The following is a 123,251-nucleotide window of genomic DNA, read 5'->3' on the forward strand; positions in this document are numbered from 1 at the left end:
TCTTTTACTTGAAAGTTTATGGGACCACCTATATTAATACGGAGGTCCCCCAGCCAAAACTAGCCAAAATCCTCCAGTACGAAATCCTCAGTGAATTATACCACAAAGTTATAAAACAAAGCAGAATTTCTCAAAATGTGTTCTGAAGAATGGCTAAAATTAAAAAAAAAAAAAAAGACAAGAAACAAGTGTTGGCGAGGATGTGGAGAAAAAGAACCCTCTTGCTCTGTTGGTGGGAATGCAAATTGGTGCAGCCACCATGGAAAACTGTATAGAGGTTCCTCAAAAAATTTAAAAATAGAACTACTCAACGATTTAGCAATTACGTTGCTAGGTATTCAGCCCAAAAATGCAGAAACACAAATTCAAATGGATGCATGCACCCCTATGTTGGTAGCAACATTATTTTTTATAGCAAACCATGGAAGCAGCACAAGTGTTGATCAACAGATGAATAGAGAGACACCTGGGTGGCTCAGCGGTTGAGCCTTTGACTTAGGGGATGATCCCGGGGTCCTGGGATCGAGTCCCGCATCCGGCTGCCTGCAGGGAGCCTGCTTCTCCCTCTGCCTGTGTCTCTGCCTCTCTCTGTGTCTCTCATGAATAAATAAATAAGATCTTTTTAAAAAATGAAAAGAAAAATAACATTTAAATTAAAAAAACAGATGAATAGATAAAGGAGATGTGGCAGATGTGTGTGTACATATATAATAGAATATTACTCAGCCATTAAAAAGGATGACATCTCGCCATTTGTATTGACATAGATGGAACTAGAGAGTATTATACTGAGCAAAATAAGTCAGTCAAAGAAAGACAAATACCATATGATATTACTCATATGTGGAATTTAAGAAACAAGCAAAGAAAAAAAAAGAGGGACAAACCAAGAAACAGATTTTTAACTACAGAGAACAAACTGCTGGTTATCAGAGGGGAGCTGGGTGGTGGGGGGAATGGGAGAAAAAAGGGATGGAGATTAAAGAGTACATTATCATGATGAAATAAACTAAAATAAAATACGATGATAAAAAATTGTGTTCTGAAGAGCACAGCTTTCAAGAGAAGTTGGTAGTTATGGTCCTAGAGAGGAACAGCTCAATAGACAAAGTCAAGTAGACAAACCTGGATCATCCACAAAGAGGATTTGTGCTATATTCGAAGTATAATTTATTTTTATTTATCCTCATTCAATTCTTTTCAAATCTATTCAGTAGGGCAATGATTCCCTGCCCATGCCTGAGGACCTTGGCAAGTCTATCAACTTTTCTACTTATTCTTTGGGAAGATCTTTAAATCTCTTTAAATAACATTAATTCAGAAAACAGAGCAACTTCTGTTCTTTCCTTCCCTTCACCATTCACCTACTCACCAGCTGCTAGGGGAAAGGTGGGGTAGGGGTAAGTTTGCCAGATTTTGTAGATAAAAATACAGGGCGCCTAGTTAATTTGAATTTCAGATGAATAACAAATAATCTTTAATATAAGTATGTCCCAAATGTTACATAGGATATACTCATAATAACAATTGTTCATCACTCATCAGAAATTCACAATTTGTGGATCATGCTGTATTTCATCCGGCAGCCCTAGGTGAGCACTGGGGGTTCGGAGGGGGAGGGGGGTTCGGAGTTCTTACTTTCCTGAGTGACTTCACGTTCCTTGGGCACAGCAGATGGTGAAGGTGACTCGTACGTGCCAATTTGGAGTTCTTCGGACATTCCATCCTGGGAGACCCCTCGAGCATCAACTGTCAAGTCTTGAGGGGCACTCCTCATTCCCTCAGGATGTCCACCCCAATTTAGGCCCTAGTCCACCAGCCGCAGCCCCCCCCCATGGGTACCACCCTCTGCATCGTCTTATGGGAAGGAGTGAGACATCTTTGCCCCCATTTCCCCCCCCCGCAGCAGCAAGCTCCTAGAGGGGCTACCAGAAGGCTAAGGAGCCAACTTCTGCACCTACATTTCCAAGGAGAGAATCAGCCTCAGTCTGCAGTGTCCCTGACATATGGGAACACACATTAATCTCTGTAACCGTCCCACTGGAGCCACTGGGCTTGGTGTAGGAGGCAGCCAATCTCCCAAGGGTGAAAGATGGGGGCCTCATTGCACAGCTACTAGTCTTTCCTAAGAAAATCTCACAAAAACCTCTATTCTCCGAAAGGATCCAAGAATTGTGGAATAGGTCCCCAGATATTATGCTGATAGCATCTGCACATGGTGACTTAGCAACTCACTTAGGAACTTAGCCTTTATTTTATCTTGATGCCTAGTTGAAATTTCAATTTTACATGCTGTTATATAGGTTTCTTTTCTGGGAAATTTCTCACAACTTTTAATATAGCATACATTATGAGTCTCCACGAAGGGGTGGTAGTTTGCAGTAGTTCCCAAATGTATTTAATTACATAAACTTTTTTTTTTCAGGAGATTTGAATAAAATTGGTGTTCTGTGGCACAGAATTTGGAATGTATTGCCCTAGAATTTTTTTTTTTTGATGTTTGAGAGCAAGATTAAGAAATCTGAGTCCAGATTTGAATTCCAGTTCTGACACTCAGTGTGTAACTTTGGACTCCGTGCCTCAGTTTCTTTCTTTCATTACAGAGAATGGGATCTACCTCACTGAGTTGTGGTGGAAGAGAAATTAGTCAAAAACCACGGCAACAGTGGGAACAGTGTCTGGCACAGAACATGTGCTCAATAAACATCAGCTGCTATTAGTAACAACGGCATTGGTGGCAGTAAAAGTAGTGGTTGTGGGGCTGCTTGGGTGATCATTACCAAATGGCAGAGTTTTAAACACATCGAGACACTGTGTCATTTTGCAAATCCACGTGTTTCTACTTTTGCACATCTGAAAAGCAAACGTTTCCGTGCCGTTGAGTAGGGCCAAGCGAATCAAAATGCCCCAAGCGTCCTTTAAATAATGCTATCATTTTTGAATCCCCTCTTGTCTAGAGATGCAATACTTTTTTGCAAATGTTGAACATCATTCTCCCGGAGTTAGAAGATTATATAATCAGGAATTGCCTCCCAGGTTATCATCAGGTAGTTTTTTAGAGCAAGGAAAGAGCTTGATCTGAAAGAAAAGGAACATCCCCAGCAACTTTGGGTAAGAATAAGAACTGCGAAACACAGAGTGGCCTCCTTCATAACTGGATCCCTAACAGTCTGCAAGCATTGCTGCCCTGTGACTTTTTCATCCCCCACAGCTCTGCCCGGAGCCCCCCCAGCAGCCAAGCACGCCGCTGGCATCGCATCTCAGCCAAGTCTTCCTCGCAGGTGAACCTCAGAAAGGGCAGAGCAAAAACCCCAAAGAGCCAGCCCAGCCCGCCCACACCCCAAGCCCAGCTGTAGACGCGTGGCTGCACCCAAAGTCGCGGTGAGGAGCACACCCAGCAGGGTGTCAGGACGTCCGGTTCTGAGGGGCACAGGAGCCTCAGTGGCTTGCACATTCACACTTGTGGCACACTGCATTGTGTGGGATGAGCTCCCTCCCCCAAAAAAGGTGTTGGAGTCCCACCTGTTGGCCTCTTCAGATGGGACCTTATGTGAAGACAGGGTTTTCCCAGAGGTCATCGAGTTAAAACAAGGTCTGTAGAGTGGGCTCTACTCCAATCGGGCCCCAGGGGGGTTGGACACAGACGTACCCAGAGGGAACATGTTGGGGAGAGACACGAGGAGAAGCTGGCATCCGCAAGCCAAGAGATGCCAGAAGCTGCCAGAAACTGGGAGAGAGAACAGGGCAGATCCTTCCTTAGAAGCTTTCGGGGGAAGGATGGCCCTGCTGACAGCTTTCAGACATCTGGCCCCCAGAATGGTAAGGGGACACGTTTCTGGCGTCCCAGGCCACTGGTTTGCAGGGAAACTGACGCACTGGATGAAGGCAGATCCCTCCACATGTGCCGATTACTGAAAGCGGCCTTCCTGCGCCCTTTCCTGCGCACTTTCAACAGCTCCCCTATGAAGCTGGTAGAAGTTCTACACAGAAGCCCACGGCAGGAAGACACGAAGGAGGTAAAATTAAGCTGACAAGAATGCCATCGTAGCCTTCTCAGTTTTAATTTCAAATGGTTAAGAAGATACCTCTCGTACCGAAGGGGTCACAGGTGTATTCTCCTTCTGAAGCTGCCACATTTCTAAAGAAAACACTAGGGGATCCCTGGGTGGCTCAGTGGTTGAGCGCCTGCCTTCAGTTCAGGGTGTGATCCTGGGGTCCTGGGATTGAGTCCCACTCGGGCCCCCTGCATGGAGCCTGCTTCTCCCTCGGCCTGAGTCTCTGCCTCTCCCTCTCTGTGTCTTTCATGAATAAATAAAATCTTAAAAGAAAAGAAAAAAAAAAAACACTAGTGTTAGAAACCAGCCATATTACGTCAAGAATACAGGCTGGCCCCAGAGATGCTCCGGTTGGGTTCCAGACTATGGAAATAAAGCACGTATCACAATAAAGAGAGTCCGTTGTATTTTGGTTTCCCAGTGCATCTGGAAGCCACAGTTACACCGTAGGACAGTTTCTCAAGTGCGCAATAGCATCATGTCTATAAAACAATGTACGTACTACAATTAGAAAATACTTTATTACTAAAAAATGCTGACCATCACCTAAGCTTTCAGCAAGTCGTAGTCACCGATTGCAAATCATGACAGTGATTACAATAATAATGAAAAAGTTTGAAATGTTGCGAGAATTAGCAAAATGTGACACAGACACAAAGTGAACAAATGCTGTTGGAAAAATGGCACCAATAGGCTTGCTTATCACAGGGTTGTCACAAACCTTCCATTTGTTTAAAAAAAAAAAAAAGCATCTGTGAAGTGCAATACAGTGTCACACAGTAAAATGAAGTGTGCCTGTAAATTCTGATTTTAATGGATAAACCCTGGGATCCAACCAGTGGTAGAAAGGCTGCAGCATTTACTGGTTCCATTCCGTTCCCTGTAACTAGCAGGTGGGAGCTCGAGCCCAACTCAGCCCTGCACATGCCCGCCTCTGAGACACCCAGGTGCCCTCATTTATGGGCTACAACTAAAACAAAGCAGGTGGAGAAAGTGGGCTACCTGCCTCAGGTGTGACCTAACCCCTGACTATTTGCTGCAAATGTCTTCCTTATAATTAAAAAAAATTTTTTGACAGAACTTTTTGGTGGCTGGATCACCACCAGATTCCTGGTAATGCACATTCCTCCAAGCATACCTTAGAAAATTCTCACAGGAGTTAACAACATTTTCCCTTTTTTCTATTGTCCTCTTCATTCTTCCTGCAAAACACCCCAGGGAGGCCTTTGCTCCTCAGGCCTCTATAATCTGAGTAGTGGCACATGTCAAGTCCAAAGTCTCTGGACAGAAAGATTAGACCAAAGAAAACAGGGTTATAAATTTCATGGGATCTGACACTCCCAGTAAACACCAGCTATGGGGCTTTGCATGAGGACCTTCACCACCTCAGTTTCCTATGCGTGAAGGGAGGAGGTCATACTGCATGGCTTAAACCACCCTTGTGACATGAAAATCCCATGACTTGGAGTCTCTATCCACAATTGAGAAGGGTATGGATACTGCAATGCTCTCACACTTTAGGTTAATTTTAGAAAGAACAAAAAGAAGAAGGCTCCCTGAAAGATGGACGCGTTGCCAAAGGCAGGGTAGAGAGGTGTTGTGGTGGATTCCTGTGGAAAGAGTTGAGGTGTTAAATGCTCCTAGATGGAAATAGAGAAGCAAGACTTGCAACTGCAAGGGACCAAGGCATTCCCAGGCAGAGGGTCCCACCAGGCAAGCAGAGACCTTGGGGTCTCTCCCTCCCTCTGGTCCACTTTCTGCCCTTCAGGCTACACCAACTTTTACCTCCAAAGCCCTAAGACAATTAGTGGGGTGTCCCCGTCCCTCTGTCTTTGCCTCTCTCACGCTCAGGTCATACAAACTCTTCCTTCACACTGAACATTCCTCTTGTATTCTTTCCTCCTAGTAGGCGATGCGCCCAGCTCCCGGGGGAAGGGCCTGCCCAAAGTCCAGTAACTCCAGGTGGCCTAACAGGGAGGATGATAAAGGGTAGACCAGTAGCCCGCGGCTGCTAACCACGAGCTTGAATCTGGGTTCAAAAGGAAGCAGATGGGGAGCAAGTGCCAGACCTAAAGGAAGAGTCGAGGTGCCCTCCCTAACCCTCTGGAGGGGCTGCCCGGGTGAAGCCATGGAGGGGAAGCCAAGGGAATGAACCCCCTCAAAGCCGATACGAGGCATTTTGAAAACACTTCAATCCTTGCTAGTTGGAGTGCCTCCTGAAAGAATTCTCACAATGTCCCCAATCTGGTAAAAATGTATCCTTGCTGAGGGAAGAAGCCAGAGGCAGGGAATTTCTGTGCCAATGCGCTCTCTAAGCGATGCAGACTTTTTGGTGTGGGATAGATGTAAGTACGCAAGCCTACAAGGACTCCTTACTCACATAATGAGCTCTTCCTCCTGAGATTAAAAGGTTGCCAAAAAAAATCCTAAAATTTTGCTATTTGTTATTCTTCGTAGTTAAATAAAGGAGAGACTGGGTTTTCTCTGGATGCGCTCGGTGGGGCTGCATGTGCCCAATGACCTCATCCCCAGGCTGAAAGCTGGGGGCGCGGCTCCCTCTCCCAGGTGCCCGGGGCCTTCCACGGCTCCACCCTGCAGCCACCTCAGTCGGGGAGTCTTACACCGTGTCCTGCTCCCTCATCCATCCCGTGGGCTCCCTGAGCAAGATGGGTCGAGTTTAGTCCCATTGCAACACCCGGAGCACAAGCCAGATTTTCGGCGATGTTTGCCCTGGGGTGGCCCATGGGTTGCAAAGGGTTTCCACTTTTCCCTCCCAGACTCACAAGACCTGTGACTCATCAACGGTTTCTAGTTCCTGGAAATGGTGTAATATAATAGTGTCTCTGTCAACAAAATCTCTGTGAAGCAGAGGGATCAGCTTCTGCATCCTTCCTCTTTTAGTCCCTCCAGGCTTTCAGATGGTGTTAGTAGAGACCACAAAAGCCTCCTTAGTCTATCGCAATAGGTCATCCCCACGCAATAACCGCTCCCTCCCCCGCAAGCCACCCTCTGCGGGCAGTGGCATGGGTGATGCTTCTGTCCTATGGGCTCCGGTTGATCTTGTAACATCCCCGGTGTTAATCATCACTAAGGAACATTGACCCTTCAGGGAGGCCATGCCAAGGAGCCTCTGCTCAACAGTTTGTTTTCTTACGGGTTTGTCTAAACCAGAACTCTTCCACTTCTGAATGCAAGCGGAATTTAACTGGGTGGGGGGCAGCATCCGCTAGCCTTCCCTCCCTGTCTCCCCTGTAAGGGAAATCAAAGGAGACCCTGGAACACCACCCTTGGGAGAGAAGGAAAAAACAAAACAAAACAAAACAAAACAAAACAAAAAACCACCCTTCTTGGTGCTGAAGATAGGTAATTTCTAAGGTAATGCAAGACACTTAAAGGACTTGCCATATACAACAGGTGATATAAACTAAGATTAGCTTTTTTTTTTAAGATTTTATTTATTTATTCATGAGAGACACAGACAGGCAGAGACACAAGCTGAGGGGAAAGCAGGCTCCCTGCAGGGAGCCCGATGTGGGACTCGATCCCAGGACCCCAGGGTCACTCCCTGAGCTGAAGACACGCTCAACCACTGAGCCACCCAGGCATCCCACTAAGATTAGCTTTGAGGGAATGGAGATGATTATAGGATGGTTCACTTTATGGTCCTTTCATTTGTTCAAAGACATTAAGCGTTACCAAGCCGAATGTTTGCCAGTTGCTGGCAACCAGCATTGCTCACAGGCTCTCCCTAAACTTTAGATGTTACCTGAAGGGCAACTATCAGGTCTTCCCACACACCACCTGGCTCAGCCTGCAACAGGTGGGATTAAGTATATGGACCGTAGATCTGGCCCAGTTTGGCATTTCCTACGATCTTACGGCGTTTTTATTGTAAATATTGATGTACTCGAGTGCATAAGAACAATGACGACCTAATCCAAACCCTCTGACCTGAGTGAGGAACATGTATAAAGATACAAAAATAATCATTCCAACAGAAGTCTTACCTGCTCATCTGATTAGAATTCTCTTTTTTTTTTTTTTTTAATTTATGATAGTCACAGAGAGAGAGAGAGAGAGAGAGAGGCAGAGACACAGGCAGAGGGAGAAGCAGGCTCCATGCACCGGGAGCCCGACGTGGGATTCGATCCCGGGTCTCCAGGATCGCGCCCCGGGCCAAAGGCAGGCGCCAAACCGCTGCGCCACCCAGGGATCCCAGAATTCTCTTTTTTTAAGACATGGATGTTTTGGTCAAATAGGTGACTTTTTCTATCCCAGGGATGGGACTAAGTGAGCTTCTCTAATATCAAAGTTTCCTTTTCTACCAACTTTGTTCACTGTCCTGCTGTGCAAAGTCCTTGTGTCTGATGACACCAGTCCGATACGCCCCAGGCTGATAATACCTTGAATTCTTGCCAACAAGAAAGAGCGCTCGTGGAACACGATGATTGGTGACTAAACCATTTTCGAATGTTACCCGTTTGCTTTCTTTCTAGAGGACATCCACACAGGAACGGCAACAAAAGTTCAAAGAAGCCAAAATCTTTCTTCCCCTTCTCGCCACACAAGTTACCTCCTCCTTTATAAACAAGCGATTATTCACAAAGCCGGTTAAAAAGCAGTTTAGATTTAGGATCCATTTCGAATCCCTCGGCCTCGTATTTTGTTTTTCTCCTGTTATTTAAGAATGATCTTATCGCATATATCAATGCAAGTACTGAAACGCTATTGTGATTTTTTTTTTTAAATGTAGTCAGAAAAACAACAGGGGGGGGAAACATGGGACTGGTTTTGAAAATGGTCATTGAAACCAAATTTATCTCAGGAAGAAAAGGAAACCCACAATGAAGCTCAAGCAAGATTTTTCTAATACTGTACTTGTTGACTTGGAGGTGACTGATCCTTAGGAGAATGCACAGCCCCCCTTCTCTGCTATTCAGAATAATCCTCTTTCTACATAATCATGCAGAGTCTTACCTTAAAGGGACGATCACAGGCTACTATGTCACTGCTCTTTTGTTCCAGCGAAAAAAATCATACCTTGGTGTTTTTTTTAAAAAGTTAAATGAAATCCAGAAAACCAAATAAGAGACAAATGTAGAGAAAAAAAAAAGAAAGAAAGAAAAAAAGGAAACCAGATGTGTGCCTGTATTTCAGGGAGGAGGGTTTCTGAAGGCTTCTTTTTTTTTTTTTTTTTTTGAGACCTTGTGGGCTCCAGCTAAGGCTGAGGTTAGCCTGAGCATCGCGTGCCATTCTTGAAGGGTCCTGGGGGCTGACTCATCTGCTTCACCATTTCTTGTGAAAACGAGAGGTGGTGGCCATCACTGGAGAGCAGAGGGTGGCTTGGTGACTGATCTCTTTACTAAAATGAGTGGGGCCGTCACACGCAATGTTCAGAATCTCCCGGCTGCCAGACAGACCCAGCAGCCCTAGAGAAAGGAAGTTATTTCTATCTAAGAAGACAGGTGGCAACTGAAAATACAAATGAAGAAAAGGAGAGTAAACATCTTTTTCAGATATGTATCAGCGGTGACAAATACCGAGCACAGATCCCAGCTCTCCTGACTGCGGACGGCGAAGTCAGAATAGAATTGATCGCTGTGTTTTCAGAGTTGTGCCCCCCTGAAGTATCACTTCGCTTTTAACTGTCCAAAGAACCCTTTAGTTTCCTTCCTCCAAAGCAGGTGTGATTTTAATAGGGGCGCGGGGGTCCAGGCCGCGCACCCAGCCCGAGCCTGGAGGGCTGAGCTCGGGAGCAGGTGCAGCAGGTGCGGAGGCAGGTAGGAGGTGGGAAGGGCCCAGAGAGGAGGCCTGGGAAGGTCAGGGCTCCTTTCCTCCTGGGGGGGGGGGGGTGCTGGGCTTCGGACTGAGCTCACCCACCGGACAGACACACTCTCCCTTGGACTCGGAAAGGAAACAGCAAAACCAGCACCTCGGAGAGCACTTGACTGGAGTGGGAGGAGGGACGGGCGGATACTTGCCCAACGACTTTACCAACAGCTCTATTTTAATTCTTAAAACAATCTGGAAAAGGGACTACGGCTTATCCGAGCTCTAGAGATGAGAAGTTGAGCTCCGGGGCTTCAGGAGGAGGGGAGCCCTGAGGAGATCAAGGCAGGCTGGTCCCCACTGCGGTGCGGAGGCCAGGTGTCTCCAAAGCAGGTGCGCCCTCCGTGTGTCTCCAAAGCAGGTGCGCCCTCCGTGTGATCGATCCACATTTTGCATTCCTTCCACTTAAGGAAGCACGTTCTCTTCTGTTATCTCAAGCTGTCTCCACTCCAAGCACTAACACGGGTGCCTGGTGGCCTGGGTGGTGCAGTGGCCGAGTCTTGGTTCCAGCTCAGGGCACGATCTCAGGGCTGAGGCTGAGCCCTGCTCGGTCCGGGCAGGGGAGGGGGGGGCCTGCATCTTTCTCTCTCTCTCTCTCTCTCTCTCTCTCTTTCTCACCTCTGCTTCTCCCCGCCCACCCTGCCCCAGTGCTCACGCAGGCCCGCGCTCTAATAAATAAATAGATCTTAAAAAAAAAAAAGCTCTGATAGGATGCTCTGGTTACTAAACTTTTTATTCAGGTGAGAAAACCGGAGTCCTGGGATCACTCACCCAGGAAATGACAGAGCCTCAATCAGAGCACAAATCCTGTGCTCTCAGTTCTTCTGCTCTTTCGGTTTTGCCTCCAGCCTTTCATCTCTACTCCCCTCCTTCCCTACGGCCCTGGGAGGCCGCGACGTCGCTGAGTTCCCGCAGCCAGAACTGAAGTTTCAGTTCACCCGCTTCACAGCTCCGCTCCTTCCCTGTTAAAACGCAGAAGCCCTCAGAGGGGCACTTTTTTTTTTTTTTAAGATTTTATTTATTTATTCATGAGAGACAGAGAGAGAGAGGCAGAGACCAAGGCAGAGGGAGAAGCAGGCTCCATGCAGGGAGCCCGATGTGGGACTCGAATCCAGGACTCCAGGATCAGGCCCTGGGCCTATGGCAGGCGCTAAACCTCTGGGCCACCTGGAACGGGCACTTTAATCTTTCATTTGCACTTCAACGTGACAAAGGGTCTGAGATTGGGTTACTTTTCATTGTTTTAAATTATTTTTAAATTTTTTAAATTGGAGTTCAATTTGCCAACATATAGCATAACACCCATTGCTCATCCCTCCAAGTGCCCCCCTCAGTGCCCGTCACCCAGTCACCCCAACCCCCCACCCACCTCCCCTTCCACTACCCCTTGTTCATTTCCCAGGGTTAGGTGTCTCTCATGTAAAACTTTACTTTTTAGAGCAGTTCTGGGTTCACAGGAAAATTGAAGGGAGGGCACAGAGATTTCCCAGCCACCCACACGCACAGCCTCCCTGACCGTCAGCATCCCCGCGAGAGCGCTACATTCGGCACAGGTGATGACTGGGCAGTAGCTTACACCCCAAAGTCAGAGCTTACATTAGGAATCCCTCTCGGTGCTGCATATCTCAGGGGTACGGAGGAGAGCCTGTGTCCACTATTACCGAACCACACAGAGCCCTTTCACTGCCCATCCACCCCTCCCTCCACTCTAACTCCTGGAGACCACTGATCTCTTTATTTGTGCTTCTGAAATCAGTTTTTAACGGAGGTAGGTGAGCATGAGAACAGCAAACAAAAAACATAGTAAATGAGGGCATTTAGTTCCTAAGATATAGGGGGTGACGTGGGCTGGGAAATTGATATCGAGAGATAAACGCTAGCAACTCTAGGAGTGAGTTAAGAGATGAACCTCTCTGCCCACCTGTCCCCACATCTCGCAGAAGGCTCGGCTTGTGGATTCCAAACATTTTTAACAGGCAAAACTTAGGTTGAAATAAAAGCTTACATTTACACAGCTGGGATGTTAACAAAATGCCATTGTTAGAAATTCATGTGAGAATGAAATGTTCGTTATTTTAATGAAAGGTGTTGTCTTATACACACCTCAGCAGCTACTGCTACTGGCAGAAGCTAATCTGTTTGTCTAAAAATGTATATATATTTGTATGGCATTGAAAAAACTCTAATTCATAATAATCACTAACTGCAAACAGTTCTTTAAAAGAGCTCACCTTGCAGACTTGCACTATTTCCATTGAACTGAATCAAAACTTCTGAAGGGCACTACTTTCTCGCATTCTTTGGAGAAAATATAAAAGTCTGACACATATCTAAAATGTACAGTAGGCATTAAGACTGTCTAAGTGAAAATATGTAAATATGACCAACTTATGTACTCAATTGCTTTTATTTGAGTGTTGATACGTGAAGAAGACGTTCACCAAAAGGCATTCCTGGGTCTTGCCAGGAACATGACCTTGTTAGCATTATCCTGGTATACTTTTAGTGATGTGCATTTATGGGTCTAAATTTTGCCAATGTGAAGCTATAAACCTTTCTAGATCAATCACATATCTGTAAGAGCAATATCTGAACAGCGCAGGGGTAAAAGACTATCAAAGAGGACTACCCTTGCCAGATATTAAAAGATACGATAAAACACTAGTAATTATACTATTTGTGTATTGGGATAATCAATGCAAGAGAACAGGGTACAGAAACAAACCCAAATACATATAAAAGAGATATGAATATGATAAAGTTGAGCACTTCAGTATATAAAAAAAAATGGATTTACCATTTTTGGGGGGGAAAAGCCATATGGAAAACAACAAAAAAAGAACCTGGATCCCTTTCATCCCTTATGTCAAAATACATTTCTGGTGCAGTGATGTGCTAGACCTGTGTACACCAGCTGGCAGGAGCCAATTGTGCAGATCTTTTCCTAGCTAACTCCCTGTTCAGTTCACGTTGATAGCTTTTAATTGGGCATGCTGGGAGCGTTTACACTTCAGTAATTGGCATATACACAAACCAGGGCTTTTGTTTTTTGTTTTTTTGAGACCCAATTTTCCAGTCACTGCTGCTTGGTGGGGGGGGGGAGGGGGGGAATACGTGAGAGGAAGCAGAAGGTAATATAAAGATTTTCTTTTAATAATTTCAGAAGTGGTGGAGAAAGTGTTTTATAAAATCCAAAATATTTTTTAAAAGATACACTACAAAAAGTAAAAAATCTGCTCTGAAAAAAAATTCTGTTAGTAATGTTCAAATTAAGATGTCAAATGGGGGAAAACACGTACACGTATAAAAAAAGAGCTGATTTTCTTATACAAAGAGCTCTAACAAATTAATGGGAAGAAGCTGAGCGATTTAATATGAAGGTGAATAAAAGACAGCAATCGACAACAGAAACATAACTGGCTAATAAGTACATGAAAAACAAGCTCAATCTCAGGCACAGCTAAGAAATCCAAATTAAAAAAAAAGAAATATGTTTTTAAATCTATAAAAGGGTAAAAATCTAGTGTGGGCTGTGATGTTGGGGTCGACATCAGGAAGCCCATTCATTCCCTGTGGGATGTTGTTAAATTAAATCTCACATTATTAAGGGACATTCACAACTCGCATTCTTTCTAACTCAGTAATTTTACATCCCGGGCACTTGTTTTAGAAACATTCACAGTCTCACAGAAGTGAGCGGACGAGGCTGGCTGCTGGGGCTCTGTCTGTGCTGTGGTTACCTGGGACTGTGTAAGGAAACAGCTCCAGGTCGTGGTAACCCTTATCGTCCTACGCAGTTTGTGGGTCTCGGGAGTGGGAGAGGTGCTCGGGTGGGGGGTGTTTCCTGAGACTGCAGGTGAGGTGTGGGTGGAGGCTCCCGAAGGTCTGGCTGGGCCTGGGGATGGGCTTCCAACGTGACTCGCTCACGTGGCTGACAAGCTGAAGGAAGCCTCAGTTCCTTACCTCACAGACCTCTCTGTCAGATGTCTGGAGTGTCCCCATGACACGGTGACTGGCTTGCTCCAAGCCGAGGGACCCACGAGAGAGCAAGGCAGCAGTTCCCATGCTTTTTTAGGACCTGGGCCCTAGAAGTCATACATCACTGCATCCTAGTACCCTCCTGTTACACAGTCCAGCCCCCCCAGTGAGGGATGGGGAGACCCAAGGGCATGAATGCCAGCGGATGAGCCTCACCGGAGGCCGTCACTTGGAGGCTGGTTACCACAGTCTAACTACAAAAGAAAGAATCTCCATATCCCTTAATAAGATGCTGGTTAAATACATTTCTTAATAAAATGTTGTAGAACCTGTGCAAGGAAAGAAGCAGCAGCCACCTCGAGGTGCTGCTTCAGAAACAAAAAGCCCCAAATTTGGAGCATACATTTTTTTATGTTTGTAATAAGAATCCCTGAGTATTTTCATGAAAATAGCATTTTCATAAAAATGTTCATAAAAATAGGCGTGACTTGCATAATGATACACATAAGAGGATACAAGTTCTGCAACAATGTATAAGGAGTTTTATTAGTGAGTAGCATCAGAGGCGACAGCGGGTGGGGAGACAGACGTGACCTTCTGTCTTATGCTGTACGCTTGTACAGGTAAGGTTTGGGAAAAAATGTTATTATGCACATATATTACATTTATGATTTTTAAAGCTGGTTAAAGAATATGCCTCACAGATACTTACAGGACAGATAAAGAAAGGGTGATACCGTTTTAGCCAAGTGCCCTCTTACTCTAGCTCCTGCTCAGAGCTGCTGAGGGGTAAACAGGAGGAACACAAGAGGGTTTTCTGAATTGGAGGACCGAGTGCCATGAAGTCTCCCTAATGTCCAGGTCTCCAGACTCCGCCAAAGTGGATTAACACGAGACGAGGACTACCCCAAAGTAAAAAGCTGCTGTGGCGGATTTCTCCCTATGGTGAGGCCACGGAGTCCTGTGGGGGGTCTGGGGGCTGAGAACATGCAGGAATGGCGGGATTCACAGGGGGTAGGGGTTACTGGGGTGGCTCAGCCGTGGGCAGCCTCTCAACACCTCGGGGTTGGTGAAACTCCGCTCCCGTGGATTTCCAGAGCATCCCCTACCAAGAAAACAGGGGATGTGGCCACCCGTGCTGCAAGATCCTCAGGGGCTGCAAGAGTGATCACTTATAAGGAATTACCGGGATGCGGATGTGGCCCTGGGAAAGCCCAGGCTCAGTTCTTTACAAGGTCGGGGCTGTATCCCGACCTTGGGTACTATAAGCTGGTACTATAAGCTTCCCATCACTGGAAATGTTCAAGCAGGATTGCAACTGCCACCTGTTGGGCCTATGCTGGAGAAGCGTGAGCGGCACAACCTTGGGTTCCTTTCATGTCTAATCTCTGATGTTGCTACCAGAATCGAGGCCTCCCTTTTGTTATCCGTCAGGTTGAACTGAGCCGAAGCTGCTGATTGCAGAAGGCGTGATTAAATTTATTTCCCAAGATTGTGGGGTTTTAGTGACAATCGTAAATAAACATATATAAAGTACTTAATTATGGGCCTTGCACTGTTTTAATGCTTCACATATATTAATGCAGAATAATCCTTTCTACCCCCATAATGAGGCATGTATTATATACACGGAATCATCGAAGTTTCCAACCTCAAGGCCTGGCTACTGAATCCATGCTCTCCCACGCTGCGATGCTGTAGTGAGACAGTTGCAATTATATGACTTTACAAGAGGAGAGAGTTTAGCCAAAACACTGCAGATAAATGAATAAACAGATGCAGGAAGTGGTTTGTTGCATAATAGGGAGTTTCTGTCCATGTTTCTAGTTACGTCTCCAAAGCACAGGTTGATATTTGAAAAAATCAGTGCCAGAAAAACCTCAATAGCGTTAACATTCCTTGTTTCTGAATTCAGTCAGCTTAATCTAACTTTTTTAATTTAATGGAGAAAAAAACAAAAGATAAGGAGAAAACCATAAAAATAGCATTAGAGGAGCTGAAGTCCCCTAGCCTTGTTTTCCTTTTTTTTTTTCTTTATGTTTTTTCCATAACAAGAGGATTTGTTTTCACAGAGCAACAAGCACCCACAGTTACAGGTCCTTTGATGAATGCAACTCAGGGTTCAGTGCTGAGACGCAGGGTCTTGACTCCAAAGGAGCTCTCCTTAACTAACTCGGTGATTCGGAGTCCAACTACTTGTGGCTCGACGCTTGGTTCCCTCGTGTGGAACAAATGCTTCATCCCCACCGCCCCCCCCACACACACACCTCAGTTTAGTTCATACGTGCAATGGGCATAAGGCACCTGTCACTTGGCAATACTTCTAACCTTGAACAGGTTAACCCACGTAACTTTAGAGCAGCGCCCAGCACGCAGTAAATCCCCAATCAGGTCAGCTGTTCATGTTAGCTAGTGTGAGGAGAAAGAGAGCATTTAAGAGTAAACCTAAATTTACAAAGAAATAAATGATCCTGCTAAGCAGTGTGTGGGAATCAGATGAGAGTTACAGGCACCAAGCGTTCCTGGGTTCAACGTGGGGTGAGATGGGTACGCCAGGAGCACCCGGGCACATTGTCGGGGGGTGGGGGGGAGGCTTTTGCAGGGCCAGGAAACAAATTCTTTTGGCCACTCTGGATGTGGCATACTTTTCAAATATTGTCATCTAGTCTGCGATGTACACTTGGCCATCAATGAGAAACAACAGAAAAACAAAGAAGAGAATTAAAAAGTTGAATAACAGGTAGTTAACTATATAAAGCAATTAAGATATGCAGAGGCAACTTGTTATTTCCATATATGTATTTATATATAAAGTACTTAATTATGTATATATACACATATATGTATATATAAATATTATATATAATATAAATATATATAAATACTTATATATATACATACATATATATATACACATATATATACACATATATATATATATATATATATATATATATATATATATATATAAACTGCATTTGATATTCTGATATAGGCGTCAATACCCATCCCTGAATTGTCTTTTCACTTTTCCAGGAAAATTCCTCCATCAGATGATTCAAACTTCTTAGCTTTAAAAATTATCATTATTTTTGACATTGACCAGAAAGAGTGAAAAAGCGATGCGAGTTTAATTTTTTAATTTAACTTAATTTTTTTTCACACCAAAAGGGTTTTTTATTTAAGACCCCATAGCATCAAAGCTCTGAAATTTGTAAAGTTAGTTTTGGTGGCCGTGGCCGCCAGGCCGCCAGGTGGGGCAGGCCCTGGCAGGTGGCAGGAAAACATACCTGTATATTTATAATTCCCAACAGCAAGCATATTGCAAATGACTCGATTTTTCTCCCTGACAAGACTCATCTACTCCTTACTTTTAAAGTAGCAACTACTCATTTGTCTAGTCTTCTGATTGCTTGTTCTACTGTCTTTGGTACGCTTTTAACTGATTCACTAAATCCCTAGTGTTCAGACAACACTTACCAGGCTGCAGACTCTTTCCCACGCATTATCTCACAGTAATTGTGAGAGGGGCACATTACTCATTCCAGTTTACAGATGAGGTAAGCTAAGAGTAGAGTCTGTGTGACTTTCCCTAGATCACAGGGGGGTGACTGGTCTCTGTGCGTCTGGATAGTACAGGAATATTATAAAAGGTTTCAGAAATGATCAGTGGTGTCTGGTTAAACAAGGAAAAGGGTGTGTGTGGTGAGGGGGGAGGCAGAAAATGCAGACTTAAGTTTCAGTCTCTCCCTATATTTTTTGTGTGTGTGTTGCTATTTACTGCTCTTACTTTCATTTAGTTTTTGTTTTTGTTTTCCCTCTGAAAAAAAAAAACTAGAGAGTTATTCAGAACCCTACCAGGGAGAGCAACTCGTTCCCACGACCTCCTGACTGTGGTCTGGGGTCTCTCTTCAGGGGAACAAGAGGCGGGATGAGGCCCATGTTGACAGCTGGGCCCTCCCCCCCGCCCCCCCAGAAGCTTTTCCCAGAACTGTCCCATTGCTTCATCCTTGTTAGAGATTAAAGTAGGTGGTGAAAGCCACAACCCTGTGTCCTGGCTTCACGAGCACCTAGAAAACGAGGCCTAGGTGACAGAGCCATTTCCCAGTATGTTAACGCAAGCGGTGGTTCAGGGCAGACCAGTAACAGCATAAAGAAGTTTGACACGAGTGAGGGGGACAGGGCCATTGGAGGAGAAGTTAGCAGGGGCCCAAGATACCCCAGGAGCCTATTCAGACACAGCCCCCGGCCACCAGAAAGGCGAGGAGCTTCACCCAACCCTAGAAATGCGAACTTGTGGCCTGATGGCACCCTTGGAATTCTGCATCTCTTTAGTATGAGATGTTAGGGGGGGGGAAAGGACTAAGAGAAGCTTCAAGGATTAGAAAAAATGGCCAGGGAGCATGTACAGAGGAAATGAAAAGCAAGTGGAGGGTAAAAGATCAGGCTTTAGCGGTGTGATGGTTCATTTTATACATCAACTTGGCTGTGTCACAGTGCCCACAGAGAGGTAGTCAAAAATTATTCTGGATGTTTCTGTGAAGGTGGTTTTCAAGGACATTAACATTTATATCAGTGAACTCTGAGCAAAGCAGATTGCATCCTGTAATGGGGGTGGGCCTCCTCCAATCCTCTGAAGGCCTGAAGAGAACAAAGGACCCACCTCCCTGAGCGAGGAGAGGAAATTCTGCAGGAGTTGACCATCATTTGGACTTGAACTATACCATCGGCTCTTTCCTGGGGCTCCAGTCTGTGGAATGAAGGACGTGAACTGCCGATTTTGGACTTGCCGGCCTCCACAGCCACATGAGGCTAGAGATCTCTTTATATACGGCTGTACCTCTATGCCCATGTATATGCATGCATACATCCCATAAACAACCTACCGGTTTGATTTCTCTGGGGAGCCCTGATTAATACAAGTGAGTTGTAATCCTCAGGCCACAAGAAAGAAAGTTGAAGCTGGTGAACAAAAACCAGGGCTACAGCAGCAAGAAGCCAAACTGTGGCTCTGTTTGGCAAGCCTACGGGTACTGACTGCACTCTCGGCTCCTTAATTTCTCAGCATCCGTTTCTCTTTGCTAACTTTTCTTACTTTTAATTGAATGCATCCCATCCTATTTTCTGTGTGATTATACAGTCCCTTAATTCTTTTTTTAGGATAAGTTAGAAGCATATACAAATAAATAGATTCCTATCATCTGAAGCAATTTTGTAAAGCTAGATTTCGATTTCTACATATAAGGAAGGGACATATGAATTAGCCACATCAAAGAAAAGATGGTGAGGCAAAATAGATGATAAATGCCCAGAATTTAAGAAGATGTTCAGCGAAAGTCCAGGTGTGTGTGCAAGGGAAAATATTTTAGTAACAGAAAAGAAAGTATTGAAATTAATCCAGAGGATAAATCATCAAGCCACAGAGATGTGATAAAGAACCAAAAACTCTACATTAAAAAAATACAAGATGAATTACAAAAAAAGGGAAGATGACTTTGTATATCTAGTATATATCTAGCTAAGTTTTTACGAGATTTACGCAGTTAAAAGTATTTTATGATGGGAGAAAATCAAAGGGCTCAAGGAAAAGACAAATGAGTATTGAAAACATTGTGATACGTTGTTTTGTACATAGGCATTTCAAATCTATATACTCCTAACACTTTTCTGAACTTGCAATAATTCAGGTACAGGTTCATGCTACGCCGATAAGAGGAGTCTATGGTATTTACGACTTTATGTAAAATTATAGCAAAGCACTGAAAAATTATGAGGAACCAACAGTGAAAGAATCTCCCACCACAGAAGTATAATAAGAATGAGAGGACTCCACCCCACCTGCCCACATAAGAGACTGGCCAGGGTGCGAATCCGGCCACGTAACAACATTGAAAGAAAGCCTAACGATTTCAGAAAAAAGACTAACGATTTCAGCTTGTAACTCATTTTTCCTCAACAGAAAGTGTCCTTCAGTCTCACCTCTTTGCTCACCCATGTTGTATCTCATGCCAATCTGACCACGAAGTCATGACGTGGTAGGTTGCTGCCCATTGATTATGTGACAGTCCAGGGAGGAGGCCAGACAGTCTCTCTAAGACCTGGGTTGGCTTATTCCCTCCATACAGCTTCCTCTACTTTGGTGGGAATCAAAGGGGAGCGAGTGGGAGGGGTTGTGGGGTTTTGTTCTTTAACTGTGTAGCTTCCCTTTCATTTCCCCATTCCAGTGATTGACAAGGAAACCATGTTGAGGTTTTTCAGCCATTGGTAGCAGATCCTTCAAGTTTCGCTAAAATATAATTTGAAGAAAGCAAAGTAAAGCTGTAAAAACTGGAAAAAAATTTTAGGTTTCTATCTTTACAAATACAAACATGCTCAAGTTCCTCTGCAACTCATGAGATGGCTTTGTGGTTGAGCCAGAAGGCTACTGCCTTGAGAAAACATAACCCAGAAACTGTGGTCAAGTTGTTAGATGGTCATTAATTTCAAATGTAACTTCTAAACTCCCAAGCTAAAACTTTTAAGAGGTCATATATCTGGGGCACTGTCCAGCACCTACCCTCTGAAATACCTTCCCCATCTACCTGGATGGGTAGGAAATCTGTGACCGTACAGTTAGAATTTTATGAACACTGATTTTACTGATTAGCATGTATAGAAAAGAAACTTGAGTGCCACACAGAAAGTTCTATGAATCCTGAAGAACCGTTAGAACCTGTTAAATAAATCTTTTTTCTACCATATCTGATCTCTTAAAATTACAACTATTTTGAACATAACATGCCTTTAATTAATCTTAACGGTGAGGTTAAAAACAGGAAGAGGTCTTTAAAAACACTGATAAAGTATTGACAACTCAGGATAAAAAAATTAATGTAACAGAATGGAAAGTTCTTTCTGTTAGAAAACACCCACATGATGGAAAAATATGCATAAAGAAAATGATGTTTTGAGACCTTAAAAGAATCCATGGCTTTTACTTTTTTAATATTTATTTCAATCTAATAAATAAATACCTGCACTTTAAAAAAAAGCAAATGCAAATAAAGGCTTATAATGAAAAAGACATTTTCTCTTCCATTTCTATCCACCTCTAGCCCTGCTCTCCAAAAGCAATGACTTTTAAATCTTTCACGTCTTTCTTCCGTTTTCCTCCATATTTCTAAATAATAAATTTAATCTCTTATTTGAGGATATTAATACTACAGGTGTGCTTGTCTGTTGTCTCCACTTATTTCTCTCTCTTTCTCATATTTGAAGAGTTTCCCCAAGTAGCTGATGATCCATTCCTCTAAGGAGGCACTAAAACACTGGATTGGATGCTCTGGGGGTGAAGAGATGGGGGTGCACATAGGAAAGAGCTAATCATTTTGTGGTGGAAATTCCAAAGCTCCCAGTGGTAAAGTATCTTTTTTTTTCCTTTAGAACTGTTCTAGAAAGTAGTTTTCTAGAAAATAGTCCTTGAATCTCCTCCCCAGCTGGAAGCCAAATTCCCTTAGAGAAAGAGTTTGAGCAGTGGTTTTGAGCCCCCTAGTCAGTGGCAGCTTTCAAGAAACCCATTTTGAGTCCCAGCCTGTCCTTTGCCTTTGAAAGTCTTAAATAGGGGGAAATACTTAAGATATAAGATGAAAGGGGGAGCACGAGGATATAAGATAATGTACACTGTATGATTTACATTATTCAAACGTGTGAAATAGCTTAGAAAGAAATACACCAAAACATTGAGTGGTGATGATTATTTCTGAGTAGTGTATAAAATGGGATGGCTATTTCCTTCTTGATACTTTTATTTTCCAAAATTTCCACAAAGTATAGGGATTAATTTAAATATGGGTGGAGGGAGGACTTGTTTTTTTTTTTTTTTTAAATACACATATCAAGATGCCAACAAGAAAAACAGACATGTATATTGAATTCAGAGCAAAAAGTTTCTCGGCTCCCAGGTTAAAATATTTACAACTAAATAGCCAATATTTATTTACATTTAGAAATATGAGTGGTATGCTAAGAAATTTCCCAGTTATGTTGAAATACTGAAATAGCCACTTGAGAACCTGGAAGCCCTCTGTAAGTCCTCACTCAATCCTCCCCACTCACCTGAATTTGTGTTTGTCATTGGTTTTTCCTTAGTTTTATCACCTACAAACAGTCTATGTGAAAATTACAGGCTGGGAAAATATACTCAATAGTATCATAATTACATTTATATGGTGACAGACACTGGCTACCTTTGTGGCGAGCACTGAATAACGTGCAGAACTGTAGAATCACAGTGTGGCACATTTGAAACTCATAAACATTGCATGTCAACCACACTTCAGTAATAAGAAAAAAGTCTATGGTTTAGCTTTGTATCTTTTGAATTTTACGCAAACAAAATCATACCATACATCTCATCCTATGGGGTTTTCTCATTCCCTATTATGTTTGTGAGTTTTGTGGATAATTCTGGTATTTATATTTCTATTCTAGTGAATCCCTCTATTATTACATCTTTGTTTAACGTCTTAGTTCTTCATTTCTTTAGACAGTATCCATTGTTCCCTCTAAAGTCAATGAGAAATTATGAGAAATTAGCATATTCACATTTCCTCTCTTGTAACTCCAGGCAAAAGTCAAGCTGCATTGTTTTCATGTTTTCTTTCTTCGATTTATCAATATATTCTGCTTTCTGATGCCTCCACTTTCATTTTTAGTCCTTAAAAGTATAAACAATGTACACCACTTAGATGGGCAAGCAAATTTTGAAATTTTTTACCACGTGCGGCCTGTGTCCCGCTCAAAGGTCCTTGCTTGTTTGTAAATTAAACACAAGCATGAATGTCCTCATTCATCATGGACAGACAATTAAGTACACACAAAAGTAGAACTTTTGAAAGGATAAAAATGTTTCCTTACCTTTCTTCACTGAATCATCACGCACACCTCCTGGAGTGTAGGCTCTTTCCCGATTTAGAGGGACAGTCCTCAGTCTTTTCAGGATCGTGTATCCTTCTGAGATTTCAAATTAGCTTTATGGACTCTAAGAAAAATAGACACATTTCACATGATTTCACGCAGATCACAACTCAGGAATTGCCAGAAATTCAACCTTATTGGGATTATAGACGTTACCGACTCTGGAATCTCTCTGTAATGAAGAGAAAAATGAAACCTCACCAAGCCATTTCCCAAGATAGAAATATGCTGGTCCACCTAACTCTGCTTGGTTACGTTTGTGATGACTTGTTCAGGTCATCTTCCCAACAGAACCGTGGTTGAATGGAGAGAGCCCAACGGTTCCCATCTTCTCTCCTGCCTCCCTCTCCTTTTTGGCCACGTTCTCCCTCTGTCAGGTCTCTCCTCTCCCCCTCCCCTCATCTCTCCCTCCTGGTTCACTTCTCTTCACTTTCTCTTCCCTCTGCTCCTGCTCCCCAATATTAATCCCCCAAAACCCAGATCAGATTTTCCTCAGTAAATGTGCTCCACCTACTGATTCTTTAAAGAATTTCATGTTTAAATACAATTCGAGAAACTGCAAACACTCTCTGATATGTTAATGGACATGATTTTATCACCTAAACTTTAGTACCTCAGAAGAGCATGGTAATTTGTGGGCTCATTTCCAAAAATCTACACTTAATATGTGATTTATCAAACACATTCACGTGGAACATGGATTGTTTCAATTTCCTCTCATATGTAGAAACACAGCTATTGTTAATGTTTTAAAACATTACAATCATATCCAACTTGGCCCTTTTTTAAAAAAGATTGATTTATTTATTTTAGAGAGAGAGAGTGTGTGAGCAGGGAAAGGGGCAGAGGGAGAGGGAGAGAGAGAATCTCAAGCCGACTCTCCGCTGAATGCAGAGCCGGACGTGGGGCTCAGTCCTGGGGCCCTGAGATCTTGACCTGAGCTGAAATCAAGAATCAGTTGCTTAAGAGACTGAGCCACCAGGTGCTCCCCTACTTGTCGCCTTTGGTTTCCTTCTTTCCTAGTCCATTGGCTCAGGGAGCTGCTTCTCCTCCTCCTCTGACCCCCTCTTTCCAAGCTCATTTCTCTGCCCCCAGGGCAGTCCCTGATTTTCCTTTCTTACTACGCTGCATGCACTTCCTTGGATGACTCACTTTCTTCCACTTTTTCAATTATTACCTTTACACAAATAATTGGCAGGTATTTGTTTCCAGACTGAACTTCTCTCAGCCTTCGACTCCCATCTCTAAACACCAGCTTGCAGGCATGTCAAGCTCATCAGAACTGCTCTCCTCTCTTTTGTTAAGGACACCGAACCTGTTCCGGTCATCCGCTGCTATTGGACAGGTCACACCAAATTTAACAACGTGAAACAGCCACCATCTTATTATGTTCACAGAGTCTGTGAGTCAAGAGTTATGAGACAGCAGGGTCGGCTTGTCTCTGCTTCACACGTTAGGGCGTCAGCCGAGAAGCCTGTCTTGCTGTTACAAGATACCGTAGTTCCCTCACATTGCTAAACGGTGGAGGAGAGGGAGGTAAAGATGAAAAGCGGGTCCTTGTTGTTTCCTAGAGATACTCACTTGAATGTTTAAGTACCTCACTCGTGTTACATAGCTGATAAGATCAAGTTCATAAATAAAAACTACTTCCAGCAGAAGTAGTCTCTAATTTGCATTGATATAACTTAAAAGAGACTATTGAGTTAGGAGTCTCCTAACTCTGGGAAACGAACAAGGGGTGGTGGAAGGGGAGGTGGGCAGGGGAGGTGGGGGTGACTGGATGACAGGCACTGAGGGGGCACTTAATGGGATGAGCACTGGGTGCTATATGTTGGCAAATTGAACTCCAATTTGAAAAAAAAGAAAAAAATAAATAAAATAAAAAAGATTCTGACAAAAATCTAATAAATAAATAAATAAATAAATGATTATCTACTGAAATGTTTAAAGAAACTACAACTTATTATAAGAAATTGATAAGTTGGGTTGAAATTTTACATATTAAACTTATCAGAAGGATGTCAGACAGCAGACATGCAACCTTCTGAAGGCCTCAGGCTGCCTCATCAGATCAGAAACGGAAAGCCACTCGACTGACCTGTATTTTTTAATTTATAGGTGTATTATTCCCTCACTCTTAAACAGAGGCATCCCATTGGTTCAACTTTATAAACTTTGGTTTGATACCTCCCCAGCCATTTCATAAGCAAACGCATCCGTGACTGAGCCCATGTTGCAACTCCAAATGACTACAAAGCCAATCTGCTTTCCTAAATGACTGTATTTGTGTCAACTCATGGAAACCACGATGGATTAAACTGTGCCAACTTTTATGTTCAAGCATGTTTTGAAGTATGAATGGAATTAATAGGTGAAGCATTCTTCAAAATACTGATTACTGGTGCATGAGTTTAACTCCTAGAATCAAAACCAAGCACCTTTGATTGCAAGATGAAATGCAGTTTAATGACCTTGCTCCGCTGGTCTGCTAGTGTCTCTGGTATGAAACAGGTCTGTGAGGTGTTATACTGTATGGCCTAGGACTTGGTTTCAGGTAGCAATTCTAAATTTAGTGAACTATCTGTAAATGTCTAAGCCTCACTAACCTAAAGGCACTAATTTAGGTTTATCACAAAATTGGAATTTTACATGTGCGTTCCTTTAGGAAGAAGGATCGATTTTTTCAAAATGTGGGATTTTCAGAAACACAGTAGTTGTGTCAGGGATAATACAATACGTCCCTGAAAACCATTTCCAAGTGGGTTTTAAGATGCATACAGGAATTTTTGTCTTCACAGACCAGGAATAAAAAGCCAAACACTAAGTTTGATCACATAACATACCGCAGAACAGTGTTGGAAGACGAGGGCTAACAAGTCATTCACAAGGCAGCTGGCATTGTAAATAGGGAGACCCACCTTAGACATTTTGTAGGAAGGGTGGTGTACATCAAGTGACCGTGTGCATACAGACTGTGAGGAGAGCAATATTAAAGATTAAATGTGCTAAAGGGATAGAAGACATGGATTCCAATCCAATTTCCTCAGAAATTTGAACTGGGCATGGAAGGAGGGATGGAAGCGAAAGAGATTCCAAGCAGCGATGGCAGCAGGCTGACTCCAGGCCAGATGGGAGAGGTTCAGGATATGCTCATCAAAGTGATGAGTGGTGGGCACGAAGTCTAAGGCCCAAATGCAGGGGAGGAATACAGAAGAAAGGGCAGGAAAGAGAGGTCAGGGTCAAACAGCGGATTGCTTTGAACATTGGATTGAATTTTGCATCTTTTCTGTAGAAGAGGGGATGCTTAGAATATCTGAGGAAGACAGGAATAATGGGACTGGGGGAAGTTGTTTTGAAGGGAGAGAATGGAGGTCCAAGTGACCAAGACAGGTAAGGTATTGCAAAAGTTCAAATAAGGGGAAAGATGGGACCAGAGTAGAGTGGTGGCAGTGGACAGATTAGGAAGTCAACAGACCTTCCAGAGGGATCCTCAACAGGCAGACCAGGGTATTGAAGGGAAAGCAGCAAATTTACTTTGTGGTTTGGGGACCTAATTCCCTTCCCCTGGAACCTGGAGCTGGCCTTAGTGGGTCCCTGCTAACCAATGCAGTTTGGAGGAAGAGCTACTGATCTCTGCGGCTAGCTCAGAAGGCAAGCACGCTGCCTCTGCCTCGGCTCAGTGGAATCCGTGTCCTGCGCCACCTGAAGGCACTGTGGTCTACAGTCCAAGCTGAGCCCAGCCTTCGAGTCCCAGCCTAGGCACAGAGGGGTCAGGTGATTCCTGTCTCCGTGAACCGGAACAGCGAAAGACACATGGAAGGATAAGTCCTAAAGAACTGATTATTCAGCCTCCTAACAGGGTGCTCTTTCAGGTGCAGAAGTTTTTATCTCCTGAGACACTCAGGTGAATAGGTGGGTAAGCAGACTACAGTGATGGATATAAAGTAGGGGTGAGACATTTGCTCCAAGGCATTTACATGCCATTCCCCAAATTCCCATCCCTTCGTCCACTAGTATGCACGTACAAGCACCGGCAGGAAGTGTTCAGGCCGTGTGGAGGTACACCCTGGGCCCCTAATAGGCTCAGAATAAACATCAATATGAACTTGAGAGAAATTCATTTTGAATAATAGCAGAATGACCTATTTTCTAATAGTTACTCAATTCTTGGGTTTTTTTTTTTTCTCTCAGGCAGTCTTATATGTAAGAGAAATACATGGTTATTGAAGGATATGAAAAACTGATACTCTGAAATTTTGAAATTTCATCTTAGTACCATGCCCAGACTCTGAAAGCCCTACACACAATGAAGCAGACTAGCAGATCTATATACGAGACTTTTTGTTGTAAAAAGTAAACAGGTTTATTTGACCATTTGTTCCTACATGCCTATATTTTTTTATCAGCTTTATTAAAGTATAAATCATACATACAATAAAATTCCATGATTTCAAGTGTGACGGTCGATGAGTTTTGATAAACGTGAACAGCCTAGTAATCACTGCCACAATCAATATAGAGAACATTTCCATCCTCTTCAAATATTCTCTTGTTCCCTTCCAAAACCAATTCCCCAGTTCTAGCCCTGGCAACCACTGACGCACTTTCTTTTGTTTGAATTTTGGCTTTTCTAGGTTTTCACATAGTGTACTCCTACAGTGAGTTCTCTTTTGTGTCTGGCTTCTTTCACTTGGCATAATGCCATCTTGCTGTCTGCCCAAGTAGTTGTTGCTTTTCACCGATGAGTAGTATTTTCACATATTGATGTATCATCATTTGCTTATCCAGTCATCTGTTAATAGGCATTTCTGTTGTTTCCAAGTTTTGGAAACGGGAGTAAAGCTGCTCTAGAAATCTGAGTGCAAAACATATTTTTTGGGGTAAAATACCTAAAAATGAGGAACGATGGTTTTAGTACTAAAGAATATTTAACTTCCTTACATCAGGTATCCTTAAAAAAATTAAAAATACAAACCTATCTTAGCTATATTTCACAATAAAATTTATCAGAGGATCTATTGTAAGATGGTTGAAGAGTTCATACACTTTCCAGCCCTAAAAAGTCACACACATAATCACATACATTTAACATATTCCAAGATAATGCTTAATAATATGTAGGAAGAAACTATTCCTCCTAAATTTCAATAGATTATGTAAAATAAGATACACTAAAAAAAAAAAAAAAAAAAAAAACACTCATATTAGATGAACAAAGAAGCCCCATTAAGAATTCTGTTGTGGTTTTCTCTTAAGAGCAAAGAGCTATGGAATCTCTAATTTAAAAAGAGGATGATTTTAGTCCATCTTACAAAGAAATATGTTTATTAAACATCTACCTGCTTCTCACACTAGTTGACTTTAAATAACGAAGGAAAATAATTCTCATTTCCTAAATGAGAAACACTTCCTAACTCATATCCCCAGGATTGTTCTTAAACTTCCATATAGAAAAGTCTGGAATAGGAAATTATAAATATCAGACTCCAGGGTTATAAGCTTTCACATTCAAAAGTGCGGAGAATCCAACATTAACAAATTATAGTTCTTCAAAATTCAGAACCACATCTTAGATGTCCCTTAAGTAACAGTGATATTACTTCAGAGTTAACAACTACAATCACTGAATTGTAACACATGCAGATATTAAGAAAATTTCAAGTGTTCTAAATATCATAAAAATGAACATTTTACAATATCATGATATATAAAGATCATGTTCAACGAAACTTCAGTCACAACAAAGTAAAATTTTACCTTCCTTTCAAGCTGCTTTCTAATTATTAAGTCTTAACTTCACTGAATGGAAAATAAAATCTATCCCGCAACAGATTTTTGTGGCAGAAACTAAAACTTTAAAAAATATCTGAAATGGAAACAGCATGAGAAGTTTCCTGACACTATATTTAGAGTCCCTTAACTCAACACTTAGAAACTCAATTTCATATTTTGTAAACTAGTCATATAAAATGATCCTAAAAGTATAAATGAGTTTTGTATCAACCAACGGACTCTGACAAGCTGCCATCTCACCACCTGTCACCGGCAGCTTCCAATGGAAACTTGTGGTACTTAAAACACATGTCAGCATCTGCCCAGGAAGCAGACCGCAGAGCGAAGACTGGAGCTCCAGGACACAGGTTATTAACTGCCACACGGTGGCAACGCCGCCAGCACACATTCTGTGTCCCCCAAGCCCCAGGAAGGCCACTCCGCATGCATCAATGCACCCAGTCTCTCGGATGGCGCAGAACTTCTAGAATTTCCGCTTCTTTGGAGTTCTCTGGGGGTGAATGCATGTACTCCCATCTAAACAGGTCCAAAACAAAAGCAAAAGATGTAATAATAATAATAAAAGTTATAATGAGCAATCCACATACCTCCTTACTGAAAATAAATGAAAAAAATTCTAAGAGCAAAAAATTTCTTATACCTTGTCTCCAATGTACCTAATATGCCTTTTACTCACCAGCCTTTTTAAAAACATTTGCTGTTAAAGAAAGCATTTTAATAATTCCAGAGCATACTTTGGCTGATATTAATATCCCAGAGTCAAAATACACTTTCACCATAAACCAGTTTCATACAATGTAGAACCTCTGATGACTCATGTGCAAATACTTATGCATTTATTTTAATGTGTTACTTTCTATTTAAGGCAATGATATTGGTTTGCCTTTTTAAATAAATTCTGTCAGAAATGGGGATCCCTGGGTGGCTCAGTGGTTTGGCACCTGGCTTTGGCCCAGGGCATGATCCTGGAGTCCCGGGATCGAGTCCCGCACTGGGCTCCCGGCATGGAGCCTGCTTCTCTCTCTGCCTGTGTCTCTGCCTCTGCTTCTCTCTCTCTGTGTGTCTATCATAAATAAATAAATAAATCTTTAAAAAAAAATTTCTGTCAGAAAAGGGATATAAAATTTAGGTAAATAATACTTCAGAGAATATACAAATATAGTCGAAATGAGCTGTAGAATGAAGTCTGGCAGACACTGGTTTAGACCAGGGGTTAGCAAACTTGTCCTATCCAGGATCACAAAATAGATGACTTTAATTTAGGCTTTGTGGGGCTGCAGTCTCTCGCATAGTCTTTTCTGTTTTTAATAATCTTCTAAAAATGTAAAATTCATTCTTAGCTCAAGGTCTGTAAATTATGTAAAATAAGGTCACATCACAAGTGGTCTTGGATTCACTTGCAGCCTGAAGTTTGTGCACCCTTGCTACAGACTCTAAGAAGCTAAAAGTGACCTGTCATGTAAACTGTTCAGATGGGCAAGGGATTGATGTATAATCCATCCATACCTGCAGCTAAGAAAATACCTTGTAAGTAGGGGCCAGTAGTAACCAGGAAGAAAACTGGAGACCTTAAAAACCTTATCTCTACTTTTTCTTCATGTCTCGTCTCCAGGGAGGCAGGAACACCTAGCAGGGATGTGCGTGAGCTTTCAGCTAAGGACATGTGATCCCAACAACAGCAGTCGTACGAGGACAGAGCGAACGCCATTCTGAAGGCAGTCACAACCATACAGGGTGCTAACCTAACCAGGACAGATCTGCGCGGCAGAAAGAGGCCAGCCCTTCCTCGGTGCCACCCAGCAGTCTTCTTATTTGGACATTTACACTCACAGAGAAAAGAAGATTCTAGCTCTTATAAAACAAGTTGTGTAGTTTTTCCTTTTTTTCCTGATCTTTTCTATTTCATCGTGTACACACATCATTCTGTTTCTTTTTTTTTAAGATTTTATTTGTTTGAGAGAAAGAGAGCGCAGGAGCAGGGGGAGGGGAAAGGAGAGAGGGAGAAGCAGACTCCCCACTGAGCAGGGAGCCTGTCCCAGGGCTGGATCCCAGGACCCTGGGATCATGACCTGAGCCCAAGGCAGCTGCTTAGCCAACTGGGTCACCCAGGTGACCAATTCTCCCATTCTCATGTTCTTATAGCCCAAAAGTCAACCCAATAGCACCAACATAAATAGATCTGTCTTTGAAATTCCCCTCATTGGGCTGCCTGGGTGGTTCAGTCAGTTTGGCATCCGACCCTTGATCTCAGCTCGTCTTGACCTCAGGGTTGTGAGTTCGAGCCCCACATCAGGTGCCACACTGGGCATGAAGTCTAGTCAAAAAATAAAAAATTCCCCCATAGGTTCAGTTAGCCTTTATGGAAGCTCACCATAGCAGCACGTAAAGCACAAAGAGGATGCCAAGCACCAGCAACACTCCTTCATACTTTCAAATAAGCTTGATGCTTCACACTGGAGAGCAAGACTTTTCCTCATAAATGTAACAATTTCTAATGAAATAAAGTTGAAAAATCTGATGTGCTCGAATAAATTTGCTTTGCCCATAGCTCTTACTAGAAAATTACCAGGTCAGCAAGGTCGCTCTGGGCCCCTAGATGTCGCCATCCACCTTATGTTCTCACTCCCTCTATCCTTTCCCGGCCGTCACCCACAAAGTCACATCATCCATCCTGACTTTAAAAAAAACAAAAAATATTATTTTCCTTATTATATGACTATGATTTTATCATAAAGTCAGCAAAGTCAAACCACTGAAGTCTTTAGGTAAGACGTATACAGTGTCAGTGTTTGTGTTTTGCGGGGCTCAGCCGACTAAGACCGGAGAAATAATTATCATGATGAGTTATTCTTACCGCGCGGTTAGAGGTAAAGACATCAAGATGCTTTCGATCCTGGATCCCGGAGTGAAGAGGCCAAACTTTGTCCCCCGATCATACAGCAGGTTAAATTCTACATACCTGCCACAAAGACAACAAATAACAGTAGGGCCACTTGAGTAAAATCTTTCTGCAGATTAGCGCGTGCAGGACACTCCCAGGGGGTGGGGGTGCCCCTGCCCCCTGCCGTCCTCCTCCCCGTCGGCTGGAACAGACAGAGGAGCCCCAGGCTGCAGCCAGCTAAGCCTTCTCCACGTGGACAGGCATAAATAAAGGCATTCTACCCAACGAACAATACGATATAGATTCGGCGCCAACACAGAGCAGTTACCAAACAAGGAGGTTATGTTTTCCAGTAAGTAAACAGAGTGGACACGGGGCTGACACCTGCAAAGCACAAAAACAATCAAGAGAAAGAAATGGCACCTCCGTCAGGACAGAACAGCTGTCTCTGGCCTTGCCCCAAGGTCTGAGATGTTTCAGAAGACTTTTCACCACCTGTAACTTCCACGCACTAAGATGGTGAAAACTGTTGTAATCGAAAGGCCAAGTACAGCTGACAGGAATTGAGTAACAATTACTAATATATTCTAGATACTTCCTTTCTTAAAGTACGTAACAGCCCTGATGAGCAGTGATATAATTCAGTCTTCCGGCAGATTCGTGGCAACCATAACAATAAGCAGTGGTTGAGCTACAGTCTTTATTTTGCTAAGAAAGACGTCTTTAGCCTCAACCTAAAACTTGGTTCAATAAATTTATTTTCCATTAACTGCCACGGTGTCAGATCTAAACTCTGTCTGGCTTCTAAATCTCTGACTGCCTTTGACCTCACGGGATTTTTTGTAAAAGGTCATTAAAGTTCAAAGATAATTTTTCCTACTCATATAAATGTAAAATGACCCACAGAGCTGAAGATTCAGTGAACAGTGCCCCTTTCAAATCATTTTTCAACTCATTCACAAGCTGTTCTCTTGGTCTCCACTTCCCTCAGACAGTCTGTTTGCCCACTGCATAGGCTTTAATGACACCTGGTGGAAGACAGCCTCTAGAATCCCGCAGTACTTAAATTTTTAGAAAACACTCTTCTGTGTAGAAACTTGCCAAAAGCCCTGAGGAAATGTAAAGAAATTATATCTATGGATCCCTTTCTAGTACTCAGTATTGATTCATCACAGATTGAATTGTGTGCATCAATAACTAATACCTTCTTCTACTTGTTTCGAAAGATAATATAAGCAAAATGTCTTAATTTCTTCCTAAGACCACGGAAAAGAATTTCGGTCTCTCGGCCACCTTGTTCACCCCGGACGCTGCCTTTATGAAACATGATATTCAAGGGATGGCTGTGCTACTCTAGTCTGTACGGATGTCTCTTCAAAGGCCCTTGCAAGGGACTCTCTAAATGAATTTTCTGGGAGGATCCCTGTACTGCTTTCCTTTCTTGAGTGAAAAATGCCTCTCTGACTCCTACTAGGTTTCACTTAGATCTGATCTTTCTGATCCTTCCAGATACATTCATCCTGAGGGGCCTGAAAACCATGAACCTTAGCCATTCCCTTCAACTTAACAGATACCCAAATTTTATGCTGTTTCCCTTTCCCAAAATACAACAAAGTTAAAGATCTTTAGTTTCTGGGGCGCCCGGCTGGCTTAGTTGGTAGACTCAGCCTAAGGATTGTGAGTTTGAGCCCCATGTTGGGTGTAGAGATTACTAACAGATAGATCAATTCATCAACTGATTGATCAACAGACATACTTTAAAAAAATTAAAATTAAAAAAAAAATCCTTAGTTTCTGTTCTCCTATGGAAAAGAAGACTCTAAGATTGAAGTTCAAGGTCTGGGGAGAGAACAGCAGTAAGTGGATAAGAGACTAAAAAAAATTACCCAGTAAGAGACTAAAGTCCAAAGAGAAGCAGCCTGACCTGGGCAAGGGCAGCTCCTATTTGGGGCAGGAGGCAGCGGAGCCCGCGCAGATACAGATAGGGCTCTGAGCGCCACGTGGAAGGAGGTGAAGGCAATGCTGACAACCACAGTGAAGAGCTGGGTTATCTTAAATCCCAGAGTTGACTGCCCTCTTAAAACCTACCGATAAAGGTGGTGGCAGGAGGTTCTCTGTGGGAAACAGCCACCAAGACCAAAACCAACACAAAATAACAGACACCAGCAAGAACACAAAACGTTATTCCTATGTCTTAGAAGTTTTAAGGCTTTGTCTAATTAGTATTCACAGAATCTGTCCACTTTGCACATGAAATCCTATGAAAACTAGAACACTGCATTTTCCTGAGGGTTTTTTTTTTTTCTTTTTTGTAGATTTTCATTGGATATTTATTGACGTATAATTGTTACATTAGTTTCAGGTGTACAATATGATTCAACAGTTCTGTACATTACTCTGTGCTTATCGCCAAAAGTGTACTCTTAATCCCCTTCACCCTATTTCACATCTCCCACCCACCTCCCGGCTTGTAACCACTAATTTGTTCTCTGTATTTGAGTCTAGTTTTTTTGTTTCTTTTTTATTTGTTCATTTGGTTCTTACACTGCACATATTACTCAGCCATAAAAAAAGAATGAGATCTTGCCATTTGTAACAACATGGATGGAGCTCCAGGGTATAAGGCTAAGTGAAATAAGTCAGAGAAAGACAAATACCCTACGATTTCATTTACATGTGGAATTTAAGAAATAAAACAGCACAGAGTTTTAAATTATCCTCTCAGGCACACCTTCCCCACTAAACTGGGAGCTTCTTTTCCAGATGCATGTTATGCACATCTTTGTCACTAGGATAGTGCCTACCTAGAGGGATAGTATAATAAATATCAAGTGAAAAAAGGGAGGAATAGTAAAGATATAGTTGAAAAATCAGGAGACAAAAAAAAAAAAAAAGTCCCAAACAGATGCATTAAGAACTTCTAACAAGAAAACGTAATCACTGCCATTCTCCCCAAGTTTCTAAATAATGACCAGATAACAGAGGCAGCTGTAAGAAAGAATAAACACAAATATTTACCTTTAAACCTGAAACATTACCTAAGTTGGCCTTTTCAGGGACTAGCCTTACCTTCTTAAGTACTGGAACTATTATTTGCCTGAGACAGAATTACATACATGAGAAACTCCGTGTTACAGCTAGGGACCAGAACTCACATGCAGTAAGATCGCAATGAGGACTGACGTGAGCTAGCAGAGTGGCTCACCTGGAGCCGATGTGCAAGCATACCCTGGGTGCAGATGACGTCAACGTGGTCACCCGACTTAGCTCACCAAGCTCAGCGCACAGAACAGGGTGGCTAAGGTGACTATCTGGTAAGACATACAGACCTGCTTCAGCTGTGTAACGTCCTCCACGTAAGGGAAAGACTGCCAGTCACGGTGACCTGCTTCCACATCTGGGGTCTTTTATTTCCTAGTTGTGTTATCTTGGGCAAGAGACTTACTTTTCTCGGAGTAAGTTTTATCATCTGTAAAATGATGATAATCAGACCCGTCTCACAGCTGTATAAAGACTAGATGCCAACCGTCTAACGTTTTGGCTGGCACATAGAAAGGACTCCCTAATTAGTAAGTATTACCATTAAGTATAAATGATCTCTGAGATGACTATGTCCATTATAATGACCTCCATGAAATCTTAAAGATGAATAGAAACGTGTGGGAGTCCAAATTTACAATGCAGCAAAAACATTAAATGATGCCCATATCTTGGCATAAGGCTGGAAGGCACTGCTAGAAGGCCCAAAGGAATCAGCCGAATTAAATTCAGCAAGTACCACTACATGGCTGCTAGGAGTCTCTAATGTACAGACAATGAAATAAATTTTGCCTTTTTTTAACGTTTTATTTATTTGAGAGAGAGTGTGTGCTCACACATGAGCATTGAGGGGAGTGGGGGAGCAGAGGGAGAAGCAGACTCCCCACTGAGCAGGGAACCTGATGCAGGTGTCGGGGCTCAATTCCAGGACCCCGAGATCATGATCTGAGCTAAAGGCAGAGGCTCAACCACCCAGGAGCCCCAACTTTGCCCTTTTTATAAAACTGTTCCACACAATTTTTAATGTGCATTTAACATTCATCTAGCTATAAAAAGCAGCTCAGGATAGTATTAATACACCTCTAATGAAGTAACTGCCCAAGACAACACACCAGCCACTATGACTCCTGCTGCCCCACTTCCCCCAGCAGTCATGCAATGAGACGATATATTCTCCTGTTGCTCACTCACCGTCCTCTCCGGAGCTGCTGCCATAGCTTCTCCTGGGGCGTGAAAGAGTCATTGTGGTGCTTTTTCACAAGAGGAATATAAGAAGGAACAACAGCCTGGGCACAGCTCTGCACAAAGCGAAACACTTCCTCCTTGGATGGAGAGTCAAGGTCATCAAAAAAGATGCCCCCGATGCCCCTCCTCTCCCCACGATGGACTATAAAAAAGTAGTCATCACACCTGGAAAACACAGGAAAGCCATGTCAAGGATCAATGTGAGCTTTCCAGCTTAGGGCGCTATCCTTGACTAGTGCCCACACGGTGGCCTTACTTTTCCTCCAACTCTGAAATGACACTAGGGCTTTAGACAGATTTCCCCCAAGTTAGCGCCCACATAGGAAATGCTCGTGCTCTTATGTGCAATGCAAGTAGGGAATTTAACACATGTCTATGGAGAGGATATGGAACTCTAAAAACTTTAATAAAAAAGAAACAAAGAGTCCAGTATTAATAGCGTATTTCTTAAAACGAGTGATGTGACTGCCTTCGGCAGCACTGCTGCTTCTCCAAGAGGCTGGACAGGACTCCTCTAGCAACACCACCAACCAAGTCTGTGTCTGGGAACCAACCCTTTGGCTCCTGAGTCAGATCTTTATTCACCAAAGAAAGGTACAGTAAATAATCTCTAAGGTCTCTTCAGCAATAGAGTGAGGGCCCTATAGTACGCATGACTGAGGGAGGGGCTGGCACAGGAGCCGTTCAGAGAACACCTACAGACGTATGAAAGGTTACTCTGTGAGCCCGCACAGCAAACTATCCATCTGGTCGAGTCTTCCCCCTCACTGTGCCTACTAGAGCGGGTTTCCTAAAAATTATTTCCTAAATGCTAAATTTGTAGAATAGTTTACAGTGTCGAAATAGCTTGTTAGATGATCTCTAGAAGAATAATGATCTGTAAATAGAAAAACCTGTACGAACAAAAACTAAAAGCCATTTAAAAGATTCTATTAAAAATAGACTTAATTTAAAAAAAAAAAATAGCCTTCTAGCTTAAAAAAAAAAAAAAAAAAAAACAAAGGTAGTAGCTGCAAATCCCTAGAGCTGATACACTGGTATGATTCCCCTTGACTGATTTGTTGGCCTTCTTTTCCATGTACATCTTTTTTTTTTTTTTCAAGATTTTATTTATTTATTCATGAGAGACACAGGGACAGGCAGAGACACAGGAATAGGGAGAAGCAGGCTCCCTGCGGGGAGCCCAATATGGGACTCGATCCCGGATCCCGGGATCATGACCTGAGCTGAAGGCAGATGCTCAACCACTAAGCCACCCAGATGCCCCTCCATGCACATCTTATTAACATAGTTGAAGTACATCCTGAGTAAGGTTGTGAAATCAGCTTTAACCAAATCACCCTAATTCAAAATCTCCATGAAATTATGAAATTAAGAAATTTGCTACATACTTATACTGAAAGCTTATTTTTAACTAACCTGCATCCTCAATATCTTAGTAACTAATATCACCCAGATAGAATCATCTCAATAATAGCAATAAGAGGAAACCAAAAAATGTCACCCAATGTCACCCATACCAGTCCTCTTCCTGGAAGGATGCTGATTTGTGAGAGAGAAAAAAAAACAAAACAACAACAACAAAAAACAACCCTCCACCATGTCTCTATGCTCCCACCACTATGCAATTATCAGTGGTAATATCGATGGAAAAGAGAATATACCCTTTCTGAGAGTCTTAAAGCTGGACTCTGCATCTTACATAAATAATATCAAGATTCCACAATTATTAGTTCTAAAAGCAAAGCAAAACTACCCCCACCCAAACAAACAAAAAACACCAAAACCTCTTCTCCCCCTCCTTTTTCAGGAATGCCAATTATCTCTAAGCAGGTTGGGTACTTCACTCTTATTCCAAACAATTAATGCCTGGACTCCATTTCACATCTACCAAATATCCTGGATCTCCTCACAACACATTTGTTTCCCTTTCCTTTATCATTCGAGTTTCTTTAACACAGTGTCCAATCCCACTCTTCTCCTTGCGCAAAGCATCTGGTATATTTGCATCGCTCCCTAATAGTTCTCCAACCCCCTCCAAGTCCTAATGTTCCCATGGCAACAACAGTTCTCAACTGGGAGGAGGAGTAGATATCCTACCCCAGGATTAAAAAGCCTCTAATTCTCAGGCATAGATCACGTTAAAATTTCTATCCTAAATTATTTTTGCAGTCAAAAATATGCTGCTACCCAATTTTTATTACAGACATTCAAATATTTCTAAGTAAGTAACTTAGTAAGACTGCTTCAAATGGGTATCCCACTTCTAAATGGGCAAAGAAAACAGATCTACCTTCATAAGTTGAAAAAGGCAACACGGTAATTGCCTTTAGGACCTACAAAAGGAAGGAATGAAATGTATTTTAGATGTATTGACAATACCTTTACCTACCATTTTTTAAATTTAGGGTAGAGATCAGGACCATGCTGGTCACAGGCCTCCTTCAGAGTTCTGTGAAAATGGACAGCATCCTCTTGGTTCAAGTATGTTGGAGTAAGGTCACACCCACCGCCAAACCACCACTGCTTGTTACCTACAAAACCAAGGCATGAGATTCTCATGCAGACGTTGGACTGTGAGAGGCAGCGCACTACTTGTATCTGCAAAGTGAGTTTATCAGATTCGTTTATTAAACATGAAATGGGGGACAATCAAAAAGTATTTAACTAAATTTAGCTCTGAATGCCCAGGAAAGCCTAAGCAGGAAAGAAAAGGTAAAAGCAGAAAGAGAAGTAGGAAATTAAAAAGTGAGAGAGTAGAACCAGACAGGGAAAGGACACGCATGGCAGTGAATGAGGAAACACCATGTGGGTGGGCCAGGCAGTAGATCTCGAGTCTGGCTGCGTATCAGAATCACATGAAGAGCGTTAAATGCCTCTGCTAGGTCACAATTTAAAGAACAAACAAGCAAAAAACAAGCAAATCTCTGGCCCAAGCATCTACGGTTTATAAAAAACACCCCTGGAGATTCTGATGTTGCCTGAATTAAAAACCACTGCCCCGCCCCTTACTCCAGGAAACACTTGCAGACGGACACAACTTGACATCTGAGAATAAATATTTCATGTGCTCGGTTGGGTCGACAGACTGCCAGTACCAGTGATCGACTTCTACCATGACAAGGTTGAACCGAACGGAATGTCTTCAAAATGCAAGTTAAATACCTGGCCTTTAAATGCCATCACTGCAGAGACACCAAGAGCCCCAGAGTGGCACCGCATGGATGCTCTGCTGGGCGGAAACACCCGGCCCAGCCTAGAGAGACCGGGGCTGGAACTACATGTCCACAATAGGCACCATAATAGGCTTCACCCTATCTTAAGCCCACAGACAGTATGCTGGGGACTAGTGAACCAACGCACGTGGAAGACTTTTTCCAAAAGCAAATCCTCCATTTCAATATAACCTTGTACATAATAAGGTTTTCCTGTGGACTTCCTGAGGATTTCTTTTCTTGGGCAAAGAACCCTGTGTGCACTCTGAATTTGATATTCCTTAAATCATTCCTTCTGTGTTGAAGGCAATATGGGGAAGTCACAGCCCAGCCAATACTATTTTCTCTTTTCACCTTTAGTGTACAATCCATTGCACTAGCCAAGGAGTAAGGCTTCATATGCCTCCTGAAAAACCTAGTTAAGATTTATGTATTCTGGGGCACCTAGTGACTCAGTGGTGGAACGTCTGCCTTCCGCTCAGGGCCCAGGATTGAGTCCCACATCGGACTCCCTGCATGGAGCCTGCTTCTCCCTCTGCCTGTGTCTCTGCCACTCTTTCTGTGTCTCTCATGAATAAATAAAATCTTTAAAAAAAAAAAAAAAGATTTATATACTCTTTCTCACATTTAGATCATACCCTCTGCCTTGTTTTAAAACACACATTTTGCACAATAATATTTTGCACACCTCCAGGGATGCTTACCGTCGGCTTCTTCTACTTCAAAGTATCTGTAGTTGAAATGGATAGTAGGCGCATGAGGATTCTTGGGGTGGATAACAGAGCTCACGCCCATAGCTGAAAATGGCAATTTACCTGGAAAGTAAAACATGAAGTGAGCAGCACTCAACCAGCAGGCTTGATTAACTCCAACTTAGTTTCTGAAGCAATTTTCAAGAGCTGCTTTTATGTCTTTTAAAAAACCAATCTTTAAAAAGTAAATGTGAACATGCTTCTCTGGTATATGCACCCAAATGGCTTTTTTTGTCGTTTTTTTTTTTTTTTTTTTTTTTTTACAGAAGCACTGTTTATTTTACAAATAAAACTTGTGAAGGGAAAAAAAGAAGTTTGAAAGGACTGTGATAGGCTATGGAGACTGATTTACCATCTTTAGTCTTCAGATTTTTTCCTCGGCTTCTCATTTGTTTTGCTGCTTCCTCAGAAAGATTCCCATGAACAACAGAAATGCTCACCCCAGCCTTTTCAAAAACATGCCCATCTTGAAGTACACAGCTGATGCCACCACCTCCTGTGTATAGAAACAGAAAATGAGGAGAGAGCATAAGGGTACAGCAAAATCAAATATAACCCTTGCATGAAGGTGGTGGGATGAGGAGTTATCTTCCTCTTCTCCAAATCTTCTATAACATCAGTATATGTATAATTTTTAAATACAATAAAATCAGGTAATCAGCTTAGCTTGACGACACTGCTACTGAGAGGGGGCAAAAACTACACCTTCCCCACATCACTAAACTGAAGATTTCTTCTACAACTAAAATAAACACAGGAAAGGGATGCCTGGGTGCCTCAGTGGTAGAGCCTCTGCCTTCGGCTCCCTGCATGGAGCCTGCTTCTCCCTTTGCCTGTTTCTCCACCTCTCTTTGTGTCTCTCGTGAATAAATCTTAAAAAAAAAAAAAAAAAAAAGAATCACATAATATCTTCCCTTCAACTACTGTTCAAAATGGCATGCGTTGGTTATGATATATGAGAGGAGGCTGAGATTAAAAACAGGCATGGGTATATTTGAGGGGTATTCTATTATAGAATTTAAGAGCTTCCTATTATTTCAAATGTTTTTTTCTCAGTGTGTCATTTACCATTTAATTCTGCTTACAGGCAATTAAAAAAAAATGGTAGCTATTTGAACTCTTCAGGGATTGGGAACCTTAAACTGAGTTAAGACACATATTAATATTTAAGTATCTGAGCTTTATGCTTAATAGCTAGCTTATTTTTTATTTTTTATTTATTTTTTGCTAGTTTGTTTTTTAAACATTAGAGTTACCATCAAGCCAACTGTTTTATGGAGGTACCTGTTTGCCTTGTTTTGTTTTTAAGAATTTTTAGAGCTGGATGGGACGTAAGATGACCCAGTGCAAACTACCCGCCCCCTGCACATTTCAAATGAGAAAATGAGGTCCAGAAAGATAAAACACCTTATCACAGATAAGATCACACAGCTGGCAAGCGGGCCCAACAATTCGTCTTTCTATGCATCACACAGTATTGTAAGCACTTCACATACATCCAACCTGATAATACCCTCATATATTATTTCTAATCTCATTTCATTAATGAGAAACAGAGGTACACCAAAAATTCAGTAACTTCTGAAGACCGCAGTAGCTATTCTAGTACTTGAGCTTGTCTGGTTCAGACATTACATTACAGAATGGAAAACACTTTGAAGACCACATTTAGCCTCGTTTAATATCAATGTGGCGGTTTCACAGCTCAAAGTCCGCTGAGGAGGAGCGGCAGTAGTATTCCTGGCTAAGAAGTCAGGAATTCCTCAAATTTATGACCAAGATGTGGGGTTTTCACTCCACAGGCAATAACAAGGTCATGAATACATGATTCTCTAAAAACTGGGGTTTTCTTTATTAAAGTATTATTGACATATATTAGTGTCAGGCGTATGACGCAATGATTTATTTTTTTGATGCAATGATTTAAATGTTTGTATATGTTGCAAAATAAGCCTACTTAGGTCATCACAGAATTACGAAATTTTTTCCTTACAACGAGAATTTTCAAGCTCTACTCCCTTAGCAACCTTAAAACACGCAATACGGTATTTTTGACTATAGTCCCCAAGCTGTGCGTTATATTCTCATGAGTTACTTCATAACACAGTTTGCACCCCCCGCTCCCCTGGGTCATTCTGTCCGCTCCCCTCGCCCCCTCCTGTTGACAACCACTAATCTGAACAACTGGGCTTTAATACTGAAGTTTTCTGGCCGTTGGAAGGAAAGATGTTCCCAGTGGAAACCTGGCGGTGCAGGCAGAGCTACTGACACGCAAGCGGTCCTCGCGCCCCTTGAGAACAAGACGCAGGGACACAAGGTGGCCGCGGGCTGGAGTCCGGGCCGGGCAGGAGGCAACCTCACGTTTCCTCCAGGAGGAGAAGGGGTGAATGCGCCCGAGAAACGGGGGAGACGGGGAGACGGGGGAGTCGGGGGAGTCGGGGGAGGGCCGCTGCTCAAGGACAACTCGGACACGCAGGCGCAGGCTCCGCGGCTGAAGATGACCTTAGGGCTCCGAGGGGACCGCCGTCAACCGCGCCGCCCGGGGACGGGGCTCAGGGGCTGCGGACGGACGGGGACGGGGACCGGGGCGGGGACGCGGGGCTCAGGGGCCGCGGGCGGACGGGGACCGGGGACCGGGATGCGGGGCTCAGGGGCCGCGGACGGACGGGGATGGGGACCGGGGCGGGGATGCGGGGCTCAGGGGCCGCGGACGGACGGGGACCGGGGACGGGGATGCGGGGCTCAGGGGCCGCGGACCGACGGGGACGGGGACCGGGGACGGGGATGCGGGGCTCAGGGGCCGCGGGCGGACGGGGACGGGGACCGGGGCGGGGACGCGGACGGACGGGGACGGGGACCGGGGCGGGGACGCGGGGCTCAGGGGCCGCGGGCGGACGGGGACCGGGGACGGGGATGCGGGGCTCAGGGGCCGCGGACGGACGGGGACGGGGACCGGGGACGGGGATGCGGGGCTCAGGGGCCGCGGACGGACGGGGACGGGGACCGGGGACGGGGATGCGGGGCTCAGGGGCCGCGGACGGACGGGGGCGGGGATGCGGGGCTCAGGGGCCGCGGACGGACGGGGACGGGGACCGGGGCGGGGACGCGGACGGACGGGGACGGGGACCGGGGCGGGGACGCGGGGCTCAGGGGCCGCGGGCGGACGGGGACCGGGGACGGGGATGCGGGGCTCAGGGGCCGCGGACGGACGGGGACGGGGACCGGGGACGGGGATGCGGGGCTCAGGGGCCGCGGACGGACGGGGACGGGGACCGGGGACGGGGATGCGGGGCTCAGGGGCCGCGGACGGACGGGGGCGGGGATGCGGGGCTCAGGGGCCGCGGACGGACGGGGACGGGGACCGGGGCGGGGACGCGGACGGACGGGGACGGGGACCGGGGCGGGGACGCGGGGCTCAGGGGCCGCGGGCGGACGGGGACCGGGGACGGGGATGCGGGGCTCAGGGGCCGCGGACGGACGGGGATGGGGACGGGGACGCGGGGCTCAGGGGCCGCGGACGGACGGGGACGGGGACCGGGGACGCGGGGCTCAGGGGCCGCGGGCGGACGGGGACGGGGACCGGGGACGGGGACGCGGGGCTCAGGGGCCGCGGACGGACGGGGACGGGGACCGGGGACGGGGACGCGGGGCTCAGGGGCCGCGGACGGACGGGGACGGGGACCGGGGCGGGGACGCGGGGCTCAGGGGCCGCGGGCGGACGGGGACGGGGGCCGGGACGCGGGGCTCACGGCCTGGCGCACCCTCGGCGGACGGCCGCCCCCTCCCGCCCCGCCCCCGCCCCGCCGGGCCGCTCACCTTCCTTCCTCTCCCAGCGGTCCACGGAGAAGCGGGCGCCGCCGTCCACCTGCGCCAGCGCCCGGCACACCTGCGCCTGCGTCTCCAGCACCAGCAGCTCCATCCTGGTCTTCATGTCGCCCGGCCTGGCCCGCAGCTCGCGCAGGGCGGTCACCGGCGGCGCCATGAAGCAGCGGCAGCGGCGGCCCAGCTCGTCGTCGTCGTCGTCGTCGTCGCCGTCCTGCCGCCTCCCCGGCGACGGGCTCCGCGGCCCCCGGCTCCTGGGCTCCGCCTCCGCCCGCTCCGCGCGCCCGAAGGCGGCGGCCGCCAGCCCCGCCAGCCCCGCCAGCCCGGCCAGCGCCCCGCTCAGCCCGGTGCCCGGCCGGGGGCCTCCTCTCGCCGCCGGGCTGTGCCCCAGGCCCCGGCTCGGCTCCCGGCCCGCGGCGCCCGGCGGCCGGCAGGTGCGTCCCGCCGCGCGGCTCCCGGCCCCGGCGCTCAGCCCGCCGCCGCCGCCCCGCGCCGCTCGCCAGCACGAGCCCGCGCTCAGCCCGCCCAGGCGCAAGGCCATGCTGCCCGCGGCCGCGTCCCCGGGTCGGTCCCCGAGCTGCCGCGGCCCAAGTCGGCACCCGCGCCTGCAGACGCGACCTGGGGCGCAGAAGAGCCGGGCGGCCGATGGGAGGCGGGGGCTGCTGGGAGCTGTAGTCCGGCCGATGGGAGGCGGGCCCTGCTGGGAGCTGTAGTCCGGCTGCTGGGAGCTGCGGTGCGGCTGCTGGGAGGCGGGGGAGGCCGATGGGTGGCGGGAGCTGCTGGGAGCTGTAGTCCGGCCGATGGGAGGCGGGGCTGCTGGGAGCTGTAGTCCGGCTGCTGGGAGCTGCGGTGCGGCTGCTGGGAGGCGGGGGAGGCCGATGGGTGGCGGGAGCTGCTGGGAGGCGGGGGAGGCCGATGGGAGGCGGGGCTGCTGGGAGCTGTAGTCCGGCCGATGGGAGGCGGGGCTGCTGGGAGCTGTAGTCCGGCTGCTGGGAGCTGCGGTGCGGCTGCTGGGAGGCGGGGGAGGCCGATGGGAGGCGGGAGCTGCTGGGAGCTGCGGTCCGGCTGCTCCGCCTGCAGGGGCGCGCCGGGGAGATAAGAGGGTGCGCCTCCCCAGGAGGGCGGGCCCCCAAACCCGGGAGCCGGGTGCTGATGATGCGAAGGCGGAGATAAGAGGCTTTCTGGTCACGTCCCACTTCTGGTCGGCTGTCCGTCCAATCAACCCCCGGGAGAAGCCAAATTAGGGCTGGAGGCTGAGGTCTAAGGGGTCAGAAGTATAGCCAGAGACACCCCCCCCATGCACATTTTCATCCTGGGTTGCAAATCCTGACCCCGAATCTGTAGAAGGCCCCTTCGACTTCCAGAGCCTGCCCGATGGGCTGGGGCCGGAGCCTGGGAGACTCCTTACTTACAAGCAGTTTCTTTTTCTTTCTTTCTTTCTTTTTTTTTAATTTTTATTTTCTTTTTAATTCGTTTTTATTGAAGTTCGACTTGCCAACACATAACACCCAGTGCTCATCCCATCAAGTTACCAGCAGTTTCTAAAGGGAGTCCACCAGGTGGTAAAGGGCGCCTAAGAAAATCCTAGAAAAAGACTTTCTGGGATCAATTCATAACACAGTTCATCACTCAGATCTTCCCAGGTCTTTCTCCTGCCCTACCCACTTGATTATTTTAGAACTAGGAAAAGGAACATGATCATTTTTACTAACTCAACATAAAGCTAATGATCTGGTGTGTTTGGATGACCAAGGGATAAGAGATTTAAAAATACTTAAAATCCTAAATCGTGGGGTGCTGCCAAGTATTGCTCACCTGTAGTACTTTCAACAACTCCTGTAAACTAGGCCGGGCAAACGTTCACACTGCTCCCCGCGACCCCCCAACGCACAAATGCCCACACACTCTTTCTATAGAAGAGGAAAGAAGCTAACATAGATTTGACGGATTTTTGTCATTGTTCCTGTAACCATAGCACGGTGCTATGTTTTCTAGACACAAAAGTGTTAGAAAGACTGTAAGCCACTGGTGGTAGTATCTGCAAGTTTTTTCTTAGTGTCTAGATGCAGTGATGGAATTTCCATGGCCATGGGTCAGACCAGCTGATCAAGCCAGCGGATCTTACCCATCCAGAACTTCCTCTGGCAGCTCTCACACTGGGACGCAATGTTAGCTGGGGAGGCATGCTTGACTGGCTAGCAGAGTCAATGAAAAGTAAAGGCTTGCATTGAGAAGTGAACAAACCACTTTGGGGGAAGAAAACCAATGCCTTTTAGCCATAGTGTGACTTGCTGGCAGGCTGAGTTGCAGGAAGAAAGGGAATATAGGAACTAGCACTTCAGGAAGGGTTTTTCACTCCTCCCTGATGCCTGTGATAGGAGTTTGGCTGGGCCTGGGGGTACTGATTGAACCTCATTCATGCAAAGAACCTCTCCAGCCCAACTTCCTGTAAGAACCCCCTTTCATCATCGCTCTGATTCTGAGAATACCCATAAAGCTAGGAAAAGATAAGCAGGCCCAGGCCATTTGGAACATATGCCCAGTCAGATAGTCTGGTCTTGAGCCAGCTGTGTACTAGTTTGCAGGTTTCCATCCCTCCTCATCCTTAGCCTCTCTGTGCAAAGGGCTGCTCTCATTCCCTCTGACTTCCAGGGCCCTCCCTACCCTCACTTGATTATACTCTGCTGAAGAAAGATCTTTACAACTATCAGCCTTAAAAATAAAATAGCCAGTTATTTAACCAGCAAAGATGATGAGTTTATCTGGGAATAGCAGAGGAATTGCAACTTAGGACATGCAAACTTCAGCACTCTGGAGGCAAGAAGGAGAGAGGAAAAAAAAAAAAGGAGAGAGGAACGAAGAACAGAGGGGAGGGCCTTGCTTTTATGGAGGAAAGGAGGGAATTGGGAGGGGTTGCTTTGGAGGAAAGTTCATAGGAGAAGGAGAGTTGCCAGTTGTGATGGTTTCTCATTGGCTGGGTCACTGCTGGGTGAGGAGAAAACCTTCCTCCTTCCTGCTGGGTTATATAAAGTAAGCGGTGACTGATACTGAGTGAGCACCATCCCTTCGTTGCTCCTGGCCCTATTTCATTTTATTTTATTTTATTTTATTTTATTTTATTTTATTTATTTATTTTATATTTATTTTTATTTATTTTTTTTCCTGGCCCTATTTTAAATTGAGTTTCATTTATTCAATTTCACACAGCCTGGTTAATGAGTTTAAATCATTTTCCTGTGGGGACAAAGTTGTCTCCAAGGGATTTAAGTCCATTTTTTCAGTGTGGAATTAAAAAACAAACAAACAAAAAACCATCCCCCATTCAAGCTGTTTCAAGCATCGGAAAGCTAGTGGGAACAAATAATAAGTTTACAATAACTTATAAGACATAAGGGCTAAGGTAAGAGTTCTCACCCCCTTTTTTTTTAGTCCAGTTGCCTGCACCGCTTTGTGTTCTGTATGACCCTACCAAGCAAAAAGATTCTGAATAGATTCTGAAACTCATGAGACATAGGTATATGAAGTGTAATTTTTGAAACTCCACATACTTCTCAAAATCCTTATGAACATTCCCTCTCCTCTGATCCCAAAGCCTTGAGCATAACGGACATCAGGCCTGCTCTTTCCTAGAGAGAGTCAGAAGGGACTCTGACTTCATCCCCCTGACGCCTTTACTGCTCTCTAATGACACACACACACACATACCCACCCACCCACCTACACCACATACACTCATGATTCCCGCTAGCTTTAAAGGAAAGATTTTATTTATTTATTCATGAGACACACAGAAAGAGGCAGAGACACAGGCAGAGGGAGAAGCAGGCTCCATGCAGGGAGCCTGACGCGGGACTCATCTCAGGACCCCAGGATCAGAGCCACCCAGGTGCCCCAAGTCCCACTAACTTCACTAAATTGTAGTATTTTCACCAATTCCCTAATTTTGAGGTCTGAACTCAGGCTAATTATTAACAAAGTATTGCCAAACAGATGTGTTTACCTTGGTGCACTTCTGCCAATTTATTAAAAATTCTAATGGGGATGGTGGTGGAGTGGTAGAAGCAAGATTAGCAAAGAGATGGACTTTTGGATTTTTTTTTTTTTACTCAATTTTTCTCCTTAAGATTTATTTTTTAAATGTTTAGGTCTTTAGAGGCAAGTATTTACACATTTCATGAAAATAATTGGTTCTTAAAGTGACATATAGGTTAAATATGCAATACAATTTGGTGTTGCTGACTTGCGTTTTTTTTTTTTAACTGAAGTAATTTTAAAATTAGTTTTTCAGAAGAGGTACAGACACCACTCAAATATTCCAGAAAATTTTTGTGAAAGGGAGAAATCATGGTGCCCCCCCCCCCCTTAGTCCCTTGCCAGTAGCCTCTCCACATTCCTTCTCTACAGAAATATGCATATATCTGGGGTTGGAGCAACCATTTGTGATGAAGATTATGAAAATCACATGAAAAAATTTGCAGAGCAGTGGGATAGAGGAGCCTGTGTCCCGCTACATCCTGGAGCAGATTTAGCCCTGAGCTGGAGTTCTTGTTATATGAGAAAAAAATGATTAACCTGCTGTTTGTCAGCTTCAGTCTTTTTAGCATCCTAATTATTCCATCTTGATTTGGACGTCCACCCTGGAACCAACCGGCAACGGCCAGGTGTAGAGGGTGGGATCATGCTAGGACATGATGACCTCCTACTAAAAGTGGGGGGAATGGTAAGTGTGGGATACCGTTTCTAGAAAAAAAGGAAATACAATAACCAGACAATACCATTGATGCCCACTCTAGAGAGAAATTGTTGAAGATAATTCTGAGGTATGGAGCTTGTGAATCTAAGGTGAACAAAAATATGGAATTCAGAAAGAACTAGCAAGTGTAGGTGTATAGGAGGTAAGTTTAATGTAGACAGTTATTAAAAGTTATTTCTACCAGGACACTGGGTGGCTTAGTCGGTTAGGCGGCGGCTCTTGATTCCAGCTCATGTCGTGACCTCAGGGTCCTGGGATGGAGCCCCGCATCAGGCTCCATGCTCAGGGGGGAGTTTCTCTCTCCCTCTCCCTCCACCTCCTCCTCTCTTTCTCTCAAATAAATAATCTATTAAAAAAATGTTATTTCTACCAGTTCAGTCAAGGTGTCCAGCTGTTCCATTTGCTAGGTACAGAAGCTTCCTGATAAGCGCGCTCTTTCACTATGTGGTGCTTTCCACAACCATTCTCAGAGGCCTAAGAATGCCCTGGGTCAACTAAAATGAAGAATTGTTTGGGAAGATGTTGGGAAAAAGTGTTGGGGTCTATGCAGGTAACCCTTCTTTTGGCGATCAAGGAGCCATGGGCATGGGGCAATAAGACATCAGACAGCAGTAGGAAAGACATTTCCCTTTGCTCCGGTGTATCTGCCTCCATGGTGACCTCATGGCATTTGCAACTGGTGCTATTTGCTCAAGAGAGGCAGAGCTGCTTTCACTCACGTTGTCGTGGCAAGGTCATCTCACCCGGTGAGCTCCAGTGCTTTCTTGGAAAACACACATCTAAGACTTTTTAACTTAAGTCCATATCCACATCTTTTGAAACTTAGGAGTCAAGAATCTAGTTCCCTTCGTTCTCTGCTTCTACCTACAGTAACATTTCCTTCTATGTCTGGTTAGCTGGGACCACGACCTGCTTCTAGAAATGATGAGGCTGGAATGAAAGCAAAGGGTACCTCTGAAGTAGGCGCTTAGGCTGAGATTCTGGGGGGTTAAGAATGGAAATGTGGGAGGGTTTTGGGGGAGGGAGTGCCGGAAGGGTAAAGATTGGTGGGACACCCCCAGCGTGGGTTGATAAGAAGTTCATGGGAGAACTTTGGGAACAAAATGATGAAGTGCTCGAAGTCAGAACACAGGGAAGCAGACACATTTGGGGGCAAGGGAAACACGAAGTTTTAGGGCCTTTGTGTCAAAGGAGCATGAGAGGGAGAAGTCATCAGGGAAGAAAGCTGGCCTCTCTGCTCAGACAGCACAAGTGCTGAGCACCAGAGCCTGGAGGTTTTTTTGTTTTGTTTTGTGTTGTTTTATCAGTGTTCAATTTGCCAACATATAGAGTAACACCCAGTGCTCATCCCGCCAAGTGCCCCCCTCAGTGCCCGTCACCCAGTCACCCCCACCCCCGCCCACCTCCCCTTCTACCACCCCTAGTTCGTTTCTCAGAGTTAGGAGTCTCTCATGTTCTGTCTCCCTTTCTGATATTTCCCACTCATTTTTTCTCCTTTCCCCTTTATTCCTTTTCACTATTTTTTATATCAGGTCACTGGTTGCCTTTGAGACAGAGCTTCAGAAAACTGGATGAGGTGGCTGCTCGATTGAAAGAATATACGCAACGGTAGTAACTCAGGGTGCGCAATTATAAGAGCAATCTTTTATTTGAAGTGGAAAATTGGAGCATGTTTTATGTTTGTTTTTCACCCAAAGGAGTGATGCGACAGGGAGAAACTAAAAATGCAAGAATATGCACCAATAGGCCGAACCAAGCTTTGTTTTCTCTGCTTCTTTTCCTAAATTGAACCATTCAGCCCCCATTCAGATGGCCCGAAGATCACGGGGCAGGGGAACGAGGACTGGGCCAAAGGATGAAACATTCTTGATCCTGGCATAGGTACCTTCAAGGGACCTGGCCGCCTTGCTCCAAACATTTGCCCCCAACCCTTCCTCTCCCTCTAACCAGCACCCAGGCAGCCTTCATGCTCTGGCCTCAACTATAATTGAAGGGTTATGAGAACTCTGTAGGGTAACTACTCTTGGTCAAACTAAGTCCTGGATCATTCTTTTTTTTTTTTTCTCTGTAGACATTTATTTAGCCCTTTCATGGGCTAGGTTCAAAAGAGCCCCATAAGGTGGATGGAAACACTCTTACTGCCCTTCGGTGATGGATCAGGAAACTGAAGTTTAGGTTCAGGCATAGACCAAGTGTGGATCTTGTTTCTCATGCCCTCTTAACATGACTCCACTGTTCATCTGACCCAGAGTCGTTTTCCACCAAAACAATAAAACCCATTATTTTCTAAACATCTATACCTGACTAGGAAATTCAAGGGACACAAAGAGGTTACCACCCTCCTCCTATCCTCCCAGAAATAAATATTCCATTTGAGCCACCAGATTATCTCTTCCAATGAAATACTATACAGGCAGTCCCCACTTGACATGGGACTTCAAGACCATAAAAATCACAGTACAAGGGGCACCTGGATGGCTCAGTTGATTAAGTGTCCCACTCTTGATTTGGGCTCAGGTTGTGAGATGGAACCCCATGTCGGGCTCTGCACTGAGTGTAGAGTCTGCTTGAGATTCCCTCTCTCCCTCTCCTTCTGCCCCTTCCCCCTTTAAGAAACAAAAAACAAAAAAAACACCATGCAAGCAGAAGCCAAACAAGTCAATCTTAATAATCAATGTGAAAAAAATTATGATTGTTCTTTGATCTTTAAAATGTTTTGTCAAGGGCAGCCCAGGTGGCTTAGCGGTTTATTGCTGCCTTCAGCCCAGGGCATGATCCTGGAGACCTGGGATCGTGTCCCACGTCGGGCTTCTAGTGCATGGAGCCTGCTTCTCCCTCTCCCTGTCTCTCTCTCTCTCTCTCTCTCTCTCTCTGTCTCTCATGAATAAATAAATAAAATTTTAAAAAATAAATAAATAAAATGTTTTGTCAAAATATTAAATACAAAAAAAATATTAAATACTCAGTTACCATAGGTTATAAATGAAAAAAAATGTCAAAACTAATATTTGTGGTGTGCACCACAATTTAAAGGCCTAGAAACATTCAGAATAAAAGTGTCTTATTTCTCTGTACTTACCAAGAATAGTTTGAAAAGTGCTGGCCTTCCCTTCCTAATCTGTAACCTCTGACAAGGAGTGAGCATCTTTTCTATACCTGGGTGAACTCTCATGCTCTTTCTAAGTTTAAACTGTCTTCCAGCATTTTATTCTTTCTGCTGTCAATGTTGTGGAATATCCCAAGATTTGCTGTAAGTTTTTATTTATTTATTAAAGTGACTTCTACACCCAACGTGGGGCTTGAACGCATGACTTTGAGATCAAGAGTCACATGCTCCCCTGACTGAGCCAGCCCAGCGCCCACCAATGCCAAGAGTTCCTTTGATGTCAAGTTGTTGTTGTTTTACCAGCATCACTTCTGGTTCATCATAACCACTTTATTCATTCATATTAATAAGTTTGCCTTCACCAGGTTCCTGTGATGCTTGATTTTATATCTTTACTTGGCTGTGCCATGTTGGTCAAATCTGAAACTATAGCATCAGCTTTTCCCTGGGTTTCCAGCCCGCTGGCTCATTCTGTAGATTTTGGACTTGCCAGTCTCCATAATCATGTGAGCCAATTCCTTAATAAATCTCTCTTCTCTCTCTTTTCTCTCTCTCTCTCTCTCTTTCTCTCTCTTGGCTCTATTTCTCTGGAGAACCCTGCAGTTCCTACGGCTAAGTATCTGTCTCAAAATGTGGCAGTAATGACATTTCCATGGTCAGCTATTTCTTCTATAACTTCAAGTATATTCAACTAGATTTTCACTTCCAGTGTTAACCATCTTTTGTTTGTTTACTACGCTTCCATCTCTGTTGGCCAATTACATCCTTTGCTTCCTGCGCATAGACTGAACAACAGATATGCAGGGACCAATCACCGACAGACTTTGAGAGAAATAATGTGATTGCTCAGTGAACCTCATGTGCACCTGTTATTTACGCTGTTACCTGTGAACTGAAGAGCTAGCACAAAGTTTGGACTTGATGCAGTTACCCACCTTATATAATGTGGTAACTTGAAATTTGGACCGCGTTGTCAGGGGAGCGGGTGATATTTAACTAAGCCATGATGACTAGCTGTAATTTGTGCATATTGAAAGCATGCAGTGCAAAGACAGCCTGTATTTACTTTTAAACCATTTGTCTAGATGGATCATTTAGAAGCATCCACCATGAGGGACCATAAGGCAAAGGAAACAAGGTTCTCAGGTTCTTGCATCTCTGTAAAAATGCTATCATTTTATTAACTGGCATTCTTGAAATACCTGATTTACTTTCTTGACTATTTTCGTGACTAACTGGCTACTTATTGAATCACATAAGAAATGTCCAAATAGAGGCAGTGGTGTGTGGTAGAGACAGTTACTAAGGATCCACTTTCCCTGTTGTCCTTTGATGATGGTACGTCAGGGTCGGTGGGGCACGTCGCTGCCTCACTGAGGACTACAATCCTCTCTTAAAGCTTATGATCAATTCTGGCCAGTGGGTTGGGAGTAAAGCTGCTGTCTGCCGTGGCCGGGCTTGCCCTTGGAAGGAAGGGCTGTGCTCTCCCCTGGCCTCTTCTCCACGGGCTGCGATACAGATGCGAGAGCAGCAAGTGGAGCACCCACTTTGAACTCAGAAATGGGATCTGTGTGTTGAGTGTGAGTGCCAGAGCTTCACTATATGGCCACCATCTCTGGACAGTAACATCAGAGAGAATGAAAAGTCAATCTTGTTTTAACCTTTATGTGTTAGGGTCTTTTTGTTACAGACGTTTAACTCTAACCTAAAATATATATAGATGGCTCCCTGTTTGGGAATAAGCAATAGCCTAACATAGTGATATAGGGGATTTTTACACATCACATTACAGAGTGAATGGATTCTCCTCCCTTCCAACTTTAATTTAAAGAGGATAAAAGAAAAGCATAAGGGCCTTAGCATATCGTCTTCGGACATAATAAACTGAGTAGGACCTACAGAGGACAACTGATGACGTGAAGCCACCACAAATAGGACGGGTAAAATCTGCCTCTTGCAGAGAGTGAATTTGGTGTTTTCCTTTTAGTACCTTCTGTGCACTAAGGATATGAGCCTCCGTTCCTCACCAACAGACTTGTTGGATTGAGCCTTTCAATATTTAAATTGAGTTCCCAGGAGCTGTTAAGGTCTGATGAGACAGACGGTTATCCAGCAATATTTATATAATACTTTTGTGACCAAATTATCAATTTAAGGTAGGGACATTGACATGGAAACAACTTATCCTAATACAGTCCTTAAAATGTGTACATCATGAAATTTGGCTATTTTGTACACAATGATAAAATGTGTAATGCTCCTGTGTATACACTAGAGGACACTCATCTACTATGTTCTGTTTGAACAAAATTGACTACCGTTTTTCAAACCAGTGCGTAGAAGAATCACCTTGGAATCTTGTTTAAAATATGTACCTTTGGGCTGTGGAGGGGCCATGAATCTGCATTTTTAGTGAGAGACTACCTGGGAGCATGGTAAAGAGGGTGGCTTGTGGAACGTGGCTGCTGGACTTGAAACCTGCCTTTGCTGCTTGTGAACGCAAATGATTATTTACCCTATAGGCTCAGTTTCTCATCCAGCAGATGAAGTTGGAAATAGCACTTACCTCAAAAGAGGAAAAGAAAAGAGAAAGAAAAAGAGAGAGAGACAGAGAGAGAAAAAAGAAGAAAGAAAAAAAAAAAAAGAAAGAAAAAGAAAGAAGAAAGAGTGAGCACTTTCCTTTTAAGGTTGTTTTAATGAATGATTAAATGAGTTAACTTAGAACATACAACCTAATGCCTGGCCATAAATATTCATTCTGTTATTAAAGCATTATTTTTAATAAAGACATTCATTGATTTTGTTGTGGGAAGATTTGAGAAACACATGACTATGCTTTAAAGAAAAAAAAATAGCCCTTCTCCTGATACTCTGCAGCTGGGGTGAGACTTCAGGTCCTGACCCTCAGCTGGGTGATATGGGAAGGCAGGAACCAAAGGTGCAGGATGAATGGAGCAAAATAAAGCTGGTCTTCCCTGTTCTGCTAAAGAACTTGTACTTTATTCAGAGGTCGGTGGCAATCCTTTGAAGGAGGCAGAAGGTGGCACGATTGGATTTACATTTGGGATCCTTGGCTCCGCAGCAGAGTGGGGGGTGGAATGTGAAGGGGAGGCTGGAGGCCGCTGGGTGGGAGGGCTCAGGCGGTCCAGCGCTGCTCACCTTGACCCTAAGGAAGAGTCTCCAGAAAGTATTGGGATTGTTCGCGTTACTGACTCTAAAAATAACAATTTTGAACCTTATACATAAATCCTTTCTGTTTGTAACAGAGCCAAGTTTGTAATAAACCACTCTCCCTCCACGCCACCCTAGGAGTTGCATGCACTGTCGAGGATATACGGCACCCAGTAGGCAGGCACCCCAAGTTTCAAGGCAGCAGACCCTGCAAACAGGACTCAGGGGAGCTGTGCAGGCACCGAGGAAAAACTGGCCTGCTCTCCCCTCAGCACCAGAAGCCGAGAAGGGGGTACCTCTGCATCCACGAGCTGAGCCTGTGGATGATGGGGTGGATTGCCAGGAACATGGCAACGTTGCAGGGTCTGACCTAAGAGAAATAAAATTCTGGTCTATCAGGTCCCCTGCCAGGGTCGGTGGAGCTGCCAGGGGAGCAGGGGGTGCAGATGGGAGAACTGGGGCTCAGGCTCCCTCTTGACTCTGCCTGGAATTCACCACCACTGTTCTGCTACTGTCAAATTAGGAGGGTCAACACTGGGGGGCTAGGGGGGTGGAGGACTAGCTACCCGACTCTTTAATACCTGAGGAGTGACTGGGTGATTTCATGAGAAAGGAATTGATCCCTGGGGGCTCCTCTGCAAGGTCCCTTCCTGCCTGTGCACTCAGCCAAGCTTTCTATCTGGTCTCGAAGAAACGTTATCTGATTCTAAGTCTGAAAACACGCAAAATGTTAGGTAGATAAAACAGCTCTTGCCTCTGTTAGGCTCGTTCAGATTGCAGACTCATGGGGTATTATCTTAGACTGTTTAGAGATAGAACCAAATCCAATGGCTTTCAAATTTGTGTCAGTATCAGATCCCTTGAAATGGAATGTCCAACTGCTAGGTGGACAGAAAGCAGAGCTGCTTCTATCGAAGGAGGTTTCTGGTTGGCAGCGCCTCTCCTGGTTGTCATACTTCCCACGCTCTATCATGTGACTTGATTCTTTGAACCTCTAGGACCTAGAAAAGCAAAGCTATGTATGATTAAACCAATTCTTCCATTTGGTGGAGGGCAAAAATGAGTCCCAGAGAGGTAGGTATTATTTGAGTAGGGTGCAGAGGCAATGAGGGTGGGAATGCACAGAAAGAAAACTGAAGGTACTGTACACATTCATGGTAGAAAATAAAGTTTGAGGGCCCCCTGGGGGGCTCAGTGGTGGAGCGTCCGCCTTGGGCTCAGGTTGTGATCCCAGGGTCCTGGAATTGAGTCCCGCATCGAGCTCTCTCTGCCTGTGTCTCTGCCTCTCTCTGTGTGTCTCTCATGAATAAGTAAATAAATTCTTTAAAAAAAGAAAAAGAAAATAGAGTTTGGTAAGGATTTTCTTAATGGTTTATTTGGCATTGGATCAGTGGGTCAAGAAGAAAGACAAATTGAAATGTGTGAGGAGTGAGAAGGTTTAACTCAGATCCGGAGAAGAATTTCAAACTTTGGAACTTTGATGTCTCCTGCCTGGAATGTGTTTGGTGGAGTAAAGCTGATTATCTGTCTAGAGAGAATCAAAGCAAGCTTTGAATTATAGTCCTGCCTTCAAGTGGAGACCTTCAGCCCTCCCAGCCGTTAGTCATCATCATCCTTGGCATTATCAATCACCCATTAAAGGTCTTTACCAGTCAGACACAGAGGTGCATTTCCAGCCGGACACCGTGAAGGTCAGTAGTTTAGACAGAAAACAACAGGGCTATTTCCTGATAATTCATGGGGGAAGCATTACCCAGTTCCAACCTGTCGAGACTGCTTTTAGGCAATGGGCTTGAGCAATGGAAACCAGAGCAAGGCAGGAAGGCCCACAAGGACCATCAGTGGAAAACAAACAGGGCTCAATAAGCGACCCCCCCCCCCCGCAAAGTCGTCACAGACCCCAATTATATCCAGGCGCAGTTCTGAAGATTACAGAAAGTTCCAAAAATCCCATACTGCCTCACTCCACCCTGTAACTGGGACCCCTCAGCTTGGGGCAGACAGGCTCTCCTTCGCTGTCCTGCCCACCACTCCCCTGCAGTGGTGTATTCAACAAACTGCCATCTCTTGTGTTTGGGCTTGTGATGAATTCCTTCACCACCTGGCCACCGGCCCCCACCCAACTGGGATGCCCCACATTTGGTGGCCCCCTCTAAGCGGAACACCCCACACAATGCTTCTTTACTATGTTTAAAATCAAACTCAAAATTTACCTGGTCCAGAAAATGTGTACCCACCTGATTCAGTTCATCATACTTCTATTCTTAATTTATCTCACTGAACCTCTGTTCTTCACCTGAAAAGTACAGATAACAAGAAAGATTTCTCAGTGTTTTTATACGAATAAAAGGAAATAAGATGTGTTAGCTGTTTACAACAGTGCCTGTTAGGAATTATTTCAAAATGATGGCTAGTTTCTTCTCTGACATGGGTCTCTGATAGACCAAATTAATAAAATTTGAAAGAGGTTAAATTTTTCTATATCTTTACATCTTTTTTTTTTTTAATCCACTCTAATTCTGGGCTCTCTTATCTTTTATTTCTTCCCCATCTCCGCTGCCCTTCTTTTTATTCTGGAATAACTGTGATGACCTTTCATTAATATGGAAGTTAAAACTGATTTGTTAAGAATCAACGTGGAGAATGAATCAGACACCAATACCCAGGACTATAGTTTGCCTTTAGTTACAAAATTTTTAGAATTCTTTGCCTTAGAAATTCACAGCAGCGGTGTTTGTTTCTCATGACTTTTGCACCTCTAGCTGGTTAAAGAACATCTTTTATCTGTAGATAATAAATTCTAAGGCATTGACCAAGGGTAAGTATCACTGCAGATCAGCATTTGTTCAATCCAGGCCAGCCTAAAAAAATTAAGTGGATGGGCTTAACAACTGATTGAAGATTTTAGAAAAAACTGCATTAACTTGAAGACATGTCAATAGAAATTATTCATTGATAATTCAAATTCAACAGAAACTGAACAAGGGAGAGGAAAAAATGGATGGATGAACAGCTTCAGCAAGTCTCAGTTTGTGAGATAATATCAAGAAGTCTATATATCAAAAAAAAAAGATGTCTATTTATCTTTACAGTCAAAGGGAGAGAAGGGGAGGAGGGAGAAGAGAGGAAATGGGCAGAAAAAATACTTGAGGAAATAATGGCCCAAATTCCCCAAATTTGTTGAAAAATATCAGTTCACAAATATAAGAAGCTCAGCAAACATAGTATCGTAGTATAAAAACAAAGAAAACATAGCTTGGAATGTTGTAGTCAAACTAATGAGCACCAGCTAAAAAGAAGATCTCCAAAGACACCAAAGACAAAAGGCATATTTCATACAAAAAGAAAAATATATGAAAAATGGTTGACTTCTAATGGAGACCCTAGACAATGAAATTACATTCTAGAGTTTCAAAAGAAAAAGAATTTATCAACCCGGAAGACCATATCCAATGAAAATCTTCCTTAAAAATGAGGGTAAATTAAAAATTTTCAGCTAAGTAAAATGCCAAAAGAATCATCACTATTAGACCAGCAAAGACTACTTTTACTTCTTAATTTTAAAAAAGAAACTAACTGCTTAAAGCAAAAATAACAAACTATCAGTTTTTAACATGTGTTTATAAAACACATGACAACAATAACACAAAGGATGAGGGAGGAAGTACATGGGATTCTGCTGTTGTAATGTTCTTAACTTCACAGGAAGTGTCCCAATATTAACTCCTAGTAGATTGTGATAATTTAAGGATGAATAATGCGATCACTAAACACCAGTTTAACAAAAACACAAAGAGGCATGCCACAAACACAGAAGAGAAATTAAGATAGAATACTATTTTTTTTTATTGATTCAAGAGAATGGAACAAAGGAGGAACAGAGAAACAAAAACAGGTGAAAAAATAGAAAACAAACTGCAAGATGCATTTACTTGTTCACCTTGAATAGAAGAGAAATGCTCCTCTTTGTGAACACCCTAATCATTCTCACAGAATTTTTTCACATTATACCTTGCACCACAGTTATTTGTTTATAATTTTTTCTATCTTACTAGCTCTCTGAGGATGAGAACCATGACCAAATGGAAGAAGAGATGAAAACCATGCAGACCTTTAAGTTCACTAAAGATTCAGTTTTAAGTGTCTTTCACGTGACTAGCTTGCTTCCGCGTGAATTAAAAAAAAAAAAAAAGAATAGCAAAGGGTAGGTTTAAGCAATCTTTACACATACTTGTCATATTTTCAAAGAAGCTTTTTGCCCCACTGGCCACTTGGCTTAATCATTTCTACATGGTGCCAAGTGAACAAGAGGCCAAAAACTACCTTTAACCCAGATGGTGAAGAGGTTTCTTGTTGATTAAGGCCAACTCCAACTAACTGGTTGTGTGGCCACAGCACAGTCAGCAGTGAAGAATGTCACAGTTGCCTAAGCAGCCATGGGTACAAGTGGGAGAAGTAACAGCACACCTGATACGTAGCACGATCCTGATTTAGAGTGTCATAATGCTCATCTTTACTGTGACTGCAGTCCCTGGGTTTTCCAGAACTATCTCATAAATACACTGTAAATTATCAGATAATGTGTTCAAATTTGAGGTTCAGAGTATGTGATCATCATATTTATGACAATATTTTTCACATGAATGAACATGGAGTTTCCCAAAACATTCTCTAAAAGCTCATCAATTCTAATTTTTCCCACTGCTATTCTGCAAACAATAAGATGCACTTTGCTAACTTTGGTCCGAGTAAATGAACTCACTTCATTATTACTCTTGTTGTTACAAAGACTTCCTGGAGTAGTAGTTTGCAAACAAACACTTTTGGAAAAAAGTGTTTTTATAGGTGAAACTTGATGATCTAGGTAGAAGTATACTGAATGCAGTTTCAGGATTTATTGGTGTACATTCTCTTTTAGTTCCTTAATTTCCATATCATATATGAAAAGACAAAAGAAGTGAATTTGCCATTACCTACATAAATTTTTTTGAAATGAATTCATTTTCCCTAAAGCTTACTAAGAGGAAAAGCTAACCCTAAAGTCATAACCAAATGTTTTACAGTATGAAAAAATCTGAGTACCAGGAAATGAGCATTTATTCAAATGCTCTTTTACTCAGTGTCTGGTCCCATTACATATTTTAAAATCTACTACAGAAGCAGTCAGTAACTCTCAGCAGACTTCTGGTCAGAAAAGCATCACGGAGTCAAGTCATTTGGCTGACATTTCATAAGAAAAATTTACAGCAAATCTCTCTCCTTGAAATTTCATTTTTCTCCTGGGAGTCTATTCATGGGCATTTTCAAATGCTATTTGAAATCTTGTAAGCAGATGACTCAGTGTTAAAATCCAAAGTCATCCAAATCACCTTCCCTCCAAAGTATAAAACGGACAGATGCAAATATGGAAAATAACTCATTTTCACCAACAGAAGAGATTATTGAATGCAGTGTGGATTTTAGCTTTTTCTTTTCTTTTTTAAGGTTTTATTTATTTTGGAGAGAAGACAGGTGGGGCAGAAGGAGAGTGAGAGACTCCTTAAGAAGACTCCCTTCTGAACATTGGGTTCCCATCCTATGTCTTACAGTTCATGAGCTGAGCCAAAAATCAAGAGTCAGATGCTTAATCAAACAAGCCACCCAGGCACCTTGCTTTTTTTTCTTTTAACACCACAATTCTCATACTTTTTGAATGCCTATTGTATTTGAAGTCAATAGCACAGATAACTTGCTTGTGGTTTTTATATATGACTAATTTATTAAGATATAATTCACATACTATAAAATTCACTCAGTTAAAGGGTAAATTTTTAGTATATTCACAGAGTTGTGCAATCATTGTAATAAGCAATTTTGAATATTTTCATGATCCTAAAAAAGAAACTCTGTACCCATTACAGTAACTACTCATTCTCCTCAATCCCCTCTGACCTAGGCAACCATGAATCTAATTTCTATTTCTAAAGATTTTCCTACTCTGACCATTTCATTTAAATGGAACTGCAAAATATGTGGTCCTTTGGAACTCACTTTTTTCACTCAGCATAATATTTTCCAGATTCACCCATGTTGTAGTATGTCTAGTACTTCACTGATTTTATTGCTGTATTCTGTTCTCTAGCTATACCACATTTTATTTATTCATTCATCACTTGATGGCTATTTGTGTTGTTCCCATTGTTGGGACATTATAAATAATTCTACTTTGGACATTCATTTACAAGTTTTTTATGGACATGAATTTTCATTTCTTTTTTTTTTTTTTTTTTTTTTGAATTTTCATTTCTTAGTATACACCTAGGAGTAGAATTGCTGGGTCATATGGTAACCCTACATTTAACCTTTTGAGGAACTGCCAGTTCCTCAAAATCAGTTTTGGGAACTGATTTAAGAACTAGTAGCCTACAATAAGGACCACAGTAAGTTGAAAGACAGCTGCCATGGGATATGTTTCTTAAAATCCATAATGAATTTTCAACTTCTAGTAATGGCAGGTAGAATAATTTTGACCATTTGCTCCCAGAAAATCTAGATAAACTTTCTTCAAAAAAATCGAAACAATCAGAAAATCTAGACAAACTTTTTTTCCAAAAAATCTACTTGTAGATATTAGAGAGCTAACTAGGCAGTGAGGATCCTTAGGGACAAGACTGAGGAAAGGAAGGAAAATAATAAAGGTAGAACAATACAGATGAGGCTACCAGTTGGTCACTTTTCTCCTAAGAGTATATACCAACTATGGAAGAGATGAATAAAAAGTTGAGCAGAGTTTTGATACCTTCATCTGAAGGGAGTACAAAAACTAGATAATTGGGCTAATCAAGGAATGGTGGTGGGGAGGGGTAGGGCCCTAGTAAATATCACAAAGGTTAAACCATGAGAGTATAGAAATTATTTTTTTTTGAGAGTATAGAAATTAAGATTTAGTTTAGTCATATATTTTAATCCTTGATACTATATCAAAGTGAACTTGTGTTGCCAGTAGTTCTAGACACTCCTCAGAGCAATGTAAATCCACTTAAGAAGAATTCAAAAGTCCTTTGAGTCCTCTGCAAGATTAAAGAAACTTTAAACTTTAAACTCAAATATATTGGTATGCACGTCAAATGCCCCAAAGAAAAAAATAATTTTCAAACTAGATTTTTTTTTTAGGCTCCACACTGAATGTGGGACTTGAACTCATGACCCCAAGGTCAAGGGTCACATGCCCTACCAACTGAGCCAAGCAGCCAACCCTCAGACTTGATTTTAAAAATAAAACACAACAACTATAGGCTGCTAATAGTTAGTAGACCTTAGTTATAAACATATAAAAAAATTAAAAGATGGATAAAATCATAACATATAAATCCTTATGGAGCTAAATTGTTATCAGACAAAATGATTTTGAGGCAAAATCATTACTAAAGTTAAAAATAAATACTTTTAATGATGAAACAGTCAATTTACCACAAAAATATAGCTGTATGCACTTATATCATCACATTTTATAAAGCTGAAAATAGACTCTCAAGGAAAAATAACGTATCTATAGAGAGAGAGCTGTATACCTCTCCTGGTTACTGACAGAACAAACATAAAACTTAGTAAAGTTAAAGAATATTTAAACAATATGACTAATAAACACGACTTAATTCACACATACAAAACATGGAATTTAACAACAGAAAAGCAAGTGAACAGTTATTATTTACAAAAGTTGGTCTTATCCTGGGCCAAAAAGCAAGTCTCCACAAACTTTCAAATGACTGGCATCATACAGAAAATGCAGCCCACATGCAATTGAGCTGGAGAATAACAACAAGCAATGACTATAAAATCATCATGGATTTGAAAGGTATGTAATCCACTTTTTAACATTTTTTTAAATGTTATTTATTTATTTATTTTAGAGAGAAGAGGGGGTGGAGGGAAGGGAAGAGGGAGATGACGGGGGAGAGAATATCTAGCAGATGCCCTGCTTAGCATGGAGCCCAAAGTGGGGCTCTATCTCATGACCCTGAGATCATGAACTGAGCCTAAACCAAGAGTCCAATGCTCAACTGACAGAGTCACTCAGGCACCCTGGTATGTAATTCATTTTTAAATAATCCATAGGCCGAGGATTAAAAACAATAGCAGTCTGGAATAGTTTGAGCTGAAAGAACATGAAAATATGCTATATCCAAATCTATGGGATATACTTGAAGGGGTCCTTAGAGTGGACTTAAATAGCCTCGGATGCAAATATAAGAAAAGAACCAGGCTGAAAATGAATGATCTAAGCATTCTTGTCTACAAGTGGGGAAAAAAAAAGCAACTTAATCCTAAAGAAAGTAAAAGGAAGGAAATCATAATGAGCACAGAAAATGATGAAATAGGGTCAGCTGAGTGGTTCAGTCAGTTAAGTGGCTGCCTTGAGCTCAGGTCATGATCTCAGGGTCTTGGGACCAAGCCCTGTATCAGGCTCAAGGCTTCTCCCATTGCCCCTCCTTCTGCTCATGCTCTCTCTTGCTGCTCTCTTTCTCTCAAATAAATAAATATCTTTAAAAAGAAAAGAAAATGATGAAATAGAAAAAAACAAAATTCAACTGAAAAGATTTACAGGACCAAAGTTGTTTCTTTGAAAAAAAAAAAAAAAAAAAAAGCCACCCCTAGTGAGACTGATAAAGAAAAAATAGGGGCAGCCTGGGTGGCTCAGCGGTTTAGTGCTGCCTTCAGGCCAGGGTGTGATCCTGGAGATCCGGGATCAGTCTTCCTGCAAGAAACCTGCTTCTCCCTCTGCCTGTGTCTCTACCTCTCTCTCTCTCTCTGTCTCATGAATAAATAAATAAAATTTTAAAAAGAAAAGAAAAAAATAGAAAACACAAAGAGATCATAAAAGGAATTAAAAACAGACAATAAAGGGGATCCCTGGGTGGCTCAGGGGTTGAGCGCCTGCCTTCCGCCCAGGGCGTGATCCTGGAGTCCTAGGATCGAGTCCCACGTCGGGCTCCCGGCTTGGGGCCTGCTTCTCCCTCTGCCTGTGTCTCTGCCTCTCTCTCTCTCTCTCTCTGTGTCTCTCATGAATAAATAAGTAAAACATTAAAAAAAATAAAATAAAAACAGACAATAAAGATAGGGTTCTATAAAATTCTGAACACTTTTACGCCAATGGATTTGAACATTTATATGGAATTGACAACATCAAAATCAATACAATTTTCCAAATACAACAAAAGAATTAAAAATAGGAATAAATCTCTTTAATTGCTTGATCCAAAATTTAAAACCTTTCCACAAAATATTCCAGGCCCAGTAGACTTCAGCAGTGAATATTACCAAGTACTTAAGAAGTAACACTGATCTCACACACTCATTTTTCAAAAAGTGGAAATATTTCCTGACTCATTCTATGAGGCAGCAAAACCCTGATACCAAAACCCTGCAAGGACATCATGAGAAAGGAAAATTTCAAGGTAACTGCACAAATCAACACAGAGGCCAAATTTCTGGGCAAAACATTAACAAAGTCCAAAAATACATAAAGAGGATAATTCATTGTTAGGGGCACCTGAGTGACCCAGTTGATTGCCTGCCTTTGGCTCAGGTCATGATTCCAGGGTCCTAGGATTAAGTCCTGCATCTGGCTCCCGGCTTGGTGGGGAGTCTGCTCCTCCCTCTCCCTCTACCCCTCCCCCCCTTTTGTGGTCTCTCTCAAATAAATAAAATCTTTTTTTAAAAAAGGATAATCCATCCTGAACAAGTTACATTTAGCTGAGAATGTAAAATTCCTTTAAATTTAAATATTAAACAACATAATTCACTACAGTAACAGAATAAAGGAGAGAAACCATAAGATCATCTAAACAAGTGAAGACAAAAGCATTTAATAAACCTTAACACTTATTCCTGATTTTTTTAAAAAAAAACCTCTTTGGTACTGCTACTCTGATTGATGGTTTCTTATGAAACTAGACATAAAGGTACCAGATGATCCAGCAATTGCACTCATGGACATTTATCCCAGAGAAATGAAAACTTACATTTGCACAAAAACCTATACATACATGTTCATAGCAGCTTTATCCATGATAATCATAAACTAAAACAATCCAGAGGTTCTTCAATGTGTGAATATTAAACAAAATGTGATGTATCTCTACTATGGAATACTAGTCAGCAATAAAAAGGAGTGAACTACAGTATTTATATATGAAACAACTTGGATGACTCTCCAAGGAATTATTCCCTACTCACATCTCTCTACAACTACAGCCTGGAAACGTTCTCCTGTCTAAAGGACCCATTTGATTAAATGGAGCCCACTCAGAAAACCCAAGATAGTCTCCTCATCTCAGTCACATCTGCAAAGTCCCCTTTGCCATGGAAATCTCCGCAGTTAGGACACGGACATCCCTACAATGCCATTGTTCTGCCTACCATAGTCAAGTAGGCCTCCCTAGGTAAAAAGAAGAAACATCCTTCACCTCTAATGATCACAATCAATTCCAGATGGACTGTAACTCCAAGAATAAATAACATTTTGGAGGAAAATATAGAAGAACATCTTTATGATATCAGGGTGGTGATATCATAACTAGGACACAAAAAAACACAACATAAGATTGGGAAATTGGTCTACATTGAAATCAAGAACTTTTTTTCATTAAAAGATCCTATTAAAAAAGTGAAATGTAAGCGACTGAGTGTTGGGGAAGATACTTAGAACACACATCATCAATGAAGGGCTGTGCCAGTTTTGGTTCCCCTGAAAGCAGAGCCTGGGAAGAAGACTGGGGTCCAAGAGTATGTGTTACACTTTACAAAAATACAAGTTAAGGACATCCTTCCCCTCCCCCTGAAGAAAAGGCCTTAAACGTAATCGTTAACATTCATTAAATGCTTTGTACTAAACTCTGGACTAAGCATTTTGTGTATATTAACTCAGTTAGGGCTTAAATGATGTGCCCAAGAAGTGGGTTCCTTTATGGTTCCCGTTGAGGAGGAAGCTGAGTTCAAAGTAGTTAATGTCCTAAAGCTACTAAATTTTGTTTGTGAAGGCAGGGATATTGTTGTTTTTGTTTACTGCTACATTCCCAGTGCCTAGAAAAGTGCCTCTTCACTGAGTCAAGTGGCAAAGACAGATTCAAATAGACGCCGTTACTGGTAAAGACTTTATTCTCAACCATGGCACAAGACAACTCGGGATGTTTCTCATCAATTTCATATCTCCTATTCGAGTCCAGGCTATGAGAACAAAGATAATAAAAGTACATGAAAATGAAAATTAATTTAAAAATCTCATCAGTTAATCTAGATGACTTAGGAAAAAAAGGCAGATGGGAGAGATCAAAGACCTGAAGAACGTTTTAAAATAGTTCTCTCCCCCACTCGGTGTAAGATTGTATACCTGTCATCGCCAGTCACCATGTAGCCCCTGCCAATGAACTTCACGGACGATAAAAACTCACCTTCCATAAACCTTGTCCCAACATCCCAGCCTAATCCCTCATGGCCCTCTCTCGGCTGAAAGACATGTTGGCATTGGCTGTTGGATCAGCAGTTGTGTTACAGCCACTGTCATGGTAAGCCGAAATCAAAACAAACACTTGATCCTCTAAGAATCAGGCACCTGGGACTTTCACACTAAATCCCCAGCATTTTGTCCCCCACCATCTGGGAGCCTGAGCAGTTCAGGAGTGCTCACCAAGAAATGTATTGTCCAGGCAACAGATCACTCATTAGAAGTTTTTACTGCTGGTGGTGATGGCAGGGTTGGTGGTGTTGGTGATGTGTGTGTGTGTGTGTGTGTGTGTGTATGTGAAACCAATGTGGAAAGGTTCGTGCAATGGTGTACTTTCCTTTTAAGAAAAGTGATTACAATATGATTTCATAAATAACAAAGACCCTAAGGTCTCTTCTGAGAGATCACAATTTCCCTTCCAGTGGAAGATGGCCAGGTTGGTTTTTGGTGGGCAAGGGGAATTATTCAAAAATATCATTCATATTTTTTTCACAGAAACATGCATTTAAATTAAGGATCACAAATCTACATTTGTCAATCAAAGCTACAGAAGTGGCTGTTACCATGACTGTCCATACAAGTTTTTGGCACTTGTGATTATGTCTGCAGAGAAAATAAGCAGTCTAAAATATTTATGTATTTCTATTACTTATGAATTTTGTTTTTTTTGCATTTTGTTTTCTATGAAGAATATATATGTATGTATCCATTACCATATCAAATTAAAATTCCTGCTTATTGCTATTCCTTGAGCCTGTTGAAAAGGGAGGATTTATATTTTCCTTACAATATATTAAGTTTATATACAGTAACTTATGTTGTAAAAAAAAGTATTTATTTTGAAAATTGTAATTACACATACTTTTACTAGAATTATATGTAATAAAGTTACAGCCTAAAGGGAGAAATTTAGAAAACACACAGCATATCTGCAGGACTAAAGAATAAACTGCAAATATATGGTACACAGGATTATTTATTATTTATCAAATATTATATTTTATTTACTATATTTTCATTTTCTCAACATAAGAGTCCATAAGTATGACTAAGTGTGTTTGTTTGTTTGTCCTCTTGAAAATTGAGGGCATTTGCAATCTCCTCCTGAAATGAAGAGAGTTTACATAAAGGGATCTCTGGTATAGAAACTAAACCAGGAGAGAGCCAGGATCATTTTTAGGAGATACAATTAGTAAAAAGATATCCACATCCTAAAACAAAGACCCTTGATGGTAATATAATAAAAGGGAGTTAAGGAGAGGAGGGAATCAAGGTCAATAATCAGCTAACCTTGATATGAAGATTATCTTGCATTATTGGGATGAGCCCTAAGTAATTACAAGGGTGCTTACATGTGGAGGATGGACAAAGAAAAAAAAAAAGAAGTGTTATAGTGATGTGATGTGGGATAGATTCAACGGAATATTATTTTCCCCTCAAAAATGTTGGGGGGATACGTGTTGATTCTTTTCCCATTAGCATAAAATGTATTGAGTTAATTTGTACAAATACCCATGATTACCTTTTACATGTGCAACCCTATACTGGATCGTGAGTACAAAATGAAAGAATTCAGAAAGTAAAGACATGCTTCCTAAAGAGTGAGCCGGGGGCTCTAGGAGTATAGATAACGTGCACCCCACAGAGGCATGATTATGTGTGTGTTGGTGTTTGAAATATATGAATTATATGGAGATGAAACTCATGCCAAGTCTGCATTAAGAATTTATATGAGATAGAGTTAATTGAGAATAAATAAGTAGAATTAAAATGATAATGGCAGTGTTGATCTTGTTTTTTGTTTTTCCTGAGATACAGAATGTTTCCTCTTTTCCATTAAGACTGTCACTTTCCACTTATGTTACCATGAACAAAAAATGCCTTTTTCTTCAAGTTAGTATTGGATTCAGCCAACACTTCCCTACCTCTCTTCCACTCCTTCTGGATCTCAGGCCTAAGGTCACCGACCTGACCACCTACTACTTGGCCCTCATCCAGAGTGATCCTCTTCACAATACTGGGGTCTTCACCAAGAACTTTTGAGTCACTGAATTTTCAGAATGGCTTCAAAGGTAAGGTGTTTTCTACACGAGCGACATGTGAAGGGGCCTCTCCATCTGCAACACCTGCTTTAGAGCGCACTCCAGGCCATGGTCATCATCCCCAGCACTTCCTGGTTGGCCGTGTTTAAACTGAAATCCACCAGTTACATCTTCCATTCCTTCTCCTCATGGGTCCCCAGGTTGTCTTTCAGGAGTAGCCTCATGCTCTATACCATGCCTTCCAATCCAACCAAGACCAATCTGACAAATGTCAATAAATACTTCTCACTTTCCTCCACAAACTACACCATCTGGCATCTGTTTTTCATATGTCTACACTTTAGAGATGCCTCCTCTGCAGGAACCATGCTTCTTGCAAGTGCATACGTAGTGGTGAGTCTCTCGTCCAGGTAGCAGAGGCCGTCCCAGCACTCTCACAATACCAGCCTCTTCCTAAGAATTCTTTCAGAGAAAAGGGTCACCCAGACCATCCTGCTGTAGGTGAATTTCTTCGTGGTCATGTGCTGGGTGAACTTCATCATCACAACCTCTTCAACCCTACTATGGGCATATGACTAGCCTGGGTGTCCAGAGTTTTGTGGTAAATTTCTTTAAAAAAATTTTTTTTTAAGATTTTATTTATTTATTTGAGAGAGATAGAGAGAGAGAGAGCAAGCATTAATAGGGGGAAGGGCAAAGAGAGAAGGAGAGGGAGAAGCAGGCTCCCTGTTGAATAGGGAGCCTACGTGGAACTCAATCCCAATACTCCAGGATCATGACATGAGCTGAAGGCAGAAGCTTAACTGACTGAGCCACACAGGCTCCCCTAAATGCTACTGTCAGTCCTTTGGTATTAATCAGAGGTAATAAAAGGACAATGAAGATGATGAAAAATATACATCAAAAGTATCATATATTTTTAATAAATTATTAAAATAATTCTCTTAAATATGGGTTCCTCTATCATCACTTCAATTATTCACACAGCAGAAGACTAGATGTTTGATTTAATCAAAATGTATGGAATTAGGGGCACCTGGGTGGTGCAGTCAGTTAAGTGTCTGACTCTTGGATTCAGGTCAGGTTGAGATCTAGATCCAGCCCTGCCTGGGCTCCCTGCCCAGCCCGAATGTGCTTAAGACTCCCTCTCCCCCTGACTTCCCCCACTTGTGTGCTCAGTCTCTTTCTCTCTCAAATAAATAAATAAATCTTTTTTAAAAAGTGATGGGATTTTACTCATAGTATATCTAAACACTGCTTTAAAAAAAGAGTTATTTATTTGTTTGAGAGAGAGAGCGTGCATGGTGGGGAGTGGAGGGGCAGAGGGAGAAGGAGAGAGAAAGCTAAGGCAGGGCCAACACGGGGCTCTGTCTCACAACCCTGAGATCAGGACCTGAGCCAAAACCAATAGTCAGACACTTAACTGACACACCACCCCGGCACCCCTATATCTAAATATTTTTGAAGCTAATGCTACCAAGAATTTGTTAGATTCAATTTCACCATGATTCTTTAGATGATTCCATCATGATTTGGTAGTCCTATCAAATCGACAGGTTTATTAGTTTTCATTTTGATTCTCAGAACGTGATGTATGAAAACTTTTCTAACTTCTTGAGGTGTGCTTTTAAGAAGCTCTTCTTGGTAATGAAATGCCTTGGGTACCTTACTGCAAATCAACTGACCGTACATGGATAGATTTAGTTCTACATTTTCTATTCTGCTCTATTGATCTAGATGTCCACCTTTATGTCAACACCATGCTGTTTGACTACTTTAGCTTTAAAGTAGGTCTTAAAATCAGGTTGTTTTCCTCTGCAAAATTGCTTTGACTATGCTAGGTCCTTTGGCTTTCTGTATAAATGTTTTATTTATTGTTTATTACCTTTGACCCTTTCATCCATTTCTCCCACCCCCATCCTCTACCTCTGGCACCCATCAGTCTTTTCTCTTCATCTATGAGCTTGATATTTTTAAAGATTCCACACATAGGAGAGATCATACAGTATTTGTCATTTGCTGACTTTTTTCACTGAGCACAATACCCTTGAGGGTCATTCACGTCATCACAAATAGCAAAATTTCTTCTTTTTTATGGCCAAACAACATTTCAATGTATGTATACACTACAATTTCGGTATTCATTCATCCGCTGATGTACACTTAGTTTGTTTCTATATCTTGGTTGTTATTAGTAGCGCCATAGTGAACATAAAGGAAGCGTGTATCTTTTCGAATTAGTGTTTTCATTTTCTTCAAGTAAATGCCCAGAAGAAAATTGCTGGATCATATGGGAGCTCTATTCTTAAACTTTTGGGAAACCTCCATACTGCCCTCCATAGGGTTGCACCAATTTACATTCCCATCAACACTGCACAAGGGTTCCATCCTTGCCAACATTTGTTATTTGTTATTTCCTGTCTCTTTGATAATAGCCATTCTGACAGGTGTAAGGCAATATTTCATGGTCATTTTGAGTTGCGTTTCTCTGATGATTAGTGATGTTGAAAATCTTTTCATGCTCCTGTTGGCAATCTGTGTGTCTTCTTTAAAAAACTATTCAGATCCTCTGACAACTTTTTAAATCAATTTTTCTTTTGCCATTGAGTTGCATGTGTTCTTTATATACTTTGGATATCAACCTCTTATCAGATATATGATTTGCAAATATTTTCTCCCATTCAGTAGGCCTTTTTATTTTTGAGGATTGTTTCCTTTGCTGTGCAGAACTCTTTAGTTAATGCAGGTCAATTTGTCTTTTTTTTTTTTTTTTTTTTTTTTTTTTGCTTTTATTGCTGTTAATTTTGGTGTCGGATTGAAAAAATCATCACTGGGCACCTGGGTGGCTTAGTTAAGTGTCCAACTCTTGATTTTGTCTCAGGTCATGATCTCAGGGTCATGGGAACAAGCCCTTCAGTGGATCTGGAAGCCAACCAAAGATGGGCTGATCATTCAGAAGCCCGTGACCACCCATTCCCACACTCAGGGTTGAAGAAACACCTTGCCCTGCTGTCAAGGCAGGGAGAATGCGCACAAGTATGCAAAGGTCGTGGTCAAATGCCTGAGGAGTCAACCTGGATGAGAATTCAGAGCTGGCTGCTCAGAAGACCCGGTGACTATAAGAAGACACTGTGTGTATCACAGCCTCAACCTGAAGGTGAAGAGAGACATGTTTAAAAACAAGCTGATGCTCACGGAACGCACCCACAAGCTGGGGGCTGACAAGGGCAGCGAGAGGCTGTTGGCTGACCAGGCCGAGACCACAGGTCCTCAGATCAAGGACACACGGAAGTGCTGTGAGGAACAGCTCCCGCCAAGGAGGAGAACAAGACCGAGACAAGAACTAAAGCTCCCCATCTTCTATCTCTACAGAGTGGCCTTGGGAATTTTATAGCTCCATCATTATTCAATAAAATATACACTTCTCTGTCTGAGAGGCAAATGTGAATTGTGGTTGTTTTTCTGCCAACCCTGTGGTCATGGTGAGTGTTCAACCAAATAAAAATCTAAGTCTTTTTGTACATGTACTACTGCCCAATAAGCTCTCCCTCTTCCCATTTAAAATTATTGAATCACTGAACCAATACACAGGACTTTTTTTATTCAGCTTTAGTTACATTTTATATTAATTTCAGCCAATTCGATTTTACCTGTTGAATTCTGTGAGCCTTTTTTTTTAAAGATTTATTTATTTATTTATTTATTTATTTATTTATTTATTTATTTATGATAGACATAGAGAGAGAGAGGCAGAGACACAGGAGGAGGGAGAAGCAGGCTCCATGCTGGGAGCCTGTCGTGGGTCTCCAGGATCACGCCCTGGGCTGCAGGTGGCGCTAAACCGCTGAGCGGGATCCCCTCTGTGAGCCCTTAATCTGCCATTGTGCATGCTTAATTATGCCTTCCAGACTTATGATGTGTAAATTTGATTAAACTCATGCAAAATATTGACTTAAGAAAACTAAAAAGAAAAGAGGATAGAGTAAGGTATAATGCCTTAGAATATGTCACCAGAGCCTTATGCTAAATTGTCCCCAATCCAATAAACATCTGCCTTAGATTTTCAGATGCCAATCGGAGTACCTACATTGTCATCTAGTGCAAATTCTTGCATCTTTCCATCAAGATGTAAAAATCGTTAGTTGTATGTTGGTGTTTCTCTCCATTATTCTTTAAATATTACCAGTAGTACTTTTCCTAAGTCACTTCCAAAAATCATTATCTCATCCAAAGAGTAAAGTTCACCTAGATTTGGAGGTGTCCTGATTTAAATTATCTAGGTACTCTTCCTATTCCCTACTGAGACTTCCCTCCTACTACTTTCCTACCATAGTACTTGAATTTCTCTATTAGTACTTGAGATTTGTCGGTGTTAGCTGTAAAATTACGTATATATATTCCTGACCCCCAACACCCATGAGAGTTCATAGCTCTTGATATTGCTTTTATGTTTTCATTCCCCTCATGTATTTGTCTTCCATCTTTTTTGTGTTTGCCCTTCAAACATTTGACCACTTACTTACTCTTTCATAGTGAATGGATACCTATTGACCACCTGCTGTGTCTTTGCTAGATGAGGGCAATACCAAGCCATGACGCATGTGACTACCTTCAAGGAGCTCATACGCTAGAAGAGAAGAAATACAGGTAAGCAAGGGGTCGCAAAGGTGTGAAAAGAATCACTGTCACCAAGGTGCACAAAGGTGGGGATGCTGAAACCCAAACTGTAAAAGTCAGAAAACATGTTTTGGAGGCTATGACAGCCATGCTAAGTCTGGAAGTAGAGGCTGCAGGCTATGTGTGCAGGTATACAGATTTCTGTAGATGTCATCTCTCTTTCTCACCAGACTCACTTTTTTTTTCACCAGACTCATTTTTTAATCTTAGCTTTCAATGCCTACTACTGACCTATTTCTATTGATTACCTCATTCATTTACTCCTCCACCCCGTAAACATTTTTTAAAGACCCACTCAATGCCTGGGACTGTTAAATATCAGCTCTTCTTTCAAAGACTTACGACACAGAATTCCCTGCTTTCTCCCTCCGACATGATTTTTCGGAACTTGTGAAATCTGCTTTTCCAAAGTGCAAAGTACTCATTTGGCTCTGCCCGGTGTTCCTCTCATGACAAGCAATGACTTTAAACTTTTAGGTTCCCTTTTGCTTTCAAATTCTTCAGTCAGTATAATTCATGGAGTGCTTTCTGTGGACAAAGCACTATATTAAATGCTCCAGAAGATACAAAAGTGACTGAGATGTGGGCTCTCTCCTTGTGAGGTTTATAAATTAACAGGGGAAACATGTGCACAAACAACACAATGAAGAGAATAATAAATGTTCCACTAAAGACATTTTCTTTTTCTTTTTTAAATTTTATTAATATATTTTTAAGATTCTATTTATTTATTCATGAGAGACACAGAGAGTGAGAGAGGCAGAGACACAGGCAGAGGGAGAAGCAGGCTCCCTGCTGGGAAACCCAATGCCAAACTTGATCCCAGGATCCCGGGATCAGGCCCTGAGCTGAAGGCAGACGCTCAACCACTGAGCCACCCAGGCATCCCAAGACATTTTCTTTTTAAATATAAAAATTTCTTGGTTAGAATTAAGTCCAGAAGAGAAACACTTGCTTCTTCCTTAATCATTAGGGAGATGGTAAGGTGAAATTACACTGTAAGGACAGAAAGTTTGGATCACGTTAAAACAATCTTAAGAGAAATTGTACAATTAAAAAAAATGTCTTTGCATTTTCAGCACATTCCAGGGGAGAGAGTACATGGACCAGTCTGATCATATTCCATGATTCAAAAGTCAATTCATCAGAGTACCATCATTTAATAGCGGTGTTATTGATCAAATTAGACTTAAAAATATATATCAGAACAATGGCATTACCCATGGGCTTTCACTTCACTTTCTACATTATATATTGTTGAAATTTTTGGAACACTTTGTAGTGATCATACACTACATTTATAATTAGAAAACAAACAATACATTCATAAATGTGTATGTGAAGCTTCCATTGTGTTCATTCTCTAGCAAGGTTTTATTAGGTTCTTTTTCAAAATAAAAAAATATAAATATAGATTATAAAAGTTTGAAAGAATATGAAAAATAGAAAAAAGAAAATAATTACCTACAAAGCTCCCATACTCACACAATGGTTACTAACGTTGATAACATGTTTCTTTCCTCTCTTTTTTTCTATATATTGGTGAAATTGTTTGTAAGTGTTTAGATGGTGATGTTTCTTAGTAATGTTTAACCCATAAGAATAGGAACATTTTCTTCACATGCATCCAGTTGTTCTGGCCTAGATGGAATGGTAGATCATGGAACGTTTCCATGAAAAGATTTTTTTTTTTTTTTATGATAGTCACAGAGAAAGAGAGAGAGAGAGAGAGGCAGAGACAGAGGCAGAGGGAGAAGCAGGCTCCATGCACCGGGAGCCCGACGTGGGATTCGATCCCGGGTGTCCAGGATCACGCCCTGGGCCAAAGGCAGGCGCCAAACCGCTGCGCCACCCAGGGATTCCCGAAAAGATCTTATACATCATCCAGAAATATCCAAACTCTCATATTATCTCCCAGTAAATAAAATCTGCATCTTCCAAATTTACTGTTTTGTAAATGGGTCATATTAATAGTTAAGAGTCTAGATTTTATAGTCGCTTTTCCCCACCTGCTCACACAAGACCTTCATCTCCCAAGAAGTTCCCCCAAATTCTTTTGGGAATTCAGGTAATGTTTTGCACATTCTCTGAGTACAACCAGTTAACCATCTAGTCAGCGATCACTTCCTTCGTCTTCCCCAGCTCTAACCCTTGTAGGCCAGGTCTCGCCCAGTGCCCCAGCTCTGCTGCCTTCTCAGGCTGCTGCCGTGGAGGACTTGGAGACCCTGACATGCCGAAGCAGTGCAGGTGTGTGGAGAAGCAGCATGCAAGCCCGCCACCCCCTCAACAGACACACACCCAGAAGAGGGCTCCTTAGCAGTGCTCTTTGTGCTCCATGTATTGACACCCTTGCTCCTCAAAATGTGCTTCACGGACCAGCAACATTTGGCAGACGCACCAGAAATGCAGAATCTCAGGTCTCTAAATCAGAATCTTCATTTTAACAAGAACCCCAGGTGATTCGTATTCAAGTAACAGTTTGAGAAGCACCTGCTTAACGCACCTCCCTGGGATTAAGGCATGAATTCAACTGGGGACAAGGGCAATGTTGGGTCAGGGAACACGAGTGACAAATCAGAGGAATTCTTACAATGATGCCTCCCCTTGATGACCTTATCTTCGTGACTGGGTCACACTTGGATTGTTTGGGTGCTTCTCTCAGGAGGGGCTCTCCCTCAGGAGATGCCCTCACTCCTCACTGCCTCAGACAGATAGACTTTTGGTGATCTGTCTCTACTATTCCAGTTCAACTAAACATGGCTTAGGCTCAAACTAAGAATCTTCCAGACTATAAGAAACTTTACACTGCTGCACATGTAAAATAGACTTCTATTTAGTAACTGTTGATTCAGGTACCTATTATTTACAAAATATTCCATTACGAGCTGTGGGAATACTGAAATAAGCGAAGCGGTCTCTGCCCTCAAAGGAGGCGAATAAGATGAACAATGGGACCGGTAGGGACTTTGGGAGACAGGTTGAGGAAGGAGCCAAGAGGTTCCCAAGTAAAGCAGTCTGACTGCAGTTTGGAGAAACCACTCTTACATCTTGGGCCAACAGCCTCTGGGTGCCTGTTCTCCCTGCTTCCATTTCCATTTCTTCGCATTCTTACCCACCCTCCAAGGCCAAGTTCAAATCCCAATTCATGAATAAAATCTGCCCCAATCTTCTCAGCTAAATATGCTTTGGACACTTTAGAACTCCCATCATATCCTGCCTTAAGACCAATGACATGTGTTGAGGCCTTATGGGGTCGGGGACAGAGATACCGTATATAGGCAAAGAATGTATTCTAGTAGGTCTTCTTGGAGTCCCCATGGGACCTAGCATGATGTGCCATACATAGTATTTGAAGAAAGAAAAAAATTAAATGTAACGCAGCTACTGTGTCCATGTCTCCCTATTCAGGAAATGTATCGGCTTGCTCAGATCATCATCAGAGTGAACTTGAGGGAGAATGCTGAGCACCACTGGGATAGTCAGGACTAAGGCCCCCACCCCCATTTTTCTTTGGCCAGGATTTGTTCTTTCACACAGAAACAACGTCTGCATTGGTAGATTTGTAGCTGTGAATCTCAGGTGAACGGAATTTCCGCGAGCTGTCAGCTGGCTAGAAGTGGGCTGGCTGGATTGCCTGTTAGTATTTAAGAGATCTCCTCCCTTAACGGTAGTGCTTTTTATGCCTGGTTTTTCCTGGAGCTGAGATGGCATCTACAGCTCCGATTCTGGCTCTGGATCCGGCTCCGGCTTCAGCTTCAGCTTCACCTCCGGCTCCAGCTCGGGCTCAGGGTCAGGCTCAGGCTCAAGGACCCCTCTCAGAGGCCTGTGGGGTTGCTATTAATTATATAGCATCTTATGAGCTGAACGTCAGTGATGGTTATTTATCTATGGTTAGTCTGAGCATTTGAGGCATTGTGAGGGAGTTTTCGGCCCTGATCTGAGCAATGACACATCTTCTAGACCCTTAGCGATGGTGGTTATGGCCATGTTTCTGGTTTGATACTGGATGAGACACTAATTTAGCGACTGGGGTTTTGCTGTGCTATGGCCGGACGATTCAGAGATGTGATTGCAAATTATGGGAGATGATAGGGAGAATCTCCGCTCTTTCCAGTGATTTCCCAATGCTACATGGGCATCGACTGTGTGGGAAGACTGAATATGCATTTTTTCACCCATATAGTACTTCAGAGTTAACGTAGATGTATGAAGACTGATGAAACAGGTTGATATTTAAGATGTCAGTCTATACTGGACTTCTTCCAGGAGTCTCCATGATGACTAGAAACAAGTAGGAGTGTGTCAGGTTCACTAATCTGACCCCTAAAACGGCCATTACGGCCAAAGGCTAGGCACCAGCAGGTTTGAATGTGGTGGCTTGTCTCTGAGGTAGCCTGGGTTCTGAGAGAGAGGCCGGCTCTTCTGGGAGTCAAAGGACAGACTAAGGAAAAAACAAAGAAGGCCCCTGTCAGACAACCACGGAAATAACGAAGTGAGCTTGTGTAAAATTTCCAGTCTTGAAATTCAGCTTCTCTCACCTCCGTTCTATTCCCATTCTCACCCCCTGTTCCAGGTCTGTTACTTCGATGAAGACCCGGATGCACCTGTTTATGTCCCCTTTTTCCAAGACCAAGTTGAGGTGAAGAAAGGACACGCAAGGCAGTTCATAAGATACCTGAAGGAGCGTAAGAGTAAAGTCTGCCTTCCAGTGGTTAAGGTGACTGTGTGAATTTTGTCCTGATGATCTCCACGAGGCCTTCTCTGGGTCTAGAGAACTCCATGATTAGTCACTACCTCACTTGTAAGGTTACTTGTGTTCTTACATGGAATTATAGCCACTGACTTGGAGGGCAAGCATCTATCTTCTTTGAAACCTCTTCATAGTACTGTGAGTAAATCTTAGCCACTAAATGTTTGTTTGGTTTCTCTTGTTTGGACTTTCTTAAGTTTTTATTTCAGTAATCTCTACACCCAACATAGGGCTCAAGTGCACCACCCCAAGATCAGAAGTCTCATGGTCTTCTGCGTGAGCCAGCTAGACACCCTTTGGTTTTGTGTTGTTGTTGTGGTTGGTTGGTTGGTTGGTTGGTTGGTTGGTTTTTAATGGACCAGCAGCACCAACATCAGCCGGGGACTTAATAGAAATGCAAATTCATGGACCCAGCGGCACAAACTGATTCGGATTCTCTAGGGGTGGCGCCCAAGGAGTGGTAGCCTAACAAGCTTTCCAGGTGATTCTAATGCTCTGTATAGTTTGAGAAGCTCTCACCTAATGGCCTCTTCCTAAATGTGTTAGCATTTTATATCAGATCTTTAGTCTAATTCAGATGCATGTTCAGGTGTTTAACATGGCTAAGTCTCCAATGCAGTAAAACAAATTCTTCTTCAATGGGGCACGCACTCCAAAGAAACAGTCTATACCTTAATTAGGGACATTACATATAGAAACATCCCTTAGTTACCTGATGGGTTCTTTTAACTCCAGTTTTATAAAGAAACCTAATGTCTGGTAGTAACAGAACCAACCTACCATTACTGAATTCCAAAGCTAACGTAATAGTGCATGTAACCGCGCTGGTAGTAATCACACTTTGCAACACATTAAAATTACCTGAGCTCTTAAAAATCTTAGTACCTAGTTTGTACTCCATATGAATTAAGCCAGAATTTCTGCAGTTGAAAGCCAGACATATTTAAGATGCTGTGCTGATTCCACGGTGCCACAAAGTTTGGAAACTACAAGCCTATTGCAAACCTAGTCATAATCCAACCCAGGGTGTAGGGTTTAACAAAGGTAGAAAAGCGACCCCCTTGTTCTCTTCAACAGAGGCTTGACAAAGAGTACTGGGGAACGAACGTGCAAGCTATAGTGATGGCTCTGGAGTTGGAAAACGGGTTACACAAGCTCCTGCAAGACCTGCAGAACTTGGCTTCTCAGAAGAATGAAACTGATGTAAGTCGTTGATTGATTCTGAAAGCAGGGTTATCTTTCACTTCTAATTATGGCTTACTTCTAAGAAATGGGTACAAAACAGGAGGTGACCCAATATGTGCTTGTTCCTCCCCAAGGAAGTATATGAACTTATTCCTGGGAGTTGGCTGGTGTGGGAAGAGTAGATGTGCTGGCAAGGAGGAATGCAGGTCAACACAAGATGGAGAAGACTTTCCGGGAATAATGCACTCTGGATAATTAAAATAACTTCTGTTGCTGGCTTGTAAATCTCCTAGGCCAAAAGCGCTTATATTTTAATGGATAGCAGAATCTCCTGGAGGACTAACTGAAACTGCTGGGCCCTACCCCCCAAATTCCTAATTCAATTGACTTTTAAGGGGCATATAAGAATTTGCATTTATTTCTTTGTTTGAGCTTTTATTTATTCATTTGAGAAAGAGCATGAGCAAGCACAAGTGGGGTGGAGAGCGGAGGCAGAGGGAGAAGCAGACTCCCCACAGAGCAGGGAGCCTGATGCAGGGGTCCTGGGATCATGACCTAAATCAAAGGTGGAGGCTTAACCGACTAAGCCACCAAGGAGCCTCAGGAATTTACATTTCTAACAAGTTCCCTGGGGATGATGCTACTGGCCAGAGGCCATATTTGGAGAACTACTATACTTGAGTGTCCCTAAAAAACTGAATATTAATGGTGACCTCTTATCTTATAGACTTCTCTGGAGTTAATGATGAACCCTCTACCTTGTGGTGGTAACTTTCTTACCAACCCCTTAGCTTCTAAGAGTTAGTGGGGGGAAAAGTGTCCCAAATACAAAAATTATCAAGATGATAATGGACTTGGATGGATAATGGGTAAAAATTACCCTAGATGATATTGGACTCCCTGAGGAGTGCTGAAGAGATAGAAAGGACTCTTACTCCAGACCACTTACATCTGAAACTTTGGGAATGAGATCTGGGTGCCTACTCAAAACCTCCATGTGATTCAAATAAACAGGGTGGAAAGCCATCGCAGTAGGAGCTCATTAATTAAGTTAATCTGTACTTTTGATGAGATGCCCTAACACTCATATTCATTGCAAGTGGATATTTGTATTCACCTGGAGGTCTTGAATGTCTTGGATCAGTGCTCTTTGGATTTCAGCATGCATATGAATAGCCTAGTGTCCTCTTAAAACCTGATTGCTTAGGTCTGGGTAAGACCGGAGAGTCTGCATTTCTGACAAGCTCCCAGGATTGCTGATCCATGCACTGGAAGTCTGGTAGCAAGACCTTAGGTCATCTCCCATTGCAGACAAGGTCTTTAATGAGTCCTTCCCTGTTTTCGCTTTTGTGGGTTTTGTGTTTTGTATTGTAGCTCTTAGAATTCCTGAAAAGGTTCGTTGGTAAACAGAAGAGGAACATAAAATATCTGGAATACCAGCATAGCTATCAGAAGGAGTTAGAAAGGCTGACTTCGAAGGAAGGCATCTCGGAACAGTTTGGTGAAGCATCAGGCAGACAGGCTTAACATCCGAAGGCAACACAGCAAGTCTTCCATCGTAGTAGTTCCCAAAAGCAGCTACTTAAAAATCTGGATCTCTATTTGACAGAAGACTGCTTTACTTTTAATAGTATCCCAATCTTCATTGTCATACATGGAAATAAATTGGTTCTGCATTACAATTTTGTGTTAAAGAGATTGCTATTGGAATACCAGAAGAGTTATTTCCATCAATGTGAGTTTGGTGAAAGCATCTCAGGGACAGTGGGTACATCAGACTTTAAAAAAGAAAATAAGGGAGGGGTGGGTGTGATGGTGGTGGGGAACCCACCTTTCTTTATTGTCCCAACAACACCCAGATGCACAGTCAGGATTTGATAAATTCAACCAGCCTAAGTGGATATTGTAAAAATTAAATAGTAATTTCTTTAGGTCTGTCTTACCACAGCTTCCCCCACCCCCCAGCTTGTATACATAATTTAAGTAGCAGAGTTTTCTTCTAATTAAATGCAAAGCTAAATTTGAAAACCAGAGCTCTTGGTCTAGAAAGGGTGACTCCCACCTGAAAGCGTACAGGGGGACAGGCAGCTGCAAGTGCCTTTCAAAGCTGGAGGTAGACATAGAGAACTGGAGGGTACGCAGGCAATTACGACACTGAAGATAAGTATGTGGATGCCCTTACTCACCCACTGTGGGCCAACTAGCAGCTACTAGGGTAATTGCTTTAGGAACAAGTAATGAGCCTGCAAGCTTGGTTCAGACCCAAGGGTCTCATGTAAATAGTATGACCTGGGAAAAAAAGGTGACTCTACAGGATTGTGTCTTCTAAAACTTACTAGCTTCATGGCCTCGAATACATTTTTTTACCTTACTCGTTGACTCAATCTAGTTGTCTATAAAGTGAGCTTATTAGTATTTAGTTCATAGTTACCAAGATTAAATAAATTAATATGTAAAATATCTGGAAAAATACCTACTAGATTATGTATCCTATTAATTTGTAAAATAGTGCCAATTTTTAAACGTGAGGAAAGCCTATATATGATAGAAGCAATTGCAATGAACAAGCACTAAAATTTAGACAGAATTTTAAAACATTTAATCTTAGACAAAAAGGAAGGTCTTTTTTTTTTTTTTTTTTTTTTTTTTTTTTTTTTTAAGCAAGAAAAAGTGGTCATAAGGAAGAACCAGCTAGATACCTTGGGATAAAAAGAAATCAAACTAAGAAATGGACTGAATATTCAAACACAGCTAATTAAGTGATTTAAAAGTAAGATAAGAAATTCTTAGCCAAAGGAACAAAGAAATAGTATTTAAGATATTAAGACATGTAGTTCCAAAAAAGATCTAATTAGACTTCCAGAAGGAATGAGAAATTGAGGGGAAAAGTTCCATTGTAGTGAAATTTTAGAGTATGGAGAATAAAAAAAGCTATCCCCATAAAGGATATCACTTACAAAGAATGAAAACTGACATTAATAACAGCTGTCTCATCTATATTAGATGAAAAGAGAAAATTGAAAAACATCTTCAAAATGCTGATGAGGAAAATAAGAGTTGAGGCTGAGTTGAGAACTATTCAGACAAAAATATTGAGTTCACAAAAGATTCTTACCTAAAGGGACATCTGGGTTGCTCAGCAGTTGAGCGTTTGCCTTAGTCTTGGGTTGTGATCCCGGGGTCCTGGGATCAAATCCCGTGTCAGGCTTCCTACATGGGGCCTGCTTCTCCCTCTGCCTATGTTTCTGCCTCTCTCTGGGTCTCTCATGAATAAATAAATAAAATCTTAAAAAAAAAAAAAAAGATTCTAACCTAAAGAAAACCTTCGCTGAGAGTGATAATTGTTTTAGTGGCAGAGTACAGAGGCCTGCAAGTCCAGTGTAATCTAGCTGATGGTAACTAATCTTTAAAAAAAAAAAAAAAAAAAAAGATTTTATTTATTTATTCATGAGAGACACCGAAAGAAAGGCAGAGACACGGGCAGAGGGAGAAGCAGGCTCCATGCAGGGAGCCTGATGTGGGACTCGATCCCAGGACTCCAGGATCACACCCTGGGCTGAAGGTAGATGTGCAACCGCTAAGCCACCAGGTGTCCTGATAGTAACTAATCTTGCAGAGTACTTTATGCTTTAGTAATTGCAACGAGGAAGAACATGCCCCTGGGAATAATCAACCACATAATAGACTTCCTTACCTACCTCTTCACACCTTTTCTACCCTTGCTCTTCTTGAGAACCACTGCCATGATTAGCTTGTCTCTACTAGAGAATTACTAGTTCATAAAGTATTCTTGAATAAAGTCTTACGTTTATAATTATTAACTTATGTAAGATTTTATACCTATTAAAGACAGACATTCATGTTAATATCAGGAATAAGACAGGATGGCTTTTTTTTTTCATTTTCAACTGCATTAATTAATAAGTTGAATATTTTTTCCAAACACATCAATTTTCAGATTAACAAAGCCTCCCAAATTCTTAGGTAATTCTCATAAAACTAATAAACACATAGAATAAGTGGTAAGTTTTCTTAAAAGTTCCAATATAGTGTATAAATTTAAAAGGATTTCTTTACATTCTTTAAATTTAAATTAGATTTGCCAACATATAGTATAACACCCAGTGCTCATCCCATCAAGTGCCTTCCTCATAGCCCATCACCCAGTTACTCCATCCTCCCCACCCTCCCGCCCCGATTTCCCCTTCTGCAACTCTTCATTTGTTTCCCAGAGTTAGCTTTAAACTCCACACTACTTTGTATATTCCTGGAAGTTCTCAGAGTTTCTCAATCTCAGTAGTATTGACATTTTGAGCTAAATGACTTTTTGTTGTGGGGAGGGGTCCTAAATATTGTAAGATGTCTAGTAGCATGCGTGACCTTCATTTACTAGATAGTTGTGACAATCAAAACTGTTTCTAGACACTGCCAAATGTCTTCTGAGGGACAAGGTCACTCTGCTTGAGAACCACTATTGTAGACAATGCAATAGAAAAACTAAAGGAGAAGCAGCTCTGTTTAAAAAGCCTTACTTAATGTGGTATAATTATAACTAGAACTGAAAAACTATTAGAACTTACAAGAAAGTTTAATAATGTTGCTGGATAAATACCTACAAACCAACCTTTCCTATATATAATCAGTAAGCAGAGAAACCATTAAAAATATGTTTCTTGTTTATAATATCCACAAATACATAAAATATCTAGGAATAACCCTGACAAAAGTAATTTGAAGACTATATGAAATAAAAATGCTTCCTGAAAAAGATACAATAATGAATTTGAATAATGGAAAGAGGAGAGAAAGACTAAGCTTGTGACACCTCCCAAATCACTGTATAGGGACTAAAGCAATTTGGGACATAATCCCAACAGAATTTTGAGAGCTTGGACAATTTAGTACTAGAGAAAAAAACATCATCATGGGGAAAAACATGGGAACATGCACAAAACTTGCTTAACATCTTTGAGAAATACAAGCCCCAGACCACAAGGCGATACCACTTACTACATACTCATCAGAATCGCTAAAATTAAAATAGCTGTGGACATCATATGCTGGCAAGGCGATAAAACAGCTGAAGCTCTCACACATTATTGGTGAGAATGTAAAGTTGTACAACCACTTGGGAAAAGGTAGGGCATTTTCTTATAAAACTAATCAAGTATCTATCCCAGAAATTCTGGGAGAACACAATTTAGCCCATAACAAATGATATTACTGACTAAAATTAGGTAGAGAAAGCTACAGAGAAAAGACAGTAAGTAGGAGGAATTGACAAGTTAACTCACTTGATGCTCATAACCTATTCTCAATAGATACGTCTGAATAAAGAGGGTTCTAGGGTACTATGTAAAAGTCAATTATAGATGGGGCACAGGGTGACACAGCAATCAGTTGGCATCTGACTCTTGATTTTGGCTCGGGGCGTGGTCTCCAGGTCAAAGGAGGGGCCCTGTGTCCGGCTCTGCTGCTCAGTTGGAGTCTACTCCGGATGCTCTCTGCCCCTCCACACCGTGTGTGCACTCTCCCTCTCTCCCCCTCTCTATCTAAAATAAATAATAGAAACAAATCTTTTTCTAAAATTTTAATTATAAAGGCAGTCACTAAAATAAAAATATATTAAGAACTATAATTTTAAAAATAATAGCCTCCACATTGAAAATTTATATAAATATATTTATATGCACGTTTTACTTTGTACCGCTTAAGTTAGCCCTTGTTTTAGTCCTCGTTCTAATGTTCACCCCCAGTCTTTTTCATGTTCCCTGATTCTTTTTTGGTTGAATGAATTGTGTTCTTTGGGAGATGCTTCCCTAAGGCCTAATGTGGACAGTTATCCCCTGAGTCCTTGAATTGGCAGAAATTTTTGCCCGTGGCTCTGACAGCTTGAATGGATTTAAAATCGTTGGCTCAAATTTTCTTTCCTTAAGTGTCTCACAGGTATTGTTCCGTGTGTTAGCACCGACTGTAGCTGCACCAACTTGGCTTTCTCTCACTTGGAAATGATACGGTGTTTTTGCACAGATGCCCAAAGTTTGCTTCTAGTGTTAATAGGACAAGTCTAACGTTATATGATCAGTGTCGATAGGAAGTCTCGGTGTCAGTCATTCTGGGACAGTTCTCTCCTATCTTGAATGTGCCTTTGAATAATTCAAGTCTTATTTCAGAACATTTTATGTTTGTTTTACTCTATCGTTTTGGTTTCCTCCAATGGAAACTCCAATTAATCTTATTTTGAATAGTCTCACCTATCTTTCATAACTTTGACTTTCTCTTTTAAAAAATCTTTTTGTGGGCAGCCCCGGCGGCCCAGTGGTTTAGCGCGACCTTCAGCCTGCAGCCTAACCCTGGAGACCTGGGATCGAGTCCCACATGGGGCTCCCTGCGTGGAGCCTGCTTCTCCCTCTGCCTGTGTCTCTGCTTCTCTCTCTGTCTGTGTGGGTCTCTCATGAATAAATAAATAAAATCTTTTTTAAAAATTAAAATAAAAAATAAAATAAGATAAAATAATAAAAAATGTTTTTGCTTAGCTTTTTTTCCCTTTCTTTACTTTCGGCCGTGTGCATATTGTTCCGTGTTACATTTTCTATAATATTTATTTCCTCCTTTGTTCCTTATAACATAGTCTTTACAGAATGATTTTGTCTGTGTCTTCTATTTCTTTCCCAAGTTTTGTTAGTTAATCATTTCATATACTTCATTGATAGACCATTACCTTTCCTTTGTTGGCCCTGTCTTCCCTGAGTTCTTGTATTTATTTATTTTTTATTGTTTTCTTTCCTGGTTGCAATTATTATTTTTTTTAAAAGATTTTATTTATTTATTCATGAGAGACACACAGAGCGAGAGGCAGAGACACAGGCAGAGGGAGAAGCAGGCTCCCTGCAAGGAACCCCTGGTTGCAATTATACCACGATTTTTATCCCTCTTTATTCATGTTGGGATGTTGTGGTGGAATGTTCCTCTGCCTTGGAGCAATATTTTTCTTTTATTTTTTTAAAGATTTATTTATTTATGATAGACATAGAGAGAGAGAGAGAGGCAGAGACACAGGAGGAGGGAGAAGCAGCCTCCATGCCTGGAGCCCAACGTGGGACTCGATCCCAAGACTCCAGGATCGCGCCCCGGGCCAAAGGAAGGCGCTAAACTGCTGAGCCACCCAGGGATTCCCCCTTGGAGCAATACTTTTCTAATGAGTATTTGTGGTCTGCAGGGAAGTTTTGTACCTATTTTCAGTTCTTTTTTGCTCCTTTGTTTCCCTAGAGTAGCTTTCTTTAGCTGTAGTCCTAGTTGCCCAGTTACTTTGCTAACCATATTTGTGTGAGTTGGATTTTCTCAATTAGAAGGAAGATCTTTTGAAGTGAGGAAGCCAGTTTCTCAGCTAAAGAGCTCCCTCTCCTATTACTATGATAAATGCCACTTTGGGGACCAAGCCTCACTTAAATCTCAGATCCTAACCTGATTCAAAAAGGCTCCTATCATCAGCTCCAAGCTTCTAAGGTATCTTCACCGCCTCTGGTGAAGAGGCGGCCGTCACTGGGGGATCCTGCTTCTCACCGCCCCTTTCCAACTCCTCTTTCGTTTACAAGTTGCTATTTCACTGAATCTGCCACCTCCGTGTGACTCCTCACCCAAACATGTTCCAAGCCTTCTGTCTTCAGCTGTCCCATCACACCTGCCCTCTTTGATCACAGCAGCTGTCACCGATGAGGGGCCCCATCCTTTTGGGAGCAAATATTTACTGTCGATGCCTAACATCTGGCACTCCTAGAACTCTTCTGCGCCCTGTTCTCAGAAATACTAACAGCACTGTGTGGTTTCCTGACCTAAGCCTGCTGACTTCAGATGATAAACCTAGTTATCATTCAGGATACACCAAGGGGGACAGCAGAGAGCAGAGAATCCCAGGCAAATACATATCATAAAGCACGCACACTAAAATGTTTACTTCCCAACTGTGAGCAATACCTCTTGAATGCAAGACCACATCCTTCCTTTGTCTGCTAAAGAAGGTTCAGGAATAGGACATTTGCTGGCAGAAGGCGCTCACATAAATGGAAAAAGGCAAGCCTCCACAAAGAATCATGAAGACCAACTGGGTTGGAGAAAGGCAGTTGATTGTGTGACTACAGGAAAGAGAGATATCGCATTAGAAAAAAATTCAAAATCACTTAGCCTAGATTACTATTCTGGCCCATTCTCACCTACAGGGAACTCTTGACAATAGATGATCCAGAAATTCCCAACTCAAACAGCAATGAGACATGCGAAAGAAAAAAAAAGAGGGTGGGGAGAGAGAATTGGCATGGCATCAGTTCGATGCTATTAGAAAACAAGAAGGGGAAATGAAACGCAATTTATTAACATATGAAGAATGTTTGGAACATGGAACAGATGAAAACCAATGAAAACATCCTTAATTTTAGCTCTTCTCGTGGGTATACAGTATATCCATCCTACTGCAGTTTATTATTATTGAAGTCTAATGGACACGTGATGTTATATTAGTTTCAGGTGTACGACAGATTGACTCAACAATTCTATGCGTGCCTCAGTGTTTACCGCAGTAGGTGTAATCGCCATCTGTCACCGTACAATATTATCACAATATTAGAGGCTGTCTTCCCCAAGCTGCATCCCCCATTTCTGTTACTTATTTATTCCACAACCGGAAGTTTCTACCTCTCCATCCCCTCCATCCTATTGTAGTTTGTTTTATTTATTTATTTATTTATTTATTTATTTATTTATTTATTTATTTATTTATTCTATTGTAGTTTTAACATGCATTTCCCTAATGACTTGGAAAAGCAAATGCTTAAAATCGTGAGAGAAAAATATCAGAGAATAACTTTACTCTCTGCCTTGGTTCTCTGTAGGGCCAGAACCGAGCCTGATTAGGAAAATTATTGCAAATGCAATCTATTAGAAGCACAAAACACAAACGTGGAGACCCCCCCCCCCCCGTATCTTGCCTGTTAGCCTTAGAGATATGACCACAGGGCCACTGATGGAGGTTCACTGATGCTCACAGATATCAGTGTTACTGTTATCATTGTATTTACCTTAAGCCTGAAAGATATAAGAGCAATTGTGCCTTTGCCAGTAATTGTCCTGTGCTTCTTTTTAAGTCCTAGCAGGGTGTTATTACTGGCAGAAAATAAATTTCTTAAAAACACCGTGGATAGTTTCTTAAACATAGGAAAACAAAACTGAGAAGTGTGATGTCTGATAGTGATCGACACAAATGTTTTAAATGTGAAATTTGAACACCGATAGACTATTTGATGATATTAGGAAATTATCAAGTATTTTTTAAAAAGATTTTATTTATTTATTCATGAGACACACACACACACACACACAGAGATGCAGAGACACAGGCAGAGGGAGATGCAGGCTCCCTGTGGGAGCCTAATGTAGGACTCGATCCCGGGTCTCCAGGATCAGGGCTGAAGGCAGGCGCAGTTTAGACTGCTGAGCCACCCGGGCTGCCCTATCGAGTATTTTTCAATGTGATCATTATACTATGGTTATGTGTGAAATAAGAATCACTGTCTTTTAGAGATAGACTGAAATATTTACAAATGAAATGATAACATTATAAAGGGAGGAAGAGAATGGGATAAGGATAAGACCAGCGTGGATATTATTGAAGCTGGCTGATGGGGTCCTTGGGAGTTTATTACACTATACTATGTTTCAATAATTATTTTTTTAAAAATCATTGCTTTTAAAAGGCAGTTTTATCTCCCTAACACCTGGATTGGGTAGAAGCCAATTTACTATAACCTCCAAACGCTGATGTTGGCACCCTTGGCATTTTCTGACAAGGTCTCCAAGCTTTTGTCACAGAGCTCATTGTCCTCATCATCACCCCAGTGTTCACCCCATTGTGCTTACGGAGGGGTCAGAGTTTGGAAAACCAGTCATTAGCCCTCTTCAAGTGGCCAGAGTTATCACTGGACCCAAGGATATCTGGTCTCCTATTGCCCTGAAGTAAAGCACAGTGAGACTGCCACCACCAAACGGGCTATGGGACACTTAACTACCAGAGTAGCCCTTTTCTGCACAATTTTTCTAAAAGATAAACAGGTTTCTTAAAAAGGCAGCCCGAGCACAGATGTGTCTGATGTCCCCAGCTTTGTTACATCCGACTGAGAGGCTCTCAGGCCCGTGTCAGCTGGCTTCCTGTGTAGCTGGGCCGCTGTCGCCCCCGTTTGGCTCTAATCAGCTCCGTTGTGGGCCTGAACGCTCATGTGGAACAGATCTACTGAAGATTTGGGGATACTGAAACGGAATTACAGCAAAGCACAAAGAAGTAAGTCATTTTCAGTAGAAGAACAGCTCTCTCACGGCCCCTAAGCTCTCATCACCTCGAGCAGATTCCCCTGGGGCCAACCAGGCGCAAGTGGGGCCAGGCCTCCCTGGTCCAGGATTTCTCCAACATCTGAGTATTTGGATCTTCATCACTGACTCGAGAAGAAACTAAAAATTGTTGGGACTCCTGCGTGGCTCAGTGGTTGAGCGTCTGCCTTGGACTCAGGACGTGACCCCGGGGTCCTGGGATCGAGTTCTGCATTGGGCTCCCCGCAGGGAGCCTGCTTCTCCCTCTGCCTGGGTCTCTGCCTCTCTCTCTCTCTGTCTCTCATGAATGAATGAACAAAGTCTTGAAAGAAAGAAAGAAAGAAAGAAAGAAAGAAAGAAAGAAAGAAAGAAAGAAAGAAAGAAAGAAAGAAAGAAACTAAACATTTCTTTAATAGCAAAGCACTAAACTCCTTTTGCATGAACCTGACCAGAGGACCAAAATCTGTTGACGCACCTTCCTGAGCAGATGTGCAACTCTGTTTGGCGTTCTGCCTCTGTCCTAAGCTAACAAGCTCAAACCCTTGCTCACCTCCCAGGATAACAAGCATTTAAAATAACTTTTCCCCCCTTTTCCTTACACAATATATCTGCTTGAACCAGAGGAGGCACTATGACCTGCTTTACACGTTGATCTAATAAAATAAGATTTTTTTACACCTCTGCACATAGAGAATGCGTAGGTGTGAGCAAACAACCCCCCCCCCCTCAATATCCCCAGGAACTGAGTTGCTTTTCACTCTCCACTTTGTGTTATAGGATGACTTAAAATTTTGTCAGGAAGGGAAAAGATAAACTTCCTGGGCTGTGACTGAATTTTAGCCTTAGTTATAAAAGGTTAATCTACAGTGAAACTGAAAGTACGAACGTGTATGGAAAAGCCCCCTGCATGTGCTGCTTACCCATAAGCCTGGAACGATGGTGGAAGCGCCACGCAGTTTAAAAGCCACTTTGGAGGGAATCCCTGGGGGGCTCAGCGGGTTAGCGCCCGCCTTCGGCCCAGGGCGTGATCCTGGAGACCCGGGATCGAGTCCCACATCGGGCTCCCTGCATGGAGCCTGCTTCTCCCTCTGCCTGTGTCTCTGCCCCTCTCTCTGTCTTTCATAAATAAATAAATAAATAAATGAAATCTATTAAAAAAATAAAAGCCATTTTGGAGGCGACAGGGTAATAATAACTGGCAGCCGACATCTCCCTATTGCATCTGCTTCTCATTTTTAAAACTTTTTTTATTGGAATTAAATTTGCCAACATAGAGCATAACACCAGTGCTCATCTCATCAAGTGCCCCCCTCAGTGCCCGTCACCCAGTCACCCCCACCTCCGGCCCACCTCCCCTTCCACCACCCCTTGTTCGTTTCCCAGAGTTGGGAGTCTCTCGTGTTCTGTCTCCCTCACTAATATTTTCACTCATTTTCTCTCCTTTCCCCTTTATTCCCTTTCACTATTTTTTTTATATTCCCCAAATGAATGAGAACATAGAATGTTTGTCCTTCTCCAATTGACTTACTTCACTCAGCATCATACCCTCCAGGTCCATCCCCGTGGAAGCGAATGGTGGGTATTTGTCGTTTCTAATGGCTGAGGAATATTTCTAAATGTTTCCTATCAATGCACTTACCTTACTTCATCCTAAGTGCTTTTTACATTTAATCCAAGGAAGAGGTGATGGGGGTGCTGCTGTGTAGTCCCAGCCACAGTGAGAAACCAGAAGGTCAAGTAGTTCACCCTAAGCCATCTGGCTGCAGAGCCTCTACTCCCACCACCACCCCCAGGCTACCTCAGTGGTGACCAGCAAGCAGTTAAAGGGCTCCTCGATGACCTGGATTAGCAATAAGGCTGGTAATCCCTTGGTCCTCCTTCTCTAGGGCTGTGAATCCCTTGGTCCTCATTCTCTGAGGCGGTAATCCCTTGGTCCTTATTCTCTGGGGCCATGAATCCCTTGGTCCTCATTCTCTAGGGCCGATAGTCCCTTGGTCCTTATTCTCTAGGGCCATGGATCCCTTGGTCCTCATTCTCTAGGGCCGATAGTCCCTTGGTCCTTATTCTCTAGGGCTCTGCAGTCTTTTTAACCGGTCTCTGTATGTCTGCTTCTTTTCCTCTCTCTCTGCAGGTTCTCCATGTCGTCAGTTCATGGCCAACCGAGTCCTCCCAACTTGATGTGTCCTTTGCTTAAGAACCAGCAAAAACTGACCGATGGCTTTGAATTCCAGTTCCAAAGTCCCAGGGAAAGGATTTCATTCAGGCTGAGAAGTCAGGGATCCCTGGCCCCTGGGGACTACCGGCTACAGTCACGGAGGAAACACAAGGTCACAGGTCAGAAAAGTGGTTGCCCGGGTTCACAGAAACTGGTTTTCAGAGAAAAAAACTCACCCCCAAATGCTTGTACTGTTACACTGCTCTCTGTGTTCACTGTATTGACATTCCTGGCATATACAGGTTTGTGTGGGTTAAGATCATGAGAACGTTTGCAGCTAGCTTAGCCTTCCAGAACAAAATCTATCTGCATCCTTCCATTACCTAACAAATCTAGAATTTGCACAGGCTTAAGATAGAAATCTGCATTCATTTTCTGTGTCACCACAACAAACGACCGCACACTGGGTGTGTTAAAACAACGGAAATCTATTCTCTCACAGTTCTGTGGCCAAAGGTCCAAAATCAAGGTCTCAGCGGGGTTTGTTCTTTCTGGAGGCTCTGAGGGAGACCCCATGGTAGGCCTCTTTCCCAGCTCTGGCGGCCGCCTGCAATTCTTGGCATTCCTTGGCTTGCAGATGTACCCTCCGATCTCTCCCCCAACCTTGCATTCTTCTTCCCTGATTTTCTCTTCTTCTATCTCTTATAATTTTCACTGGACTTAGAGTTCACCCTAATCCAATACGATTTCATCTCAATCTTTCACCCTAATCACATCTGCAAAGACCCTTATTCCAATAAGATCACAGTTTGAGGTCCTGGGTGGTCATGAATCGTGGGTGTACACCATCCGGCCCACTACAGCAGCCATCACGCCTCTTTGTGATCAAACCCCGAGGAGCCTCACTTGTCCCCTCCAAACTGATTGGTTGTACTTTGACCAAACACTTAATACGTGGCAAGCACTGTTGTAAGTACATCACAAATAACAACTCATTTAATAGTTGTTCCAAAGAGATATTGTTTGTTTGTTTGTTTGTTTGTTTGTTTTTCTTCTGGGTTTTCTCTCCCAGGAGTGAAGGGCTGGCCACCCTGCCCTTCGCAGCTGGTCCAGTGCTTTGTGTATGGTCACCCTGATAAAGTGACATGAGACCCAGCCATAGCTGCCTGACACTGATGGTCCATATGGTTGCTCACTTAAAAGTTAAATATCACCGCCTGGAGAAAGGTAAAGAAGAAATTCAGGAGCCCATCAGATAAGCTTAAAGGTTTCTTAGGAAAATGTCGCCTTGGAAAATAAACAGCAGAACAGCTCTGCGCGCCAGGCGGTGCTCAGGGACGTTCCCTGCACCTCAGAAACAGGATGCTATCTGGACTATGTGCCCCACCAGGTTTTTTTACATTGCCACTTTTTTTCTCCTCTCCTCCCCTCCCGTTGCACCCAGAGAGCTAACTCCTAACCGAGGTGCTCAGCGGGACTGAATTCTTTTTAGTCTTTGTCTCTTGTTTTGTTTTAAAATACCATGAGGATCTATAACACAGTAAGCTGGGAACCAAATAAGAATCCAACAGATGAAATTTTATCTCCTTTTGGTGGAAAAACCAACATAAAAGTTTACATAAGATTGGAGCTACCGATTTACTTAGAACTGATTGTTATCAGCCCCAGGGGTTCAGGGCTGTTTTTTTTCATGTGTTTATGTCTTCAGAGAGCACAGGGGAGCTGGAGTCTCTATTCTGCAGGCACTCCATAAAATACAGTGCTCCTCCGTGGTCTGGACGGATGAACTGCCAACAGGTGACAGAGGTACATTTTGTAGAGCAGTGAGTAGGTAAAAATGATTCATGTGATGGAATCAAGTACTTACACGTGGTAAGAGTATTGCCCACGATGAGGAGGACTGCAAGCTGCAATAAATTATGATGCCCACTGTTCCAAACACAAAGGGATGGAAAACTGCAAAAGTCCAGTGCAGGCAAGACTCCTACCGAGAAGCTTCGGGAATGAAGGTTCAGGTCACTGTACCAGGTAAAAGAATCATGACTATGGGTGTTTGCTAACATTTTTTCTGAGTGTATCAAATAATACCAAAGCAGGGGAAGTTGCATTACAACAGACACATGTGCACCATACTGACAGCATTTTAAATATATCCTCTCTCTTAGGAAAGAACTGTGGTATCATATATTTATGCAGTATTTCCAATTATTTCACTTGGCTTTAGAAGACACATTTTGGGGATGCCTGGGTGGTTCAGTCAGTTAAGGGTCCCACTCTTGCTTTCAGCTCAGGTCAGGGTCTCAGGTGGGCTTGACCTCCATGCTGGGCATGGAACCTACTTAAGATTCTCTCTCTCCCTCTCCCTCTACTTCTTCCTAAAAAATAGAAAAAAAGAAAAAGAAAAAGAAAAGAAAAAAGAAAAAAAAAGACATGTTTCGTTGGAATTAACCAGACATTTACTAACGGGGCATGGTTTTTGTTTCAAGTTGTAATTGGTTAGTTGGTGGATAATTTATCTCACTATATCATATAAATAGAGCAATTTGGTTTTGAAAACTATCAGGAGATCAAAGCCTGACAGATTTTTTTCCTTTTTTTTTTTTTTTAAATGAGAGAAAATGTATGCTTCTGCAAAAGTGAGGATGGGGTAGAGAGAGAATCTTAAGCAGGCTCCACACCCAGCCCACACAGATCTCAAGGCAGGGCTCAGTCTTATGACCCTGAGATAACAACCTGAGTCAAAATCAAGAGTCTGATGCTTACAACTGAGCCACCCAGGTGCCCCAAAGCCTGATAGATTCTTACTACATCTTACTTGTGAACTTTTCAACTTCAACTAATTCTCTTATTAAAAATTTATAAAATGATTTCAAGAAAAAAGGTCAAATCTCACTTATCTCTACAGTACTAACTGAATTAGAAACGCAGCAGAGGGCAGCCCGAGGGGGGGGACTCAGCGCTTTAGCGCCGCCTTCAGCCCAGGGCCTGATCCTGGAGACTCGGGATCGAGTCCCACGTCGGGCTCCCTGCACTGAGCCTGCTTCTCCCTCCGCCTGTGTCTCTGCCTCTCTCTCTCTCTCTCTGTGTGTGTCTCTCATGAATAAATAAATAAAATCTAAAAAAAAAAAAAGAAACCCAGCAGAAATAAAATACAAGATTTCATGATATTATATCATTGTGTGGGGGTTTTCTCCCCCCTAAATTAGCCATGGTGGAAGAAGAAAGAATTTGCTTCCACTTTTTGCCATTAGTTGCCTCCCTACCTTTGATTATACTCAGGCCCTTGACAGCCAACTGTCAATTCTGGCTAGAAAGAGGAAAAAAGAGAGAAGTAGAAATTGGTAGTTCAGAGCTGGCCATTCTAAAATGTGTAGGCCTTTGCCTCTTAGCAGCACATTTACTTAAAAGGCGCTCATAGACTTGCTTTCCTCCCAGAACTTAAACTCCTTAATGGTGCTGTAGCTTGGGTTGGGGTGAAAGCCTCCATGGAGGGACAGAAAAGGACCACAGGGAATAGAAGTTCCAGTGAGAAGTCCAGCTTTGTGAATGATTTTAGCAAGTCCTGTTACCTTCCTAGGGTTAAGAGTTCTTTCCTATAAAGTGAGGAGGGGATCTGGCTCCTCCGTTCTGCACCTCTTTCCTGCTTTGACACACAGCAGATGACGATCTCATGATCCCATCGAGAAAAAAAAAAAAATTGGTTTAGCTCCCAGACATATCCACCTGAAAGTTGACTATGTCCACATATGAGAATGGTCTTATTAAGAATGTCTCTATAGAACGGGTATTATTATTGTTAAAAACATAAAACTTTTCATATGTTTGAAAAAAAGAACTAAGGAAAGTCCAAAACATTTTCAGAGACATACAGCAAAGAGTAAGCAGATTTATCTATTTATCTGTTTGTTGTTGGTTTGATTTTAACACGACATGAGGGCCTATAATGTAGTCTACCGAGAGTCAAGCAAGAGGTCAGCACCTGAAATTTATTTCCATCTAGCAGAGTAACCGGCACAGAAGTCCATCCTTATTCAAGGTTTGCCTTCCCCAGGTTCAGTTACTCAAGGTCAATCATGGTCCTGAGGCAGATGCTCCTCCAGAGGAGGGTCAGAAGGTCAACAGTCCCTTAGGGCTATGTCACAATGGCTACATTGTCACTCTCACTTCTCTCCTCACCTCATTCTATCAGTATGCCATTCTATCATCTCACGTCATCACAAGAAGGGTAATCACCATTTCTCTCGCAATGAAAAATAGAAATATTTCTTCCATTTTTATTTTGAAAAATAAATGTTGATATTAGGTCCTCTACTCCAAGGTGAACTAAACTGAACTGATTTCCTTATGCCTTTGCACATTTAATCTTCTGAGGTGACTTCCTAAAAGGGTAATGGTGCAAACAGCGTGTCCTCCTTGAAGCAGTGTTGCCAGGGACAGTGGTTTTAAAAAAAAACTTGTGTGATGATGAGAATCAGAGATTTGGAGCTGGAGATCTGGTGTTTGGTCCTAATTTGGCAGCTCACTGTGTGCCCTCAGGCAAACCACATGACCTCCGAAGTTTCTGCTTCATTTTACCACAATCACAAGTAATCAGCGGCACCTCTCAGAAGTAGAGTGAAAATTTTAAAAAAGCTAGTGATTTTTTAAAAGAAATATTTTGTTACCTTACAGAAAGACAGTAATTCTTCATTCTAACAATGCATCCTTGATTTAGTGAATAAAGACGGTTCTTCTTTTTTTTTTTTTTTTTTATGATAGTCACAGAGAGAGAGAGAGAGAGAGAGAGGCAGAGACATAGGCAGAGGGAGAAGCAGGCTCTATGCGCTGGGAGTCTGATGTGGGATTCGATCCCAGGTCTTCAGGATCGCGCCCTGGGCCAAAGGCAGGCGCCAAACTGCTGCGCCACCCAGGGATCCCAAGACGGTTCATTTTTAATCAGCATTTATTTTTATGCGAATGGAAGCTATTGTAATACTTGAAAATAGTTCTTAAAGTTGGTTAAACGTTTCCTTCTGAAATTTTGTTTATATTATCCCTTTGCCTAGCAAACTAACACAAAACTAAATGCCTTTTCAACTTTGTTCAATTCACATAGGAGCTAGCAACTTTTTAGTAACTATATTGTTGTTAGATGATAAATACTATTAAGATGTTGTCTATTAGTTTGCACTTTGGGAGCAGATGCTTATTCTTTATTACAGATAGAACCAACCTTCGGGCCACACCTGAAATTTCTTCCTACTATCTGGAATCATGGGAAATTGCTCAGAAGTGAAAATTTAATGTTATTTAATGAGAACCTGTTAAGCACTTACTGTCTACTTTGAAAGATTCAAGCTAGAAATAAGTCACTGTCTTAGTCCTCAAGTTTCCCATAACCTGATTGCCACAATTTCCTCTGGAGTCTTAAACTCCTCGGTGCCTAATGCAAAAGTCCATTCTTCCCCCTCCCTCCACTTTTTAAAAGCCAGTTCGTTTTTAAATACATAAGATGAAAGTAACAGCTAAATAACAGAGATGGGCATTTACTTTCTATACAATTTGTAGTCCTCATTTAGGAAATGGGACACTCATACTTTTATTTATTTATTTTTTTGGGGGGAGAAGGATGCTTGCTCATACTTTGAAAGTCTTCAGTATTGTCTTCATTGTTTGCAGATGCTATAAACAGAGAGAGAGGCAGAGACACAGGCCGAGGGAGAAGCAGGCTCCTTGCAAGGAGCCCGATGTGGGACTCAATCCTGAATCCTGGGATCAAGCCCTGGGCCGAAGGCAGATGCTCAACCTCTGAGCCACCCAGGCGTCCCTATAAACATCTTTATAACAAGGAAAGAGAGAACTGTGTCACAGGTAAAACAAGTAAGGGAAAACAGTAAAAACCAAACCAAACCAAAACAAAACACCCAACCTACTATTTTTTTAAACACTAGAAAGGTTATAAAAATGTATTTCATTTTAGTTTAATCGAGAGCTAGCAATACCCCATCCTTACAATATTTACTCACAGAAAAATTCTTAACATATTGGGGAGACATAAGGGAAACTAGCTGAACTTTTCCAAAATTGTGAAGTACATCTGACATTAGCCATTCAGACACACCAAGTCAAGAGGAGGCTGGTAATTACGACCAGCAAGGTCGGAGTGAACTCCAAGGTGGCCGTGGCGTTAAGGCGGTGCACCACTACTGCGAGCCCCATGTAACAAGAACCCTGAAAGAGTCATCGCTTTTGACCTAGTGATCCCACTACTGGAGCTTTCTCTTAAAAAAAAAAAAAAATACTTACCTTTGTAATACATACCTTTAGGGGGTATTTCCATACCAGCAAAGCCCTGGCAACGTCCAGTTGTACTATCAGCCACGACAAAAGACAGGAGGGGATCTGAGCGCCCTCTACCCACAAGACACACGACTGGAGAAAAGAGTGCCCGACTGACAAGTCAACGCCCGTCTGTGACTGACAAAGCTCGGCAGGGATGTGAGTGACTACAGGTAAGTCCCCTCTCATTTGCAGCGGGGAGGAAGGGAGGACTCCCTTATCATGAAGCTCATCACTTAGGGTTTTCCGGCCCACCTGCGCCCGCCTCGACGCCCAGGCTGCGGTCCCTCGGGGTTGGGGTCCGAAGGGCGGCCCCGCCCCCCACCTGCGCCTGTGCCTGTGCCTGCACCTGCACCTGCACCTGCGCCTGCACCTGCACCCGCGCCTACACCCGCGCCTGCACCTATGCCTGCACCTATGCCTGCACCTGCACCTGCTCTGCACCCGCACCTGCACCCGCACCCGCGTCTACAACCGCACCTGCGCCTGCACATGCACCTGCGCCTGCGCCTGCACCCGTACCTGCGCCTGCACCTGCACCCGCACCTGCGCCTGTATCTGCACCTGCGCCTGCGCCAGCACCTGCACCCGCGCCTACACCCGCGCCTGCACCTGTGCCTGCACCTGCGCCTGCTCTGCCCCCGCACCTGCACCCGCGCCTGCACCTGCGCCTGCACCTGCACCCGCACCCGCGTCTACAACCGCACCTGAGCCTGCACATGCACCTGCGCCTGCGCCTGCACCCGTACCTGCGCCTGCACCTGCACCTGCACCTGCGCCTGTATCTGCACTTGCGCCTGCGCCAGCACCTGCACCCGCGCCTGCACCTGCGCCTGCACCTGCGCTGCGCCCCCCGCCCCCGTCTCCGCCCCCAGGACTCCGGGGCTGCCCAGGCGCTGCACCAGACCCTCCCATACCCCAAGAAAGTATGACGACTCAGTCATCAGGAGCTTGCTCCCGGGAGCTGGAGGGGGTCACGCCCCATGGCACGTGCCAACAGGCCCAGAAATTTCCGAGGGAATTCTAAACACGACCACCCGGCCCCCCTCCTCAGTCTTAAGCCTGTAGCTGAAACCACGGGTACAGGTTGAATGTTGTGAAACCTTAAAAAAAAAAAAAAAAAAAAAGGGCAAGCAATTGGGTAAACAATGCACGAGTATATGGAACTTTCTGGGGTCCCCTCCCCGGAAAGGTAAGGGACACCCTGGAAGTGCCTGGGGGCTCCTGGAGAGCCGTCCTTTCACTGATCACTTTTTGCTAGTCTTCAGGTAACCAAATCCTTATTCTGTTTATGACTTAATAAGGCCCTATAAACGAATTACCTAAGGTAACATATTTGTGTGTTGCCTTTCACTGCTTCTACTTCACATTAATTTTTAGTCATAAGATGGTTAAATTGATTCTTACCTTTTTTTTTTTTTTTACTACTTGGTTTTCAGTGTATGTATGTGATACACCGGAAACTAATATAACATGTGTCAAATATACTTTAATTGAAAAAAAAGGGGGGGGGGAACCCACTACTAACTCAAGAAAAGCAAAATTCAAATTCATTGATGCCAGTAAATTACCTCCTTATTTCCCAGCTTGCATAAGGTTTGTTTTCTCTCCCCACTGGTCCTAGCAATTCAAATCCAACAAGCCTATTGTGTATTTTGGGGCTCAGAGCTTTGGTAAGAAGGGAATAATATCATATACATTGGCTTTACTCTCAAAGATAAATGTGGAATAATGGTAAACATATAGCCAGGGAAGTGGGCGGGGGGTTGGGGTGACTGGGTGACGGGCACTGAGGGAGGCACTTGGCGGGATGAGCACTGGGTGTTATGTGCTATATGTTGGCAAATTGAACTCCAATTAAAAAAAAAAACATAGCCTTTGGATTTAGATTTGGATTTGAATCCATGTACTAACTATTCTGAGGCTTACCTGGCCCTGTGAAATAGGGCAAATAGTACTTACTTTCAGGGTGGCAACCAGCATGATGAATCTAAAGCACTTAGCACAGTAGCTGGAATGTTGGTGAGGCCCACTGACTGGTGTAATTATTATAATTATTGATCCAATTATATTAGCATAGACCCACATACACATAAGCCTTGTTTCTCAGGCCACACCAACCCTGAGAAAACCAATTAAGGGTGTGAATTACTCCTAAGGACGTATTATTTCAATGCCAACCTCCCCCACCTGTTTTTCTAGGACCTTCCCTGCAACACCACTCAGGCTGTATGACAGTCTAGAAAGGAGGGGAGCCCTATGACCTCTGCCTTCCGCACACGTATGCACCCAGGCACATCCATGGAGCTATTCTCCATCTACGGAGTCTCCACGACAAATCCTCCTCCACCACAGACGACCTGACCCAACAAAGTGCCATCCTCATCCCAAGCGCATGGTTCTGCTTTTCCCAAACCATAGCTTGTGGGATATTCTAAAAGCTGGTCTTGTTCCTTGCAGGGAACACCCAGGCACTCCAGTCTGTGACTATAAAATAAAGTTAAACTTCTACTGCTTTGGCTGGGGCCCCACCCATCTATTTTCTGGAAATTTCCATAGAAATTTCCCAAACATTTTCGAGATGTTTCAAAGTGCTGCCCAAGGCATTTAGGCTATAAATCCCTTGGGTTCCTCTGATAGTTGTCCTAGAATGCATGCAGTCCAGGAGCTGAATGGTCTAAAAAGGTCAGAGCCCTAAGAGTTGAAAGAGTAGGGTGCCCTGGACTTGAGGGAAGCGGGTGGCAGAAAAGAGTCTGTAGGTGGGAGGGCTGCCCAGTTCTCACATGGGGTTCACATGCCTCACAGTTTTCACTGCATGATCAAGCCACAGTGAGATTCCTAACTGTGGTGTTTGGCATGGAATACATTGTTCGTCCTGGGCAGAGAACGTTTGAGATCCAGGTCAGAGGCCCCTCTCAAGTTTCCAATAGGCCCTAGGATTCCTCATGTAGAATCCTGAGGTAGCAAAGGGGACCCTTCTACTCACTCCACGAGTAAAATTAGATTTTCTGTCAGATAAAAATTGGATTTTCTTCCAACCTTAGTAGATGTGTGGGAGAACAGATTGATTCAATTTAGAAAAAAATGTCTAAAAGTCAACTTTTTTTTTTTTTTTTTTTTGCACTTTGAGTGGCTGAAGTAAATCATGGTTACTTTCCTATTTCAGCTACATTTAACTGGCAGGGCTCCAGCAAGTACCCTAGGTTCGTTACCGTGAGGTTCTGCTAACTTCTCTGTGACCTTGAAAAGTTACATTCTCCAGGAATGATCTGGAAAGCAAAGATAGACTCCTATATATGATGGATTATCCTTTTTTTTTTTTAATTGTTAATGGTTCCAGTATTTGGATTGTCTTTCTTTGGAATTTACAGGATTAGATTCAATTATCTGATTTACTTAAATGAAATGTCTTCTGACAAGGCAATTTGTGAATTCTGAAGAAAACTGCAAGAGGCCACATAAATATAGTGCAAAAAACAAAAACTTTAGAGACAGAAAAGCAAGCTGTGAGACCTTGCACACTTTGCTTACTTCCTCTCAGTCTCAGCATTTTCACCTACAATATAAAGATATTAAATATATTCTCCACGAGTTTATGATGAAGAAATAAATGAATACATACTTAAAAGTGCAAGGTCTTCAATAAACTCTCATTTATCCTCTATCGTAACCACAGTTGGCGGCTTTATGATCTCCTTTATGTACCTAAGTGTGTTGATATATGACATACAGGAGTGTGCATCCTAAGCTTAGAGCTTGATGAATTACCACGACAGGAACACACACTTACAATCGCCATGAGATTAAGAACCTCACCAGGGTCGGGGAAGCCCCTCCTGTCCAATCCCAGGGGTTACGCGTTACCTCCTCCGGTAATGCAGCCACTATCCTACCTTTGACACCATCATCCTGTAGTGTAGTTCTTTTGTTTGTCTTGGATTTCACTGTGATAAGGACACACCATGAGTTATAGCCTCTTACATTTTAAGTGGCTCTTGTTGGCTACAGACGCAGCGCTGCAGCAGACCTCTAGAGCCCATCCCTCCCGCTTAACTGACACTTTCTTGCCTGTTGATTACCCCATCACGTAGCTTGGCCTGATCATAAACATCATAGATATCGAATCGTAGAGGATATCAGTATTCTTTCGCTCACAGTAATGAAATTCATTCGTGTTTTGCAATAAATAGGAGTTTGTTCATGGTCATCGCTAAAGGGTTTTTCCATTGCTTGAATATACCTTGTTATGTGTGTCCATCCTTATGCTGAGGAGCGTTTGTGTTGTTTCCAGGTTGGGGTCATGGCGAATAATGTTGTGATGATTTGTACTCACGTGTATGCATTTCTGTTCGGAGTGTGCCTAACAGCCACTTGCTGGGCCACAGGGTAGGCCCGTGAACAGCTTCTGAACATCCTGCCACGCAATTTCCCAAAGAGGCTGCGCCAGTTTTCTGTGGCTCATGAGCAGTAGGAGAGTTCTTGTCGTTCTACATCTCTGCACTTGGTATCCACAGTTTCTTCTTTTTTTAATTTAGCCATTCCGAGCACGATAGATCTCCACGTTAACACCTTCCCTGACAGCTACGGATGTTGAACACCTTTTCCCACATTGGCTGCTCATGTGCCTAAAGCCTTTTGTGACGTGCTTGTTTAAAAGTTCCTTGAGCAGTTTTGTACTGGGTTGTCTGTCTTACCATTAATTTTCTTTTTTTTTATAATAAATTTATTTTTTATTGGTGTTCAATTGGCCAACATACAGAATAATACCCAGTGCTCATCCCATCAAGTGCTCCCCTCAGTGCCCGTCACCCAGTCACCCCCACCCCCGCCCTCCTCCCCTTCCATCACCCCTAGTTCGTTTCCCAGAGTTAGGAATCTTTATGTTCTGTCTCCCTTTCTGATATTTCCCACACATTTCTTCTCCCTTCCCTTCTATTCCCTTTCACTATTATTTATATTCCCCAAATGAATGAGAACATACACTGTTTGTCCTTCTCCGATTGACTTACTTCACTCAGCATAATACCCTCCAGTTCCATCCATTCCATTGGATGCACATTCCATCCAATGGAATGAGGAATATTCCATTGTATACATAGACCATCTTCTTTATCCATCATCTTTCGATGGACACCGAGGCTCCTTCCACAGTTTGGCTATTGTGGCCATTGCTGCTATAAACATCGGGGTGCAGGTGTCTCGGCATTCCACTGCATCTGTATCTTTGGGGTAAATCCCCAGCAGTGCAATTGCTGGGTCATAGGGCAGGTCTATTTTTAACTCTTTGAGGAACCTCCACACAGTTTTCCAGAGTGGCTGCACCAGTTCACATTCCCACCAACAGTGTAAGAGGGTTCCCTTTTCTCCGCATCCTCTCCAACATTTGTGGTTTCCTGCCTTGTTAATGTTCCCCATTCTCACTGGTGTGAGGTGGTATCTCATTGTGGTTTTGATTTGTATTTCCCTGATGGCAAGTGATGCGGAGCATTTTCTCATGTGCATGTTGGCCATGTCTATGTCTTCCTCTGTGAGATTTCTGTTCATGTCTTTTGCCCATTTCATGATTGGATTGTTTGTTTCTTTGGTGTTGAGTTTAATAAGTTCTTTATAGATCTTGGAAACTAGCCCTTTATCTGATACGTCATTTGCAAATATCTTCTCCCATTCTGTAGGTTGTCTTTTAGTTTTGTTGACTGTATCCTTTGCTGTGCAAAAGCTTCTTATCTGGATGAAGTCCCAATAGTTCATTTTTGCTTTGTTTCTTTTGCCTTCGTGGATGAATCTTGCAAGAAGTTACTGTGGCTGAGTTCAAAAAGGGTGTTGCCTGTGTTCTCCTCTAGAGTTTTGAGGGATTCTTGTCTCACATTCAGATCTTTCATCCATTTTGAGTTTATCTTTGTGTCTGGTGCAAGAGAGTGGTCTAGTTTCATTCTTCTGCAGGTCGATGTCCAATTTTCCCAGCACCACTTATTGAAGAGACTGTCTTTCTTTCAATGGATAGTCTTACCATTAATTTTCTTTAGGAGTTCCTTACATACAGTCTTTCTTTACTCTCTGGCTTTTTATTGGCTGTATTAATGATATTTTCGGATGAAAACAAGTTTTAAAGTCCAATGCAGCCCAGTGTGGCAGTCTCCTCCTTTCTAGTTAATGCTTTCGTCATGCTGAAGAAATCATTGCCTACACCAACCTGATGAAGATAGTCTCCTATGCATTCTTTTGGAAGTCTCACTATTATTTTTTTAACTCTCATATTTGGTCTAAAGCTACCTGGAACTGATTTCTTTTAATATGGTCTTAAAAAGGGATTAAAATTCACCTGTTTTCTACATATAGATGTCCAATTGAGTCAGCACCATTTATTTGTAAAAAATATTCTTTCCTCACTTCTTTGCAGAGCCACTTTTCTCATTAATCCAGTTGCTATGTATGTGTGAGGTTGTTTGGATTCCCTGATTCTGTTCCGGTTGTCAACTGTCTATTCTTAGCTATGGTAATATTATAGTAAGTATTGGTATTGACTATTATCAGTGTTCCAAGTTTTTTCCTTTTCTTCAAGATGATCTTAGCCAAAAAAAAAAAAAAAAAAAAAAAAGATCTTAGCCATTCCTGGCCCTTGCATTGCCATATGCATTTTAGAGTCAGCCTGCCAATTTTTTCACAAAATCTGCTTGGACTTTCATTGGAATTGTGTTAAATCTGTAGGTCAGTTTAGGAAGCATTTTGCATATTTAGTATGTTGAGTCTTCCAAACCATGAATATGGTGTTTCTTCCATTTATTTATATCTTCTTTATTATCAATAATATTTTGTAGTTTTACAGAGAGACATTACATCTTTCATTATTTTTAAAATATTTTATTTATTTTTGAGAGAGAGAGAGAGTACATGAGCAGGGGCGAGGGGCAGAGGCAGATTCCTTGCTAAGCGGGGACCCCAATGAGGGCCTCAATCCCAGGGTCCTGGGATCATGAGCTGAGCTAAAGACAGATTCTTATCCAACTAAGCCACCCAGACACCCCTCATTCATTACTTTGAACCAGATTTTGAACTTCGGGAAATTTTGACTTCTTAAGTTTTATTTGTTCTTCATATTAAGAAATATAGATTTGGTCTATATTACCCAATGCAATCTACACAATGCAATTCCTATCAAAATACTAACAGCATTTTTCCCAAAGCTGGAACAAACAATCTTAAATTTTGTATGGAATACAAAAGGCCCTGAGTAGACAAAGCAACCCTGAAAAAGAAAAGCAAAGTTGGGGCCTCACAATTCCAGACTGCAATTTATATTCCAAAGCTGTAGTGAGCAAGACAGTATGGCACTGGCACAAGAACACATAGATCAATGGAATAGAATAGAAAAATACAGAGATGAACCTACAACTATATGTCCAGTTAATCTTCGACAAAGCAGGGAAGAACATCTGATGGACAGACAGTCTCTTCAACAAATAGTGTTGGGGAAACTGGACAGTCACATGCAGAAGAATGAAACTGGACCACTTTCTGACAGCACACACACACACACACACACTCACACACACGCATTCAAAATGGATGAAAGACCTACATGTGAGACAGGAATCCATCAAAAGCCTGTAGGAGGACACGGGCAACACCCTCTTTGATCTCAGCCACAGCAACTTCTTACTAGACACATCTCTAGAAGCAAGGGAAACAAAAGCAAAAATGAACTGTTGTTGGGACTTCATCAAAATAAAAAGCTTCTGCACAGCAAAGGAAACGACCAAGCGAACTAGCAGGTGATCTACAGAATGGGAGGAGGTATTCTCAAACGACATATCTGATAATGTGAGAGGATTTGTGTTCCCTTGTGCCTATGGCTCTTGCTCACGCCACCTCAAGGTCTGAAGAGGCAGGCCGGATGAAGAGTGTGGGCTGCAAAGCAAAGTTTATTGGGCAAAAGCACAAAGCTCTTGGAGGAGGTGGGGTTGAGTGGGTTGCCTCTGGAATTTCTAAGTTTAGGGGGTTCTGTGAGGTCTTTTGAAGAACTCTCTTAAGCAGTCAGAGTGTGCTGAGTGGTGCTAATCAGGCCTCTGGTCAGGTGTCTGTCTACCTATTAGGCTAAGGGCCACGTGCTGATGGTCTTTTTTTGCTGATATCCAGGGCTTAGGTCTTAGCTGCCCCTTGCCCATGATATTAACAAACGCTTTTGTGGTTTATTGTCTTATTCTAGGATGTTTTGCGGAAGTCATTTCTGCAAAGGTGGCAAAGTAGAATGTCAGTGAGGTCCTATCTCAGCTGCAAAACAGGATGTCAGTGCTGTTTTACTTTAACTGCCCTGACTCCATAATTTCTTGTTGGGGACCCTGGGCCTGACTTATCTAACCATCCGACTAACTCCTAACAATAAAGGCTTAGTATCCAAAATCCATAAAGAACTTATAAAACGTGGGGCACTTGGGTGGCTGAGTCTGTTAAGTGTCTGACTCTTGATTTTGGCTCAGGTCGTGATCTCAGGGTTGTGAGATCCAACCCCAAGTTGGGCTCTATGTCAGGCTCTGCAGTGGGCGTTGAGCCTGCTTAAGATCCCCTCTCTCTGTTCCTCTGCCCCTCCCCTGACTAAAAACAAACAAACAAACAACAACTTGTAAAACCTAGCACCCAAAATACAAATAATCCAGTTTAAAAATAGAGGAAAGACGTGAATAGACATTTTTCCAAAGAAAACACACAGATGGCTAAGAGACACGAGAAAAGATGCTCCACATCACTCATCACCAGGGAAATACAAGTCAAAACTATAATGAGATATTACCTCACACCAGTCAGAATGGCTAAAATTAGCAAGACAGGAAACAATAGGTGTTGGTGAGGATGCAGAGAAAGGGGAGGCCTCCTGCACACTGTTGGTGGGAATGCAAACCTGTGCTGCCACTCTGGAAAAGAGTGCGGACTTTTTCCTCACAAAGTTGAAAACAGAGCTACCCTATGATCCAGCATTTGCTTGACTACCTATTTACCCAATGGATACAGAAATACTGATTAGAAGGGACACAGAATCCCTGGGTGGCCCAGCGCCTGCCTTCGGTCCAGGGCCTGATCCTGGAGTCCCGGGATCGAGTCCCACGTCGGGCTCCCTGCATGGAGCCTGCTTCTCCCTCTGCCTGTGTCTCTGCCTCTCTCTCTCTCTCAATCTCTCTCGTGAATAAGTAAATAAAATCTTTAAAAAAAAAAAGGGACACATGTAGCAGTAGTAAGGTTAAAGGTCCTCATGCCCACAAGATTTCTATTATGATGGGCAGAAAGATAAAACAAACAGGGAAACGTGTACATCTTAGAAAGTAATAACTATTCTGTGAAACTTTGAAATGAATGGCTTGATGTTTATAGAGCATGATCTACGATCACCAAATCATGGGAAGACCCCAAATGTCCAACAACTGGTGAATAAGTAACGAAGATGTGGTATAAGTATAAAATGGAATATTATTCAGCCATCAAAAAGAATGAAATCTCGCCATTTGTGACAACATGGATGGGGCCTAGAATTTAATTTTTTGCAGAAAGGATTTTAATCATAGATCCAAAGATCTAATTTCTTAAATAGATATAGGATTATCTGTATTCTCTAATTCTTCTTGTATCCATTGCAATCAGTTTTGATTTTCTAGAAATTCATCTCTTTTATTCAAATTTTCAAATTTATTGGCATAAAGTTGTTTAAAATATCCTCTTACAATGTTTCTAATATTCATAGAACCTGTAGTGACATCTTTCTTTTCATTGCTGATGTTATCAATGACCTCTTTGTTTTTTCTAGATCAACCTTACCAGGATTTTATCAGTATTATTAATTCCCTTCAAAGAGCCAACCTTTGAGTTAATTGATCCCCTCAATAGGAAATGTGCTTTATATTTCATAAATTTCTGCTTTTATCTTTGTTATTTTTTTCTTTCCAGTTTCAGCGGGCTTAATTTGCAGTTCTTTTTTATAACCCATTGAGATTGCAAATTTAGTTATTTGGATATTTAAGTAATTAATATATAGACATTTTTAATATTTGCACTTCAGGCTATAAATTTCCTCCTGAGCATTACTTTTGTCCAGTTAACAAGTTTGGATATCCTGTATATTCACTATCAATTCAGTTTAAATATTTGCTGATTTTCACTGTGATTTTTCTTAACACACTCCTCATTTAGTACTACTATGCTCCTAAATTTCCAAACATTTGGAAATTTTCTACTTCATTTATGTCTTTTAAGTCTCTTTTTTCTTTTTTAAAGATTTTATTTATTTATTCATGAGAGACACAGAGAGAGAGAGAGACATGCAGAGGGAGAAGTAGGCTCCATGCGGGAGCCCAACACGGAACTCGATCCCAGGACCCTGGAGTCATGACCTGAGCAAAAGGCAGATGCTCAACCACTGAGCCACCCAGGTGCCCCTTCCAGAGAGAATTTATTTTTGTTTGGTAATTGGATAAAAGTTAATTTTAATTCCATCAAGGATTTAGTTGATTGGATGCCAGTCTTCATTACATTTGAGGGCACATTTAGCTCTTTTGGGGTTCCAAGTTAAAAGTGGAGTGTTAGCCTGGGCCTCTCCTCCTTGGTAGGCCTCAAGTCCAATTTTTGCCCACCAACACTGTAAGACTGTTAGAACTCTCCTCAGCTCCTCAGCCTCTTGCCTTCTGCTTACAAACAGACAAACCTAAGGAGCCAAATTGGGCTCCCTTCTCTGTACTTTCACTCTGTCTTGACCTTAATTCCCTAGAAAAAAAATTGTTTACTGGGAGGTATAACCCCAAGACAGTGAAAGTAAAGGGGTAAGAAAGTTGGGCAGAAAGGAAGGAAAAGGGGCAGCCCAGTGGCTCAGAGGTTTAGCATCGCCTTCGGCCCAGGGCCTGATCCCGAAGACCCAGGATCGAGTCCCACCTCGGGCTCCCTGCATGGAGCCTGCTTCTCACTCTGCCTGTATCTCTGCCTCTGTGTGTGTGTGTGTGTGTGTGTGTGTGTGTGTGTGTGATGAATAAATAAATAAATCTTAAAAAAAAAAAAAAGGAAGGAAGGAAAAGCAAATATAAGCTAGCGTCTTATTGCCCATGACTACAGCTTCATGAAGAAACATAGCTCGCTGCTTAGAGCCAAGCTGGCTTGGAACAGTCTGTCAGAGGGAGAAGGGGGGAGAGGAATTTATTCAGTGGCTTCCTCCATTGAATGACTTCTCTTTCACTGGTCAACATTTACCCCACAAGGCATTAACTTCTATGCATTTCTAGGTTTTTCAACTGACCTCTTCAGACCCACTGAAGAAAGAAAATTCTATACCCTACACCAGGTTGCTTCATCCAACTCCAGACAGTGAGAGAAATCAGATACTTGCTGGGTACAGTGGGTCCTGCAGCCATGGCTACCGCAGCTCCAACTGCTTCAGGCACAAAGGAATCATGCTGAAGACTGGCCCTCACCTTGGGGGAGGCTGAGGCAGGCTGTGGAGCTACTAATGACATAGTGGTGGCCTCAGGACCACAGTACATTTGAGGATCTGGGAGACAGATAGGGCCTAGAGGATTTGAGAAGCTTCCTCAATTTTCCAGTGTGCTTTCTCCCAGGAATCTTGACCTTGTGGCTTCAAAATTCCCCAATGGCTTCAAACTGATGGTTTTATATATTGCCCAGCATTTCAAATTCTCAAGGGAAGGTTTGGTCTACAACCAACTACTCCATGTTACTGGAAAAGAAGAATACACAATCTTTTCAAGATCTCATTATACTAATATAAAATGTTTGCCCCATGCATCACTGACACCAAACACGGTTAAAAACTAGTTGACACGAGACTCACAGGACAATTAGTGGAACATCGAGATGTCAGGTTCTCACTTGTAGATATAAATCACCCCTGACTTATATATTGACTCCTCAGATAAAGTCAGTCTATATTTTTCAGTCAACATCAAGGTGACCTTGTTTTTTTTCAGATTCAACCACTGACTGTATTATTCATTTAATGGAAATTCCCATCCTGACTTAAGCACTAATCATGGGTGAGGCTGTGAAAGAAGGGCACACAATTTACCGATTACATCATCCCCAAGGCGGAAGATTCACAACTGGCTTAATCCTGATTGCTTCAAAAATTCATTTGAGACTGGTGAGTATCTCTACTTCCTCTTCTCGCCTCTAAAGCTACCTCTGGTCTATCCTAGCCTGTGGTCAACTCCTTCTGTCCTACTCTAAGAATTCCAGAATCTCCTCACCTGTTGTTCTAAAACATTAGTGACTCTATGTACCCTGAAGTTTCAGGCCAAAGATATTAGTTCTTAATGAAACCTCCTTATAGAAGTTTACTATCCTATCAGTTTTAGTATTTTTATGTAATATGAAACAGAATGTGTCAGTGGAAGGAGATCTAAATAAGAGTCTTCTCTTCCACTTGCTACCTTGTCAGACCCCCTGGGATGCTTCTCTTAATACGAAGATCACTCTATAGAGAATGGTAATAGGATGCATGCTTATTGATAAAGATCACGGAAATTCAGAGACATTTCACCAGCTTTCTCCAAAATAACAAGTTCACTACAGAGATTTTAGGGTAGTAATCTTTCTTTACTGCCTCCCAATCTGTCATCTGTCACCACCATGGGTCATCCTCACTACTGTAATTTGAATATGTGTGGACAGTAGGAAATATTGACCTTTCCAAAGAGAAGAGGACTTTTCTTCAGTAAATGGAATATGTATGCGGTTCCTGCTAGAAACTAATCTATAGCCCCCATCTCAACATCAGGAAATACTTTATCACAAAATTGTGTATGCAGTTTTAAAAATATGTGTGTAGTATGTCATGTATTTGATATTATGCCTGTAAAACTTATATGCATATATAAGAATATCTACTAAAATGTTAATTGATTATATCAGCTTCATGAAGTTATGGGAGCAATCTAATTCCTATGCACTTATTAATATAGTCATCATTTTACTTAATGGGCATATAGTTCTTTTTCCAAAATAACTTTTTAAAAAAATTTTGTTACATGTTGGGCTCTTTTAGGTACCATATATGCGTTATGCTCCTCTAGGCTATCAGATCAGGTAATAAACATGAAATGCATAGAACAGAACCTGGCACATAGTCTGTTCTAAATAAATGCTAGTTATTGTTTTTACTGTATAGGAAATGAAACTCTTTTTTTTTTTTTTTTTTTTGCAAATTTTAAATATATTTAGGGTCTTAAAGAACATACAGATTACAAAGGCACCAAATGATCTACTAAGGATGCTTGTCTCCTGTTTTTTTGTTTTTTTGTTTTTTAAGTGAAGTATAATTGAAACAGGGTAAAAAATTGATGATAACCAGTAGGAAAGGAATATTAAGAGGCTGGAAGTCAGCAACTCTGGGTGCTGCCACTAGTTAGCTAAGGTTATTATCTGGGCAGAAAAAAATGAAAAAAATACCTGGGGAGGAAAATGATAATCAAATGAGGAGGAGAAGAGGGAAGAGATGATAAAAATAGAAGAAAAGGAAAAAGTTGGAAAGAATATAAAAACAGAGAAAGAGAAAAGGGGAAGATAAAATGAAAGTGATAAAAGGAAGAGTGGCATCTACAAAGACCAGTGTTACTTAAGTTTGTCAGGTGTTCTGCTAAGTGTTTTTACAAGAAATGACTCATTTAATTATTAGAACAATCTTGTGAAATCAGTATTTTATTGTCCCTCTTTAACAGAGGAGAAAACTAAAGTTTTCAGGATTTTTTTTTAATTTTTTTATTTATTTATGACAGTCACAGAGAGAGAGAGAGAGAGGCAGAGACACAGGCAGAGGGAGAAGCAGGCTCCATGCACCGGGAGCCCGACATGGGATTCGATCCCGGGTCTCCAGGATCACGCCCTGAGCCAAAGGCAGGCGCCAAACCGCTGCGCCACCCAGGGATCCCAAGTTTTCAGGATTTAAGTGATTTTGCCCTAGATCATGGATTGCATCTTTTTAATAAGATTATGTCCGAAAAGCCCAATTCTCTTTGAGCCTTCTTTGGTCTGATTTGTCTTTTGGGGGGGTATGATGTGGGATCTTCCTAGGTTAGAAAATAAAACCTAAAATATCTTTCTCTTGCCTGATGTCCTCTATCTGGTCATTATTTTCTATCAACCTGTGAAGCAAGCAGGTTTTTTACTAAGGTTCAGAACAACTTACTATGAAGAGAAATGTGAAGCCTAACATTAATACCATGTCCGTATTTTCTAAATTAAAAATTAAATTGTTAATTTTAAGATACTATATTTGCAAATTTATTATATATGAAATTTTAGTAAAACATAAAGAGAAAAATCACAAAGCACTTTTTTGAAAAGCATCAAATTGAATAAAATCTGTTTGGCCCCAGATTTTTAATACTGTTATCATAATACCAGACATCTGTATCATCCCTCATTGAAGAAGAATATTAAAAAAAAAAAAAAGAGCTAAATGGGAAAAATAGCCATTGTGAGGTTTTATACTTTTTGCAATATTTGATTAAAAGAGCTCTGGGTTACTAAGCTCCTGCTCTGTCAACTGTGCAATCTTTGCCCTATCCCCCAACTTTTCTGAGTCTTAGTTTTCTGATCTATAAAATTAAGGTTTAGACAATATGTTTGCAAAAATCCTAGGACTGTATAGCTTATAAAAAACAAAGCAGAGTTTTCCCGTGATAAGAAATAGGTCATAAGGAATTTTAAAAATACATATTCTAAGGTTTCTAATAACACTTTGCTGTGAAAAAATATCACATGTTAAATCATGACTGCTGACTTTTACTTGATTCCATGAGTGATAGGAGACATAGTAATGGTAGGTGATTATACTGAACAAAAGAAACAAAATAGGGGCACCTGACTGGCTCGGTAGGTAGAATATGTGACTCTTGATCTCAGGGTCATGAGTTTAAGTCCCACTCAAGTCCCACTTAAAAAAAATGGTCATCCATGAGGGCCAGGTTAGTGAATGCTATTCATTTTTCGTTATTTTGAAACATTTTGTATAAGATATGCAACAGCCAACACTTTGGTTAAAATTGAAATAATTCAGAAAGAGTTTCATGAGTTTTATTCATTTGCATGGTAGCGATCACTGGGGTGACACAGAGTTAAAGTATTTGGGGGGGGTCAGGAGAGTGTGGAAGAGAGAGAAGAAACAATTACTCATAGCTTTTAGAAACCATCCTTCAATTAAGGTCAAATAGCATTGACACATTACTATGTTAAGATCCAATAACTTGCTACTTAAAATATTTTTTCCCAATTTAAAGATTTGGAAATCTTGGGGTGCCTGGGTGGCTCAGTCAGTTGAGCATCGGGCTCTTGGTTTTGGCTCAGGTCATGATCTCAGGGTCATGAGATTGAACCTTGAACTGGGCTCCCTGCTCAGTAGGGAGTCTGCTTCTCTCCCTCTCCCTCGGTCCCTCCCCTTACTCATGTGCTCTCTAAATACATACATACATACATACATACATCTTTTTAAAAAAAGAGATTTGGAAATCTTAAAAAGTGGAAAACTTGAGAAAAAAATTTTTGGAGAAAGAAAATTTTATTTACTTATTTATTTGAGAGAGAGAGGGAGTGAGAGCACACAGATGAAGAGGGAGAAGGAGACTCCCCACTGAGCAGAGAGCTTGAAGTGAGGCTGGATCCCAGGACCCTGGGACGTGAGCCCAAGGCAGAGCCACCCAGGTGCCCCAAGGAAAAAGACAATTAAGTTTGTCAATAGCTGTATTTCTCAAATCAGTGATGGAGTGTTCAGCTTCAAGTAACAGAACGCACTGCTGAACGTGGCTTTAAAAAACAGGGTTTTGTTACTTGACAACCCAGAAATCTGGAGGAAACTATTTCCAGGATTGTTAGAGCAGCTCCACAGTCTCCTCAGGTGGCAGGACTCTCTCTGCCATCCATGGTACATTGACTTGGTATGTTCATACTTGCAAATGGTTCTCCTTGTTCCGGGTTCCACATGTAAATATGACAATATTGGGGCCCCAAGATGGAGTCCCATGTGTCACTTTTTGTTAGAGAGGAAACCCTTTGCCAGACTCCTTATTTTCCACTGTGCCCTTGCCACAAGGGGCATGCATGGCCTCTAGCCAAGCAGTGCCTGCCATTTGTATTTCATAACAGCCATGCTTCGTCAACATGGAAAAGGGGGTAGGCAGCCAACACACTCACTTTTGCATGTTGGTCGATGTCCTTCCAGACATTTCTTCCCTGCAGAGTTTTTATCTGCACTGTTTCACTCATACTCTATATCGGGTTTTGCAACCTGCCTTTATACTTCATACTTTACCGTAAGCATTTGTCCCATAGTAATAGCCTTTGAAAATATTATTTTCAATGGTGGCATGACATTCCATGCCAAGAAACGTATCTTAATTTACTCAGCTTGTAAGCAGCATTCCTTTCATTTGCACAACACTTACTGGGTGGTACCATATGCCAGAGGCTTTACACAGGTGCCTCTAATCTCTACAACATTCCAGCAAGGTAGCTATTATCATTCCAAATTTACAAATGAGGACACTGGAACTCAGAGAAGTTAAAGCTGGGAAACTACAGAATAGGGAATTTGAGCTCAGGCCCAGCTGATTCCCAAACCAGCTAAAACAATGATATTTATTCAACATTGAATGGTTGGGGGGAAGAGAAAACAAATTAAAGCCCAAATGAATGGGCCAATTCATAGACATAAATTAGGTAAGTTTACTATTGAGCAAAACCAACCAAACCAAAGCCAACCAAACAAAACCTGAATTCATGCAGGCGGCCAGCAAGTGGCTGCAAGGCTGTACAGGATATTTAGCTCTGTTAATACGGACTTGAAGCTACAATTCATCACCTAGCTTTTGGTGAAGCATCAGTAGTTATTCAATTTGCATCAGTAGTTACATCAGGCTGGCTCTGACATCCTGTTTTTCACAAATCTCTATCAGGCTCATTTTCATGCTTTGTTCTTCATAGTTGTTTATCAGCACTTCCTACAGTTGCCCCCCCACCGTGTAACGAGCACATACAATTCATCAGTCACATTCTTCAACATGTCTCTGGGAGGTCAGATTTAGTCCAGCTCCTCAAAACACCAACAATAAAAAAATCTCCTGATTTAACTCTCGTAAGCCAGAATAAATTCCATTAGCCAACAGAACATTCTAGAAACCACATATTTCTATGGTGTTTTCGACAATACCCTCTGTCCATATCCTCAGACAAGTGGCACTCAGTCTTGTTGTTCTGAAAATATTAAGAAGGCCAAACGGTATCCACAGGTGTCAGAGGTTAAGTGGAGTGCATTAGTAAAAAAGTGAAAAATAAGAGAAGAAAAGAAGGAATAAAGAAATGAAGGTATAAGACAAGAGAAGGGGAAAGTGGACAGGGCTGCAGTTACTGTCAATTCTGTGGCAACGGAATCAATTCTAGGCAGTCCAGGAAATAGCACAGGGCAAAGGTTTTGGGCCGGCGACTGGGACTAGGAGAGACTAAAGACTAAGCCAAACTGCTGCCACTGACTGAATCACCGCAGGTTCCCTCCCGGGGGCTTATCCTCCTCCCACACCAGAGACTTGGGCCCCTGGTGACAATGAACGCGCTCTCGCTCTCGGTGGGTTTCAGGCGCTCTGGGCCTAGTCCACTTGGTTTCCCTCTCCCCTTCCAGGACTGCCCCAAAGGGCTTTCCCGAATACTGCTCTTCTCAATGATGAGTCCTCACTTCTTGCTTCCACACCCTCCCCCCCATTCTTGCCTAATGGTGTGGGTGGTTCCTGCAGAAGGGTGACATAAACAGGTTTCCTCTGGACTTGACACAGCAGAGCCAAAGAGGAAACGATGCTGGCAGCTTTCCCCGAGAGGCCAGACACTCGCTAAAATGTGTTGACAGGATGGCAGATGGGAAATCAGGCCCTCAGAGAGCAGGGAACTGTCACAGAGCCTCCCAGCCACCGGCCCTCGGTCCTAGTCACCAGGGCTGCACTGGGGTCAAGAAGCCAGAGTGCTCTCTGTCTGGCCACATCAAGATGATTTGTGGGATTGGCTTCATTGTGGTTCTTTTTTTTTTTTTTTTAATATAGAAACATTTTTCTTTTAAGATTTTATTTATTAATAAGAGATGCAGAGAGGGAGAGGCAGACACAGGCAGAGGGAGAAGCAGGCTCCTCCCAGGGAGCCTGATGCGGGACTCGATCCCGGGACCCTGGGATCATGACCTGAGCTGAAGGCAGAGGCTTAACCACTGAGCCACCCAGGCGTCCCTTCATGGTGGTTCTTCATCCCATCCTGATACAAGCCTCTGGAGGGAGAAAGCAATTCATAAATATGCTTCAGTTTAGTCTATGTGACTAACCAAAAAAAAAAAAAAAATTGTTCCTACTTTTTCTCCGTTCTAGATTACTAATATTCCCACTTGGTACCTCATTAATAATCCAATTCTACAATTCAGGGTTTTATTTGAGACAGGAGCAAAATGATGCTCAAATGGAGATGTGAGAAATGAATATTATTTGGATAGTCACTATATAGATCAAGATTATATTTTATAATTATATTTAATATCATATGATATATGCTGTATAAATGTATACTAGGTAATTACATATAAGAAAATTCTTATTGGGATATATTATATATTATGATTATATTTTATAATTATATATCATATAAGATTCCTAAGTAAATTTTACAAGTTTATAAAAAGAACAAGAATAGATTTTGGATAAATACAGGTCTGGTTTTCATTAAAAGCACAGTAACAGAGGACAAGTTGGCTACTTTTCAGCCATCATTTTCTTCATCACTGAAATGAAGTGATGATACCTACCTCAGATGGATGTTAAGAATTATGAGAGAGGATGGCTATTGAGCATAAGATGTAGAGTGATTGAAGTGAACTATATTGTTATTATTTTTTTAAAGATTTATTTATTTATTTATTCATGAGAGACACAGAGAGAGAGGCAGAGACCCAGGCAGAGGGAGAAGCAGGCTCCATGCAGGGAGCCTGACGTGGGACTCGATCCCGGGTCCCCAGGATCAGGCCCTGGGCTGAAGGTGGTGCTAAACCGCTGAGCCCCCGGGGATCCTGAAATGAAATATTAGTTCCTTTTCTCTTTACCCATCAGCTCCAGAGAAGACAGGGGTTTTTTAAGCTTTTCAATCTGTCAACAAACGTATTAAAGTATTAAAACATTGTGACTCTCATAGAGCTGACAATCTAGGTGGGGATATAATGTTCAGTCACATGGAACAATAAGAGAACAATAGAAGTCCACAATTTGGGCAGCCCCCGGTGGCTCCGTGGTTTAGTGCCGCCTTCAGCCCAGGGCGTGATCCTGGAGACCCGGGATCCAGTCCCACATCAGGCTCCCCATGCAGAGCCTGCCTCTCCCTCTGCCTGGGTCTCTGCCTCTTTCTCTCTGTATGTCTCTCATGAATAAATAAATAACGTCTTTAAAAAAAAAAGTTTGCAATTTAATCAAGTAATCAATCATTCAACATGTGGTTGAGCTAATGAATTATAATTGTTGAGAAAAAAATGAAATAAAAATGGACTACAAGTTTTCTGTCATGTAGTCCTTCCCTCTTCTAGAATCTTCTAGGTATTCTGTGGATGAAGAAATAAGTCTGAGTTAACTATAAAAAATATTAATTTATATTTTCCTATATAAAAAAAAGACTGACAGATATACTTGATGACATTTTTAGGGGTGCTCCAGACAAAGTTCTCCTAATCCTCTGAGGACTAGCCCCAAATCTCTTTTAAAAACAGAAAAACCCTCTTAAGAGTCCACGTTAAAATCAGCCTTTCCTTCTGACCCTCTTATAATCCTCTTGTGCTTTACTGCCACTTTGTGCCTATCGTGATGGTTATAAAAGCATTTTACATAGGTAAATTGTCCCATGCTTATTTGTATTTGGTAAAAGAATCCACCAAAAATCTATGAAGTAAATTAAGAATCCCCAAGCTCCCTCCTACTCCCATTCACCAAAAAAGCAGATACTCTACCAAATACCAAAAAAAACAAAAATATGCAAATCCCCCTTTGGAACTCTTCCTGGGATCAAAACTCTATAGGGAAAAAATACAAACCTGTTAGGCTTTCCATTTTTGTCTTTTACCTTTAAAGCAGTTGATAGAGAACATTCGCATTTGTAAGTGTATTTTCATATGATTCAGGAATCATGTTCCTTTTTGGCCATCTAATATAAACCCAGGATGTTATTTACCATGTCTATAGAAACTACTCTTCCATTATGTCTATGGCCAAATCTTTTGCCACATTCTAAGGAATTAAGATGCTTTTACTCTCAAGAACCAAAGTCCTAAGTGTGGCAGAAAGTATCATCTGGATAAAAACCAAATAAACTCAGTCAAAATTAAAGAAAAGAACAAAGTAACTTACCCTACTATGTGCCAGACACTGTTCAAAACATCTTATAATTTTATAATTGGCGCAGTAGGTTAAAGATCTGACTCTTGGTTTTGGCTCAGGGCGTGGTCTCAGGGTCATGGTGGCCAGCCCTGCATGGAGCCCTGTGCTCAGGGTAGAGACAGCCAAACATTCTCTGTCCCTCTCCCTCTACTCTTCCCCCCACTCCAAGTAAACAAATCTTTAAAGAAAACCCCACATTTTATATTTCATTGAATCCTCCTAACAGTCCTATGCAGCAAGGATAAATGTTCCCACTTTGTAAATGAGAAAAGTGAAGTGAGAGTCGCTTACATAAGGCCCTAGAACTAGTAAGTCAGCATTCAGACGGACTAAATGATCGCTCCCAAATGCGAGTTCCATAAGCACCAGTAAATTTTGAGTGAGCATTGTAGAATCTTTAGCTAGTACAATGAAAGAATGGAATATTCTGTTAAGCCAGAAATTCCTTTAAATGTCTACACATAGCTGTAAATGTCCCTTTAAAATAGTCTACTTCCTTTTGTTATAAATGTTATATGCTTATATACTACATATAATAAATCATATATATATATATATATGGTTTATTTTAAAGAATTGGCTCCCAGGGGATCCCTGGGTGGCGCAGCGGTTTGGCGCCTGCCTTTGGCCCAGGGCGCGATCCTGGAGACCCGGGATCGAATCCCACATCGGGCTCCCGGTGCATGGAGCCTGCTTCTCCCTCTGCCTGTGTCTCTGCCTCTCTCTCTCTCACTGTGTGCCTATCATAAATAAAAAATTAAAAAAAAAAAAAAAAAGAATTGGCTCCCATGAGTTTGATGGCTGGCAAAGTCCAAACTCTGCAGGGTGGGCCCAGCAGGTTGGAAACCGAGAGAAGAGCCGATGCAATTCAAGTCTAAAGTCCATCCACTGGCAATTCCCTTCTGCTTTGGGGAGGTCAGTCTGTCTTTTGTTCTATCGGGTCTTTAATGGATTCTAAGAGGCCTACTCACATTATGAAGGGCAATCTGCCTTATTCAAAGTCCACTGATATAAGTATTAATCCCATCAAAAAAACATCCCCAGAGAAATAACAAAAAAATATTTGATCACATATCTGGGCATCACGGTACAAAATTAATCATCATATATGTGTCCATCACATACATTTTTTTTCAAAAAGGATGGAAGATATTCTTGTAGTGCCTTGGAGATCATGAATAGGAAAATTTCAAATCACTCTTCAATGACTAAAGAAATAGAATATTGGGCCAAATTATGTACTGACCACTGTGCATAACTCAGAATTTGGTTTCATAAGTAAATCCTGAATATTAGCTTTATTTGTGATCTACCTATTTCTCTTAAAGCCTGAGAGCAAACAAAACAAAAATCAAATCAATCAAGATGTTCATATAAATACCATATCTATTTATCTACCTATCGGAGACTAAGAAGTAGGTCTACCAAAAAATTGAAGAGTAGGAAATGTTTCCAAGTCATTTTATGATGTTCATACTACCATGATACCAAAATCAGACAAGGTTTGTCTCAGGAAAAAGGAAATATTAGGCTAGTGGACATAATGAACATAAATGCAAAAATTCTCAAGGAAACAGTAGCTGATCAAATTCAACAATACATTAAAAAGACATGCACCATAATCAAGTGGAATTTATTCCAGGGATGCAGGGATGGTTCAGCATATGCAAATCAATCAATGAAATAACACCTTAACAGAATGAAGGATGAAAATCATATTATCATTTCAATAGATGCAGAAAAAGCATTTGCCAAAATTCTGCATCCATTTATGGTAAAAACTCTCAACAAAGTGGATATAAAAGGAACACACACCACAATATGATAAAAGCCATATATGACAAACCCACAGCTAACATCATACTCAATAGTGAAAAGTTGAAAGCTTTTCCTGTAAGATTAAGAACAACACAAGGATGCCGACTGTCTCCAGTTTTATTCAACATAGTATAGGCATACCTCATAGATATTGCAGGCTTGATCACAGACCATCACAATAACTCAAATATCACACAAAAAAAAGTGACTCAAGCAAATTTTTTGGTTTCCCAGTGCATATAAAATTTATGTTTCGACAAAAATCTATTAAGTGTGCAATAACATTGTATCCAAAAAACATACCCTAATTATTTATTGCTAAAAATGCTAGCCATCATCTGAGTTTTCAGTGAGTCATAATCGCTGATCAAGATCACTATAACAAATATAATAATAATTAAAAAGTTTGAAATATTGTGAGAATTAGCAAAATGTGACACAGAGACAAAGTAAGCAAATGCTGTTGGAAGAAATGGCTCTGATGGACTAGTTTCAACATAGGGTTGCCACAAACATTCAATTTGTATAAAACATAATATCTGCAAAATGCAATGAAGTGAAGCACAATAATACAAGATGAGCCTAGAGTGGAAGTCCTGGCCACAGCAATTAGGTGAGGAAAAAAAAAAACAAAACATCTAAATTGGAAAGGAAGAAGTAAATCTGTCTCTATTTGCAGATGATAAGATACCATATATAGAAAACCCTAAAGACAATCAAAAAACTGTTAGAACTGATTGATGAATTCTTTTTCTTTTTAAAGACTTTATTTATTTATTCATAAGAGACACAGAGAGAGGCAGAGACACAGGCAGAGGGAGAAGCAGGCTCCATGCATGGAGCCTGAAGTGGGACTCAGTCCGGGGACTCCAGGATCAGGCCCTGGGCTGAAGGCAGCGCTAAACCGCTGGGCCACCAGGGCTGCCCTGATTGATGAATTCAAGTAAGGCAGCAGGATACAGAATCAGGAAACAAATCTACTGCATTTCTATACACTGATAATGAGGTATCAGAAAGAGAAATTAAGAGGAAAGCAATCCCATTTATAATTACTATCAAAAAAATAATATAGCTAGAAATAAGTTTAACTGTGGAGTTGAAAGACCTGTACACTGAAGACTACAAGACACTTATAAAAGAAATTGAAGATGGCACCAAAAAATGGAAAGATATTCTGTGCTCATGAATTGGAAGAATTAACATTGTTAAAATGTCCTTACTACCCACCACCCAATCCACAGTTTCAATGCAATCCCTATCAAAATCTCAATGGCATTTTTCACAAAACTAGAACAAGTAATTCTAAAATTTGTATGGAACCACAAAAGACTTTGAATAGCCAAAGAAGTCTTGAGAAAGAAGAACAAACCTGGAAGTATCACAATCCCAGATTTCAAGGTATACCACCAACTATAGTATTCAAAAACAGTATGATGTTGGCATAAAAACAGACACATAGATCAATGGAACAAAAGAGAGAACCCAGAAATAAACCCCCACATATACGGTCAATTAATTTATGACCAAAGAGCCAAGAATATACAACGGAGAAAGGACAATCTCTTCATTATACGGTGCTGGGAACACTGGACAGCCACATGCAGAAGAATGAAACTAGACCCCTATCTTAGATCAAACACAAAAATTAACTCAAAACAAATTAAAGACTTGAATGCAAGACTTGAAACCATAAGGCTCCTAGCAGAAAACATAAGCAGCAGGTTGCTTAGCATTGGTCCTACCAATATTTTTTGGGTCTGACTCTACAGGCAAGGGAAACAAAAGAAAAATAAGCAAATAGAAGTAAATCAAACTAAAAAGCTTCTGTGCAGTGAAGAAAACCATCAACAAAATGAAAAGGCAACCTACTGAATGGGAGAAGATATTTCAAATTATATTAACCTCAAAAAGCGGTTAATATCCAAAACATTTGGGGGGGACTGGGTGGCTCAGTCAGTTAAGCATCTGCATTAGGCTCTGGTTGAGGTCCCAGGGTCCTGGGATCAAGCCCCATATCCAGCTCCCTGCTCAGCAGGGAATCTGCTTCTCCCTCCGCCCTTCCCCCTGCTCATGCTCCCTCTCTCTTATAAATAATATAAAATAAATAAATATAATATTTAATTATATTTTATTAATTAATTATTATTTTTAATAAAATTATTAATAATAAATATAATATAAATATAATTATATAATATAAATATATTATATATAAATATAAATAAATAAATATTTTTTAAATGTCCAAAATATATAAAGAACTCATACAACTCACAAACAGAAAACCCCCGAATACTCTAAATGGGCAGATCTGAATAGTCATTTATCCAGAGAAGACATACAGATGTCTAAAAGGCACATTGATTTTGTGCACGTGGATTAGTTCCATATCACTAATTCTCAGGGAAACGAAATAATAACCAATGAGATATCGCCTCACATCTGTTTGAATGATTATTATTGAAAAGATATGAAATAAGTGTTGGCAAGGATGTGGATACAAGGGACCCCTTCTACACTATGGGTGGGAATGTAATTGGTGCAGCTACTATGGAAAACAATATGGAGGTTCCTCAAAAAATTGAAAATGAAACTACCATATCTACCCACTCTTGAGTATTCTACTTCTAGATACTTATTTGGAGAATATAAAAACACTAACTCAAGAAGACACATGCACCTTTATGCTCATGCAACATTGTTTTCAATAGCTGATATGGAAACAACCTGTGTCCATTGATGGATGAATGGATAAAGAACATGTGATATCTATCATCTATCTATCGATCTATCTACTCAGCCATTAAAAAAAAAAAAAAGGAAAGTTTGCCATTTGCAGCAACATGGATGGGCTTACGGGACATTACGTTAAATGAAGTAAGTCAGATAGAGAAAGAAAACTACCAAATGACTTCACTTATATATGGAATCTAACAAAACAAAGTAAAATTTATAGAGAACAGATAGGTGGTTAGCAGAGGGGCAGGGGATTAGGGAGGGGGTGGAATCAGTGATGGGACTCAGCTGTGTGGTGAGGGATGCTTATGGTAATGGTCACTTTGTAGTGTACACAGATTATAAGGTACATTCTACACATTACTCATCACGGTAATGTGCTCTTTAATCCCCATCCCCTATTTCACCCCCTCCCTCCATCCACCTCCTCTCTGGTAACCATTGTTCATTCTCGATAGTTAAAGTCTGTTTCTTGGTTTGTCTCTCTCTCTTTTTTCCCCTTTGTTATTTGTTTTGTTTCTTAAATTCCACATATGAGTGAAATCATATGGGATTTCTCTTTCTCAGACTGACTTACTTCACTTAAAATTACACTCTTTAGCTCCATCCATGTTATTGCAATTGACAAGGTCTCATTCTTTTTTTTTTTTAAAGATTTTATTTATTTATTCATGAGACACACACAGAAGGGGGAGGGTGGGCACAGACACAGGCA

The 123,251-nt window shown here is 42.2% G+C and overlaps 1 protein-coding gene and 3 long non-coding RNA genes across 6 annotated transcripts; 1 reads left to right on the forward strand and 3 right to left on the reverse strand.

Moving 5' to 3' along the window:
* Positions 1–19,396: 19,396 nt before the first annotated feature.
* On the reverse strand, positions 19,397–23,232 carry LOC111093797. The gene is made up of 3 exons (XR_005383035.1): positions 23,019–23,232; positions 22,758–22,881; positions 19,397–20,148 (listed from the first exon to the last, which is right to left on the reverse strand). It is a non-coding gene; the product is annotated as an uncharacterized LOC111093797 (long non-coding RNA).
* Positions 23,233–27,155: 3,923 nt separating this feature from the next.
* On the reverse strand, positions 27,156–44,105 carry CPOX (coproporphyrinogen oxidase). Its single transcript, XM_038582557.1, has 7 exons — positions 43,559–44,105; positions 40,095–40,238; positions 39,695–39,805; positions 38,168–38,309; positions 35,722–35,940; positions 31,465–31,569; positions 27,156–29,126 (listed from the first exon to the last, which is right to left on the reverse strand). Exons 1-7 carry the CDS (start codon positions 44,103–44,105, stop codon positions 29,039–29,041), a joined length of 1,356 nt encoding a protein of 451 aa, XP_038438485.1. The 3' UTR covers positions 27,156–29,038.
* Positions 44,106–53,821: 9,716 nt separating this feature from the next.
* LOC119867311 lies at positions 53,822–92,103 on the reverse strand. The gene is made up of 3 exons (XR_005383176.1): positions 90,726–92,103; positions 56,832–56,890; positions 53,822–55,595 (listed from the first exon to the last, which is right to left on the reverse strand). It is a non-coding gene; the product is annotated as an uncharacterized LOC119867311 (long non-coding RNA).
* On the forward strand, positions 88,655–111,750 carry LOC102157336. 3 transcript variants are annotated; one of them, XR_005383174.1, is made up of 6 exons: positions 88,655–89,060; positions 91,218–91,420; positions 96,900–97,091; positions 97,548–97,732; positions 109,514–109,686; positions 111,320–111,750. It is a non-coding gene; the product is annotated as an uncharacterized LOC102157336 (long non-coding RNA). The 3 variants fall into 3 exon arrangements; XR_005383173.1 differs by lacking the exons at positions 109,514–109,686; positions 111,320–111,750 and adding an exon at positions 99,762–100,078 and having other exon boundaries at positions 88,657–89,060; XR_005383175.1 differs by lacking the exons at positions 88,655–89,060; positions 91,218–91,420; positions 109,514–109,686; positions 111,320–111,750 and adding exons at positions 92,958–93,269; positions 99,762–100,078.
* The last annotated feature ends 11,501 nt before the right edge of the window (positions 111,751–123,251 follow it).

This window comes from Canis lupus, chromosome 33 (assembly GCF_011100685.1).
Source record: "Canis lupus familiaris isolate Mischka breed German Shepherd chromosome 33, alternate assembly UU_Cfam_GSD_1.0, whole genome shotgun sequence".
NCBI lineage: Eukaryota > Metazoa > Chordata > Mammalia > Carnivora > Canidae > Canis > Canis lupus.

Excerpts from the sequence above, each read along its gene's own strand:
- CPOX (XM_038582557.1), bottom strand. The coding sequence starts at position 44,105 with ATGGCCTTGCGCCTGGGCGGGCTGAGCGCGGGCTCGTGCTGGCGAGCG. Across the intron at positions 38,310-39,694 it reads TGAAGTAGAAGAAGCCGACG|GTAACAAGCAGTGGTGGTTT; the intron begins GTAAGCATCCCT and ends TTGGTTTTGTAG. Across the intron at positions 29,127-31,464 it reads TCTTTACCTCTAACCGCGCG|ATGGGAGTACATGCATTCAC; the intron begins GTAAGAATAACT and ends GGACCTGTTTAG.